The sequence below is a fragment of the Archocentrus centrarchus genome, chromosome 9, assembly GCF_007364275.1.
Source record: "Archocentrus centrarchus isolate MPI-CPG fArcCen1 chromosome 9, fArcCen1, whole genome shotgun sequence".
NCBI lineage: Eukaryota > Metazoa > Chordata > Actinopteri > Cichliformes > Cichlidae > Archocentrus > Archocentrus centrarchus.
This window is the reverse complement of record NC_044354.1, coordinates 369,931-514,109: the sequence shown is the minus strand read 5'-3', so window position 1 is coordinate 514,109 and position 144,179 is coordinate 369,931. Positions and strand designations below refer to the sequence as shown.

Here is a 144,179-nt window from a genome sequence, read left to right as displayed (position 1 = left end):
AGACTTTATGCAAATTAGGGGAGGTCAAAGGCAAATGTGCAGTTACCATCTTTAAAGGTATAAATGTTGGCTCGCTCTTTGTCTCGGGGTCTTTTTCCCTTTTTTGCTCTTCTTTTTCCGGTCCTCTCGTTTTCTCTTCCTGTTTCCGCATCCTTTTCTGTCTCTGTGTGTGTGTGTGTGTGTGTGTGTGTGTGTGTGTGTGTGTGTGTGTGTGTGTGTGTGTGTGTGTGTGTGTGTGTGTGTGTGTGTGTGTGTGAAAGCAGAGGTTGTCTGCGCAATTGGTGAATGAAAGTTTGCATAAAATTGGGAGTAATAAGTTTAAATTAGGAAAATTAATCATTGAGGTTTAAAGTTAATATCGCAGCGTGTAAAAAATCTAAAATTAGATAATCTGGAGGGGTTAGAAGTGTTAATTTAGAGACCAAAAAGGGAAAATGTGAATAAAAGAGTAACCCATTTAAGTTTGATGAACCCCTGATAGAATAGCTGGATTGATTAAAAATAATAATAAAAAGTAGCATTAATTAGAGAGAAATCAATTCAAATTAAATTAAAAACTTAAAAGAATGTGGAAAAATAAATTCAAAAATTGGAAATTGAAAAACTTGAAATAAAGTTTAAAATGTTTAGGAGAATAAGGGGCAAAAGAGAATTAAATAAAATAAGTAAAAACAACATAATAGCAATAATATTTATATAGCTTGGACATAAACTGAGCCTAAAATAAGTAGATTGAACTAAAAATATAAATAGTAGGTGTGAGTGAGGTAATTGTTGGTAACATAATTTCAAGGGTCTCCATGATCCTTTTGGAGTGGAAGAAAGTAATGAGTGAAAAAAAGTGAGTAAAATGGGGTGAAAGAAGAGGTCCAGAGGTAAACAGAGTCCAAGAAAGCAAAAGCCCTCCCAGGAGTGAGAGCCTTGGAGCCGCTGCACAGGGGAGAGAGGAAGAGCAAAAAGTGTGCTAAAAAAGAGCTCTCTCCCAACTTTGCCTCTGCCTTTTATCGCCTAAACTCACACCTCCCCCTGCTGTTACCAGGAACAATGGGCATGCTTCCAATCCACTATGTATCGTACTAGTTCGATCCTCATGCACTGGCTCCATGACTTGTTCTCTGGGGGCTGCCAAAACAAACAACTTTCCCACGTGAAAATACCTCCCACCGGGGCACTACCTACTTGACCTTCTCACTGGCAATACTGTGTCAAAAGTGCACTGTGTACAAAGGTGAGCCTCTAAATATGAATGAGTGCAGTTCTACTAGTGGAAAGAAAAAACAAGGCCCTGGGCTGGGCAGGCCTCAGTCCTTTCCACTCACCTAAAGCATGCAGTGTTTCAGTGTATGAGTGACAATATAGGTGACAAATTATATACAATGTGACCATTAATTCAGATTAATATAGGTACTGAAAAATGATATAGTGAAATACCAATATCAGAGTGATAAAAATATCCAACGTAATAGAATGTGGAGCTCCACATTTTATTACCTCTTCTGTTCTAGTCTTCCTCTTCTATTACCTCTAGTACCAATTAACTGCAACACAGCTTCTCCATATACATAGAGGACTGCCAGTGTAACAGAGTTAATATTCTATTGGATTCCACTTGTCATTACTTTTTATTTCGGGTTCATGCATAGCGGGTGAAACAACGCCATCTCTTGGTGGTTAGCCGTGATAAGTGTAGTGGACACAGGGACCTCGTTGCCAGTGTATGAGAGAAGAGCACGAGGTGGGTTCACTTATGTTGACACTGTGGGAAAATGTTGTGTATCATCATCTTATGTCCTTTCTATTATCATTGGCTAACTGCAAGATGTAATTATAGCAATCAAGATGTTAATGAGTTGTATACGGTGCATTTGAGGGAATTAATAACATCGTTATAGATCTAATACACAAGTGAAAATGTCCGCTAGCTTGATGTTAATGTAAAATGCTATTCCTCGCAAGATGCTGTACTGTACTTGAGTCCTGACCAGTACATAATTCTGTTTCATGCAGGTAGATAATTTTTGTTTTTTTGTATTTCTTTCTACTAGAAATGTATTCAATATTGTTGTTAGGCCAGTATATGTCATGGGTCGGGGCGGCCGTGTGTTTGGTGGCAGTTTTTTTGTCTTCCAGCTGATCCGTTGGGGCAGGCAGCTGTTTCCTGTTGCTCATCAAGGTCGGGAATCTTTAGGAGGGGCTGAGAGGCGACTCGCCGCCAGATTGTTCGACCCACCTGTGAGCGGTGATTCCAGCCTCCACCACTCTGGAGCCCATCTACTCAGCCACCTGGTCCCCTGCTTCACCTGCTTCCGCCTGCCTGCCCCCGGACCACCTCTGCACCCGACTAACTCCGCCAGCCACTTCCCCGACCAGACTGTAAAACCTATTAGCCACATATAGATGGAAAGGTCAGCTTCAGTGCAGCAGATGTCGCCTCAACTTCTGCCAACCACTGCAACTAAGGATCAGAGTTAATTTGTCCTGCTGCCCTTATTGACGCGACAGAGATGCAGTTTTAAACATATAGTCACAAATCCACTGTCTGCTGAATCCTGCCATTCCCAAAAATGTCAACATTTGCCAACCATTTGCAGTTTTTCTGGCTTTAATCACAGTTTCTGGATGAGAGGGAGCAATTAGCTTCCTCTGTCCACTAAAATGTCTTATTTGGCAAATCTTTGCACTAAAATTTGGTTAAAGATGTTAGGGCATATAGGGCATAGTTGTCACAGTTATCACAGGATACTAAAAGCTAAGCACAAATATCACTTAATACCAGGTGCACTGTTAGAAAGCAAAGTTATGGATCAGGAACCACAGGTGTGTCAGAAGAACACATTTAGAGGACTGTTGGAATATTTTTAATCACCCCAATGCTGATATTTAAAGGTATTATTTCTACTTCTGATTATTTGCAACTAATCTGGTTTTTACACTGAAATAAAATGCATACTGTGTGTCTCAGAGTGGTGGGAGGACTCTTATTCATGTTCAGGGGCTGCAGGAGCTTCTGTGGCCGTTCGATAGCTGTCTGCTGTACCTAAGCGGGCACTCTCAGCTCATTCATGGAGGTTCTGCCTCCTGTACCGTGCCATCTGCTGTGGCCCAGAGTTGCTCATCCCAAGACTTCTGCCAAGCTCAGCAGTTTTATTGAACAACCCTAATGGGGTTCATGGGCAGGGCATCTGCCAGAACTGTTGCCCATTTTTTGATTTGTTTTCGGGGCTAAATCTGCCTAAATAACCCGCCCTTGGGCAAAATTGGCCTCAAATTCTCCCAACATCTAACTAGTATAGGTTGTAAATCCTTTATAATGAGCACTTTAAGGTGGCCATGAGAGGGTTAACTTTGACAATTGTTGAGATGGATTTTGCTTACTGTCATGATGATGAATTAAAAAATTCTTGTTGATGTTTGTGCCCTTTTAGATAATAGGGGAACTTAATGAGAGTCTCTGATGAGTATCTGTGGGGGATAACAGGTGACCCAGTTTTTCAAAGATGCTGACCAAGCAAAAACCCAAAACAAAGGATGGAGGAAGAGTATAAATACCACGCTTAGAAGAGGAGAAGGAAGAAGAAAGGGGGAGAGGATGTAGGGATAGTCTGTGTCCATGCTGTCTATTTTTAGTGCAACAACTAAGGGACAACCTCCCGGGAAGACGTTTTGCTTTTTACTTTTCGTCTTTTGCTTTTGTGTTTGTATATTTCTGAGTAATAGTAACTTTTTGCAACAGATCTTGCTCATCACCATGGATCATTTGGACAGTTTGATTTTATTCGGACTCATACTTAATCTCAGCACGTGCTTTCCTCGGTCGGAGGGAGTGACCAGGAAGCCGGGCCATGATCAACAGGTTCTCTCTTCTTCCCTCCATCGCTCTGTGTGTGTATCTCTGTCCTAAATATGCTACTGTCTGTGTCTTGCTTTGACTATGCTATGTGTGTAACTAAGATATCTAATAAACAGCCTGCACCAGAACCTGCTCAACCCTGTGATCTGTTGGTAACTATGGTTTTAACTGCGTTTTAATTTGCAGCCAAAAAGGAACATGGAGACCCCTAAAAATAGAACAAACAGGACTATCTGAATTTGGATTTGATATAGGAAGAACAGGCGTATTACATAGACTGGTAGCATGCCAGCCTTCAATGGCTCATCAGTATTAAGCCTGATATCTTCAGTGGCATGTGACTTAAGTGGATATTGCCTAATAAGGTAATTTGAGCCCAGGTTTCAGCTCAACTGTATCAGGCTGGGTAAATTTGACCCTGCCCACATTTGTTTTGCTCAGTTGAGATGGAACCTGTTTCAATAACTAATCATGTTCAACTAATAATTGAATTTGGCTTACACATTTTTATCTACTAATCCTTTAGTCTCAACACGTTTTCATTGAAATCCTAACAAACTGTTTTTAGAAATGTGCATGCATTTATTGTGTAGTTAGATCCCCTCTAAAATAAGAGTTGTCTTCCTAAACCCTCTTTGCAGTACATGAGAGCATGTCCACGAGCAAACTGCAGAATGACATGAGGTTCAACATTTGGCACTTGTTACCAGTTTTCAGTTCATCAGGTAGAATGACAGCAGCAGCCACGCCCTGTGGATCAATGTAAATGTCATTGTTATTGATGAGAATGTTTTTTTTTTGGTTTTTTTATCAGTTCATCATAGCACAGTTGATAGTCTTTGGACTCGTGTTCCTCATCAAACAACAAGTGTAAGGCAATCTCGGCTCCTCAGCTGCTCAGCCTCTTTCACTTGAGTCTGTAAACGAGCTCTCTCGTTTTCCATCGTGTGTTCAGAACGGAGTCTTCCATCTTTCGGTTGAACCTGAGACACAGTCTCTGTGTCTGTTGCATCGTCTGCATACAGTTCATCAGTGGTACACATGATTTTGCCTCTACAGAACACAGGATGTCTCTTCCCATGGATTTATTGAGGTGTCAGCAAAGTACAATACTTGTGAGACAATAGCTTTACCTGCCACCCTCATCTGGACTGGCTGGGTTAATGGATCACTTGCATCTTTCCAGAGAAGCCAAGGTTTTTCACAGAAGATGAAGACAAGGGGAGTCCTCCTCCCTCATGAGTAGGTGTCCCCTGTATCAGTCATGAAAGAATGTTCATGTTCTGCATTTCCACAGATATGACAGGCTCACTTGATGAATTAAAGGATACGACAGTTAGCTCCTGTTCCTCCTCAGGCCTCTTTGGACCCCCTTATGGCCAACATATTGCTGGCCCCACCCAAGGGTTCATGTGGCAGTCTCTCAGGAGGTGACCTGTCTGGCCACACCCCCAACATGCAAAATTACTTCTAGGCAGGTTATTCCTCTGTCGAGTGGCCTGAGTGAGTCTAAGTGGATGTGCTGGCTGAGACAGTCCTCCTCTCCTTCCTCCACGCTAGGCCACTCTGCCTCTCATCTGCCTCCTGCCTCTCCCACGGGTTTACAAGTGCAGATTGTCATCTTGATTATCCTGCATGTGTACAACAGGCATAGCAGATTCAGTTAGAGCATTATGGGAAATTGAGGCAGGAAATCTACCCGTTACCTGTGTGGTGTTGACAGCTGGAGGAGCAGGCTGAGTGTATATGAGAAGGTGCTGCAAGACTCTGAGCAGTGTTAGCAGTCAGCACTGGGGCCTGAACCTCAGTGTGCAGTTATCAGAGGTACTTTAGCCTTCTCCTTCCTCTGTTTGGTCAGTTCTCACAGTCTCTCCTCCGCTGGAATGTATGCAGCCATTTTACAGGATTTCTCCTTCTAGCTCAGAAAAATCTCCACCATCAGGATCCTGCTCCCTGTAAAACTCCACAACACAGTGCGATGCATCTCCAGATTCACATCATCAGGCAGGATAGTCAAGCATACTCTGCTCAGCTCAGTGGCATCTCTGCCAAAAGAGCTTAAATGTCACCAAGTACAGAGCAGCTCCTGCAGAATTTTCTCCAAGGAAATGATGACTTACTTGCTCTTTGTGTGATGCTGAGAACATCACCCCCCCTCCTGCCTCCTTTACAGGAAGGTCGTCCTCTTCCTTCTCCAACTGTTGTTGTTTGGTAAGGTTGCTGTGGAGATCTGCAGTGTCATCTAAAACCATCTGTGGACACACTGTTAGCAGAAAAACAACAGGCTGCATTCTTCTTTTTTACTGTGCTCTTTGTTGGTCAATTAAGGTCACACTGGGTGGGTATAATATATATATATATATATATATATATATATATATATATATATATATATATATATATATATATATATATATATATATATCAGTGGTGGATGCTGGTCTTTCAAGGAGGAGAAGCTCAATTTCGGCCTACATCATAAAATGTGTGTTTATTTATACAGCAGCACCCGCTGGACAGAAACTGCGATAGAAGTCAGTCTCCAAACACAAGGAGCTACAAAAAAACCACCAGAAATAGAAGCTCGATTTGTCGCTAGTCGTTTTTTTTTTTTTGTTTGTTTGTTTTTTTCGCTAGTCGTTTTTAACAATGAAAATGCTGCTAAGAGGATTAGGAAAGTCTCGGTTCAACTCAAAACAAAAGCTCCCATGGATGTTTACACCAAAAGATTGTTGATTCGCTCATTTCGCTGTCAATCAAAAAGGGATTCAGCCTCAGACAGATCATCCAATCATCATGCAGAAGCTGAGCGTCCGGGCCGGCCGAGGCCAGCCCACTGCCCCATAGACCCCCAGAGACGCTGAGCGTCCGATGGGCGGGACAAAGCCCAGCATTTATCCAATGACTCGTCTCGTTTCGCTGCTTTCTTTGCTTCGCTATTGAGCTCTGCGGGCGCTCAGCGTCCACACTGTTTAAAGCACTGAGAAGCTGCGGGAATGAGTGAGAGGAAAGCCGCGTCGTTACCAGTGATAAGAAGCTGATTCTGAACAAAAGTTGAGCGCATTGGAGGGCATATTTAGTCAATGACATGTACGCACAACAGTATATGTTTGATCACTTATTTTTTGACATTTTAGGGGAAGCTGAGCTTCCCTTGCAGTCTTAGAGCAATCGCCTCTGATATATATATATATATATATGATTGGTCCACATTCTCCACATGAGCTCTTTAAGATGATGCTGGCTCATCATTTGGGACTTTGTATGTGACCAGATGGATTTGAAGTGAGCCAGAGCCCAGAGCTCACTGTCAGATCCACAGCTGCTCTCAGGAGGACGCTTCTTTTTTTTTTCTAAGTAGTTAAAGTTATTTATTTGTGTGTTGTTACAACTAAACATTACCTGAAAGCACTGGACTATCATGAGTTGGAGTCATTACTATTCAGCAAAATACGAGGGCAAAAAATAAATAAATAAAACAAACAAACAAACAAAAAGAAAAAGAATTGTTTCTCATAATGTCCGACACAAATAGGTGAGAATCTGGAAGTGTCATAGATAGGAATTCGAATATCCCACATTTCCATTGATTTATCTTTAATTTTCCAAATTCATATCTACCAGACTCGAATTTGAAATATTCCAGATTCTCATAAGTTAAACTGTTCCGTAGATAGGATCTGGAATGATCCATATTCTCATCTACCACACGTGACTTTGAACTATTTCAAATTATCATCTATTATACTGTTCCTCAGATAGGAATATTGAATATTCCATTTTCCCCCATCTGTTATCCTCCCGGAACGTGAATGCCATCAAATATTCCTAGGTGTCACCTGTGACACTGTGCCGTAGATTGGAATCTGATATATTGCAAATTATGATCTACCAGACACGACCTTGAACTATTCCAAATTCTCAGTTTTTTTTTAACAAAAGGAAAAAATTAAAATAATTTAAAAAATTAAAAATTAAATTAAATTTTAAAAATTATATAAAACAAAATAAAACCAGCCCCCCTACACATCTCAGTTCTGTCAGGATGCAGTATTGTTGTTGCTGTGGCGCTCTCCTGCCTCCTCCATGCAGGAGGCAGGCAGCATGGAGTTCCTCCGCCCCTCTAGGGTGGGACTGGTGGTCAGGGCAGTCACAGCTGTTTCTTGTTTGGTGGCCATCAGTGCAGTATTTAAGGCTCTGCCTGATGCCCCAGTCTTTACCAGAGTGTCTGTGATTGTGGGATAGGAACTCCAGGCCTTCTTATGGATTTTGCGCTTCTGCTCATGCCTCTGTGTTTGTTTCACACTTATGCTACTAAGTTCAACTCTGTTTGCATTTGCCAGTGTTTTGGATATTCCCACCTGCCTTACAGACCTTTTGCCTGCCTGCCCTCCTGGACAACCTCAAGGCTTCCACAGCAACTTCAATTCCCTTACACAGATTTCACAAGACCGGGGCATAAGTAAGACCCTCTGCACCTTCCTGGAACAGTCTGTGTAACACTAACTTCCTGCTGCCCAATTTTAACTTTTCCTTCTCTCAATCCAGAGAGGTGTCCTCTCTCCACCGGTGTGTTCCCTCCATGCTTGGTTCCTGTGAATGAACGCCCTATCTGAACCTCCTCTGGGATTTTCCCCTCCTGACATTCTGACTTTGTTTTCTGATGTTGTAATTAAACTTTGTGCAGTTACCTCCTGCTGTCTTGTCCTGGTTTGCATTTGGCTCCTCTTTTTGCCCGCGGCTGTTAGCCCTGACAAGCTCACTAAGGTGAATGCAAAAACAATCTCATCAGACATATACACCCATAAACAAAATCAATGCAAAAGATGACAGTGACTTCCAGTGTAACAATAAAGAAAGCAAATAAAGATGTAAAAGCAATAATATCCTTTTGAGCAGAATTTTGTACTAAAGAAGAGTTGAGGATACCAAATATAGCAACAAGTGGACAAGGCTGCAGATTCACTTTGAGAACAGAAGAAATAATTGAGAAGTAACTAGACCAAAAGTGATATAATTTAGGACATAAAAAGAACATGTGGCTTAGATGACATGGAGAACCTTTACATTTATAACATATATCCACAACATCTGGGTAAATCTCAGAAAGCATAGATTTAGAGAAATGATCCCTATGTACATCAGGCTAAGACGAGCACAAGAGCTCTTCGCTCAGCTGTATTCCCATCTCTTTATCTCATGCGTTTTTAATTTTGATACTTCAATCAATACTTAAATAAGTTAAATAAAATTATAGGTCTTTGATATCAGACCTTTCTGATGTGGATTATATGAGAGCATGTTTTCCCAGGGCTGTTCAGGGGGTACAGAAGGGAAATTTGGGAAATATTTAGAAAAAAATTTCTGCTATGCTGTAAGCTGTAAGAACCCACGAGAATCTGGGCAGTATCCAACATGGTGGCCCGTCACTGACTGCTAAACCTTCATTGATTAGTTTTTTTCCGCCAACTTCTTGTTAGACAGTGTCATAGGCAATTAAAAATTCGAGGCACTTTTTTTTCTCTCTCTCTCTGACTTTAACACTCTGGAGCACGACAAAGAGGATCTGGACGGCTTGCAGGTGTATACCGACGAGTGTTTTGAGTGGATCATCATGGGCAAACCGGACAGGACTCCAACTCCCTCCAGCAGCAAAGGAGCTCAGTCAACTAAAAGAAGCGTCCTCTCCACAAACCAGCACTATGATGGACATTCATATCCATTAATAGCAAGCCGAATAGTTTCAACGCCCGCCTGGCCCTGGTTGAAATCCTCCACAAGGAGTTACAGGCCTTGCAGGAGTCCGTAGAGTTTAGCCAGCAGCAGGTGGAAACACTCGCTGCTGAAAATGCTGTGCTCAAGGAGTCGGTGAAATCCCTCACCGAGGGAATGAACCGGCTCACTAAAGAAAATAAAATGATTAAAGATACCGTTATTGAGCTCGAGGCCCGAAGCATGAAGGATAACCTCATATTTTCGGGCATCCCGGAAAAAGCAGAAGACGACCCAGAATTAACTGTGAAATCTTTCTTTCAGACCCACCTGAAGCTCCCAGAGGACACCATGAAGACCATCTTCATGGTGTCATCTTTCATACACCATGAAAGATGACACCATCTTTCATGACCATCTTTCATAGAGTCCACCACCTGGGAGTAAGTGACCCGACCCAGACCAATCGTGGGCAAGTTTGAACATTATAAAGAAAAAGAGCTGGTGAAGAGCCGTGGCCGGGAGCTGAGAGGAACGGACTCCAGTGTAAATGATCAGTTTCTGTAAGAGATCCTGGAGTGACGCCAGGTCCTGTTCCCCATACGGAAAAAGTTCATGCAAGAAGGCTCCCGGGCTGTAATCGCTGTGGATAAACTGTACCCCGAACCCACTCGCATTTCCGGTGGCGCTGCTCTGCTGGCGACTCGGACTCGTATGCTTCTGCTCCAGCTGTTGTTTTATCGTTGTTTCAACGTCTTTTATTGCTTTTTTTCCCCTGGAGTGATCGTGTATGCGTGTATGTGGACTATTATGCCATTATTCACTCACAGACTGCTTTTGGCGCTCATTACCTTAAAACGTCTGCATACGTGTCAAACTTTTCCACACGCAGAAGGTGAGTCTCTACTCACTTATTCCAGAGACGGACTGTTTTCTCTTCGCCCTTCTTCAACTACACCGCCTGCAGACCTGGTGATCACAGAGACTTGGCAATCCTGACATACCGAACTCTGTTTTCAAGCTGGATGGGTTCTCAGTTGTCAGGGCAGACCGTAATATAAACTCTGGAAAAAGCCGAGGAGGAGGCACTTGTGTGTACATCAGTGGATCATGGTGTAGTAACTACTCTGCAAGGGAAATCGTATGCAACTCAGATGTTGAGCTGCTGTGTCTCTCTTTGAGACCTCATTATCTTCCGAGAGAGTTTGACAGCATTTCAATTTGTGGAGTTTACGTTCCTCCGGGCGGTAACGCTGCACAGGCTGCAGCTCATATTGCAGACTGTGTCCAGCAACAACTGGAGCTCACCTGGAGCTCCAGTTGTCATAATGGGGGATTTCAACAACTGCAAATTGGAGATATCTCTCCCTGGATATGAACAATATGTCAACTGCTCCACCCATGACAGTAGGGTTTTAGACAATGCTATGGAAACATAAAGAACGCATACTGTGCTAAACCAAAACCACCTCTTTCTAATTCTGACCACAACACAGTGCATTTAATCCCTATATACAAAACTGTGCTTAAAAGGAGCAAACCACAGCTCAAGACAGTGTCTGTGTGGTCGGAGGACACTATTGAGTCTCTAAAAGGTTCTTTTTTATGCACAAATTGGGACATTTTTCACAAATTGGAAATTAATTCTTAAGTGGAAACAATAACAGACTATCTAAAGTTCTGTGTTGATCGTGTGGTTCCTCAAAAGGTGGTTAAAGTTTATCCCAATAACAAACCTTACATCAGTAAAGAAATTAAGAACTGTATCAACCGCAAAAAAAATTGCTTTTAAAAAACGGGATTGTATAGGGCTGATGATGCGGTTCTGTTGGCTTCATCAGGGGGGGGCCTCCAGCTCGCAGTGGAACGGTTCACAGCCGAGTGTGAAGCGGCTGGCATGAGAATCAGCACCTCTAAGTCTGAGGCCATGGTCCTCAGCCGGAAAAGGGTGGAGTGCCATCTCCGGCTCAGGAACGAGTTCTTGCCTCAAGTGGAGGAGTTTAAGTATCTCGGGGTCTTGTTCACGAGTGATGGGAGAAGGGAACGGGAGATCGACAGGCGGATCGGGGCTGCTTCTGCAGTGATGCGGACGCTGCACCGGTCCGTCGTGGTGAAGAGGGAGCTTAGCGTAAAAGCGAGGCTCTCGATTTACCGGTCGATCTACGTTCCTACCCTCACCTATGGTCACGAGCTTTGGGTAGTGACCGAAAGAATAAGATCGCGAATACAAGCGGCAGAAATGAGTTTCCTTCGAAGGGTGGCTGGCCTCTCCCTTAGAGATAAGGTGAGGAGTGCGGCCATCCGGGAGGGGCTCAGAGTAGAGCCGCTGCTCCTCCACATCGAAAGGAGCCAGTTGAGGTGGCTCGGGCATCTGATTAGGATGCCTCCTGGCCGCCTCCTGGGTGAGGTGTTCCGGGCATGTCCCACCGGGAAGAGGCCCCGTGGTAGACCCAGGACACGCTGGAGAGATTATGTATCTCGGCTGGCCTGGGAACGCCTTGGGGTCCCTCCGGATGAGCTGGAGGAGGTGGCTGGGGAGAGGGAAGCTTGGGCTTCTCTGCTTAGGCTTCTGCCCCCGCGACCCGGCCCCGGATAAGCGGAAGAAAATGGATGGATGGATGGATGTATAGGGCTGAGGACAGTGCAAAAAGAACTCAACCAAAGGCTGAGGGAGGCTAGGAATAAACACAGAGCTATTATGGAGAAGAACTTCTCATCGAGGGATGCGAAGAAGTTATGGGACTCTGTGAAAGCAGCTGTCAATATGACCACAAAGAGAAGGCGTCTTATCACAGATGACGATCTTAAAAAAAGCTAATGAGCTCAATAACTTTTTTATGAGGTTTGAAACACAGAATCTCTCTTCAGAGTGTGACAAAGTACTACAGTCTATTGAGCTTGCTGATTCTTGTTCTAGGCCATTCTTTAATCCTTCCAAATCCAGTCACTCTTTAGTGGGGTTAGTAAAAATAAATCCACTGGCCCAGACGGTATTTCTGCTTTTCTTTTAAAAACCTGTGCTGAAGAGTTCACTCCGGTTTGGTGCCCAATCTTTCAGCAATCACTTGATCAACATACTGTTCCTGCTCTTTGGAAAAAGTCAATTATCATTCTTGTTCCCAAGAAATCTAGCCCATCTGATAGTAACGACTACAGGCCAGTGGCACTAACATCAGTAGAAATGAAGTGTCAAGAGAAATATGTTGTGTCCCTCTCGAAATTGGAGATAAATCCGGGTCTTGATCCCTTCCAGTTCGCCTACAGACAAGGACGGGGTATAGATGATGCCATCAGTGGCATCACACACCTAACTCTTAAACATCTTGAAAATCCAAAGGCCTATGCCAGTCTTTTGTTTATAGATTTTAGCTCTGCTTTTAACACTCTACAGCCCCATCTGCTTATGAAGAAACTTCAGCAGATGAATCTTAATCCTCTTCTTATTAAATGGTTTTATTCTTTTTTAACAAACAGATCACAGCTTGTTAGAGTTAACAGTACTCTGTCAGAGCCAAGGTCCATCAGTACTGGAGTTCCCCAAGGCTGTGTTACCTTTCCTGTCCTCTTTACCATTTATACAAATGACTGCACTGGGAATTATGTTTTTAAATTCTCAGATACTGCTATTCTCAGCTTGCTGGATAAGGATAAGGACCCCTCGTCATATTTTGATGAGGTTCGGTCTCTTGTTCAATGGTGCGAGGACCACCACCTTATTATTAATGCAAGGAAACAAAAAGAGATGCTGATTGACCCCAAGTCTTTAAGTGATAATCTCCCGCTTTTTATCGAAGACCAGAAAATAGAACAGGTCTGTTCTTACAGATATCTGGGTGTTCACCTAGACAATCTGTTCAAGTGGGAAACTCATGTTAATATGTTGTGCTCTAGCCTGCAGCAAAGATTGTATTTTGACACAACCATTTGACACAACCATTCTCACCAAGAGGGTAGTCAGGGAGACTATGCTGTAGTCACGCGAGACTTTGTGAATCTCGGCAGTATCGTTAATGGCGGCGTGACTCTATCAGCAAACATTTGCGTGATTAGCCTTTTTTTTTTTCGCCAATTTATAACTAGACAGGCTTAAAACTAAAAAATATAGGTAGTTTCTTAGCCTAACTTAAATTATTTTCAACAATCTGGAGGACGGTGAAGAGGACCTGGATAGTTTGCTGCGGTACATCGACGGGTGTTTTGAGCGAGTCGTCATGGGGAAAACAGACAAGACGCCGACTCCCTCCACCAGCAAAGCAACGCCGTCCACAAAAAGAAGCCGCCCAGAAGATTCCCCAGAGGCAACTTCGCCACCCACCACCAATATTGTGGACATTCTGGAGTCCATTAATAACAAATTGTCCAGCTTTGACACCCGCTTGGCCCTGGTTGAAATCCACCACAAGGAGTTTCAGGCCCTGCGGGAGTCAGTCGAGTTCAGCCAGCATCAGGTGGAAACACTGGCTGCTGAAAACGCTGTCCTCAGAGAGTCGGTGAATTCCCTCACCGAGGAAACGACCCGGCTCTCAGAAGAAAATAAGAAAATTAAAGAATCGATTATCGAGCTTCAGGCCCGCAGCATGAGAGAAAATCTTGTGTTTTCAGGTATCCCGGAGAAGGCAGAGGAGGACCCGGAGGCTACAGTGAAGGAATTTATCCAAACTCACCTGAAGCTCCCGGAGGACGCCGTGAAGACCATCGCCTTCCATAGAGTCCACCGCCTGGGAGGGAAGCGACCCGGAGCACGCAGACCCAGACCGATCGTGGCCAAATTCGAACACTTCAAAGAAAAAGAGCTGGTGAAGAGCCGCGGCAGGGAGCTGAGAGGGACGGACTTCAGCGTCAACGACCAGTTTCCAAAGGAGATTCTGGAGCGACGCAAGGCTCTATTCCCCATCCGGAAGAAGTTCATGCAGGGAGGCTCCCGGGCTGTCATCGCCGTGGACAAACTGTATGTGAACGGACAGCTTTACCGAGACAAAAACACCACGCCATGGCTCTGCTGATCGATCAGGTGATCTGTGTCCATATAAACGTTCTTTTCTGAGTTTTTTTTTCAACTATCTAAACAGTACCATTAAATAGTCTAAATCTGTCTAAGTAGTACCATTAACGCCGACGAGTCAGCATAGTACCGTGATCGTTTGTTTGTTTGTTTGTTCTGTTTTGTTTTCCCCTCATCTAATTTCATTCTTATGTCACTTAGGTCACTTTTTACACGTCTTTTTTCTTTCTGCACTCAGCAATATGTTTACGTCACTTACAATGCTACAGTTTACTACACTAACATACAGCGCAGATGCACACACACCAACATACAGCGCACATACACACGCACACATCAATATAAAGGGCACACGCCAACATACAGAACATATGTACACACACACACACATCCTTAGTGAGCACACAACAGTCCATCAGTTAGTTTAAATATGAGCACACTCAGATTTGTCTCATGGAATGTGCACGGGGCTGGTTCGAGGGAAAAGAGACTAAAAATTTTTAATCGGTTAAAAGACTTAAAAGCAGATGTTGTTTTTCTACAGGAGACACATGTGTCCAAAACATCTGTGCTCACTCTTTCCTCTCCACAGTTCCCTCACACGTACTCAGCCTGCTATAACTCCAAACAAAGAGGTGTAGCTATATTGATTAACAAGAAGATAAACTTTAACATTAGCAACAGTACAATAGATCCTGAAGGTAGATTTATAATACTTAATTTATCTATACAGAATACAGATTTATGTATTGCTAGTATATATGGACCAAATGTTGATGACCCCTCCTTCTTTCATGCTTTGTTCACTTCACTCTCAGATCACTCTGACACCACACTTGTAATAGGAGGAGACTTCAACCTGGTACTTAATGCAGATATTGACAGGCTCAGTACAGCAGTGAGTCAGAGGAACTGGCAGTCTGCAGACATTCTTAAACAGTACATGAAGGATTTTGGACTTTGCGATGCTTGGCGTTCACATCACCCTACTTTGAGAGATTATAGTTATTTCTCACCAGTACACAAATCTCATTCCCGCTTAGATTACTTTTTAGTTAGCAGCTCCATAATGATGGATATCACAGACACTCAGATTCACCCTATTAGCGATCATGCACCGGTGTCTATGTCTCTGACACAGAAAAGAGTCACACCACCAATCAGGAACTGGAGATTTAATACATCATTACTTAAAGAAGAAGATTTTATTAATTATTTCAAAAAGGAATGGTCAGCATACTTAGAATATAATGATATTCCAGGAATATCACCATGTGTTCTTTGGGAAGCAGGAAAGGCAGTAATGCGGGGCAAAATAATATCTTACTGCTCGCATAGGAAAAATAAAGAAAAAGCACTTGTGTTAGAATTAGAACAAAAAATTAAATCTTTAGAAACTGCCTATGCCGCTTCACCACAAGAACATACAATTATCAGCCTGAGGAAACTGAAACTGGAGCTAAATGAAATAATTGATAAAAGGACACAATTTATGTTGCAGAGGCTGCGTTTGGAAAACTTTGAGCATGGAAATAAATCTGGAAAATTCCTGGCCAAGCAATTAAAACTGAATAAAGAAAAAACAGCTATTTTTTCTATTAAAGACTCGACTGGTATTATTACTCATGACCCACAACAAATAAATAACTCTTTCAAAGACTTCTATGAAGCCTTATATTCACCACAGATTAACCCATCTGATACTGAAATTGAAGAATTTCTTAATAATATAAATCTACCAAAACTAAATGACAGCCAGGCTGCAGCTCTGGATTTACCTCTTTCATTGTCTGAACTTAGTGAAGCCCTACAGCATCTCCCAAATAATAAAGCCCCAGGCCCAGATGGTTTTCCAGCCGAGTTTTATAAAGAATTTTGGTCAGAGCTAGCTCCCATTTTTTTCAGAATGGTAACTCAGATTCAGAGTGATCACATCTTATCTCCAACCTTAAACTCTGCTAACATTAGCCTGCTTCTTAAACCAGGCAAAGACCCCACACTCCCATCCAGCTACAGGCCAATCTCTCTCATTAACCCCTTAACTGGCAGCAAAAAAATCACCTGACAAAAACTACATAACGCCTTCTGGTTATTATTGGCTCTGAACAACCCATTTCATAGCCTATTAATCGGCCGCGTCTGGTCCGCGGGCCGAATGAAGTGCATTTATATGGCAGGCTAGACCCGCCCATTTTGACTGACACCTCATTCGGCCAATCATGTTAAGAAATGGGTTTCCCAGAGCCAATAATACTCAGAGGGCGTCACGTAGCTTTGTCAGGTGATTTGGTGCAGCCAGTTACATGATTGGCCGAATGACGTGTCAATAAAAATGGGAGGGTCTAGCCTGCCATATAAAAGGGACTACAAACGGCCCGTCACCGGGCCCTTGCCAGTTAAGGGGTTAATGTAGATCTTAAAATAATTTGCAAAGCCCTTGCCAAAAGATTAGAAAGTATTACTCCATTTATTGTACATCCAGATCAAACAGGCTTTATCAAGGGTCGGCACTCAGCCAATAATACACGTCGACTGATAAATATAATAGACTATTGTTCTATTAACAAATTAGAGACGACAATCGTGTCTTTAGATGCAGAGAAGGCATTTGATCGGGTAAATTGGAAATTCTTACTAGCAGTTCTGCAAAAATTTGGATTCGGTTCATCCTTTATAAACTGGATCAGAACACTACACAGCTCTCCGAATGCGCGTGTTAGGACAAATGATCTCATTTCACAAAGTTTCAGTCTGCAGAGGGGCACTAGGCAGGGCTGCCCACTCTCTCCCTCTCTTTTTGTAATTTTCATTGAGCCACTAGCAGCAGCAATCCGTCAAAATGTAAATATTAAAGGGATTCAAACTGAAAATATGGACCATAAACTTAGCCTTTATGCTGATGATGTATTACTTTTCCTTGGGAATTCACAAGGCTCTCTTTTGAAGACTATCACACTGATAGATAAGTTCTCATCTATATCTGATTACTCTATCAATTGGAGTAAATCAACAGTTTTGCCTCTGAATTGTAGTTTCCAGAGAACCTCTAGGACCCCACTAAAGTCAGGAAATATTAGATATTTAGGCATAAATTTTTCCGCCAGCCTCTCAGACTTGGTACGATTAAATCATATCCCCTTATTAAAAACAATAGAGGATGATCTCACACGTTGGAACAGTTTACCTATATCACTCATGGGGAGAGTTGCTGCCATTAAAATGATGGTTTTACCAAAAATTAATTATCTATTTTCATTGATCCCTAATAAACCTACTCTTCCTTGGTTTAAGTCACTAGATTCAAACATCTCAAAATTTTTATGGAAAAACAAACCGTCAAGAATAAGCTTAAAAACTTTACAAAAGCCAAAACACAGTGGAGGTCTAGAATTACCAAACTTTTATTACTATTTCTTAAGCAGTAGATTGCAGTATATTTCAAAGTGGATCAAATCCAATTCATTAGACAACCCATGGCTGGATCTAGAACAGGCGTTTTGTGGAAAAATAAAAATCTCAGATTTACCTTTCATTAGTTCCAGTATTAAACATCATAACTGCTATAAAGTCCTTAGTATAAATACCTTTCTGACAGCCTGGTGGGAATTTTTAAAAATAACTAAGTCTTCACTCATCCCCTGTAAACTAACACCCATTTGGAACAATCCAGATATTTGTCAGAAAAAGAAAATGCTGAATTTTCCGTTATGGCGTGATAAGGGTATAAATAACTTAGAACATATTATCCAAGATGGAAATTTTATCACGTTCCAAGAACTTATATCAAAATATAGAATTGGCAACGGTAGATTTCTGGAATATCAACAAGTTAAGTCCGTCCTACAGGGAAGATTTAACCTTAATCAATTGAATCTAGAAATGCCTACTTGGGTAACAGAATTTCTTAACCTCTGTACCCCAAAATTGTTATCAAAATTATATAAATTATTAATAAAAACTGATGATTCAGTTTCCCTCCCAATTACAAAATGGGAGCGTGATCTTTCTGTCAACCTGGATCAAAATTTATGGACAGAAATATGTTTAAATATCTTCAAAATGACTAAAAGACCCCAAATACAACTTGTACAATATAAGATTCTCCATAGAACATACTACACTGGACAAAGGATGTTCCAAATGGGCCTTACACACTCAAACATATGCACCCACTGTACAAGCAATTCAGAGGATAATCATCTACACGCTCTGTGGTCTTGTGTACCAGTTCAGAGATTTTGGCAGAGGATTTATGAAGATCTATCCACATGGTTTAGCTGTCGTATCCCAACTTCCCCCAGACTATGCATCTTAGGTGATGTCAGTGAATTAATTATGGAGTTAAATATATCACACATAGTTCTTACTGCCTTGTGCATCGCTAAGAAGATGATCCTCATGAACTGGAAGACAAAAAATAAACTATGTATTACTCAGTACAGAAATTTATTAGTAGATCGTGTTAGTTTAGAGAGAATGTCTGCTTCTTCTAAAAACAAATTGGAGGAATTTGACTCTCTTTGGTTCCCACTGCTCAGCTCCATTACTTAGTGGGGGTGGTGGGCTGCGGGCTCTGCTCCTGATGTGCTTTGTGGGGGGGGTGGGGGGGGACTCCGGAGGCCTAGGTAGCTGGTAGCCTCCTGAGACTGGAGTCCTGGGGCGACCTTCTGGTGATGTCTGTGTGCCTGTCCTGGTTGATGGTGGTGGGGGCTTGGATGGTGCTGCCTTCGGTCCTGGGGTGTGGGCGGGGTGCTTGGGGGGGTGGTGCCGGCCCTCGGTCGGTTGGCTGGTCTTCCCTGTATGGCTTGGGGGCTGGGGTCTGGGGCCCCGGCACTGGGGCCGCGCCGGCTCCCGGTGGGCCCCCCCTGGCGCGGGGGGGGCCTCTGCTGTCCCGGCCGCGCCGCCGGGTGTGGTGGGTTGGCCTGGCGTCGGGATGTCCGGTCTACGCTTTTGGGGCCCTGGGGTGCCTGCATTGCAGGGGGGTGGGGTGGGGGATGGGGCCGCGGTGGGGTGGTTGGGGGGGACTGGGCACTGCATTTCCATGCCCAGGCCAGTATGTCCTGTCGCCTGTTTGTGTCTATTGTTGAGTGAATGGGCATCTAGGGGGAGCGGGCCGCCCTCTGCAGTGGGGGCGAGGGCGCCAACCTCGGGTGCTGCAGTGCTCCGGGATGCTGTCACCGCGGCCCCGGGCTCACCTCCCCCTGCCCTGTGCTGGGGTGTGGGAGGTCGGGGTGCCTATTGAGCCAGCGGACAGCTGGCTCTCTTCTTCCAGGATTCTTCCTGGTCATATGCCCCCCCCTCCCCATACACAAACACACACACACACACACAGAATACACATCACTCACAGATGTAGGATGGAGAGGCCACGTGGAGAGCTGCACCACCACTTGCCTCTCCGTTTTAATTGCACTTTAGTCATTATAACTCACAACACATACACACTTACAACCTGATACACATAGGACCTTTGGGGCAGGCATGTTACTCAGAGGTTGATGAGATGGGCCGCTGAGGTGGCCCCACTCGGATCCTCGTCACTGTCTGTCTCCAAATTTTATTTGCACTTTAGACATGGAGGGTTTTGGGGGGGCAGTGTGGGCAAGCACTGACGACCAACAGTTGGCGCTTGTGGCATAACTGTCCCCTCAATTTTAACTGCACCCTATACACCTCATTCACTCACAAACATTAACACATAGACCTACAAGTTGGGGAGGAGGAGGGGTGGATGGGTCATCTTACACCCCGATTTCTTGCGTCTCGCCCGGGGTAGGGGTCGGGTGGTTCCTTGGGGACCGGGCTGGTGGCGTCCTGGGGTCGCTGTTGGCCCTGGGGTGGTTTCCACTTGCCCCACCTTCAGAGGGTGGGTAGCTATGGATGAATGTGTGTCTTTGTGTATTTGTCACCGTCTCCGTGAGTATGGGTGGGTGAGTGAATGTGTATGTATGGCATATCTGTGTGTGGGTAAGTATGTATGGGCATGTATGAGTATCTGTGTATAAATGTGTACACGGGTGTCTGGGTGTGTTTGTATGTATGGCTGGACCTGGGTCTGGGCCTTGTGCCTTGCCTCCTGGCCGCTCCTTGCTGGTTGCCTCCTCCCCCCTACCCCCCTGGGATGGGGGTGCCTTGGGGTTCCTGGGTGGGGCTGGGTGTTCTGGCGTGGGTGCTGGCCTGCCCCCCTTGGGGTGCGGTGCGGGGCTTGCGTTGGCTTCTTCGGCGTGGGGGGGGGCTCTGTGGAGGGTCCGGCGGTCCTTGGGTGCCGTGGGCCCGGGGGCCCTGCCGCCGGCCAGTGCAGGGGGCTGGCCGCTGGGGGGGGGCTGGCTTCTCATCGCCTTGGGTTCCCTGGAGCCCTCGCTCCTCGACTGGGGGGGCTCCGTCTGAGACCACCCTCTCCCGTCTGCTGGGGTAGGTGTGCGGTTGTCTTTGGACTGAGTGGCCGGGGGTCTTCCTGGCTCTTGGTGGGCTGCTGGTGGCCTGGGTTTCCGGGGGCTTTCCGTACCTGCCTCTGGCTTCTGATGGGTGGAGCTGCAGCGTTTTGCCCTCATTGGTAAGTACGTTCCATGACACAGACACAAACATGACACAGACACAAACGCCCACTCAATCACAACTCAACAAAATTGTTGGTGTGCGTAACATGCTTTGTTAGTTTTGTTTTTCACACACAAATTTATTTTTGCAAGTATTGATAGTATTTTTTTATATGTTAAAGTGATGAACTATCTGATTAATAGACTTGTGCTCTTTCCCCCTTTTTTTTTTTGCTCCCTTTCTCTCTCCCTTTTTCTTCTCTTTATTTTCCTCTTCTTCAGCCTGTCAGCTCTGGCTGTTACATAGTATGTGGAAAAATAACTCAGATAAATAAAATAAAGGGTTAAAACATCAACAAGAAGAGCCTATTGAGAACCTATAGAGCTCATCTTGAAATAGCAAATATGTTTGGCACAACAACGCATTCAGATCACAGTTCTGCTTGCAAGATCTACCAGACATGACAGGCTTAAAAAAAATAAATAAATAAATAAAAAAAAAAAAAAAAAAAGATTGTATTTTTTTACGTAGACTAAAGGCCCTTTCACACCGGATGCGTTGCGTAAAAACGACACGAAATTCCGAATCTTTCGGATGCGAACCTGTCGTGTCACCTACATACACACCGGACGCGTTGCGTTTTTCCGACTAAATCCTCCCCATATAACGCACGGTGGAAAAAAAAATGCAGTTGACATCAAGCGATGATGAATGAATGAATGAATGAATGAATGAAGTTTATTGCCATGTGGGTGAACAAGTTCACGCATTGGAAATTGCAGTTACAGAACACCATCCAAGAATACACAAACACAACACACATAGGGGGATATGTGTCCTCGGGTCATGCAGCCGTTTACTTGCAGCGCTACCTTTGGCAGGAGGAGAAAACAACACATCATGGGGAAGTTAGGTTAAAAAAAAGTCATCTGGTACAGTGCTCAAAAAGAGCACTATACCAGGGTCCAAAAAAACCACCTTAGCAAAGCATTTGCACATGTAAAGCAAGGACAGCGGCGGTAGGTGAGGTCAGGTCAGGAGGGGATGCAGACGGAGACGAGAGGTGGGGGCATTGTGGAGCCAGATGCCAGGATCCAGCCAAAACAGTTTGCTGATAGTGGTGGAATTTCATCAGCGGCTGTGATACACCAGACCCAGCTTCACAAATCACAACGCGGAGTGGGGGAAAGAGCAGCCGCACACAGAGCCCTGGAGAGAGATATGGTTGCCAACCCAAGGCCGGCAGGGGAGCCGAATTCCTGATAACAAATGTTGTTTTGGAACAGGCTGCTTGTTTTTCCAACAGCCTTCAGTCTTACTGGGAAACCATTCGAAAATCCAATATTCCAAATTCGTTGATTGCCGTCCTCACTGTGCAGAACCGAACTATATCTCCTGATCTAACCCCTCTCTCCTGCGAGCTCGCTAATCTTGCGGCTCAGGTCCACCAGGCTTTGAGTCTGAGTTTGTACGGCTCTGCTCAGCCCTTCCACCTGGGTCGGCAGCCTCTGCAGATGTCGAACCGCCGTCCAGATTTTCTTAATTTGCCAGTAAAGCAGGTATCCACCGAGCCCAAACAGAGAAGATACTGCTACCAAAAAGCCGAATATGTAGGCGTCTTCCACGTCTTCCACTCCAAGGGCCGAGAAGCACACAGGTCTCCACGAGCTCCAAGAGTCGATGACGTATCCAACCGGGTCTGTACCACTCGGACACGCAGGCTCCCCTGTCCCGGATCTCATAGTGGAAAAAATTCGATCAATGATGGAGAATGCCCAGTTTGCCAGATCCATGGTTCAATCTTGTTCTTATTCGGACAGTGTGTAAAAAGACGCTCTCACAGCAAGCAGCAAGCGGAGAGATGGGGAGGGCAGGGAGAGAGAGATAGTGCGACCGTCTCCGACAAGAGCAGGAAGATGTAATGAGGCCCTGATGTTTCTAAACAAGAGAAGGAAGAAAGAGAGTTTATGGGTTCATCCAACTCATAAGAAAGCAGCAGCAGGGAGAGTTTCATGGTTTGATCCCGGAGCTGAAGCTGCATCACGGATGCTTTCACGCATATTTCAGGATGTCAGTGGGACAGTTTGAGCTACCACAGTGTTTGACCTCTTGTTGGCAGAGTTGGGATCACATGTGAGGAGGCAGAGGATAATATCAGAGAGCCAACTGAGCAGCGTGTAGCTGTGTGTCTGAGGTAAAATATTATGATTTTATTGTTCCCACATCACTGTATATTCAGTACATCAGTGCGCATTTTGAGCTATGACCTCGCATGCTGCTAAATGCAGCGCTCTGATTGGTCAGTCCTGTTTGTTTGCTTGCAAAAGTCAGAAAAATCGAACTTGATCCGAAAAAATAAATGCCGCAAATTCGTCCTGTGAAATGACGCGGTTGGTGTGAATGGCTGCATTAAGAACAGGCGAGTCCGAAAAATATTTTTAACGCACGACGGAATTTACGCGTCCAGTGTGAAACGGCCTTAAGAGCCTTGGGGTCAACCAGAAGCTGATGTTTCTACAGTGGCTTGCAAAAGTATTCATACCCCTTGAACTTTTCCATATTTTGTCACATTACAACCACAAACATAAATATATTTCACTGGAATTTAATGTGAAAGACCAACACAAAGTGGTATACAATTGTGAAGTGGAAAGAAAATTATACATGATTCAAAACAGTTTTTACAAATAAAAAACTGAAAAGTGCGGTGTGCAAAAGTATTCAGCCCCCCCTGAGTCAATACTTTGTGGAACCACCTTTTGCTGCAGTTACAGCTGCAGGTCTTTTAGGGTATGTCTCCATCAGCTTTGCACATCCAGTGACTGAAATTTTTGCCCATTCTTCTTTGCAAAACAGCTCAAGCTCAGTCAGATTAGATGGAAAGCGTTTGTGATCTTGTCGCAAATTCTGGATTGGGTTTAGGTCTGAACTTTGACTGGGCCGTTCTAACACATGAATATGTTTGGTTTAAACCATTCCATTGTAGCCCTGGCTTTATGTTTAGGGTCGTTGTTCTGCTGGAAGGTGAACCTCCGCCCCAGTCTCAAGTCTTTTGCAGACTCCAACAGGTTTTCCTCCAAGATTGCCCTGTATTTGGCTCCATCCATCTTCCCATCAACTCTGACCAACTTCCCTGTCCCTGCTGAAGAGAAGCAGTCCCAGAGCATGATGCTGCCACCACCATATTTGACAGTGGGGATGGTGTGTTCAGAGTGATGTGCAGTGTTAATTCTCCACCACACATAGCATTTTGCATTTTGGCCAAAAAGTTCAATTTTGGTTGCATCTGACCAAAGCACCACATGTTTGCTGTGTCCCCAACATGGCTTCTGGCAAACTGCAAAAGGGACTTTTTATGGTTTTCTTTTAACAATGGCTTTCTTCTTGCCATTCTTCCATGAAGACCACATTTGTGCAGTGCACAACTAATAGTTGTCCTGTGGACAGATTCCCCCACCTGAGCTGTGGATCTCTGCATTTCGTCCAGAGTCACCATGGGCCTCTTGGCTGCATCTCTGATCAGTGCTCTCCTTGTTCAGCCTGTAAGTTTAGGTGGACGGCCTTGTCTGGGTAGGTTTACAGTTGTGCCACACTCTTTCCATTTCTGGATAATTGCTCTGTGAGATGTTCACAGCTTGGGAAATCTTTTTATAGCCTAAGCCTGTCATGATCTGCTGCGGCTGGCAGGAGTGAGGACTTCAAAGCAGACACCAAAGACACGGGAATAAACTCAAAAACACAGCTTTAATGCTGGAGACAGGGTAGCGGACACACAAGGGGAGCAAACTCTGACTGACTGACTGACTGAAGACCGCAGGACAAGCACAGAAGACAAACACTGATGACAATGACGCGACAGGGACTGACTGGAACACAGACAATATAAACACACTAGGTAACGAGGGGATAAGGAACACCTGGGAGAGAGACACAGGAAGGAAGCTAAACACCCAACACTAGAACTCGGACAGTACCAAAATATGACAGGAACTACATGAATGAACCAAACAACCCCAGGAGACAAAACAGAGGTCAAAAATATTACAGGAGGCCTGCCAGGGAAGGGATAAAGTCCAAAACAACAAAAATACAGAGCGAGAACAAAAGGCAGCAGCCCAAGGCTGGATAAAGCAGTCTAAAACAGGGCATCAAAATCAGGAAGAGCAGAGGTGAAACAGTCCAAAAAGTCAGGGGGCCGCCCAGGCCAAGGGACAGAACTTACAGGCCAGGGAACATAAGGTTCGTCAGGAGGCCGACCGTGCTCCCAGCGGCGAGACGAGACAGGAGGCCGACCGTGCTCCCAGTGGCGAGACGAGACAGGAGGCCGGCTGCGCTCCCAGCGGCGGCGAGACGAGACAGGAGGCTCGGACTGAGCAGACACTGCAGGACCCTCAGGCTCCGGGCGAGGCACAGGATGGGGCTCGGACTGAGCAGACGCCGCAGGAACCTCGGGCACAGGACAGGGCTCGGACTGAGCGATCACCGGAGGACCCTCGGGTGCAGGACGGGGCTCGGACTGAGCGATCACCAGAGGACCCTCGGGCGCAGGACGAGGCGCAGGACGGGGCTCGGACTGAGCGGGACCCTCCAACGTGGGCTCGGACTGAGCGGGACCCTCCAACGCGGGCTCGGACTGAGCGGGACCCTCCAACGTGGGCTCGGACTCTAGCGGGACCCTCCAACGCGGGCCCAGGTTGAGCGGGACCCTCCGGACGCTCGGACTGAGGAAGCGCAGGCTGGGGCTGCTTTGCAGGGCGTGCAGCCGTCTCCTCCGACGGCTGGGGCTGTTTTGCGGATGGTTCGGGTGAGTCTGATGATGGTGGTGAAGACCAATAGAGTGCAGGCTGAGGCACTGCTGAAGGCTGTGGTAAGGGCTGAACAGCTGTCTGGGGCACTGACTGGGAGGCTGCTGACTGAGGTGGAACTGGAATCGGGGAAGCTGACTGAGGGGAAGCTGACGGGACCGAGGCTGACTGAGGGGAAGCTGACTGAGGGGAAGCTGACTGGACCGAGGCTGACTGAGAGGAAGCTGACTGAGGTGGAACTGGAATCGGGGAAGCTGACTGAGGGGAAGCTGACGGGACCGAAGCTGACTGAGGGGAAGCTGACTGCGGGGAAGCTGACTGGACCGAGGCTGACTGAGGGGAAGCTGATTGAGGGGAAGCTGACTGAGGGGAAGCTGACGGGACCGAAGCTGACTGCGGGGAAACTGGTGGTGCTGACACAATGGGCTCTGACTTGAGTTTGCTTGGGAGCTGCTGGAACTGACTCAGACTGCGGGGAGGCTGACAACATAGACTGAAGTGGCGGGAAAGCTGACCCTGGGGGAACAAAGGGAACCAAAATTACAGAGGGAGCAGGAGCCGAGGGGACCGGGACCAAAACCGAAGGGACTAAGACAGGAATCGGAACCGAGGGGACCAATACCGAAGGAGCTGAGACTGAAGATGGAGAGACTGAAAATGAGGAGACCAAAACTACAGAGGGAGGAGGAGCTGAGGGCACTGGGACTGAAACTGAGGGGACTGAAACTGAACTGACTGGAGGAACCAAGGGGGTTAAGGAGCTAACTGAAACACACACTGTGGACCGAGGGAGAGCTACTGGAGGTGACTGAGACAGAGAACGGGACTGGAATGAGGCTGGAGCTACAGCTGGCTGAGACAGAGACTGGGACTGGAGTAAAGCTGGAGCTATAGCTAACAGAGACTGGGACTGGAGTGAAGGAAGAGCTATAGCTAACAGAGACTGGGACTGGAGTGAAGGGAGAGCTATAGCTGACTGGGATTGGAGTGAAGGGAGTGCTATAGCTGACTGCGACTGGGACTGGAGTGAAGGAAGAGCTATAGCTAACAGAGACTGGGACTGGAGTGAAGGGAGAGCTACAGGGGCTGACTGAGAGGCAGGGAGAGCTACAGCTGCTGACGGGGACGGAGTGGAGGCTGGAGCTCCAGCTGCTGACTAAGACAGAACAGAGGCTGGAGCTCCAGCTGCTGACTGAGACGGAACAGAGGCTGAAGCTACAGCTGCTGACGGGGACGGAGTGGAGGCTGGAGCTACAGCTGCTGACTAAGACGAAACAGAGGCTGGAGCTCCAGCTTCCATCCAGTCCCAGTCTCATTCGTCAGCTGTAGCTACAGCTGACAGAGACTGGGGGAGAGCTGCAGCAGTAGTGGGCGACGAGGACACTGTGGTACCTGGCCGTGGCTTGGGTCCTGCTGCTGCTGCAGGCGGCAGAGACAGTGGCTGAAGAGGCGTTACAGACTGTAGTTGTCTGGAGACTGCTGCAGCAGGCTGTGGCAGCAGGGGCTCTGCTGCAGGCGACAGAGACTGAAGCTGGGGCGGATGCTCTGCTGCTGGCGACGGAGACAGTGGCTGAGGAGGCGCTGCTGCAGGCAACGCTGAAGACTGTTGTTGAAGAGGCGCTGCTGCAGGCAACACTGAAAACTGTGGTTGAGACCAGGGAGAGAGCTAGGGCCGTTCTGCAGGGCACACAGTCGTCTCCTTAGACGACCCGGGCTGCTTACGAAGGCCCTCTGTTATCCTGAGAGGCGGAACTGCCCACACCTGAGAGGCAGATTCGGATGCAGGGACGGACTGATCCCTATCCATCCCCACCTGAGGGAACAGAGAGGGTGCAGGAGCTGAGGGTCTCTCAGGGGTCAAGCTTTCAGACTTTGCAGGGGTTAAAGTCTCTAAATGTGTTATCTCTATAACAAAGTCCTTAATGATGGCTGGCAAAGAGTCCAGAAGCCAGGAATTTTCAGACACCAGTGTATAAATCTGCGGCTTTATACCGCACGTGTCGGAGATGATCCTCTCCCCCGCTGCAGGGAGCCCAGCTGCCTGCTCTCCGGAACAGGCTGAGACGGCGGTGAAGAGAGTGTACAGGGTGGCCCGGGACCCCTGTATCCCAGGAACCGGGAAAACTCCTCCTCCGGCATCATCCCACTCGGCTCTGGAGAAAACTCCCTTCGCTGCTGCCGGGAATTCCTCTTCCTCTGTCTCTGCGTAGACTTCTGAGGAGAAGAGGTGCTAGCACAAGGAGAACAAGCAGGGGAGTGGGCGGCTGGAGCCAGAAAAAACCCACCCACTCGGAGCTCCTTAAACTCAGGCTCGGGAGGGTAGCGGCGTAGCTGGGGATTCTTCCAGAATGCTGGTCCTCCGAAAGCTAGGCGGGTGCCGCTGTACAAGTCTGTGTCTGCGAGGTCCATTATGGTCGCGTCATTCTGTCATGATCTGCTGCGGCTGGCAGGAGTGAGGACCTCAAAGCAGACACCAAACACACGGGAATGAACTCAAAAACACAGCTTTAATGCTGGAGACAGGGTAGCGGACACACAAGGGGAGCAAACTCTGACTGACTGACTGAAGACCGCAGGGACTGACTGGAACACAGACAATATAAACACACTAGGTAACGAGGGGATAAGGAACACCTGGGAGAGAGACACAGGAAGGAAGCTAAACACCCAACACTAGAACTCGGACAGTACCATTTGTACTGAGATTAGATTACACACAGGTGGACTCTTTTTAGTCATTAGCTTTCATCGGGCAACTTCTGAATGCAATTGGTTTTTGGGTAATGTCCAGGATCAGGGTAACTTGTGAGTGATCAGAAATTAGTATATTATGATATGAAGAAGAAACTACATTTGATATTAAATTTGAATCTAATAAAAATAATCAATTCTAGAGAAAGATGAATGGCTTAAAGAAAAAAGAGTAAGCTCTGCTTTTAGGGTGTTGGAGCCTCCATATATCTGTTAAGTTCAGTGAGGAGATAAAATTTTGAATAACCTTAGAAGCCGCCGAGGGTGTTTGATTGGATTGTACCAATTTATCCCCCCCAAATAATCAGGTTCATATTTGAAAGACTGGGAAGCAACTTAAATAACCTGTTAAAGAAGGCTGGGTCATCAAAGTTTGGGCCATACACATTTAAAAGAGTTACATGTACTAAGTGTATGTGACCTGTAACTAGTATATATCTACCATTTGGGTCACATATGGTAGAAATGTGCCTAAAAGGAATGGATTTCCAAATTAAAATGGCTACTCCCCGAGCTTTACTAGAAAACGGAGTTGAAAGATCTGATGAATCCAGCTGCATCTGAGCCAACTCACTCAGGTTTAATATGCGTTTCCTGCAAACAAATATATAATGTCTGCGGATAGGGCTTTTAAGTGAGAAAAAACTTTTGCACGTTTCAGAACATGACCTAGTCCCCGAGCATTCCAGCTGGTAAAAGTGATACCACCCCCTCATTGAGAAATACTAGAGTGCATTCTTAGCTAATTTAACAAAGAATAACTGCTCAGTTGAACAACCAAAAAGATGCAAAAAATGGGAGAAAGAAACATTCAAATCTAAATAAAATAAAGTTACTTTCGTGACTTTGTAAACTATTTCACAAAGCTTATGTATTACACAGTTTTGGCAAAAGCAAAAGCTTCTTAGGGAGAAGAGAATACCTTTTGTTAATCATTCAAGGTGACCCACAACCAAGTCGGGTAGGCAAAACCAACCTTCATGCCGGCTTCTTTAAGCTTGTTTCAAGCCTCCTGGAATGCCTGCTGCTGCTTTATCACCTGCACTGGGAAGTCTGGAAAGATGTGAATTGATTTGCCTTTATAGCTCAGCGGGAACTGCTGGCGGGCCAATTGCAATATTTTTTCTTTGATCTGGAAGTGGTGAATCCGAGCAATCATTACACGAGGCCGTGCATTCCCGCCTGATGGCGGAGTTCCAAAGCGATGTGCCCGGTCCACCTCCACTGGCTTGTGGAAATTGTCAGCCCCCAGCAGCTCGGGTAGAAACTTCATTAGAAACTGCGTCGGTCGTCCGCCCTCAATCTTCTCAGGTAGGCCCACAGTTCTGATGTTCAGTTCTGATGCTCCTTGCTCGAGCTTCGAGGTCGGTCAACTTGGAACGCAGTGCTTCATTTTCGGAACGCCCCTTCATGTATGCCTGCTCGAGATTTGTGAGTCGTTGGTCAAAGCTAGCATTAGCATCTTCAAGTTCACTCATCTGATTCCCAGGCTTAATATGGTTGTCTGTGTAGATGCCAGAGTTGCCTCTGTGTCAAATCGTTCAGTCATCATTTTGTTCATTTGTCAGATTGCCAGAAGGGTGTTTGACGGGTCATCTCCATTATCAGCCATGTCAGAAAGTGTTGCAGGCTCTGCTAGACTTGCTAGCTGCGCCTCCACCTTTGGTGGAGCCTTAGCGGCGTTGGTAGTTTTGGATGTTTTTAGCATCTTGGAAGTTTCGGACGATAACACAAAGGCACTTAAGACAACTAAAACTGCTCACAATAAAGTTTTTGACCGAATGTTTCAATGTAAGGAGAGGAGCTTGGAGAAAGCACATCTAGTCCCTTTGGTACTCACTAGCGCCCCCTTTCTGACGTCACTTTGACAGAAAGTAGCGTCTCTTCAGGAGCATCTCTACATTTTCTATCTCTGAGATTTACAACAGGTAAATTTGTCTGTAACACCTCATACATCAGTCACCTTTCACCATATTCATCCATGCTTTGAGGGTCTTAATCTTAAATTCATAATTAAATTTTTTTCTTCTTTTAAAATAAAACAGCTCAGTCTGCCTGCTAATCTCACAACATTCATGATTTCATAATTTAAAGTAACTACTGCTCATATTAACAGATATCAGACTGGTTTGCTCCTCTATGCTTCCTCCTGTTAAAGTTTCAAATATGAACATCTGGTGGAGACAAATGTTATTTCCTGCTTGTAACAGTTGATGACATGACTGTGATCCGTGAAAATGAAACTGAATCTCGAAACTTTAATCTGAGCTGAGACACCATCACAGGCAGTCAGATCTCTGCTGAAAAACACTCATTTGGGGGATTTTAATCAGAAAGTTCAACAAACAGCAATTTGGTGAGTTACAGATACTTAAAGATCAAATGGCTGAGAAACTTGTAATTATTGAAAACTTCCTGAGCTGCCATGTGTGCTCAGAGACTTTCAGAGATCCTGTGTCTCTGAGCTGCAGCCACAGCTTCTGTTCAAGCTGCCTGCAGAAATTCTGGGAACAAGATAAAAACAAAAACTGTCCCATTTGTAAAAGAAGATCCTCAAAGGATGAACCATCCATAAATCTTTCTCTCAAAGAACTTGCTGACTCCTTTGCTAAGAGGCAGAGTGATAGCTCACCTGAAGAGAAGCAGAGGGAGGAGGTGGTGTGTGAGAAACATCCAGAAGTTCCTTACTGGTTCTGTGTGGATGAAGATAGAGCTGTGTGTCCTGTGTGTGAGTTTTCTCTCCATCATGGTCACAAAGTGGTTCCTGTAGAAGAAGCAGTCAGTGACCTGAAGGAGCAGCTGAAATCTGCCTTAAAGTCTCTGCAGGACAAGTGGAACAAATACAAACAAGTGGAGCAAACCTACAATGAAGTGATTGAACACTCCAAGAAGCAGCTGTTGTCCACAGAGAGGCAGATCAGAGCAGAGTTCAACAACCTCCACCAGTTCCTGAGAGAGGAAGAGGAGTCCAGACTGGCAGCTCTGAGGGAGGAAGAGGAGCAGAAGGGGAGGACTATCAGCAGAGAGATGAAGATGATTGAGGAGCAGATCTCCTCTCTGTCAGACAGCATCTCTGCTGTTGAAGAAGAGCTGCAGAAACACAGCGTGCCATTCCTCAGCAGTTATAAAGCCACTCAGAGCAGAGCCCAGAGCTCACTGCCAGATCCACAGCTGCTCTCAGGAGCACTGATAGATGTGGCCAAACACCTGGGCAACCTGTCCTTCAGAGTGTGGGAGAAGATCAAGGAGAAGCTCCACTTCAGTCCTGTCATTCTGGACCCAAACACTGCAAACCCCTGGCTCTGTCTGTCTGATGATCTGACCAGTGTGAGACATGAAGACACAAAGCAGCAGCTTCCTGACAATCCAGAGAGAAACACTAAGTATGCCCATGTTTTTGGCTCTGAGGGCTTCAGCTCAGGGAAACACAGCTGGGAGGTGGAGGTAGGAGACCATCCTGGCTGGACTGTGGGTTTAGTTAAAAAGTCAGCTGACAGGAAAGGAGAGGTTTTTGCTTTACCAAAATATGGATTCTGGTGTCTAACACATCGCAGTGGAAAATACACTAACGTTAGTGGTCAGACTGTGAGAGTGAGGAAGAGTCTCCAGAGGATCAGAGTCCAGCTGGACTATGACAGGGGGGAGGTGTCCTTCTACAACCCTGAAGACATGACTCTCATCTGCACTCACAGACACACTTTCACTGAGAAACTCTTCCCATTTTTTAATATTGGAAAATCAGGAGACGCCAAAACCTGTGATATCAAAATCTGTCAGACTGAGATTTCATTGAAACCTTTGAGCTGATTTTTTATTAATCTGTGTGCTGATTATTGTTTTTCTTTCAGGAATTCCAGTTAATTATTCAGAGGAGCTAAAAGAACTACTGCTTAAAGAATGAATGGGAATTTTGGTCCTTCATCAAATTATTTGACACTTGTTTGTAAATATAAAACATTCCCTAAGAATAAATCTGTATAAAATGTATTATACATATAAAACCACAGAAAAATCTGATTAATCTGATTTTGTTTCTTAAAATGTAACCTGCTGATATTTTAGTGATTTTTCTGCATGCCAGTGTTGACTCTCATATATTTGATACTTTTATTTAGTTTGTCTTTACAAACATTTTCGATCCTTCATACAGAATCCTCATTTCTTAGAGGCATCGCTGCCATTTTAGTCCCGCCTGTGCAGCCCTGATCAATACTGTGATTGGAAGCTGCTTCTTCTTCTACACTGATGAACTGCTGATGTCTCTGACTGGATTGTCTGTTTGATCTGACTCTAAAGTTATTGTGCAGCTGCATTAAAAGCATCAGTCTGCCATCTGTGTGTGCTTTACTGTGTGTGACAGCGCCCCCTGCTGGAGCTTCTCCTCTTTGCAGCAGCAGTGACTCTTGCTGCTGATGCTCAGCGAGTGCTCCTCATCGTCACTCAGTTATGTACAAAAGGCAGCCGCTCTGCACTGACAGCACAGAGCCCCATAGAAAAGCATGTGAAACAATCATCATCATCATCAACTTCCTCATAGTCATCCTCAGTGCTGCAGTCTATATACAATCCTTCTCATTATAATCATCTTCATCACATCATGTGGAGACAAAAATAGTTGTATGCACTTAAAAAGCTGATAAAATAGAGAAAGGTGGAGTATACCAGCATTCAGTAGAAAATGAAGTCAAATCAAAGGCAAAGAGCAAAAACAAGTAGAAACAAAGTGTCCTGTTGACTGTCATGCAAAGACAAAAAGGCCAGCTGCTCTGCTTGGTAGCTGCAGGTGTGTAATACTGTTTCCTCCCTCAGTGTAAATATGTGAATCTCATTAGAATGAGTTTCAAGGCTAGAAACACACTAAGGGGCTCGACACACGGGGAGCGACGTCGCTCGCTCTCCATTCATTTCCTATGAAGCTTGTGAGGCGACAATCGCTTTCCCCCCTCCAGCTAAGTGAGATTCGTGCCTGTGAAATTTCGAGCTTGTACACGTAGACGTGCACACGCGACCAGGCGACGTGACACAACAAAATTGTACAATGTTCTACTTTTGTCGCTGGCGCGGGGCACTAAACCAATCAGCGAGGGTTTCAATGACTGACCAATGAGCGGAGAGTATGGTACACACTGCAGTCTGCAACCACTTTCAGTATGAAGGAAAGCATCGTTTTAGCTGTGTTTGACTTTCAGTTCATTTCAATTCAGTTTCAATTCAATTTTATTTTATATAGCGCCAAATCACAACAAACAGTCGCCTCAAGGAGCTTTATATTGTAGGTAAATTATTCAGAGAAAACCCAACAGTCAAAACGACCCCCTATGAGCAGCACTTGGTGACAGTGGGAAGAAAAAAACTCCCTTTAACAGAAAGAAACCTCCATCAGAACCAGGCTCAGGGAGGGGGGGGTCATCTGCTCGGGGGGGGGGGGGGGGGGGGGCAGGACAAAAGAGAGACAGAGATTAATAATAACTGATTAAATGCAGAGAGGGAAATAAACAGAGTGAAAGAGGAGAGTGAGGAAGAAACACTCAGTACATCATGGGAACCCCCCAGCAGCCTAGGCCTATAGCAGCATAACTAAGGGAGGGTTCAGGGTCACCTGATCCAGCCCTAACTATAAGCTTGATCATAAAGGAAAGTTTTAAGCCTAATCTTAAAAATAGAGAGGGTGTCTATCTCCTGAATCCAAGCTGGGAGCTGGTTCCACAGAAGAGGGGCCTGAAAGCTGAAGGCTCTGCCTCCCATTCTACTCTTAAGTATCCTAGGAACCACAAGTAAGCCAGCAGTCTGAGAGTGAAGTGCTCTGTTGGGGTGATATGGGACTATGAGGTCTTTGAGATAAGATGGGGCCTGATTATTCAAGACCTTGTATGTGAGGAGAAGGATTTTAAATTCTATTCTAGATTTAACAGGGAGCCAATGAAGAGAAGCCAATATGGGAGAAATCTGCTCTCTCTTTCTAGTCCCTGTCAGTACTCTAGCTGCAGCATTTTGGATCAGCTGAAGGCTTTTCAGGGAGCTTTTAGGACAGCCTGATAATAATGAATTACAATAGTCCAGCCTAGAAGTAATAAATGCATGAATTAGCTTTTCAGCATCACTCTGAGAAAGGATGTTTCTAATTTTAGAAATATTGCGCAAATGCAAATAAAATCAGTCCTACATATTTGTTTAATATGTGCATTGAAGGACATATCCTGGTCAAAAATGACTCCAAGATTTCTCACAGTGTTACTGGAGGCCAAAGTAATGCCATCCAGAGTAAGTATCTGGTTAGACACCATGTTTCTAAGATTTGTGGGGCCGAGTACAAGAATTTCAGTTTGATCTGAATTTAGAAGCAGGAAATTAGAGGTCATCCAGGCCTTAATATCTTTAAGACATTCCTGCAGTTTAACTAATTGATGTGTGTCATCTGGCTTCATTGATAGGTAAAGCTGAGTATCATCTGCATAACAATGAAAATTGATGCAGTGCTTTCTAATAATACTGCCTAAGGGAAGCATGTATAATGTAAATAAAATTGGTCCTAGCACAGAACCCTGTGGAACTCCATAATTAACCTTAGTGTGTGAAGAAGACTCCCCATTTACATGAACAAATTGGAGTCTATGAGATAAATATGATTCAAACCACTGCAGTGCAGTACCTTTAATACCTATAGCAAGCTCTAATCTCTGTAATAAAATGTTATGGTCAACAGTATCAAAAGCTGCACTGAGGTCCAACAGGACAAGAACAGAGATGAGTCCACTGTCAGAGGCTCTAAGAAGATCATTTGTAACCTTCACTAATGCGGTTTCTGTACTGTGATGAATTCTGAAACCTGACTGAAACTCTTCAAATAAACCGTTCCTCTGCAGATGATCAGTGAGCTGTTTTACAACTACTCTTTCAAGAATCTTTGAGAGAAAAGGAAGGTTGGAGATTGGCCTATAATTAGCTAAGACAGCTGGGTCAGTGATGGCTTTTTAAGTAGAGGTTTAATTACAGCCACTTTGAAGGTCTGTGGTACATAGCCAACCAATAAAGACTGATTGATCATTTTTAAGATAGAAGCATCAATAATTGGAAAGACTTCTTTGAGCAGTCTAGTAGGAATGGGATCCAATAAACATGTTGCTGGTTTGGTTCCTGTATTATATGACACTTCACGCAGTGATTATCGAGATACACACAAAAGGCAGCCGTATGGAAACTTGTTGGCGCCAGGCTGACCTTAAACAGAAGGATAGAGAGGACTTTTGTGCTAATATAGGATGAACCCAAGGTTGTGTTTTTCTTTTGTAGAGGAGACTTGACAGCAAGTTTTGTCAGTTCCAGTAAAATCTTCTGACTCATCTTTATTGCCGTGTCTGACATGGACTGCTTTGAAAATGTCAAAATCCCTCCAATTTCATAACCAATCAAATTTCTTGAAGACAAGTGATGCGAGAGCACAAGTCGCAAATCTGCTGTCGCTATCGTGTCCCGTGTGTTCGGTTTCACCCCAGTGGTGATGCGGCCCATTTGTAGCTGTTGTTTCTCGCTCCCCGTGTGTCGAGCACCTAAGAACAGAAGAACAGCACCTTTGTACTGTACATGCTGCTTTTTCTTCTTTTTTGGATGGGGGTCGGGGTTATGTTTGGCTAGTGTGCTCAAACATGTCCTTTGACCTTTTAGCCCCAGAACAGGCTGAACTAGACGTGAACATCATCACTGGATGAGACACAAGGACGATACAATGTCTCTGTTGTTCACCTCGGAGGGAAAACAGTTGCTGACAAAATGGATCCTATAAAAAAGGCTGTGAAGTGTTTGGTGGGATAGTTCACACTAAATACAGTCCTGTATCATATGGATTTAAAGCAGCAGGTGTCCCACTCTGGCAAAGTGGCAATGACAGGAAGAAGGAAAATTTGACACAAAAGAGCAAAAATGTAAATGTGAAGAAGAAAAATAAGAGAAAAAGCCAAAGTCATTTGCACCATGTTGGTCATTCCACAGAAACAGATGCAGGATGCAGATTGGAAAACATGAAGGTGAATCTCTGAATCACGCCCTGAAGTGGAGGAAAATATGATGACATCATTTCCTGCAGGTAACACTTTAACTAAGACTGTGATACATGAACATGTTACTAAATTTAAATCTTTTTCTGATGTCACTTTGAAAAAAGAATAATGAAGGAATATAAATAAGCTGCATAGTATACAAAGAAAACTTAGAGCAGTAGCAATAGACTACCGCATTAATTATAACTGCAACAGCTATAGTATTAAATATAACTATAGTATCAAGTAAAATATGACAGCATTAATCTTAACAACAACTAACAAGTAGCATCATAGAGTTACAGTAATCCCTCGCTACTTCGCAGTTCGCGGACTCGCTGTTCCGCGGGTTTTCAATCAATATTAGTGTAAAATATTTATTGAAGTATTTTTGTTGTTTCGCGGGGTTTTGCGGTACTCGTTCTTCACATGCATAGTACGTGTTGTACAGTAATGCCTATATTTGGTGTAAGTGTGTGGGGAGCTTTTATAAAAACTTAAAATAGTGTATAACTACTAAAATAATGTATAAGTATTAAAATAAAATTAGCATCCTTACTTCGCGGATTTTCACTTATCGCGGGTGGTCCTGGAACGTAACACCCGCGATAAGTGAGGGATTACTGTAGAAGTAAGCAGAGCTAGAAATATGGAAGATGTTGGAATTCATCTTGTTATGCTTTATATTCACAAGCATTCTCCTAAATATGTTTCTACTGCACGTCTATATTTAGTCACTAACCAGGGATTAAAGTATAAAAAATATTTTGACGGGGGAAGGGGTCCTTCCGGTACTGAACAGTCGCTAGTGCTAATAGCTGCGCTAGCAAACTGCGATTATAGCGATTCATTCTGGGAGCTGAAGTAGAAAAAAAAATAACAGCTCAGCACAGCGAGCACAACATAGAAACAGGGTAGAGAGCGGCGGTGGATAAACTTCAGTGATGGCTGTGATCCACTCAGCGTTAATGGGAATGCGTCGCAGCAACTTTTTAGAATTTTTAAAATTTTTAAAAATTTTTTAGAATCTGAGGGGGTTTGATTTTCTAACGCCTCATCCACACTCCATTCCAGTAGGTGGCAGTAATGCAGCTCTAAGCTGGTTTCATCATCTGCCATTAAACCCACAAGAAGAAGAAGACAGAGAACTGTAATGCAGCTAATGTGGACGAAATGCTATTTAATGGATTGGATTGCATTTTTTATTCTTTCCCGATATCCGATCCAGTAATTTAGGTCAGGATTGGACCAATACCGATACTGAATATCGTATCGGCGCATTCCTAATTCTAACAATAATTTGATTAAAATTATTTGGGTGTGCCAATCCGAGTGGAACTGATCGTTTCACCAAAATAAAAAAAATAAAAACGGTTTAGAGATCCTTCGGTTTGTCCAGAAATAAGGGTAATCATTTGTCTTTGCTGGTCCTTGATGAAAGCAAATAATCGTGTTCTGCCGGTCCCTCTGATTGGTTGATGAAAGCAATTTATTTGTGACTTACACATCAATTTACAGGTTGACCCTTATTTTAGCACCAGTTGTAAAAGCCATCAACCCTTAAAGTCAAAGACTTTTTATGGAACAGCAGATTAGAGACAATAAAATAGAATAACAAAAGAGGTTTTAAGTTCAAGGAATGCCCTAATTTCAAACATCAGTAATAAATTCCAAAATATCGTATTAGTGTCCGCGGAACACAAAAATTAGAGAATAATTTTCCAAAAGGGTTTGAGTTCATGGAACATCCAACAGCACCTAAAGATCGTTCAGGGAACACAGTATTAAACTGATGTATTAACCTGTGTTTGAATAATTGGCTGTTGATTATTGTGTTTATTGATACTGTGTTGACTAACTGACAGACAATGACTATGATTATGACGTAAAGGTGCATTAGAGTGTTTTAAAAGCCCAAGTGTTGAGTGCGGAGACCGCTGAAAACATTCACCCAAAATTAGATGAAGTATGGACTAAAGTTTTGTCCAAATTAGATATCAAATCTGTCTCAGATATGAGAAAAAGCACCAACTGAAGGAGAGGCAAAAATGTAAACTGAGCTCAATCATCACAGGAAAACAAAGAAAACTGTGCTGAACAAAAAGTCATGGCACAAGAAAGAAAAAGAATTAGATCAACTTCGTGCGCCGTATAAATTAGGAAATGTGTGTTTGAGCACTTGTGTTACAGCAAAGGCCACGAAGCAGCTGAGGCTTCTGCTCCAGCTGCGCTCACTGAGCCCGCTCCCCCACAAGCATATAAAGAAGTCTGTGCAGATGCCCATGATGCAGGTGAAGGGACAGAAGTAGAAGCACAGTCAGCAGAGACAGAACAGGAAATCAGTAAATTAAAAGCAGAAATACTGCAGTAAAAACAGGAGCTGGAGAGACAGAGTAAAATGACTCAGGAGGTGATAGAGGACGCACTGAAAACACGCTCAGAAACTAACAGACAGTTTGACAGTGCAACAGATGACTCAGCGGTGGACACTCTAAAACTGAATACACTCAATTCAGAACAGCAGCACCTCCCCCTGCACGTGTACAAAGAGTCACTACAAAACCTGAAGACTCATTTGCAAAGAGAGAGAGAGGCGAGAAAGGGACAACCAAGAAGTTTCTGCATGTAATGATGCAGGAAATCTCATTAACTTCAGCCATGAGTGCAGCCAGGAAGAGAGAGAGTCTGAGGGAGGATCAGACGAGGGGGAAGTCCCTGTGTTAAGATCGGGGACATGGTTGGCTTGGTAGGCAAAGTGAGCAAGCCAGGAGAAAGAAAACTGAAATGGAGACGTAGAAAAATGAAACCTCCAGAGGAGGAGGAGGGAGCTTGCTCTCACTCAAACCCACACACACACACACACACACACCCTGGCTGAAATCACACACCCAAAAACACAGATATGTCACACGCAGCACCATGAGAAAAACAACAATCCTTATGGGCCCATTAATTCAAAACAAAAAGGGACATAATCCGGTACATAATCCATGGAGCTTTACCGATGTTTATTGTATTGTTGACAAAATTCCTCCTCCTTCTGAAGGTGGAAATAAATGGATGCACATAAATGGCAAGGTTGAACTGCCATTTCTTGTGGACACTGGATCTCGATACTCCGCCTTGATGACAAATGTACTCAGAGACTTGTTATCAAACGACACCGTCTCAGTAACTGGGTTCTTGGGACAATCTGTAGATCTGCCTGTGACGCATACCTGTCCGGATGGCTAATCAAACACATGAGCATCCATTTGTGGTTCTCACTCTTGCCCTATCAATCTATTTATAAAAGACAGGAGCATCAGTACTCTGTAGTGCTGACGGAGTAATTGTTACTTTTCCAGATGGCACAGCCACAAACGGCACTCTGAACTCTTATTGAGCCTCTTTACAAATGATGTTACAGGCTGACACCTCACCTGATCTGCCAGAGTGTACTGGGGATTGTTGCAAGTCAAGTTTATTTATATATCACATTTAAAACAACGACGTTGACCAAAGTGCTGTACAAGATCTATAACCCCAAGGACTATACTCAATAAAAAATAAAAACATTAAAAGACAATAAATAACAAAATAAATAAAAACATTTAAAACAAATACCATAAAAAGCAATCATCTAAAAGGAGGCAGCACTGCAGCCAAATCCCAAGGAAAAGAAATGTGTTTTTAGTAAAGATTTAAATGTGTGTATCGTCTGAGCTGTGCAGATATGGAGAGGTAGATCGTTCCATAGCTTTGGTGCTGCTGCTGCAAAAGCTCGATCATCTCTCTGTTTTAGTCTAGTTTTAGGCCTCTGTAAGAGCAGCTCGTTGGATGACCTCAAAGCTCTTACAGGGGTGTGACTGTGAAGCAGCTCAGACAGATGCAAAGGTGCCAGTGTCATGTGTGAGCGGTGTGGCGAGCAGGGTGGACCCAAACGCAGAACTCCAGAGGCAAAACTGAACTTAAAAGGTGACTTTACTGTAGATAAGTGAAAGTAAGCAGATGAATGGCACTGAAACAAAAAACTCAAACAACCGGACAAAACCACACCTTCATGAGGGAGGACGCGACAAGGAACGGTGCAAACACAGGGGCTTAAATACACACAGGAGGTAATGTTGGGAAACAAGACACAGCTGGGGAACACAGGTAAACAGAATCTAACAAATGAAACAGGGGAAGCAAAACTAGACATGACACACAGGGAGCACTGGACTATCAAACTAAAACAGGAAGTAAACAAAGACACAAATGCAGACTGAGCACAACATGAGGAAATAACTTAGACAAGAGGCCAGTAACTAATAAACGCTGACCACCGAGACGTGGAAAGACAAGAAAAGGATACAAAACCCCAACTAAACTCAAAACTGAAGACCCACATGAAAGAAACCAAATAAACATAATCAGAGATATAACACAACATAACCAAAAGAACACAAAACACTGGGCCACCGCCCCCGGATCATGACAGCCAGTCCGTTTAAGGCTGCAGCCCTTTTCCTGTTTCCTCTCCTGGTCTCCCTGGCTCCGTGATCTCCGCCTCTATGTTGCTCCACCCGACCCATACCATGTAACCTTTTACTATGATAGAAATGAAGATGAAGTATACAGACAGACATACTTGGAAGAGCTTCAGGACAGCACTTGGTCTGTGAAATCTACAGACATTATAGTAGGACCAGAGGGCGTAGCGGGCATACCTGACTGTCTACTCCGCCTACCCCTCACATTTCCCCCTAAGAAGCACTCGAAAAGACGAGGGAAACAGGGAGGAATCCGGGATCGAAACCTACCAGAAATCTGTAGGACTGCCAAACATCATACTATCACAGATATGTTGCCATCTTTTCCTGCGCTCTGGCACTGGTCCAGATTCAGATGTCATCGCTGGATTCAGCCTGTTGCACCTGCTGTTCTTTCAGACTGGCTGGAGGGGCCTCCTCCTGTCTGCGGCCCTCCAGACGTGGCATGAACCACGGTAACCTTCGCCTGCTGGGAAGCACTCCTGTTGGTACTAGCATGACCACGCTTCAGATGGCTCTGTTGAACACCAGATCGCTGGCAAACAAGACTTTCATCTTAAATGAGTTTTTCACCTCCTCAGATTTGGATTTTATATTCCTGACGGAAACCTGGCTTCGACCTGGTGGGTCGACTCCTTTCTCAGAACTCCTTCCCCCTGAGTGCTCATTTCTTAGCTCTCCCCGGACCACTGGAAAAGGTGGAGGGTTAGCAACAGCATTTAAATACAATTTTTGCTGTCGGCAACTGTCACCTGTCTTCTACCCCAGCTTCGAGGTGCAGCTTTTTGAACTGAACTCCTCTGCCTCAGTCCTCACCGCACTATTGTATCGTTCACGAAAATGCATTAAGGACTTTATCCAGGACTTTGGTGACTTATTGGGGAGACTCATGTTAAAATACGACTGTTTTAATTTTCAATGATTTTAACATCCATGTTTGTTGTGAGTCTGGACCACTGGTAAAGGATTTCCTCGCCCTTATTGACTCTTTTAATCTAACTCATGAAAAAAGACATACACTTGATCTGGTGCTGTCATATGGCCTGGACGTCTATATCACTGAGATTAAGGACTGTGGGATATCAGACCATTTTACTGTAATTTTTAACATTGTGGTTTGTAACCAGGGGTTGAACAGCGAGAGACTGTGCAGCGTTTGCACACAATGAATGCTGCGACCGCTGCTCAGTGTTCCTCCACTTTTACTAACTCTGTCCTTTGTGATGCCGACCTCTGTGCTGATCTGCACGTTGAAGAGTTAATTAGTCTTTTTAACTCAGCATGTTCCGATATCCTGGATTCTGTGGCTCTGCTCAGGATCAAATGGACCAAATCATCACATCAGCCCTGACTGAATGAAACTACAGACGCGAATGTCGGCGCGCTGAGAGAAAGTGGAAGAAGGACAAACTCCAGGTGTCTTTAGGGATCCTGCGTGACCGTTTATCAGAATATCAGAGGACTGTTAAAGCTGCAAAATCTGCTTTTCTGTCTAACCTGATTTCCAGGAAGAGTCACAAACCTCGAGTTCTTTTTAATATTTTTAACTCTGTTATTAACCCCTGTGACACTGTTCCTATGGAGGCTTCTTCTGCACTTTGTGATCAGTTCTTGATACATTTTGTTGATAAAATCTCCTCTTTATGGTCTTCACACTCACAGGCTGTTTTACATCAGGATTCACCTCCTAAATGCTCAGCTGTTTTTCAGCAGTTTGAGCCAGTGTCTTCTTCAGTTTTAAAAGAAGTGGTGTCACATTCAAGACCTTCTAAAACCCCTCTAGATATCCTCCCATCTTGTTTGCTCAAAGAAATTCTTCACATTATTGGGCCTAGTATTTTGCTTATATTAAATGTCTCACTGTTATCAGGCTGTGCACCAGCTGCATTCAAACATGCTGTTGTGCAGGCCATTATTAAAAAGAAAATGTCATGTCCTGGGCCGTTGGCCCAGCGTTTTGTGTTAATTTATTTCCTGAGTTTGTCCTCCCTGTATGTTTGTCATGTTCCCAGTGTTGGGACTTGTCTGCATGTTCCTTGGTTTATCACTTCCTGTTTTATTTTGCCAATGTGATTTCCTTGTGCTTTGTGTTTAGCTTTGCTTCCCCTGTGTAATTAGTTTCATTTGCCTCACCTGTTGTTCCCTGCTGTTCCTCTTGCCCTGATTACCCATTGTGTATTTAAGCCCTCAGTTTTCATTTGTTCTCTGTCGCGTCGTTGATGTTGTGTGCCCGTGTGTTCCTGTGCTCCCTGTGGTTCCCCTTCGTCTCCCTTCTGAACGGTTTTTGTATTGATTTTCCCTACATTAATAAATGCCTTTAGTTATGCCCATCTCCGGAGTCCTGCATGTTTGTCCTTCCTCGTCCGTTTCCTCCCCAGCCATGACAGAACGACGCGACCATTACAAAACCCCCTCCGGCTCCAATTTTTTCGACGGCACTCGTCTAGCGCTGGGGGGCCCGGCGTCTTTGAACAGTCCCCGTCATCGTCACTCACCTGCCTCCCCTTTCGCTGATCCCTCCCTTCCTCGGCAGCCGCGGAGGAGAGGGAGTTCCCGGCAGCAACGGCGGAAGGCACCCCGAGACCCGAGCGGTATAACGCCGCGGATCGCTTCACCACTTCACACCCAATCCTCCGTTTCCGTGAGTAACACTGGCTTCAACGCTACTATGCCTGCGGACAATTATTCCCGTCACCCCCCTGCCTTTCCCCTCCCTGAGGTGGCAAAGCAGACCATTATCTGTTGGGTGGATTCACTGGTTATGGACCTTCTGGCTGACCCATGTGAGCAGGAACAGCAACAGCTCACGGCCCAGCTGCAAGGGCTAGTCGATGATTACCCTTGGTTATTTGGCTCTCTGCATGGGTTAGTGCAGGATTTCTTAACCTCCACCCTTCACCTACAGCAGTCCCCAGTGTCAGCTCATTCTCAGTCCCCAGTGTCAGCGCATTCTCAGTGCCCGGTGTCAGCTGTGTCTCAGTCTCCCCAGTCAGCTGTGCCTCAGGCTGCTTCCACGCAGTCAGCTCCTCTCCCTAGCTCGCAGTCAGTCTCCTCGCAGTCAGTCTCCTCGCAGTCAGTCTCCTCGCAGTCAGTCTCCCCTAGCTCGCAGTTAGCTCTAACGCCCTTAGCTCCTGCTCTCTCTAGCTCGCAGTCTGCTCTCTCTAGCTCGCAGTCTGCTCTTTCTGTCTCCCGGCCTGCTTCCACGCGGCCAGTTTTGACGTACTCAGGCCCCTCTAGCCTTCAGTCGGTTTCCCTAATGTCTGTTCACCCTAGCACTCTGTCAGTTCCTCCAGTGTCAGTTCCTCCAGTGTCAGTTCCTCCAGTGTCAGTTCCTCCAGTGTCAGTTCCTCCAGTGTCAGTTCCTCCAGTGTCAGTTCCTCCTCAGTCGCAGTGTTCCCAGTCAGCTGTAGCTCCAGCTCCTCCTCAGTCGCAGTGTTCCCAGTCAGCTGTAGCTCCAGCTCCTCCTCAGTCGCAGTGTTCCCAGTCAGCTGTAGCTCCAGCTCCTCCTCAGTCGCAGTGTTCCCAGTCAGCTGTAGCTCCAGCTCCTCCTCAGTCGCAGTGTTCCCAGTCAGCTGTAGCTCCAGCTCCTCCTCAGTCGCAGGGTTCCCAGTCAGCTGTAGCTCCAGCTCCTCCTCAGTCGCAGTGTTCCCAGTCAGCTGTAGCTCCAGCTCCTCCTCAGTCGCAGTCTCAGACCCCTCAGTTAGCTCCAGCTCTCTCTGCTCACCCTGCTCCCGCTCCCTTGGCTCCAGCTCCCCCTGCACCCGTACCTGTTCCGCGGGTGGGGGCAGCCACGGACGGGCTGACCTCTGCACCCGTACCTGTTCCGCGGGTGGGGGCAGCCACGGATGGGCTGACCTCTGCACCCGTACCTGTTCCGCGGGTGGGGGCTGCCACGGACGGGCTGACCTCTGCACCCGTACCTGTTCCGCGGGTGGGGGCAGCCACGGACGGGCTGACCTCTGCACCCGTTCCTGTTCCGCGGGTGGGGGCAGCCACGGACGGGCTGACCTCTGCACCCGTTCCTGTTCCGCGGGTGGGGGCAACCAGGTCCAAGCCTTCGCATCGGTTTTCTGTGTTAGCTGCAGCAGCAGGGTCTCAGTCAGCTCTAGCTCCAGTCGCTCTCCCTCGCCTTCAGTCAGCTCCAGTAACTCTTCCTCGGTCCCCAGTGTCAGCTGTTTCAGTGCCCTCTCAGTCAGTTCCCTCAGCCCCTGTCTTAGTTCCTTCGGTTTTGGTCCCAGTTCCCTCAGCTCCTGCTCCTTCTGTAGCTCCAGTAGTGTCAGCTCCCTCTCAGGCCCCAGTGTCAGCGAGCTCTCGGTCTGTCTCCACGCAGCCAGATCTCCCTAGCTCTCGGTCTGTTTCCACGCAGCCAGATCTCCCTAGCTCTCGGTCTGTTTCCACGCAGCCAGATCTCCCTAGCTCTCGGTCTGTTTCCACGCAGCCAGATCTCCCTAGCTCTCGGTCTGTTTCCACGCAGCCAGATCTCCCTAGCTCACAGCCCGCTCTCTCTGGCTCCCGGCCTGCTTCCACGCAGCCAGTCGTCTCCCGGCCTGCTTCCACGCAGCCAGTCGTCTCCCGGCCTGCTTCCACGCAGCCAGTCGTCTCCCGGCCTGCTTCCACGCAGCCAGTCGTCTCCCGGCCTGCTTCCACGCAGCCAGTCGTCTCCCGGCCTGCTTCCACGCAGCCAGTCGTCTCCCGGCCTGCTTCCACGCAGCCAGTCGTCTCCCGGCCTGCTTCCACGCAGCCAGTCGTCTCCCGGCCTGCTTCCACGCAGCCAGTCGTCTCCCGGCCTGCTTCCACGCAGCCAGTCGTCTCCCGGCCTGCTTCCACGCAGTCCCCTGCACCTCGGCTATTCCTCGAGCAGCCCCTGCTGCTCAATAAAGCAGCAGTGTGCCCTGTTCCGCGGTCCCAGCCTACGCATCCGGTGCCTCACTATGTAGGCCCCGTTCAGCCCATGGGCTCAGCTCACTCCAAGCCGATGGGGGTCTCCGCTCATTCCGAGCCGATGGGGGTCTCCGCTCAGTCCGAGCACTCCGCGCCAGGGGGTCCCGCTCAGTCCGAGCCGATGGGGGTCTCCGCTCAGTCCGAGCGCTCCGCGCCAGAGGGTCCCGCTCAGTCCGAGCGCTCCGCGCCAGAGGGTCCCGCTCAGTCCGAGCCGATGGGGGTCTCCGCTCAGTCCGAGCGCTCCGCGCCAGAGGGTCCCGCTCAGTCCGAGCCGATGGGGGTCTCCGCTCAGTCCGAGCGCTCCGCGCCAGAGGGTCCCGCTCAGTCCGAGCCGATGGGGGTCTCCGCTCAGTCCGAGCCAGGGGGTCCCGCTCAGTCCGAGCACTCCGCGCCAGAGGGTCCCGCTCAGTCCGAGCCGATGGGGGTCTCCGCTCAGTCCGAGCGCTCCGCGCACGAGGGTCCCGCTCAGTCCGAGCCGATGGGGGTCTCCGCTCAGTCCGAGCGCTCCGAGCCAGGGGGTCCCGCTCAGTCCGAGCCGGTGGGGGTCTCTGCTCAGTCCGAGCGCTCCACGTCACCCGAGGGTTCCCCACCAGAGCCCGGGGTCGCCCTTCTCCGCCGCCGCATGCCCCGCGGTCGGCCTCCAGTGTCTGCTCCCCGTCGCCGCCGCCGCACGCCCCGCGGTCGGCCTCCAGTGACCCCTCCTCGTCGCCGCCACCGCTGGGAGCGCGGTCGGCCTCCAGTGACTCCCCCTCGTCCTCGTCGCCGCCGCCACTGGGAGCGCGGTCGGCCTCCAGTGACTCCCCCTCGTCCTCGTCGCCGCCGCCGCTGGGAGCGCGGTCGGCCTCCAGTGACTCCCCCTCGTCCTCGTCGCCGCCGCCGCTGGGAGCGCGGTCGGCCTCCAGTGACTCCCCCTCGTCCTCGTCGCCGCCGCCGCTGGGAGCGCGGTTGGCCTCCAGTGATTCCTTCTCGTCCTCGTCGCCGCCGCCGCTGGGAGCGCGGTCGGCCTCCCTCGTTGGGATTTTGCTTTGTGGCCCCTTGGCCTCTGCGGCCTCCTGAACTGTGTGTTTTTTGTTTTTGGATTTCCCACTGACTCCCCTGAACTGTGGACTGTTTTTTTTCCCCTGCTGTTTTTTGTTTTGTCATAGCTCCTGGACTGTTCCTTGTTTCGGCCCCCTGTTTTGGACATTGGAGCTCTCCGGCCTTGTGCCGTCGCTTTTTGTTTCATCCGGTTGTTTTTTTTTGCTTCTCGTCCCCGTGTTTTGTTCTTGTTTGGACTGTGTTGCCTCTGCTCTGCCTCGTTTTGATGCCCCCTGTTGGACTGTCTCCGGCCTTGTGCCGTCGCCTTTTGTTCTGGTCCTGTGTTTTTGTTTTCTTCCTGTCCGGGTTTGGTTTGTTTTGTTCACGCCCTGTGATTTCTGTTTTGCTCCCTGTCTTTGTTTTGTTTCGGGCCCTCCCTCCTGGTCCCCCGCCTCCCGCCCTTGTCTGGTTTTGTTTCTGGTTTTGGCCGTCGGGAGCCGGCCTTTGAGGGGGGGGTACTGTCATGTCCTGGGCCGTTGGCCCAGCGTTTTGTGTTAATTTATTTCCTGAGTTTGTCCTCCCTGTATGTTTGTCATGTTCCCAGTGTTGTGACTTGTCTGCATGTTCCTTGGTTTATCACTTCCTGTTTTATTTTGCCAATGTGATTTCCTTGTGCTTTGTGTTTAGCTTTGCTTCCCCTGTGTAATTAGTTTCATTTGCCTCACCTGTTGTTCCCTGCTGTTTCCTCTTGCCCTGATTACCCATTGTGTATTTAAGCCCTCAGTTTTCATTTGTTCTCTGTCGCGTCGTTGATGTTGTGTGCCCGTGTGTTCCTGTGCTCCCTGTGGTTCCCCTTCGTCTCCCTTCTGAACGGTTTTTGTATTGATTTTCCCTACATTAATAAATGCCTTTAGTTATGCCCATCTCCGGAGTCCTGCATGTTTGTCCTTCCTCGTCCGTTTCCTCCCCAGCCATGACAGAAAAATCTTGAGCCACACGTTCTTTCCAATTATAGGCCAATTTCTAAACTACCTTTTATGTCCAAAATATTGGAAAAGGTTGTTTTTAATCAAGTTCAAACCTTTTTAAATATTCATGGTGTTTGTGAAGAGTTTCAGTCTGGTTTTAGATCCCATCACAGCACTGAGACAGCACTTTTAAGAGTTTTTACTGTTTAACTGTTGACCCGGGTTGTTCCGCTGTTTTGGTTCTTTTAGACTTGACTGCTGCCTTTGACACAGTGGATCACAGCATTCTTTTGTCGAGACTTGTTGGTCTTAAAGGCACAGTTTTGTCATGGTTTAGGTCATATCTGTCTGAGAGGTCTTTTTCTGTAGCCCTGGGGGAATATTCTTCTTCCTCAGCACATATACATGTGCCTCAGGGGTCCATTTTGGGTCCAGTCTTGTTTTCATTATATATGCTGCCTTTGGGAGAGATTTTTAGGAAGTACAATATTCCCTTTCATTGTTCTGCAGATGACATCCAAATTTATCTCCCTGTTAAACTGGATGCTTCTGTCCCGCTGCAGCCTCTGTTTAACTGTCTTCATGATATCAAAGGCTGGTTAACACAGAACTTTCTTACTTTAAATGAAAACAAGACAGAAACTATTGTGTTTGGAAGTCGTATCCCTGTGGCTAAGCTAACTGATATCCTTGGCCCTCTTGCGTCTTCCTGCTCCTCGGCTGTCAGAAACGTTGGAGTGTTTTTTTGATAGTTCCTTTAAATTTGAGAAGCAAGTGAACACAGTTGTAAAGACTGGTTTTTATCAGTTACAGCTAATTGCCAAAGCTAAATCCTATCTTCCTCCAAAGGACTTCAAAAAACGTATTCATCACCTCTAGATTGGACTACTGTAATTGTCTATATTTGGGTCTTGAACGATCATCTCTCCATCGTTTGCAGGTAGTCCAAAATGCTGCTGCACGTCTTTTGGCAGGTACTAGAAAGCTTGAACACATCACTCCAGTTTTAGCAGGTTTACACTGGCTCCCTGTCCAGTCTCATACTGATTTTAAGATTCTTTTACTTACTTTTAAAGTCGTAAATGGAACGGCACCCAGCTATTTGGCTAAGTTGCTCAAACTATATAACCCCAAAAAAAGCACTGAGATCATCTAGCCTGATGCTCTTAGTGCAACTGAGGTCTCGTTTTAAACATAGAGGGGATCGAGCTTATTGCAGTCGCAGCCCCTAGACTGTAGAATAATTTGCCACTTTATATTCATACTGCAGAGTCCATGCAGTCATTTAAATCCTCTCTAAAAACTGGTGGTGTCTTTTGTTTTAGTGTGTTAGTTTTAGTTTGTTTTATTGCATCATATTTATTGTATTTCTTTGTTTTTTATGTTTTATGCTTTATTCTATTTTATTCACCTATGGAATTATCTTGCTTACTTTTGTAGTTGATCTTGTAAAGCACTTTGGTCAGCAATGTTGTTTTTAAATGTGCTCTAGAAATAAAATTGACACTGACGGTGTGTGCAAATGCAAGGTCATTAGGACTCAATCCTGTGCTCTCCTGCACAACCTCTCTGGCTGCCATCAACAGCCATGGCATCCCTTCCTCCCAATCAACCCGAAGCTCAATGCAATAAATAAACGTGGAGCAATATTTTAAATGCTGATGGAAGCGTTCCAATGCACCGACGTGTGGTAACTTGTTGTGTTGAACATGAAGTTGTTGGAGGACCTGTGTGAACAATGTAGATGTGAAGTTAAAGCCTTGATCAGTCTGAATGACTTTGGGAATCCTGAACACAGAAATGAACTGGCTAAGAGCTTTAACTACTGATTTAGCAGAGACTGACTGCAATGGATAGGCAGCTGATATCTGGTGGCTCCACACATTACAGTCAACAAATACACACAACCAGACTTTGAAGGAGGCAGAGGACCAACACAGTCTATGATCAGATGTTGAAATGGCTGAAAGGTGGGACAGTCTGCTTAGGTTTTCCTGTGAGCTGACAGCTATGACAGGTCTTAATATGAGCAGAAATATCAGGTTTCAGCCGTCTTCTTCTACACTGATGAACTGCTGATGTCTCTGACTGGATTGTCTGTTTGATCTGACTCTAAAGTTACATTGTATTGTGCAGCTCCATTAAAAGTCTGCTATCTGTGTGTGCTTTACTGTTTTAGTCAGCCTCTCATAGTGAAGAGGATCAGAGTCCCGCTGGACTATGACAGGGAGGAGGACACCCTGAAGACATGACTCACATCTGCACTCACAGACACACTTTCACTGAGAAACTCTTCCCATATTTCAGTGTTGGAAAATCAGGAGACGCCAAAACCTGTGATATCAAAATGTGTCAGACTGAGATTTCGTTGAAACCTTGAGTGAGATCAAGTTTTTTTCCCCTTTGTGTGAAATATGTAACTAATCTCTGATTTTCATCAAATTTTGAACATTTAAACATGTAAAATATGAGATGAAACAGATTATTTTACTTTGATGTTTCATTTTAAAGAATTCAGGATATTGTTTTATTTTCTCCTGTTTAATATTTTTGTAATAATTTGTCTTGAATCCATCTGTGGACTTTGATGTAATAATTCACCAATTATTTCTCTATAATGTGCATCAGTGCAGATTACTGTTGACTGAAAATCTCCTGTACATTTATCAGTTTTATCCACACAAACAAAATCTTTATTTGTCTCTTTGTTTTTGTGATATTGAGCAAATGAACAGCAACATTTCTTTGCTCATTTCTGAGCATTTGTTCAGGTGGAGCTGCTCTTTGTTCCAGTGTGTTTCTGTAAACTCTCACTTCATGTGTCAGATGTGAAACAGCACATCATGGTACACACTGACGACGACATGACAAGGAACAGACACAGCCTGAGGACGTAAACACACACACAATGTAATCAGGGAACAGGTAACAGGTGATGGGTACAGCTGAGCGTAATTACCCTGATGAGACAAGGGGCTCCAAGATAACAGCAAAACCAAAACAAAACAAAGCAGTGAACCATAGAGGAACAGCCCCAGGAGCAGAACAAACACACAGGAGCAAAAACAAAAGGTGGTGACACAAGGCTGGCAAAAAAGTCCCAAACTGAAACAGTTCAGGGGGACGCCCAGGCCAAGGGGCCAGACCTAAGGGTTGGAGAACACCGTGGAAGTGAGGTAAATCAGGGGGCCGACAGCAGTGCCAGCAGTGGCAATGAGGCAGGATGGGATGGGTCTTCTGAATTCCTGAAGCTTTTCTTTGATTCGTGCGTGACGGCTTTTCCATATGTTGTCACCTGTTGCACTGGGTTCATGGCTGCCGCTCCGCACCCGCTGCCTTCTCACCTTCTGCCACAAAGACAAGAGCTGAATCTCTTCATGGTCTGTGGCTGCAGATGGTACGACGGTGACATAAAGTCCACGAGCAGCCACATCTCTTGTCACCTCTGCTGCATCCTGATGGTCGGGCATTAACGTCATAAAACACCGGCATCTTTGCAGGATATGGAGTCTGAAATCTGATGCATTCACTTTTCCGTACTTTTTTGACAACTGCATTTGCAGTTTTCTATAGGCTGTCATAGTCCCCGCCCTCTCCGGGCCGGCAGTGTGTTGTGTGAGTGTGTTTTGTTCTTTGGGCAGGCTCGACATTTGCTCCACCCTCTGGCTGGCCTCTTCCAGCCGTGTGTTGCACACCTGATCTCAATCACTGTTTACTCACCTGTTTTCCCCAAAGGAAGTCTTCAGTCCTTGCCAGATCGTTGCCCCTACCAGGTAGCCAAACTATGCGCTTTATTTTGGTGTTGTTCCACGTTCTTTTTGCCTTGCGGATTAATTGCTGTTTGTGTGCAGAGCTGAGCCGGGGTCTGTTGGGGTGTGAGCCAAGGATTCTGAGGGTCAGTAAACGTGCTGCCAGACCGACGGAGTGTTGGAGACGAGCCTGCCTAATCCCGGACCTCCCCACTCAAAAACTTTGTTGGATTTGTGAAAATAAATACTGGAAACATTTTACGTCTGCCTCTGCAGTTGGGTCCTTCCTTTTCCTGCACGTCATGACAGAACGATCCGGCCAGCTGGACCCAGCAGAAGCAGCATCACTGCAGTGAGTGCTCTCATCTCTCGGAGAGCAGCTGCAGAAACACGATCAAATACTCCGGCATGTGATGGCAGATCAAGCAGCGGTGACTCGTAAGATGGACAAAATTGGAAATGTGTTGCAAATGCTATGCTCACCCAGCCGTGCCTCCCCTACAGCTTCTCCTCTGGAAGAGAGCACTTCGCAGTCTGTCACTGTGCATTCCCCGGAGGGCACTGCCGCTTCCTCAAGTTCCCCGGAGCCCCCGGAACGAGCTCTTCCCTCTCCTGCTCTCTTCTCCGGAGGACATATGCTGTGGACAGTGCAAAGATTGCATACATGTCCACACTAATGAGAGGAAGGGAATTACATTGGGCACAGATGGTTATTAATGCTAATGATGATCTTTCTTATGCTGAGTTTTTGAACAAGTTTAAATGCGTGTTTGTAAAAAGGGATAGCTGTGACCAAGCAGCCCAGCGCATGTTTAACCTACGACAGGGCAAACGGCGTGTGTCGGATTATGCCATTGACTTCTGGATTCTTGCTGAGGAGACAGTATGGGGGGTGAAAGCCTTATGGGGGGCCTTCCTCAACGGCCTCGCGGACTACATCCATGATGAACTGGCAACTAAAGAGCTCCCGTCTTCTCTAGATCAGTTAGTAGCAATGTGCACCAAATTAGATGACCGTGTCCATGAGCGGCGCAAACAATTTCGCCCCAGACCCAAGAATCCTCACGCTCAGCCTGTTCCTTCTGATGAACTGATGGGCGCAGGCCCGTCTTTTGAGAATGAAGTGGAAGCCATGCAACTGGGCCGTGCACACCTCACCCCAGAAGAACGTAGTCACAGGCTGGCAGCTGGTGAGCGCCTTTACTGTGGTGAAGTGGGTCATTTTCTTTCCTCCTGCCCACGGCGGCCAAAAGGCAGGGCCTGTCAGTCCAAGTAGGGGTGCTGGCGGGTGAGTCCTCCTCCCTACCACGTCTAATGGTGCCAGTTAATCTGTTTGTTAATGATGATGATTTCGCCCTGCAGGCATTGGTGGACTCTGGTGCTGAACAAAACTTTCTGGATTCAGCTCTTGCTCAACAATTGAAACTACCTCTTATTCACCTCCCACATCCTCTGCAGGTCAAAGCTCTTGATGGTCGCTGGCTGGCGGAAGTTACACGTCAAACTGAACCCATTCCACTACTCATTTCGGGCAATTACCGTGAGTACCTCTCCTTTTTCATCATCCACTCTCCTCAGACCCCTCTGGTCCTGGTACATCCCTGGTTACAAAAACACAACCCCGTGATCGATTGGTCACACAACAAAATTTCCACCTGGAGCCAGGATTGTCACAAACAGTGTCTTCTGTCAGCCCAGCCTCCATCCTCTGCCCCGTCTGAAACCCCTGGTTCTGAGGTTCCCAATCTCTCTAATATACCTGTTACCATGATCTGGCAGATGTTTTCCGCAAAGACCTAGCATTATCTTTATCGCACAGTCGTAAGGGCGATGGGGAGGCGGAGTTGTTTCCTGGAGCTCCACTCCCAGCTAGTCGACTATACAGTTTGTCTAAACCCGAAAGGGAAGTGATGGAGACATATATTCATGACTCTCTAAAAGCTGGGATAATCCGTCCTTCCTCCTCTCCATTAGCTGCAGGTTTCTTTTTTGTGGAGAACAAGGACAAGACTCTTAGGCCTTGCATTGATTTTCGGGGACTAAACCAGATCACGGTGCGGAACAAATATCCTTTACTGCTACTGTCCTCAGCCTTTGAACTGTTGCAGGGGGCCTCTGTATTTACCAAACTAGATCTCCGAAATGCCTACCTCCTGGTCCGCATCCGTGAGGGGGATGAGTGGAAAACGTGTTTAACACCCATCTAGGCCATTTTCAATATTTGGTGATGCCGTTTGGTCTGACCAATGCCCCAGCTGTCTTTCAGGCATTGGTAAATGATGTCCTTCAAGATTTTCTGAACCGTTTTGTATTTGTATATCTGGATGACATTTTCATTTTTTCAAGAACCCCGCAAGAACACCAGGAACACGTTCGCCAAGTCCTGCAGAGACTGCTGGAAAATCGGTTATTCATTAAAGGGGAGAAATGTGAGTTCCATGTCCAAACGGTGTCTTTCCTGCGATTTGTCATCGCGCCTGACAGCATTCAACCGGACCCAGCTAAGGTAAAAACTGTGGTGGACTGGCCCACACCTTCCACCCGGAAACAGTTACAGAGTTTTTTAGAGTTTGCCAATTTCTATCATCGATTCATCAGAGACTATAGTCATGTTGTGTCCCCATTAACCGCTCTCACTTCCCCTAAGCAGCCCTTTCTCTGGACTCCTCATGCTCAAAAGACGTTTGACCACCTCAAGGATCTCTTTGCTACCGCCCCTATTCTGATACAACCGAATTTGTCACAACCGTTCATTGTGGAGGTGGACGCCTCAGATGCTGGGGTAGGAGCTATAATATCCCAGCAAAAGAATGATAAATTGCATCCATGTGCTTTCTTCTCTCGCCGTCTTTCTCCTGCAGAGCGGAACTATGATATTGGTGACCGGGAGCTCCTGGCTGTGAAGCTAGCACTGGAGGAATGGCGTCACTGGCTTGAGGGAGCTGAACAACCCTTTATTGTCTGGACGGACCATAAAAATCTCTCATACATTCAAAAGGCCAAGAGATTAAATGCACACCAAGCTAGGTGGTCACTGTTTTTCACCAGGTTTAACTTCACCATCTCTTACCGCCCTGGCTCCCATAACGGCAAACCTGACGCCCTTTCTCGTCTGTTTTCTGATCCTGAGCTCCCTCGGCCAGAAGAAACTATCCTTCCAGTGTCCCGGGTGATTGGGGCTTTCACCTGGACGAACCGGATCCCGGGACCGGTCCCGCCAACCGAATGTACGTACCCACCTCAGTCCGGTCCAAGGTGCTGCATTGGGCTCACACTGCCCGCTTTACCTGCCATCCTGGTGTGTTCCGAACAATCACGTTTCTTCAGCGCTCATTCTGGTGGCCTTCATTGACCCAAGATGTCCGCGACTACATTGGCGCCTGCACCATCTGTGCCCGGAATAAGGTCTCCTCGTCTCCCTCCACTGGCTTATTAAGACCTTTGCCCATACCTGGACGCCCTTGGAGCCACATCTCCCTCGATTTTGTCACAGGCTTGCCCCCATCCTCAGGTAACACTGTTATCATGACTATAATTGATCGTTTCTCAAAAGCAGCTCACCTTGTTGCTCTGCCTAAGCTCCCAGCAGCCCTGGAAACAGCCCGCCTGCTCACGGACCATGTTTTCCGTCTTCATGGGATTCCTCAGGATGTCGTTTCAGATCGTGGCCCCCAGTTCACGTCTCACGTTTGGAGGGAGTTCTGTACTGCCATTGGCGCTCAGGTTAGTCTATCTTCAGGTTTTCATCCTCAGACCAATGGCCAGACTGAACGTATGAACCAGGAACTGGAGGCGGCTCTCATTTGTGTAACCTCCTCTAATCAGACCACTTGGAGTACTCAGCTGGCATGGGTGGAATATGCCCATAACACCATGACATCCTCAGCTACCAGACTGTCACCCTTTGAAGCCAGTTTGGGTTATCAGCCCCCTTTGTTCCTGAATCAGGAGACCGACTTGAATGTACCCTCAGTCCAGCACCATCTTCGTCATTGCCGACGGATGTGGAAATCTACCCGAGCTGCCCTTCTTCGCACCTCTGCCCGGAACAAACAACTGGCTGACCGGCGCCGCCATCCTGCACCCACGTATGCCCCCGGGCAGAAGGTTTGGCTATCTACTAAGCATATCAATCTCCGATCAGAATCGAAAAAACTATCTCCTTCATTTTTTGGCCCTTTTGAGATCAGCTCTGTCATTAATCCTGTCTCCGTCCGGTTACACCTACCTCGTCACATGAGGATTTGTAATTCTTTCCATGTCTCACAGATCAAGCCAGTCAGATCCAGTCGCCTGTGCCCTCCGGCCGACCCCCCTCCGCCCGCCCGGGTCATTGGTGGCCAGCCTGTTTACACCGTCCGTCGGTTGTTGGATGTCCGCCGGCGGGGTCGTGGCCTCCAGTACCTGTGGGTTCCATCGGGGGCACCCAGACAGGCCTGGGCGGTCGCTGGGAGGCTCCCGTTGAGGGGGGGTACTGTCATAGTCCCCACCCTCTCCGGGCCAGCAGTGTGTTGTGTGGGTGTGTTTTGTTTTTTGGGCAGGCTCGACATTTGCTCCACCCTCTGGCCGGCCTCTTCTAGCCGTCTCAATCACTGTTTACTCACCTGTTTTCCCTGAGGCTCACTCAATGGGTATTTAAGCCAAAGGAAGTCTTCAGTCCTTGCCGGATCGTTGCCCCTACCAGGTAGCCAAACAATGCGCTTTATTTTGGTGTTGTGCCACGTTCTTTTTGCCTTGCGGATTAATCGCTGTTTGTGTGCAGAGCTGAGCCGGGGTCTGTTGGGGTGTGAGCCAAGGATTCTGAGGGTCAGTAAACGTGCTGCCAGACTGACGGAGTGTTGGAGACGAGCCTGCCTAATCCCAGACCTCCCCACTCAAAAACTTTGTTGGATTTGTGAAAATAAATACTGGAAACATTTTACGTCTGCCTCTGCAGTTGGGTCCTTACTTTTCCTGCACGTCATGACATAGGCTATTCTTGTTAATGTTTGTATTTTAATTTTTATATTTATGCCAGGCCTGAGAGGTAGGAAGGAAGGGGCAAGAAAAAGAGGGATAAAGAGAAAGAGGTAAAAAGAAAAACAAAGGGGAGAAAAAAATATCAAAAAGATATACATACATACACACATTCACATATTCAATTCAATTCAATTTTATTTTATTTATATAGCGCCAAATCACAACAAACTGTCGCCTCAAGGCGCTTTGTATTGTGGGTAAAGACCCTACAATAATACAGAAAAAACCCAACAGTCAAAACGACCCCCTATGAGCAGCACTTGGCGACAGTGGAAAGGAAAAACTCCCTTTTAACAGGAAGAAACCTCCAGCAGAACCAGGCTCAGGGAGGGGGGGTCATCTGCCGCGACCGGTTGGGCTGAGGGGAGAGAAAGATATGCTGTGGAAGAGAGCCAGAGATTAATATCAATTAATGATTAAATGCAGAGTGGAGTATAAACAAAGTAAATAAGGTGAATGAGAAACAGTGCATTATGTGAACCCCCCAGCAGACTAGGCCTATAGCAGCATAACTAAGGGATGGTTCAGGGTCACCTGATCCAGCCCTAACTATAAGCTTTATCATAAAGGAAAGTTTTAAGCCTAATCTTAAAAATAGAGAGGGTGTCTGTCTCATACACACACACATATCTATATGTGTGTGTGTATGAGTCGTGTGTGTGTGTGTGTGTGTATATGAGTATATGACGTGTGTGTGTGGAGAGCTGGGCCTGGGTGTGTGGCTTGCTGAGCCTTGGCACCTGTGGAACACGGTTGCGGAGGGTGGGAGTCAACCCTCCCTACCGCTTTCCACTGCTCCCCACTGATCGTCACTGCCGCCCCCGGGGTGTGGGTGCCTGCAGGTCCTGGGGTCCAGGGCCGGATGTCTTGGCGTGGCTCTTGACCTGCTCCATTGGCAGTTGTGGCCTGGGGGTGGCTCGGGCCCCTTAGGTGTGTGTGTGGGGGGTCTCTGCTGAATGTTGGGCAGCTCTTGGGTGCCTGGGGACTTGGGGCTGTGTACTCGGCTCGTGTAGGGGGGTGCTGGCCTACCGGGGGGGGGGGGGGCTCATTGCCTCTGACTCTCTGGACTGTTACCCTTTAACCATGGGGCAGTGTGTCTGGGGTCTCCCTCCTTCCTCCTCTTGTGTGTGCGTGCGGTTGCCATCAGGATGTGTGGCCTCGTGTCTTCTGAGCTCCTAGTGGGCCGTGGATACGCCGGGTCCCCTGGGTCCTTCCCTGTTTGCCTCTGGATCGGGGGGGGTGACTCCCCCGAGTTTGCAGATTTCCTACTTCAAAGAGAAACCATTTGTTCCATCTTAACAAATATTCACTGGTATTAACAGAGTAAGATGGGGGGATAGTTTAAAAGCACCGTCAGTGAGCTCACTAATTAGGCTAAAGACAGTTTTGAAAACATGGCTGACAAACTTCTGTTCAAGTTCCTCCAAACATTCTGGGAACAAGCTAAATGTCCAAGTTCACACAGAAACACGTGAATTAATATTTGTTACAAAAGCTTTGACTTCACAGAAGCTGCAGAAACATTAAACTTGATCTCATTATCTAAATACATTTCAAATACATCAAATAAAGCAGACTTTTTCTGACTGTGTTACATTAATGACTTTGTGTCAATATCAGCTCACTGCAAAGAGGAAATGCCACAACTCTGCTGACTAAGAGATGTAAATGAACACAGGAGCTGCTTCATTGGACAGTTTTGGGACTTTTCTGGGATCTGATTCAAAAAGCTGAGACCAGCTGAAGTTATGACATCTGGAAATCATTTTAGATGTTTGGACAGTAGAATTGGTGCGAAATTCTCCATTTATTTCTATTTATTTTCTCTTTTTCAATCAAAGCCCTGAAACAGCCTCTGCTGTCTGTGGTGTGCATATGTCTGTGAGTTTTTGACAAGTTCATGACAAGTAGGCTCCAATAAAAATGAAACAACAATGAAACAGTTCATATACAGAAAAAATAAATGCTTACAAATCATGTTTCTGATTTTATCACCATCCTGAAAAACATAATTTACTAATGATTTAATGAGTGACACATTAACACCTGATCCAAGCTTTTCTGTGCATTCATGTTCTCTGAATCATCTTCTTTAGTTTAGCTGGATGAAATAAACAGACTCACATACTCGCAGAAAATGTTTCCTCTGACAGCAGCTGAGAAACCAAACCTGTGAAACTCCTTTATTCAGCCTGTTGAAATGCTGCTCAGCACACTGAAACACCACAGCCTCACCTTCTTTGTGCCATTTTTACATTTGATTTGCTTCAACAAAACACGAGAGCTCAACATTTGATACATTGTTAGTTTTTTGTGTGGAGCACAAACTGGAAAACTACCTGAATGACACCCTGGCAGCGCCCTCTGGTGGAGGCTGATATTATGAGAGCATTCCCTGCAGGTAAGAGTTGATCACGTGACTGTGATCCATGAAAGTGAAACTAAATTTCGACACCTTAAACTGAGCTGAGACACCATCACAGGGCGTCAGATCTCTGTTGAAAAACACACATTTGTAGGATTTTAATCAGACGGTTCAACAAACAGCAATTTGGTGAGTTACAGATACTTAAGATCAAATGGCTGAGAAAGATGCTCTTCTTGAAGGTTTCCTGAGCTGCCATGTGTGCACAGAGACTTTCAGAGATCCTGTGTCTCTGAGCTGCAGCCACAGCTTCTGTTCAAGTTGCCTGCAGAAATTCTGGGAACAAGCTAAAAACAAAAACTGTCCCATTTGTAAGAGAAGATCCTCTAAAGATAATCCACTTGTGAACTTTGCTCTGAAAGAACTTGCTGATTCATTTGCTGGCAGACAAAAAGCTGGATCATCTGAGACAGAAAAGGGAGAGAAGACATTAATGTCACTGTGCAGTAAACACCAAGAAGAGCCTAAACTGTTCTGTGTGGATGAAGATAGAGCTGTGTGTCCTGTGTGTGAGTTTTCTCTCCATCATGGTCACAAAGTGGTTCCTGTAGAAGAAGCAGTCAGTGACCTGAAGGAGCAGCTGAAATCTGCCTTAAAGTCTCTGCAGGACAAGAGGAACAAATACAAAGAAGTGGAGCAAACCTACAATGAAGTGATTGAACACTCCAAGAAGCAGCTGTTGTCCACAGAGAGGCAGATCAGAGCAGAGTTCAACAAACTCCACCAGTTCCTGAGAGAGGAAGAGGAGTCCAGACTGGCAGCTCTGAGGGAGGAAGAGGAGCAGAAGGGGAGGACTATCAGCAGAGAGATGAAGATGATTGAGGAGCAGATCTCCTCTCTGTCAGACAGCATCTCTGCTGTTGAAGAAGAGCTGCAGAAACACAGCGTGCCATTCCTCAGCAGTTATAAAGCCACTCAGAGCAGAGCCCAGAGCTCACTGTCAGATCCACAGCTGCTCTCAGGAGCTCTGATAGATGTGGCCAAACACCTGGGCAACCTGTCCTTCAGAGTGTGGGAGAAGATCAAGGAGGAGCTCCACTTCAGTCCTGTCATTCTGGACCCAAACACTGCAAACCCCTGTCTCTGTCTGTCTGATGATCTGACCAGTGTGAGACGTGGAGACACAAAGCAGCAGCTTCCTGACAATCCAGAGAGAAACACTAAGTATGTCAATGTTTTAGGCTCTGAGGGCTTCAGCTCAGGGAAACACAGCTGGGAGGTGGAGGTGGGAGACCATCCTGACTGGATTTTGGGTTTAGTTAAAGAGTCAGTTGACAAGAATGAATCATCTGTTTCTCCAGAGACTGGATTCTGGTGTTTAGACCATCAAGCTGGAGAATACACTGATGGTTATGGTCAGACTGTGAGAGTGAAGAAGAGTCTCCAGAGGATCAGAGTCCAGCTGGACTATGACAGGGGGGAGGTGTCCTTCTACAACCCTGAAGACATGACTCACATCTGCACTCACAGACACACTTTCACTGAGAAACTCTTCCCATATTTCAGTGTTGGAAAATCAGGAGACGCCAAAACCTGTGATATCAAAATCTGTCATTCACTGAAACCTTTGAGCTGATTTTTTAAATAATCTGTGTGCTGATTATTGTTTTTCTTCCAGGAATTCCAGTTAATTATTCAGAGGAGCTAAAATGTAGAACTACTGCTTAAAGAATGAATGAGAATTTTGGTCCTTCATCAAATTATTTGACATTTGTTGTTTGTAAATATAAAACATCCCCTAAGAATAAATCTGTACAAAATATACATAAAAACCACAGAAGAATCTGACTGGTCTGATTTTGTTTCTTAAAATTTAACCTGCTGAAATTTTAGTCATTTTTCTGCATGCCAGTGTTGACTCTCATATATTTCATACTTTTAGTTTTTTGTACAAATCTTTTTAAAAAAAATTTTTTTTAAAGCTGGTCAAATCTGGCATTTTTCGCCATCGTAATGATGATCCGAATGCACTGATGTACCAAACAAATTTTCTTTTACAAGAACAGCTCTATAAGTTTTCTATAGGCTATTCTTGTTAATTTTTGTATTTTTATTTATTTATCTTTTTATTTAGTTATTTGTGCCAGGTCTGACAGGCAACGAGGAAGGGGCAAGAACAAGAGGGGGGAACAAAAGAAAAAGTGGGGGGAGAAGAGGAACAAAAGGAAGAAAGGAAATAAATAAATAAAAATAATCTAAGAAAAGTATATATATATATACACACACACACATACTCACACATCCATACACACACACATGCACATACATATACACACACATACACACAATTTTATTGTTTGCAGTAATGTGTGTATGCGCCTCTGTCATGCAATGTACTCAATAATGAGGGTAAGAAACTGCAACCATGGCCCCGCAATCCAGAGGTGAATAGGGAGGGACCCAGGGGACCCAGGCCATCCACAGCCCACTAGGAGCTCAGAAGACCTGAGGCCACATCCTGATGGCAACCGCGTGCACACCCCAGAGGAGGAAGAAGGGAGACCACAGACGGAGCCCTCACGGCCAAAGGACAAGAGTCCAGAGAGCCAGAGGCGACGAGCAGCCCCCCCGCAGGCCGGCACCCCCAGCACGAGCCGAGCAGGCGGCCCCCGAGGCCCCAGGCGCCCGAGAACAGCCCGACACCCGGCAGAGCCCCCCCCCACATGCCAAAGAGGCCCAAGCCACCCCCAGGTCACAGCCAACAAGGGAGCAGGTCAAAAACCACGCCAAGACATCCGGCCACGCACCCCAGGACCCACGGGCACCCACACCCCAGGGGCGGCAGTGACGACCAGTGGGGAGCAGCGTGGAGCAGTAGGGAGGGGTAACTCCTGCCCTCTGCAGCTGCGTCCCACAGGTGCCAAGGCTCGGCAAGCTATAGACCCAGGCCCAGCTGTCCACACACACACACACACACACACACACACACACACACATACACATACACACGCACACGCACACACACACACGCACATCCACATGCACCAGTCACACACTCATGCACACACACACGTAACACCTAGTGTGGGAGAGTGGGTACCAGCACAGAGCCAGCGGCAACCCAGGGAAGCAGCCAACCCAGCCCCGAACAACGAGCCAGTCCCAACCCCAGGCGGGGTGCATGAAACTGGGGTGTGAGAAGACCCGCCCGCCCCCTCCTCCCACTCAAAGTGTTTGGGGTGATGTGAGTGTATGTAATGAGAAGGATGTGTATGACTGTGTGAAAACTACAGTGCTATTAAAACTGGAGGGACAGATGTAATATGAGCACTGAATAACAGCGCCCAACCACACTACCCCCCCCAAGGCCCTCAATGTCTAAAATGTAAATAAAATTGAGGAGCAGGCAGCAGTGAACAGACAAGTGGGGCCACCTCAGCAGTGCCACCCACTAACCACTGTGTGACACAACTGCCCCCCAAGGCCCTATATGTACTATGATGTGTTGTGAACTGTATTATGCAATTGAAAAAGGAGGAGTGGGACATCATGCAGCACAGCGAGCAGAGCCAAGGAGGTGGCCCTACTCACTGCAGCACGAGCCCCCCTCCCCCAAGAACCTACGTGTGTGTAATGTGATGTTTAAATGAGTGGGAGGAGGGGAAGGGTCAGGATAAGAATCCCAGCATGCCAGCCAGACACCCCAATGCGGGCCAACCCACCCCACATAGCGGCGCGCCCAAGGGGGCACAGACCCCTCCAGTGCAGGGAGGGGCCCAACCGGGAAACGGGCAACTCTGGGCACCAGGGCCCCAGACCCAGCACTCTGGCCCCTGCAAAGGAAGCCGGCCACCTGGACGGGGCCAGAACCCACCACCACGGGCCCCCCAGCCCCACACCTCAAGACCATAAGAGCATCTGTCCAAGCCCCTACTACCAACAACCAGGGCCCGGACACAGAAACCATAAAATGGCAGCCACCGTCTCCAGTCCATCAGACACACGAATCCCCCAGCCCACCCCCATCCACCTGCCGGGTACACCGCAAGACAAGACCACAGCTGGTCACCCCTATCGTGTGATGGAGCTGATCAGTGGGGACCAGAGAGATTCAAATTTGGCTAGTTGGTTTTAGAGGTGGCAGACATCATTTCCAGACTAATGTGCTCTAAAAGTAGATTCTTATAGTGAGTAATGCATAAATCATTTTTTGATTTCCAATTTATGAAGATAGTTTTCTTAGCGATGCATAAGGCAGTAAGAATTGTGTGTGATATATTTGTTTCCATGTGTAATTCACTTACATCACCTAAAACGCACAGTTTTGGTGAAGCTGGGATATCACAATTAAACCATGTGGATAAGTCCTCACATATCGTCTGCCAGAACCTCTGAACAGGCATACAAGACCAAATAGCATGCATATAGTTTTCAGCCTGATTGCCTGAACAGTGGGTGCATATATTTGTGTCTCTGAGGCCCATTTGGAACATCCTGTGTCCTGTATAATGTGTTCTATGGAGAGTTTTGTATTGTATAAGTTGTAAATTTGGACTTTTAGTCATTTTGAAGGTGTTTAAACATATCTGTGTCCAGCAGTTTTCATCTGGGTTGATGGAAAGATCTCGCTCCCATTTTGCAGTTGGGAGGGAAATTGAATCATTCATTTTTAATAATAACTTATATATTTTTGATAATAATTTAGGGGTATAAAGATTTAGAAATTGTGCTACCAATACAGGGGTTTCTAATTTTAAATTATTTAAAGTAAACCTTGCCTGTATGATGGACCTCAATTGCTGACATTCAAGAAATTTGCTATTGCTAATTTCATATTTTGAAATAAGTTCTTCAAATGAAATAAAGGTTCCATTTTGAATAACATGTTCTAAATTCTTTATTCCTTTCTCTTTCCATGTTGAAAAGTTCGGTACTTTTTTTGTCTGACATATATCTGGATTGTTCCAAATGGGTGTCAGTTTACATGGTATAAGTGAAGACTTAGTTACCTTTAAAAATTCCCACCAGGCTGTCAGAGAGCTGTTTATTTTATTTTGCATTTTTGGCCACAGCGGCTTTTATCGACAGTAGAGAGAGAGAGAAAATGGGGGAAAGATACAGGGGAAGACACGCGGGCAAATTGGCGATGGGCCGGGACGTGAACCTGCGCCGCAACGCGGCATATGAATGAATGAATGAATGAATGAAGTTTTATTGCCATGTGGGTGAACAAGTTCACACATTGGAAATTGCAGTTACAGAACACCATCCAAGAATACACAAAACACAACACACATGGGGGGATATGTGTCCTGGGGTCATGCAGCTGACTTGCAGCGCTACCTTTGGCAGGAGGAGAAAACAACACATCATGGGGAAGTTAGGTTAAAAAAAAGTCATCTGGTACAGTGCTCAAAAAGAGCACTATACCAGGGTCCAAAAAAACCACCTTAGCAAAGCATTTGCACATGTAAAGCTAGGACAGCGGCGGTAGGTGAGGTCAGGTCAGGAGGGAATGCAGACGGAGACGAGAGGTGGGGGCATTGTGGAGCCAGATGCCAGGTCCTAGCCAAAACAGTTCGCTGATAGTGGTGGAATTTCATCAGCGGCCGTGGTACACCAGACCCAGCTTCACAAATCACATGTATGTGGGCGCCGGCTTCACCACTAAGCCACCCAGGCTGTCAGGGGTGTTTATGTTAAGACTTTTAAAGCAGTTATGATGTTTAATACTGGAGCTAATGAAAGGTAAGTCAGAGATCTTCACTTTTCCACAGAGTGTTTGTTCTAAATCCATCCACAGGCTGTCTAACAGGCTTGATTTGATCCACCTTGAAACACACTGCAATCTATTGGCTCAGAAATAGTAATAAAAGTTTGGAAGTTCTAGACCACCACTGCATTTTAGCTTTTTTAAAGGCTTCAAACTTATTCTTGAGGTTTTATTTTTCCATAAAAATTTTGAAATGTTTGAGTCTAGTGACTTAAACCAAATAACAGAAGGTTTATTAGGGATCAGTGAGAACAGATAATTGATTTTAGGTAGAATCATCATTTTTACTGTGGCAACTCTCCCCATGAGAGATATAGATAGAGAGTTCCAGCATGTGAGATCATCCTCTATTGTTTTTAATAGAGGAATATGATTCAACCGTACCAGGTCTGACAGCCTGGAGGAAAAATTAACACCTAAATATCTGATGTTGCCCAACTGTAGTGAGGTAGTCGTGGTGTTTTTAAAGTTACAATTCAGAGGAAAAACTGTTGATTTACTCCAGTTGATGGAGTAGTCTGATATAGATGAGAACTTATCTATAAGTGTGATTGTCTTCAGAGGAGAGGTTTGTGGGTTCCCGAGGAAAAGTAATACATCATCAGCATAAAGGCTTATCTTATGGTCTGTGTTCTCTGTTTGAATTCCTTTAATATCTACATTTTGTTGGATTGTTGCTGCTAGTGGTTCAATGAAAATGACAAAAAGTGAAAGCAGGCAGCCCTGCCTGGTGCCCCTCTGCAGACTGAAGCTTTGGGAAGTAAGATCATTTGTCCTAACACATACATTTGGGGAGCTGTATAGTGTGAAGGATGAACCAAATCCAAATTTGTATATAACTGCTAACAGAAATTTCCAATTTACCCGATTAAATGCCTTCTCTGCATCTAAAGAGACAAGTGTGGTTTCTAATTTGTTAGTGGAACAGTAATCTATTACATTTATCTATTACATATTACATTATTATCTATTACATTTATCTATTACATTTGTACAAATCTTTGACGATTCTGTGTTTGCTCGATGATGTCAGACACAATTGAACCTGTTGCAGAGTTTTTAGAGTGAATTCAGTTTCATTTCAGTCTGTTTCCAGTCTGGATTTACTTGGATCCGTTTTGTTTGAGTCTTTCAAGTATTATTGCATTTAGGGCGTATGACAGAGGCACGATTTCCTGAACAGCTGACTGACGTCTCGTAGATGTCGATGGCCTCAATAAACGTGTCCATCAAAGCCTCATCAGGCGAGTGGTGCTAACATTGAGCCTGATGAGGACATTTGGACGTGAGTGACTCAGTGCGATGATCAGTGCTCAGATTAAACATATTGATGGTGTTTGTGAATGAACAGCAACATTTCTTTGCTCATCTCTGAGCATTTGCTCAGGTGGAGCTGCTCTTTGTTCCATGTGTTTCTGTAAACTCTCCCTTCATGTGTCAGATGTGAAACAGCACATCAGCATATTCAGGATTTCGGCTCATTAATGGTGGATTTCCTGTTTTTCACCTGCTGAGCAAATATGATGGAAATGTCAGAAACATGAGGTCATTTATCTCCTGGGTTATTTCTGTGCAATAAAAAAATCAAAGCCTGGCTGCAGTCTGATGTGTCTGTAAACACTGAAGGACGCTGAATTTTCTATTGAAACTCTCATTTTATTGATAACACCGTAACACATTTTCTTGAAGTTAGAGAAACACGTGTAGCACGTAAGAGAACACAGCAATAATCGGAAGAATCAGAGAAGCGCAGGATTAATATTATTATACAGAAGAAACCCAAAGGGACAAAAAGAGACAAAGGGAAGCAGAAAGAGGCGACTGCAGAGAAACCATGGAAGAAGGTTGGGAACAGAGAGAGTGGGGAAAAGAGTGAAAGACACCCTACGGAGAGAAGCCGACTCAGTGGTGTCAGTGCAGCTGATGCTTCATCTGATTAAAGGACAGGAAGGCAGCAGAGCTCACACTCACCTCAGAGGAGGACACTTGATGCTGTTTGTGTGTCGGGCTGCACAATTAATCACTCTTCATTCATTCATCTGTGACCCTTCATACAGAATCCTCATTTCTTAGAGGCATCGCTGCCATTTTAGTCCCGCCTGTGCAGCCCTGATCAATACTGTGATTGGAAGCTGCTTCTTCTTCTACACTGATGAACTGCTGATGTCTCTGACTGGATTGTCTGTTTGATCTGACTCTAAAGTTATTGTGCAGCTGCATTAAAAGCATCAGTCTGCCATCTGTGTGTGCTTTACTGTGTGTGACAGCGCCCCCTGCTGGAGCTTCTCCTCTTTGCAGCAGCAGTGACTCTTGCTGCTGATGCTCAGCGAGTGCTCCTCATCGTCACTCAGTTATGTACAAAAGGCAGCCGCTCTGCACTGACAGCACAGAGCCCCATAGAAAAGCATGTGAAACAATCATCATCATCATCAACTTCCTCATAGTCATCCTCAGTGCTGCAGTCTATATATATTCCTTCTCATTATAATCATCTTCATCACATCATGTGGAGACAAAAATAGTTATATGCACTTAAAAAGCTGATAAAATAGAGAAAGGTGGAGTATACCAGCATTCAGTAGAAAATGAAGTCAAATCAAAGGCAAAGAGCAAAAACAAGTAGAAACAAAGTGTCCTGTTGACTGTCATGCAAAGACAAAAAGACCAGCTGCTCTGCTTGGTAGCTGCAGGTGTGTAATACTGTTTCCTCCCTCAGTGTAAATATGTGAATCTCATTAGAATCAGTTTCAAGGCTAGAAACACACTAAGAAGAACAGAAGAACAACACCTTTGTACTGTACATGCTGCTTTTTCTTCTTTTTGGGACGGGGGTCGGGCTCATGGTTGGTGACCTTTGACCTTTCCGCATCAGAACAGGCTGAACTAGACGTGAACATCATCACTGGATGAGACATGAGGAAGATACAACGTCTCTGTTGTTCACCTTGGAGGGAAAACAGTTGTTGACAGAATGGATCCTATAAAAAAGGCTGTGAAGTGTTTGGTGGGATAGTTCACACTAAATACAGTCCTGTATCACATGGATTTAACAGGTGTCCCACTCTGGCAAAGTGGGAATGACAGGAAGGAGGACAAATGGACACAAAAGAGCCAAAATGTAAATGTGAAGAAGAAAAATAAGAGAAAAAGCCAAAGTCATTTGCACCATGTTGGTCGTTGCACAGAAACAGATGCAGGATGCAGATTGGGTGTACTATCCCTTTAAAAGCAGTCCTGTTTTACATGGAGCATCGTCTCTTTAAGCAGCTGCAGACAGGACGTGCACAAGTGCATGAATTATACAAGAGGAAAACGAAGAGAAAGGAAGAAAAAAGCTCCGTAAAAATGTCCACTACAATAAATAAATAAATATTCAAAATCAATAAAAACCTGAGGACCGTTCACCAAGACGACTGCCCGCTCTTTTTAGATCTCGGTCTGACCAATAGGGGTGAGACGAATGTGAAGGCAGCCAATGGTGGATGAGCAAAGTGGAGCTGATCTAAAGTCAAAGCTCCACAAAATCAGTTTTCAGTGCTGCAAAGTTCATCCATTCAGTCCTGCCACCGCTGGCACTTAAAAAGCTGATAACACTTTACTGTAACACAAACAAAAGAGAGCAACAAAGTAACAGCATGAACACAAATAAGATGGAAACAGAGTCCTGGGCTGAAGGCAGGGGACTGATGTGTCCTCCCAAAAATAAAGCCTTCTCATTTCAGCGCTCACACAACACACACCTCCAAAATATCCTCCCAGGCTCAGAAAGAATACACACCCAAAGCCACCGACGTACATGCGCGCACACACACTCACACAAATATTGCACCTGTGGCAGGAGACTGTACTGAAAGGACACACGAGCAGCCGAACGCGTCCTTCCTTCTTCATCGTCAGATTTTAGCGTTCAGCTGAGCCTCTCCGCCCCGAGCACCGACCTCAGCTCCTCTGCCCAAAAGCATCTGCAGGTGGAGGCTGACGCTCATTTATGTGACGAGTCAGACGAGCGAGCGCGAAGGACAGCGAGGTGCATCACCGCCACTGTGACCAAATTATCTTTATCATATCTGATTCATTCTCATAACATACGCAGTCATTTACCTTCATACACGAGACAATCACTGAGATCAAACACGTGGATCTGACACCGTTTAGTTTTGATCTGTTTGAAATCCATTAATAATTCTTAATAATTCATTTTGTTCTAATTCACATTAAGTTGCTTGGTGTGAATTATTCTCATGAAACTTGAGAAGTGTTTGACTGCTTCAGCACTGGGACATTATTATTTGTTGTTGGGGGGGACAGTCGGCCCCATTTAAACAGGTCAGTTTGTTTGTGGGGGTCCTTCCACAGTCGGGGTCTCTCTTCCCAGTTTGGAGAAGCAGGCAGGAATACCAGCATAGAAGTTTAATAATGCACCTCTGTGGACGGGGGCTGTTAATCAGGTGCATTCATTAGCTTCCATGACGGTGCCCCCCCCCCCCAGCTAGGGGCATACTGATCTCCATCTACTGTAAGTAAAACACTAAATTTGAATAAATGCTTCATTTATTCCCACTTCACAAAGGCCAAAATATCCTTATCTGACCTACGAGGCAGCACTGTAATTATTTCCTAACCCTTCCTAATCATTAGTGTCTCCTCCAACATCAGCAGTGAGGTTTCACCACACACTTTCTGTGTGCTCAGTAACAGCATCAGCTTCCTGCTCACAGAGACACGGACGGGTCAGCAATTCACTTTTCCTTCACACACACGCTTCGTTTTCTACCCGTCAGCTCAGAAAGTCGGAGATCAAGGCATTCCCAGTGTTCCCAACACTCTCTGCATGCAGTCGCTCTGATTTCATGCAGGAACACGTTGAGTAGGAGAACCCGTTCTCCTGCCTTTTAGTTTGCAACAAGGGAAAACACGACAGGTTCCTCCAACCGTACGACTCATCGTGACTGGACCAACACACGCTTCACTAACCACACACACACACACACACACACACACACACGAGGGCTCAATCTCTGCATGGACGCCCATCAGACACACCCCCTTCCAAAAAAAGCCCAAAAATAACAACAAAATAAAATTAAAGCTGCAAACAAACAAACATGTTAACCATGAGTAGGGCGCTCTGTTATAGCTAACATACAAGAAGCAAATTACAAAAACTGCCAATATCATTTTCCACTTAAGAGCCACAATAAAAAACAGCCACTGTAAATATGGGGGGGGGGGGGGGGGGGGGGGGGGCATGCTTCCTTAAAAAGATCGAAGAAAAAAACAAAAAGATTTCTTTAACTCTAAAAACCACTGGCATCAAGAATTCTGAATTATACAAATTACATATACAGTTGCAAATGTGTAATAATAATAATCATAATAATAACAGAGTAATGATAATTATAGATTTTACTTAAAACTTTACATACTGTATTTCCAGTGCAGTGTTTATGTCACACAAGTGTGGATTCACAGGAGGACAAAAGGGTTGGTGTCACAAAAAGAGACCACAAGAAGGAATCACACCCACTGCTGCACAACACCCCCACCCCCATCAAACACCCAGGAGGGAAGAAGAGGAAGCCGGGCGGCGGAGGACGCTGCTGCTGCTGCTCGATGGCTGTCGGAAGGTGTGGTGGGACAGGCGACAAACGGGGGGCGAGTAGTAGTAAAAGAAGAGATGCATGCTGGGAGGGGGTCGAGGCCGGGCGTCCAGTAAGGGAGGGTTTGTTGTCGAAGGATAAAGAGCCCCCACACCGCCACTGGACGTGTTCTTTCACTCCTTCCTCATCCTCCTCCTCTCTCCAGCAGAGCACTCCTGACAGACAAAACTCCAGCATTCCACCCTGAGAAGGAAAAACAGGAGCGCCGAATAAATCCAACAACACGGAGAGCACGGCACACACCGAGCTGCACATTCATGGAAACAATGGTTTCAAAAATCGGGCTTATTTAGTTTGATGCCAAATCTTAGTTAAAACTTAACTGAACGTTGAAAATTTGGGGGAAAATCAAGCTGGAATATTTTCCACAGCTGTTCCTCACATGCAGCACACAGCAGGAAACGGTCACTGCAGATGCATTTAAATGGATGGATGGAGCAGCCAGGAGGCAGCAGGCATGATGCCTGTTTGCTAGCACTGAGCAGCTCAGTCTGTTACTGCTACTGTTACTTTAAAGGTTAAAGGGCAGCTAACTAGCATCAGTGTTAATTTTGACAGCAAACTTTGATTTAGTTTTAGTAAGAATTTAGTCATCTGAATAGTTTCAGTTTTAGTCGACTAAAATATAAAGGGTGTAAAATGTAAATGCTTTTTCTTAATTTCCCTTGAATTAGTCATTATACACACACAAAATTAAACCTTGTCCCGCCCTGTCACAAAATGAAATAAGTTCTGATTGGATGTGGTTCCTGCCAAGCATTTTCGTCTCGTTTTCATTCGTTGACGAAAGTGTCAATTAATTTCGTTATCGTTTTTATCATTTTAGGTAGTTTTTATTTAGTTATCGTCTCATTTTTGTCACGAAAAAAAGGGTCACTGATGAAAACTATGACAAAAATAGTTCATCAACAAAATTAACACTGAGTAGCATTGACCTCTAGCAGGCTAAACACAAGAATGTTTGGAATCAGGTTGGAATATTTTCTTGTGTAGCACGCAGCAGGAAACAGTGGGCTTTTCGCACCAATTAAAATATATTCCACAGACGAGGTTCTCAGAGTGAGCAGGAAGCAGCACACATGACGTTCACTCGCCGCTCGCTCAGCCGCTGTTTCTGCACATCAGTGCGTGACGTGGGTCCTCACATGCAGAAAGCTTAAGGTGGACTGTGTGCAGAAGGAGTCAGTGCAGTGGCTGCTCTCAGGTATAAAATACAAACTATATAAGCAGCTGATTATGCTTAGATTGGCCAGACTGTTTATGCTTTCTGCTATTAATCAATGTAAACAAGCAAAGAGAACCAAAATGCACTGAAAGTAAATCTAGGATTACAATAATGCCCACAAACAAATATTCTATTACTGGTGTCATCTTTGTCAGCTCCTGCTGTCGGTCACTCAGTCCTGCGGTCCGTACCTCACTGGAGCGGCGCAGCTGGAGCGCCTGAGCAGTGGAAGTGGATGTTCTGCCACTTGCTGTCTCTGCGATGCCAGACGCGAGTCTCCTCTGATTGGCTGGACCGCGGCCGACCCTGGCTGTCAACAAACTGAGTCAGGCGGATGTAGGCGATGCAGGCGGCATCCTCGCCGATCAGGTGCACGTGGGGGTTCAGGATGGTGGTGTGTATCGGCTTGCTGTTCTTAGCCAAAACTGAAAGGACGGTGAGGACATCCTCATCAAAGATGATGACACAGCAACAATAATGACAGCATGACCCGTGTTACTACTATAATGGAATTTAGACAACAGAAATGAATTCAAACTACTAGGAAAAGGAAAAAAGCAGGTAAACATCTCGTGTTACTAACAACGAGCTGCTGTGGGATATTTGTCTGTATGAATCTCACTCTGTGGTTTAGGACTTCACACTAAAATGAATCAATTAGTCTCACGGTTCTCAAAGTAGAATCTGTGGAAGTCCATTCCCTCTACCAGGTTTCCCAGCGCCTCCGGCTCAAACGAAGTCAGTCCAGGGTCGCAGATCTTACTGAAGAGGACGAATACGCACATGTTAAAGACGCCAAACAACTTTAAATGATGCATTTGACACAATCACACGCAGACTCACGCGTATGCCTCAAAGTCTCCGTTGTTGATGGCCTCTATCAGCTGCTCGGTTATCTTGATGATTTCTTGTTTGCGTGCTGCAGAGAACACGTGCGAGCAAAAATTAATCAGAGGTAACCACGAGAGAGACGGCAAGATGGGAAGCAGTTAGTTTTACATCATTTCATTTCTGTTAGTTTAAAAATCATTTTCACTCATTCACAGAACGACAGGCGAAGGCAGTCATCGCCCAGCTGAGCCAGAAAAACAGAGAAAATAAATCCGTGTGCAGCAGAACAGCAGCAGGTTAATTCAGACTGAGATCAAACACACCTTAATGTGAGCACACACACGCTTCTCCCTGTGTGACCACAGCAGAGTCACCTGTACATTCAAGCACATTACGATGAGTCGGATAGAGCGGTGCTCTCTGTGGCAGAGCACTGAGGAGGTTAACAAGGCTCAGCAGCAAAGTGCATCATGTTTAACACAAAGTACTTCAATCTATGCACGCCTGTTCGCCCAATCAGAACACCTGAATGAACAAACAGGTGCCCTCTGACATCCTAACAGGCCTCCTGATTGTCTACCATGCGTGGGGATGGGGTGTCTCACTCAGTACTCACTCTGGGAGGAAGACAAGGGAGGGCTGGAGGGGGGGTGAGGGGGAGGTGGGGAAGTGGTGTGTGCGGGTGGAGGGGCGGGCCTGGCGCTAGGTACCGGCACCGGTGTAGCATCAACTTCGGGCGCGGAGGCTGCCGGCGCCCTGCGAACGCTGCTTACCAGGTCTGTGAGCCGAGACACTGAGAGCGGTCCAGGCAGGGTGGATGGGTGGATGGATGGATGGATGGATGGATAAAAACAGATTAAAAACAATAAGATGGCAGAGAAAAGGAGCATAAACAAGGAAATCCGTTTCAGTATTTAAGGTCACTGTATCTATAACTTAACTTACATTATTGTAATCACTACGACTGCAGGATTACACAAAAAGCCTTAAAAATAATTTAGCATAAACCCTTTGTGCGCATCACAAAAGAGATATTTATTAAAACTACAATAAAAAAAAGGACTGTTTTTCTGTAGCACTGAACTAAAATGTTACCAGGATAAACAGATAATACTCAACAATGATTATGCAAAAAGAAAACCTTAACTACACTACATGCAGCTTGATTGTGTATTTGCAGGTAGATTTAGAAATGTGCAGCTCAGGTTTGCATCTCTTCTGCACAATTTTTCCACCCAGAAAAGTAATTTTAAAAACTCTTAAAATAACCAGAAAAGTATCCAGTATCAGTGCATCTTTTTATGCATCATCTTGACAGAGGAAAAATGCTAACTCACACAGATATATTCCTCATCTGGTTGCCATGTAGTGCTCTCTATCTGTATCTACTTACTCTGCATGGGGACAGCGGGGGGGTGTGGAGGAGAGGGGGCGGAGAGGACAGAGGGGGGCGGAGTGCTGGATCTCCCTTCTCCGTCAGTTACGGGCCCTGAGCCCCTACGCACTGAGCCCAACAGGTCAGCAAACTTTGCAGCAGCTGAATTTAGGAAGGGAAGGACACGAGGAATGAAACGGAACATGAATGGGACTTTGTCCGGGACAGTCCTCTCAGATTAATATGAAAAAATCATATTTGTCAAACACCTCATTTATTGTAGCTCTGAGGTGCTGAATATCTAATCAGAGCTCTCCAAAACAAAGTTAATCTCAAACAAAGACAGGGTTCATGCTAAGAACTGGAACAGAGGAGAACCGTGATGTTACTACATGGACGTCCACAAGAGGGAGACAAAGATACCCTAATCATACATGGCGTGGGTGGCAGGAGGAAGGGATGGTAGAGGAGCACTCTTATAGAGCACCGCATGGGTTTTTCAGAACTGTTCGCTTTTCAGTATTTAAATTGTTAGTTTCAGACTGATGCAGAAATGGAGATAAGGCTGCATGAGTCAAGGCGGTGTGAGGGTTTAGTGGCTCTGCGTGGGAGCAGATGCATGTTTTTAATACAAGCGGGGACTGCATTTAATACGAGCAAAACACGCAGAAAGTAATTGAGTCAAAGTTAACTTCTACTGGAGCATTTGAGTGTGTTACAGGCTGCATTTGGGGGCCATGCTGACTTACAGTGCACAGCAGCTGAGGAGCCCTGAGAGCTATCAGGTTGGGAACTTGTGCTGGACTGCGCCTTAAGTGAGCTGTTGTCTAAGCTCTTCCCTAACACACACACACACACACACACACACACACACACACACACACACACACACACACACACACACACACACACACACACACACACACACACACACAGTGAGACAATCACATCTATGCCAAGACAGAAGACATCCATTTACATATTTTGCACACAAAACTCAGTAATGGCCCAGCGAGGCGTGATTGGAGAGGCACATGAGACGAGGTGGGGGCAGATAGTTATGATGAGCACAGTCAGTCTTTACTTTTCAGAAAAATTGCTGCTACTATTTGGCAACAAATCCGTGTGAAACAAAGCTTTTTTCTCATTATCTCAGTTAATGATTCCACTTTGGCAGGATTTACAACTGCGGCTGCCGCTGCATGAGAGGTTTTACTGAGACTTTAATGGGAGTCTTGCCAGTAAGCAGAGGACGGATGATGACAGCAGTGATGGCCACGATGATAATGAGAGAGAGCTGGATGTTACTCGTTACCGCTCGTCTGTATAATCAGCTGGCACATGAACAACTCATTGACAAAGGGAAAGAAAGGGTCCGTGCAGGGAAACGAGGAGGCTCCTGCCACTGTAAGTACGACTGATCAAACACGATTACATGAAACTCACAGACCAGCTGATTCTGACCTTTGGCACCTGTTACGTTTCCATTTTTTCTATTCTCACAAAAAAAAAAATAGTTTCTGCAGTTCACACAATTAAGTATAATGATGGAAATCCAAGGGAAATGTGCCAGCGTACAGCCCACACCGGCTGAGTGACGAGCGGCGTCTCGGAAGTGCAGCGCAGGAACATCCCAGCGATGGACACTTATTTCAACAGATGTCAATAAAAGAAGATGCTCAGACTATTACTTTAACACCCTGTAAATTTAACAGCCTTTAAATTCTGACATTTAAAAAATACATGTTAATTAATGACTCAAAACAGCAAGCAGCCCTTAGAAAACTGCGTGCAACAGATTGTGTGCTATAAAGTTACTGAGGGTAATGGGACAGATATGCACTCAGATGCTCAGGTGTAGAGTTACAGACCAGCTGTCCAGCACGGACCCGACAACAAGATCCTATAAAGGCAAACGAGACACAAACGACTCCGACCGAACAATCCCCTTCCTCCCACACTCACCTGGTTCTTGTAGTTTTCTCTGAGCAATCCAAGTGTTCGCACCCTAAAACTGCTGCTATCCAAGGGTGGCGCTAGCAGAGCAGTGTGTGTTTAACACCTCTCTGGGCACTCCGTCTGCTTCCTGCTGCCGGTGCTAAGTTTAGACACCTCTCCCTTTGGCCTGGACTTCCATCCAAAGGTGCCCTAGCTCTCTGCACTGCTGCCGGGGGGTGGGGGCTCCAATTTAGGGTAGGGGGATGATGCAGGGAAAGTACAGTAGTGTGCAGTACTTCCTGTGGCCTTCCACGCTCTAACAGGACACCCTACCATGAATTTCATTTTGTTTTTAACACTAAATTTCAGGCCCATCATCTGACACAGAGCATCATATTCTGGGCTGAGGTGCAGAAACTCATCGACCACTTTCAGTCAGTTCACTGAAAGATTTCAGAGAAGTTACATCAACTTACATAAAACTTTACTGGAACTGCACCTCAGTTTGTACAGACACTAAACCTGCACCCTGTCTGACAGCCAGCAGGGGGCGACTCCTCTGCTCATAAAAAGCGTGATGTGAGCAAGTTTTCTGCTAACAAAAACAAACAAAAACCTTTAAGTAAACAACCTGAACCAAATCACATCATCTCCTTTGGCAGAGGTAACAAGCGAGGTTAATAAAAGCAGCCGGAGTCCTGTTTCCAACACTGGATTTTTTTTCTGAGACCTACATGATGGCGCCGCTGTGGTTGCTAGGGAATATGTGACATAGCAGCAAACCTCTATAGGGAGGAGGAGGAGGAGGAGGAGGAGGACGATGAGGAGGAGGAGATGGAAGCGCACATCCTGTTCTGTATGCTTGGCACCAAAATGAGGCATTCATGACCCGATTTAGACGCATTGTACTCAGCTGAGACGTGGAGAGCAGGGGTGTTGGAGTGTGCTGTGTAGATAAGGCGAAGCTCGAATTGTGCTTTCAAAGTGACACAAAGACACAAACTCAGTGGACACAACAGGCTACACACAAACACTGAGGAGTTATTTGATGATACGTGTGATTGCCCTTCAAAGAGCATTTTTTCACAACTCTAGCCAAATAACACACACACACACAAACACACACACACGCACACACACACACACACACACACACACACACACACACACACACACATGCACACACACACACACACACACACACGACTACACAACTCCACGAGCTGACACCCCCCCACAGGCATGTTGGTATTTCAGGGGTGTGTGCTCCTCAGTACTAACATTTCAGCCAAACACTTTGCCAAACCACAACAGCGTTACAAGGCCTCTTACATTTCACAGCCCAGTCCCACCTCTCAGACACACACACACACACACAGACACACGTCTTCATTATGCAGCTCTGTGAGGAGTCAGTAAGAGGTTAGATATGAGCCAGATGATCTACAGCACATATACTGCTCATGATGTGCATACAGGAGTCTTTTTAAATAATAACCCTTTAAGTATATTTAGCATGTGCTGCTCTGTCCTTTGCAAAGCAGCTGAATTTTAAATAAATCAGTCATTAAGCCGTTGATTCCACTTGAAGCCACGACGAAGACGAAGCCGGTCGCATGAGATTTGTCAGCAGTTGGCATCAAAAAACATTTCTGCCCCGAGGCTCGTGATGATACAGTCCAATAAACAGGAGAAGCTCATGCAAAGCAGAGCATGTAAGTATTAAGAGCCTCCCTGGATTGTCAGTACATTTGACTTTCATTTTTAAGCTTTTAAAAATTATACCAATTTCATAAACTGGCATTGATTCAGGTACAATTATGTCAGTAACAAAGAGCAGCTTTCAGAGCGAGGAGACTCCAGAAGAGCAATAACAGAGCTGAGAACTTAATTGGCCAAAGCTCCAATTTATTCCATTAAAGTGTGATGTCAGACAGCTGCCATCCACTTATAATGAACATTTTTTTATTGTTTAAAAAAATTACTTGTCTGATTTTCAATCAGGAGAGGCACATGAAGTTACACAAGTTGTTCACTGATTGGCTGAAGGACACACAAAAACGTGGAAACCAAACCAAAACTGGTCCCCGGCCTGTTCTGGCTTTTCTTTCAGAACGAACGGCTCGTCCTTCTGTTTGCGGTCTTACCTTTCACGTCTTCGTCCTCCACAGTGGTGTTGCTGCTGTCCGACGATTCCTGGAGATCAGAAACGGGCGGTTAGTTAAAGTTCGGGCGTAAACGGGCACACACCTGAGCTGAATCCACATGAAGTGGGACATCACAAGGAAGGGAGTGAGATTTACACAGACACAAGACCGGCCAGCAGGGGGCGCCCTATGCTGCCATGTCATGTTTATTACAAAACCAAAACAAAGAGCATCAACTTTAGTTTAGTTTAATACAGCAAATATGTTAGTCAGGATCATCAATCACTCAGTGAAAACCATGATGCCAGATTTATCAGCTGTCAGTCCATATTTAACTTTTTATCCTGAAACCTTTTTTCTTCCTCAAAGCTCCTGCAGCTTCATCCTCAGTGTGTGCATCTGCGTCTATCACACCACCAGGACAAATGATGTCTTTCCTTCAGTGAGATCTCTCAGCTCACGCTCAAACTGACAGGACCTTAAAGGAAATGCTCTCCATTTCAATGATGCAAGTGGACAGAATAGATTCTCACAGGGCGATACGTTGTCATCTTACTCAGGGCCCGGCATCACTCAAAGCTAATCATCTACCCGTCTGTCCGCCTGCCTGCTGTTCTCTTCTTAGTCTTTCGCCAGAGGAGGAGTTTCTCATTTCCAATTAGAAGATTAAATGGACCTAAATTCCCCTGCATGCAGGACTGAGAGACTCTGTGACCTCATTAGAAGCACGCACGTGCACTAACAGCATCACGAGCACAGAGCGCCAAAGTGGTTTCATACATAGCCTTTTAAAGAGCAGCTGGTGACCTGACCGCAGATGAAGAGTGAAAAGAAAAACTGCATCCGAGTGTGAAGGAAAGTGTGGCAACCATTGTTAACTCTTTGAAATATAATTAAAAGTGTGATTACGCCTACAGTTTGTTTTCTTTGGTCTGAATCACTGAGTTGTTTCCTGTGACATTTTGCATCTTATTCATTTTGTTTTATCCTGCTGTGCTGCAAAATATGACCCGTATAAATAAAATGGTAAATTTACTCTTTGTTTTATACTACATTTCTTTGATGTCGACTCTTCTTTATTATTGGCTCACAAAGTTCATCATACATCAAACTAAACTCACCAGATGGACAGAGCTGAGCGAGTGAGTGCTAAAGAGGTCAAGCAGGCTTCTTTAACCCACCCGGGTGTGAAACCATAAACTGCACTGAAGCAATGTTCTTCCAAATACTGTCAGTGCCTTTGTGTACGGCCTCTGTGTGAGCTCTGAGTGCACGAAGTCAGCTCCATAAAACTGACCCCAAATCAAAAGATCGCTCTGCTTCATCTCTTCTGGACTAAGTTACGTTCATTTTCACTCTGGGAATCACAAAAACACCTGGTTCATGCCTACGAGGAAGTGATCTTACTGCAAAGTCATGCAGGTTCATGCACAAGCTGTACACACATACACATTCACACTACTTGGACCAACAGCTTTTAAGAGGTCACACGAGAGGGTAGAAATATACCACAAAACATTACCATCGATATAATGCTTATTAAAAAAGAGCTTTTAACCACGTCAGAGCTCTCTGACAACACACCAGAGACTCTAGGACCAGAGAAAAGGTTTTTCTTATATAATTAAACAGACTGATTTTCTGTCATATATATATATGTGGTTACAATGTTGAATGCTCATACTAACATGGAAATATAAGAACCCTAATGCTCAGGCTTGAGAGTGCATGAAACACTTGGTTTCAGAATGTTTATTCTACTACTGGATCTTCATGATGTCAAAGAGAGTGGAGAGCTGTGATTGTCTGTGAGGAGAGCAGCCACTCCTACTTGCTGTTCAAACCAACTATTTATAAGGGACAGTGTAAAGCTGTCTTAGGCCCCAGTCACATAGGCCTAGAGGCCAGTCAGCAACCCCCAGACAATCACCGGTTGCGAGAGAAAACTGGTCGGCAAGTGGTTGCTGGGTGTTTCTAGGTGAGGTTATAAGGTGCTGCAGTCTCCAGCAGATTGCCCTGGTTGCCTGTAGTTTGCATGGAGGATGCTGACTTGTCTGCAAACACTCTACAACTGCTTGCAGAGTGATAGTAAAACTGTGAACAATGTGACAGAAATGGGAAACAGAGACTGTTCACCTTCAAAGTAAAAGTAGCACCTTTTGAAACATAGCAAGTTTACCGCTTGGTGAGCAGCTGGTGAGCATTTGCAGACAAGTTGTGTATTCTGTGCAAACTATGTCAATCACAGCAATCTGCTATCAACCCACGCAATCACAAGGAGAGATTTTCACCTAGCAACAGCCAGCATCAGCAGACTGGAGGTTGCCGGAGGTCTCTGACCCGCCTCTAGGCCTGCGTGAGCGAGGCTTTATGAACTGCAACAAGGCCCGGTACAGAATACATAAGGATTATTTTGAACTGTTGTACTCTGACTCTAGTGGAGCCCAGGAATAAAAATGTGGAAATGAGCATGATGAGCATGATGGGTCAATTTTAAACATAAAATCAGTGTTACTGCTTATTATGTTGTGCAATGGTTTGCTTGAGGAAAAAGATGCAGAAAAAAAAACTTGCAGCTTAGTTACATGATATTATATTTTAAAAGAAAAACTCTGAACAGAACAGTAAAATAAGATCAAACATGAGATCTAGTCTCAAGGCTTTAATAAGATCATCACCAGTATTCTCACTTGAAAAGAGGGTAAGCATAGTTTTAGTTCTCTTAGTCCTAATGTGTGTGTGTGTGTGTGTGTGTGGAGGTCCCCCTTGGTGGCAGACTAACACGAGTTTGGTCGATGGGGTAAACGACTATTCAACCTATCCTAGCTCCTGTTGCCTTCAGATAAGACTTTTATCTGAAGAGATTAATATTTAGTTACACACAGACGTGTGCACAGGACCATGTTGCACTCACACAGATGCAACAAAGCACAGGAGAAGATAAGGAAGAGGAGGAGAATGACAAAGAAGGATAAAGAACAGGTCTAGACTGGGGAGTGATGTATACCTTCGTCCTGTCCACTGGATTATGGATGACAGTAGTCTGAGGTTCCTGGAGGAAGAGGAGGATGAGGAGGGGAGACGAAAGAAGATGAAATAAAAGAGAGCAAGTAAAAAAAAAGGTGGAAGAGAGAGAAAGAGAAAGAAAGAGCAGAATTTGACATAAACGTAAATATAAATGAACCAAGTGAACCAGAAAAGAGTGGCATGAATGTTGTATGAGCAGAAAGTGCTTGTTAGGATGGCAGAGAGAGGAAGGAATCCTCCAAGTGACGGAGTGGGTGGATGAACTGAAAACTGTAATTTGAAGTCACACACACACACACAAACACACACACACACACACACACACACACACACACCACACACACACACACACAACACACACCACAGTTTTTTTCACATCACTTCAGAGGACGTTACTCTGGGTTCATTGTTAGGACATGAAGAAAAGTCAAACTGCACCCTGACTACTATCCTAAACTTAAAACACATCTTTACCCTAAAATCCAGTGATTATGTCAGAATGACGAGGTCCCATAATGCAAACAACCCTACATATGTCCCCAGACATAAGTAATGCAAGTGCACACACACACACACACACACACACACACACACACACACGCACACATGCACACACACACACACACACACGACTACACAACTCCACGAGCTGACACCCCCCCACAGGCATGTTGGTATTTCAGGGGTGTGTGCTCCTCAGTACTAACATTTCAGCCAAACACTTTTGTACACAGCCTAAGGCAAGCGAGAAGCAGCATAAAGTTGCACTAAAAACAGCAGCATGTTTCTGAACCTTAACTTATCTGAGCTTTAGCTTCACATTGGTACTCCTTCTTTGCCCCCCCACTGTGCATGCATAATTTCAAACTGCTTTCCACGCCCTAAATGATGGAACTACACACCAAAACACAGGACGAGTACAAAAATCAGCCAGCTCATACATTATGTATAAAATGTGATCTAACATAGATAAAAAAAAGTAGCCTCAACATCTTATAAAACGCTGTCACACCCAGCAGAAAGACTGAGATGCTCCACAGGATGAAAACAGGTCACTCTGTTCTCTCACACTGTCTCAACAGAAAAGGCGATCACTGCCGGGCATCATTTCAGGGTCGCTTTCCAAAGGAACTGAATCAGAAACAGCTACTGTTGTTCAGAGAAGTGGTTCAATCAGCAACAGGGTTAGTTATAGTTACACTGTCACCAAACACGGTGCAACTGAACCCCAACATTTTTAACCCAACATCACCTCAAAGCCCGTCAGCTAGACGGACTCGATAACTCCTTTATTAACCCACGTTCAAATGTGTTTACTGTAAACTCATCTCAACATCTCACTTACTCAAAGCAATCACATTCAGCTCAACATTTATTAGTCATGGCATTTTATACAAAGGTATTGGCTGCATTTAAACACTACTCAGCTTCCAGTGCTAACCACACTTTTCACTGGAATTTTAGCCAGCTCATTTATCTGTTTATACGGAGTTTAGCTAACAGATGTTTGTCCAAACTCTTAATCTCGATATTTCAGCCGTTAATTTACTTGTAGGCACCTGTTAAATTCCAACTTTTTAATCAATCACTCCAGCTAACTAATCCAGTTATATTTATCCAAATTCTCTAGAATTATTTTAACTGCTTGCCATATCATTTCTTTATAACCATTTATTCATCCATCCATTGAGAGCATTCTTACAAACTGCATCTCTGTGTGGTACGGCAACTGCTCCGCAGCTGACCGGAAAGCTCTTCAGCGGGTGGTTAAAACTGCCCAACGTATCATCGGCACTCAGTTACCCACCATACAGGACATTTACAGTAAACGGTGCCTGGGTAAAGCGAGGAACATTATCAAGGACGTCTCTCATCCTAATCATGGTTTTTTCACCCTACTTCCGTCTGGCAGGCGTTACAGGTGCCTTCGCTCTCGTACCAGCAGGCTCAGGAAGAGTTTCTTTCCTGAGGCTGTAACCCTGCTAAATTCCAGTTCATCATCGTAAAACATTACTGCACTTCGTATCATACTTAAACCCTGTACTTTTTATAAATGTTCTTAGAAATGTTTTATCAGGACTAGTATAATCTGTAAATTTGCACATGGTATTATTGCACTATCTACACCAGCCCAGCAATAATGTATATACTGTATATATTTGCCATATACTTAATTTTGTTTACTCTCATTCATTATTTATTCATGTAGCCATTTTTATTTATTTATTCAACTTTTCTCTCTAACTATAGGTTAGTGTATTCACTGTACAATTAATGTTACCCGTTTAATAGTCTCAATTTTTATATGTCTTTTATTCTACCTGTCTGGTTACTCCTGCACTTTAATTGAGCATCAGATGTATATAATCCCTATCTTGCATTTCTGGTGAGATGCTACTGCATTTCGTTGGCTCTGTATTTTTACTTTGCACAATGACAATAAAGTTGAATCTGAATCTGAATCTGAATCCATGGCAGGGTACACCTGTACACAGAGTGAGAGATAACCATTATTTATCTGTTTGAATCATTAGTGCATTTATCTGGAGCATCAGTCTATCAATGCTATCTTCTGTTAAAAGCTGTTCAGGTCCACTGAAAAAACCTTAAACTGCAGAAGTATCTCCTGCAGTACTTATACCACAGCCTGGGAAACACCAGATAAGGTACAAAAATATGCTTTTTCTTTGACATTTTCTGCTATAACAGTTAGTTTTACTGCATTTAATGACTCTTTTCAAGCACTGGTACTTGACCTTTCTGTCTTCAAACACTCATTGCCTTCACACAGTAGTCACTGATTGCTGATGACTCAGACTGGAGACCGATATTTTCTCCCTCTACTAGGAACTGTCATTTGATGTAGAATATCCTGTGCAGCTCTCTCCCTCCAGGAAGAGACACCTCTGTGATGACCAATCATCAGCTGTCTCCCTGGTGATGATGGTGGTGTTGTCAAGGCAACCATCTCCTAGGGCAACAGACACCGGTGGCAACGTGGGACAAGATGATGAGTGAGAACAAAGTACCTGGGGTTTGCAGAGCGGGAGGGGATGAGCACTGATGGCATCATCAGATGGGGGAAGGGTTTGACGGTAACACGTCAGGGCTGACCCTACATAACACTGATGCTCCACCAGGAATGTTTTATAGTGCAGCTAAGTTAAATGATGTCATTCAGATGATGTTCGTTTGAATACATCCAGGCTTAACACCACCCGCAAAACTACTTCCAGGTTAGGAGGCTAACCCCCTGCTGTAATACAGGAACACACTAAACAGCTAAACACAAACTAGCTGAAATAAATAAACATAAACTTCCCATCAAACACTGAATGTGAGTCATTAGCAGAGTGCTAAAGTTAGCATCACATTATCAAAACAGAAAATATACATTCAAAAAAGACAAACATATCTGTGGTATAAAAAAGGTCATTTGGCTGCACATGATGCTAAATTATAATGCTCACTTGCAGCTGTGTTACAGATCATCATCGGTGAGGTCAAAGTCATTAAAAGTGCCATCGAGAACACCGAGTGTAGCTGCCGGCCTGTTTACATACAGTTAATAACACGATACTGAGACCCAAAGGTAAACTAGGACCGCTCGATCTGCTCCAGAAGGAAAACCACTCAATATCACATCTATGCTAATAACTAAACTTAGCTGCCTTTTAAAAAGACCATTTTACAACAGGCTAATCACAGCTTGACAGGAAAGGTCAAGGGGCAAACTGAGCAGCTGAGTTCAGACGCTTGTTCTCACAAGCAGAAAAGAAAAAGCTGAACACTGGAGAATTTTTTAAAGACATATTTGCAGTTCTCACGTAGGAAGACAAAATCTCAGAAATCTATATTTGCCCAATTACCCCACCTGAGTGAGTAGTCCCGTAGCAAGGGGCGTGGTAGTGGACTTGCAGTAATTTACCGTAATAACCTGGATCTTTCTTCAGTAAACCTACCTGAATGGTCATCTTTCGAATGCTTGGCATTTAAATCAAACTTACCTCACTCAGTGTTAGTTCTCCTCATCTACCGACCACCAAAATCAAATGCATCCTTTATCTCCGAGATGTCTCATCTTTTATCCACCATTTTCGTGTCTTCAGCAAATATTATCATACTGGGAGACTTCAACATTCATGTCGACACCCCTACTGATCATCTTGCTGCCGAATTTCTCCAACTACTAGATTGCTTTAACTTAAGGCAGCATGTCCATACCTCTACTCATAAAGGGGGTCACACCCTGGACCTTGTTATCACAAGCGCCACGCTTCCTATTCATCTGCAGGCCTATGACCTGGGTGTATCAGATCACAAGGCAATATCTTTGAAACTACGCTCCACTGCACTCACTACCAAGCCTAAACGCCAGATATGTTTTAGAAATATTAAAAACATTGACACATCTGGCTTTGTAGCTGAGCTTCAGTGCCTCTGTAGAGACTTTACATCAGCTGATGAGGCACTCGGTTACTATGACACTCATCTTAGTAACCTCTTGGACTCCCATGCGCCAATTAAAACAAGAACTGTTACATTCTCTCGGTCAGCTCCTTGGTATTCAAACGAACTTCGGAAAATGAAGACTGCAGGATGGGCCCTGGAGCGCCGATATATATCTACGGGGCTCACTGTGCATAAACAAATGTACAGAGCACATCAAAGGGCCTATGCTCATTCCTTGAAATTTGCCCGTTCGCAGTTCTTCTCTGACATCATTGGTAGAAACCCTGGTTGCTCCAAACAGCTCTTCAAAACAGTAAACTGTCTTCTTACTATGAAATCTTCTTCTACCATTACCTCGGATGCCGCAGTGGAGCAATGCAACAGGTTTATGGCCTTCTTTACATCCAAGATCTCCTCAATACGTACAGCTCTATCAGGTTCAAAAACTGTCATTTCAGATTATAGCCTGAGTGCTACTTCTCACCCCTTCACCTACTTCCCAACTGTTACATCAGAAGAGATCCAGGACACCATCAGGAAGATGAGGACCACTACATGTCCCCTAGATCCTCTTCCTACCCCTTTGGTGAAAACATATCTACCTCTTCTTACCCCCATCATCTGTTCTATTGTCAACCTCTCCATGCGAAGTGGCCATGTTCCCTCTTCTTTGAAAAAAGCCATCATCAGACCCATACTAAAAAAACCTACTCTTGATCCGGATAACCTAGTAAACTACAGGCCAATCTTAAACCTCTCACTTATTTCTAAAGTTCTGGAAAAAGTTGTTGCAACACATCTCCAAAATCATCTTAGCTGCAATAATCTCTACGAAAAATTTCAATCTGGATTTCGCACTGCCCACAGCACAGAAACAGCACTCGTGAGAATCAAGAATGACCTGTTGATGGCAGCCGATAATGGTTCCCCCTCCGTTCTCATCCTCCTGGACCTATCAGCGGCATTCGACACGGTTGACCATGACATCCTATTACACAGGCTTCAATACACCACTGGGTTTTCCGGCCCAGCCCTTGATTGGTTCAGTTCCTACCTCACAAATCGATCTGAATGTGTTGCATTGGGCGATGCCAAATCGGAACCCCACATTGTCACCTGTGGGGTGCCCTAGGAATCTGTGCTTGGACCAGCTTTGTTTAACCTTTATCTGCTTCCTCTGGGTCAGATCATAAAGAAACATGGTGTTTCATTTCACTGCTATGCTGACGACAGGCAGTTATATGTTAAAGCCACTGCTGACGAGCCTCTTCCACCAGCACCTTTGTCATCTCCGTCTCCACCGTTGCCAAGGCTTGTTAAATGTCTGGAGGAGGTCAAGGGATGGATGGAAGATAATTTTCTCCAGCTTAACAGCTCTAAAACAGAAGCAATCATGATTGGTACTCCCCACCAGATCAAATCATCACCCATCGTTAGTTTATCTTTTCTTGGACACAGTATTCCTCTCTCCTCATCAGTTACCAATCTTGGTGTTAGGATGGATCCCCAACTCAACATGGAACTCCATATAAACCACCTTAGTAAAATCTCATTTTACCACCTTCGCAATATTGCAAAACTCCGCCCTGTCTTAACTCTCCAAGATGCAGAGAAACTGGTCCATGCATTTGTCTCTTCCAGACTGGATTACTGTAATGCACTCTTTGTCGGCATCCCCAACAAGAGTCTTCAGAAACTCCAGTACATTCAAAACGCTGCGGCCCGGATACTGAAGGGAGTTCGCAAATATGATCATATTACACCAACTCTTCAGTCCCTCCACTGGCTTCCTGTTTCTTACAGGATTGACTATAAGGTCGCTCTTCTTACCTATCAATGCGTTTATGGCAATGCCCCTTCCTACCTTAAAGAACTTCTTTCTTTAAAATGTACGACACGCTCTTCCAGATCGGCTCACACAAACTCCCTCATCGTACCAAGGACAAACTTACGGACTATGGGTGACCGGGCTTTCTGTGTGGTTGCCCCTCGTCTATGGAACTCGCTTCCATCTGAACTGAGAGCGCCTCAAACTTTGGACAGTTTTAGAAAGGGCTTAAAGACTTTTCTTTTTATAAGAGCTTTTAATCTTCGTCCATAATTTTTAGCTATTTTATCTACACCCTGGTGTATTTTAATTTACACCATGGTTTGTTATTTAGTGTGTTTTATACTTTTACTGTTTGTTATGTTTTTTATTTTGTAGCACTTTGAGGTTTTTTTAAAATGTAAGTGCGTTATAAATTAAAGGTATTATTATTATTATTAGTGACCAATTTAGCACCTTATTAGCACTGATTAAAGTTTACAGCAGTCTGGAATTCATCTCAAATTCTAAAACTCTGATTCTACATGTATAAAACATATTGATTATGATGATAATAATCAATAATTTGTTTTTTTTTGTGGTGTGTAGCTGGGCACCTCACTTCAATGATTTCACAATCAATGATGGGTGAATAAAAAAGATATTTTAAACCAGTAAATGTGATCATAATGTCATACAGCATGTATACCCAGATCAAGAACATGTAATTAACAAAAATAAAAACTCCCTTCAAGACAAATGCAAAATAAATGAACCGCTCAGACGTCTGGCTGTCCTCCAGGTGTAAATGCTCACCTGGTCCTCATCAAAAAGAAGTTGTGATCAGGACCCATCGAGCATACAGGCCTTCATTCCAACCCATCGGCCAATTTTACTGAGGAATTTGTTAAAATGGGCTGTTGTAAATTTTCTGACTGGAAGGCCAATCTGCAGACCTTTGGGCTCCCACAGCGGGGAACAGCTTCAATACAGGAAGAAGGGGGTAAATCGCAGCGACAGCCCCGGCAGGCGCTGGCTGTCTATGCGTCTTTGGCAAACTTACACTGACAGAGAAAACGACACGGCAGGAGAATATCAACCTGAGTCCAAGTCACATAACATCCCCACCTGCCGTGGAAAAATGCTTCCTGACACCGCCTGCTGGTTTATGACCTACCCGACCGCTGCGGCCATCTCAGTGTCTCAGTGACAAAGACCAAACAAAACCAACAAGAATGGACAGGAAGGAAAAAAACACACAAAGGTGGAGGAATACGGGATAGGGTGAAGGTGAGGGTCTTCGGGGACATAAGGGCGGTGGGATGTCAGGCGCACACAAACACACAGAGGTGCAGGGCGGGCTGGGAGATAAATACCAGAGCGGGTGAAGGGATGTTTCCTTTGGGGCTGGTGACTATGCTGTTTTTGGTGCTGTTTGTCTGGGGCTGTGCAGGAAAGGAGAGGAAAGGGAAGAGACACAACAAGAGTGTTAACAACAGCAAAAGGTGGGTCTGTGAGTGTGTGTGTCCATGCATGTGCATGTGTGGTTCTGGATTAGCGTGCACGCCTATCTTTGTCAGAACCAGCTGTGAGGCTGTCGAAGGGTTAATGGTTAGGACGTCTCCATTTGGAAGATTTTGTGTTTATGATGCGACATGCTGGCATCCGTCTCCCATATATGAGCTGTTTACTTTACCTTTAATCAAACTAGTGTAAACATACAGAATCCCCACAGTCATAAATGGTGAGGTCTACAGCCAAAAACAGATATAATACTGTTCAACAATAATCATGGGCTGGCAGTAAGAGAATATCCTCACAAACTCAGTGAGATAAATGTGCGTCTCAGTGAGGCCTGAAGGTGGCAGGCCGACACAGAAAGGACTCAGCTGTTGAAGGATTATCTGAAGCATCACTCAAGACTGATCTGTAATTCTCAGGTAACACATGGGGTAAGGGACACTCTGACATCATCGTGATGTCACAAGTGACTTCCCCCACTTAGGATTCCACATGGAGGTGAATCAATCGTGCCATTTGGTCATAATGAACCACTTTTAGAAGCCTGGATGAAATCCTCCTTTGAAGATCAAAGAGCGGCCGGCCCTTTGGAGCTTCAATTAATCTAAATTATTTCTGCATTGAATCTACATGACATTTGTGATCCTGCTGGCAAATAAATATCCAGTTTGAAACCCTACAAGGGGTCGAGTCCTGGGTGTGAGACTGAATCAGCTATTAGTACATAAATATTAATTATGTGATACAGTCAATGTGCACAATCCTCCTTAAAATCACTTATTCCAACTTTGCATGACAGGATGTTGGTCTGCTGTTAAACAGTTCCACCTAACATTAATCAAGTTGGCACAAATCAAAGATTTTAAAAATGCAGATTGAAAACAGGAAACAAAGAGTCAATAAATTAATGTGTTTGATAGTTTTGTTGGTGCTGCAGTCAGCAGTGACTGTAACAGTGACTGTAACAGTGACTGTAACAGTCACTGTAACAGACTGTTACAGTCACTGTAACAGTGAATGTAACAGTCACTGTTACAGTCACTGTAACAGTCAGTCAGTGACTGTAACAGTCACTGTTACTGTGTTTTACTGTTACAGTGACTGTAACAGTGAATGTAACAGTGACTGTTACAGTCACTGACTGACTGTTACAGTCACTGTAACAGTGTGTGGGGGTGTGTAACAGTCAGTGTGTGGGGGTGTGTGGGGGTGCGCATGCTTACCCTAATATACATTTTTTACTGTAACAGTGACTGTTACAGTAAAAAGAGGAGAGGAGAGCAGAGGAGAGGAGAGGAGAGGAGAGGAGAGGAGAGCAGAGGAGAGGAGAGGAGAGGAGAGAGAGAGGAGAGCAGAGGAGAGGAGAGGAGAGGGAGAGGGAGGAGAGGAGAGGAGGAGAGAGAGGAGAGGAGAGGAGAGAGGAGAGAGAGAGGGAGGAGGAGAGGAGAGGAGAGGAGAGGGAGGAGAGGAGAGGAGAGGAGAGGAGGGGAGGAGAGGAGAGGAGAGAGAGGAGAGGAGAGGGAGAGGAGAGCAGAGGAGAGGAGAGGAGACGACAGGAGAGGAGAGGAGCAAAAACACCACATAATGCAAGCACACACTAAACAGCCATGAAAATAAAAGCTGGTGTAAGCTGACAATAAGCTGACATATAGAAATGTTAAGCACACATACAGAAACCCACACACAGACAAATCTCCACACTCACACACACAAATTACACCAGCCAAAGCGACCGTCAGCCGTCGCTTTGCTGAGTTTGTGGTGATGCAGCAACCAGAAACGTATTCCTCAAAACAACAATACCACGGTGAGCTGTCTCAGAGTGTTTGCAGTATCAGTGATGATGACAGCAGTCCTGAGGCTCGCCGGCTCGGGACACCAATCATTGTCTCTTGAAGCAAAACGTCCATTAGATCATTTATAAATCATCAAGAAGAGATCACAGACAATGATAACTAGGAGAGGGGTTAAAGTATCCACACGGTTTCCAGGGTGGGAAAGGGGAAAAGTGCAGAGGAAAAACAAAGAAGGAGGAAGTCAGAAGCAGATGACAAAAAAAAAAAAAGATGAACCGGATCAGAAAGAAAAGAAGGGAGGGCAACAGGTCAGAGGTCAGAGATAACTGACTGAAAATGAGTGATTCATTGTGAATCCTCTGAGTACGACACTCTCGGGTATGCAGACCATTCACAGAGTGCTACAGCTGGATTTTAATAGCCAGACTTGCAGTACATGAAACACTAAAGAAGACACTGAGCTGCTGTTTGGTGTCTTCAGCACAGACCTGTAGAAGTTTTTTCTTTGTGTTAAAACAAATACATAAACATCTGCACACCACTGTAGGCTGTGTGAGGTCACAGGTACAGGTTGGTACTGGCAAAATAAATGCAGATGCTGCAAACACTTCCAGTATAGCAGAAGTTTAATTTAAAAACTGGAACACTTTTTGACCCATTTCGGTGTAAGAGGAACACACACGCCCGACTGTTCCATTTTTACACCTGCAGAGCTGAACGCAGCGGCGTATGTGCGCCACATACCTGATATCATAGGTTATTATGGAAGCAAGCACATTAATACACTACGAGTACTGCATTGGAAACATTGTTTATACGCAATAAAGTGTGCTAAACAGGAGTTTGAGCAGAAAAGCCGCACATAGCAATCAATGATCTCACCTACTGTAATCAGTAATTACTGGACATGAGTGGATCAATATCAGCTGAACAGTATCAGGTTATACTGGTTCTTTATTTGTTTGTATAATTGATATAAAGTTCAGCTAAAAGTAACAGAAGACAATAAACTTAACTTGTTCTGCAGGCAGGCTGCCGGGGCCGTAACACACTGGCAGAAACCCTGATTCTATTCTATTCTATTCTATTCAATTTTATTTATATAACACAAACTACAGCAACAGTTCCCTCAAGGTGATTTATACTGTAAAGACTCAGAATAATACAGCAACACTTTCATACTGAACATGTATTATAATGAACTTCAGATGCTGCAGCATCGTCTCCATGAATGGTCAGCACACAGCAGGTTACACACTGAGTGGTGAGGACGCAGCGTTCTTAGAGATGAGGATTTAAATTACTTCTACTCCTGTTTGAAGCGCGTACCTCGTCTCCAAACTGCCAGGCACGGCCTCTGTTCTAAAAGCATGTGCCTGACAGATCTGGAGCAGCATCCCTGGAGTAACTCTGATGGAACTGAAACACCCTGATTCCATTACGTTTTCAGAGTATTCTCATGACGCCGTGCTTTGCGAGGATCATCTCGACCCGTCAATCAAATGGTGAGACCGCTGCCGTGACTTCTGCCGGGCATTTTCCGTCAATGAAATGTGATTTTCCATATAAGCTGTCATTTTCTTTATGTGACATGGCAGCTGCTGCTGCTCAGAGGCTACTCGGCTTCTGTAGCTCTAACCAGCAGCTGCTGCTTGTAAAATGCATTACTGTCTCACAAGAAGTGACATCTGACTGCTTGCTGAATAAAAATGATTCATGAACCTGGCACCCACTGTGCCACAGAATAATAAAGAAAGGAGACCAAAAGAGGTGTGGCAGGGCAAAGTGCATAAACAGCATGCTCACCATATATCTGGACAGTCGAGCTGGACTTGCGTTTCTGTCTCACGGCAATTGATGGATGGATTTATTGATGGGTGGACAGATGGTAGAAGAAGGAGGGATGGGGAAGAAAATAAAGCAACCAAAAACAACAAGTGAGTGTAGAGGCAATAAAACCAAACAGAACTCATCAGTATAAAACAAAAGTTTTACATTTTGATGACACGTGAAGAGAAAAATCTCCCAACAGCTTAGATAATGCAGGAGGAGGAGCAGCTCCCTCAAAGCAGTAAGAGGGGATGAAGTGAAGGTCATGAGGAGGAGAAGCAGCTCATGAAGGCAAAAATTCAGTCTGCTGCTTTAGGGGACGGAGGAAGGCAAGATGGCACCACGAGAGACAAGAAAGACGGAAATGTAAGATTCATTATGCACGCGGTCTCCCAGACTTCATCTCAAATTTAAAATCAGGACTGGCTCAAATTTTCTTGTTACATGTTGCATTGAAGCATCAATAATTTATCAGCGCAGCAATGAAGAAACACCAGAAACTGACGAGGCGCTGAACACTGTTATTTTATATTCTTATAAGCATTCAATCTAACACCACACTGAGAAGTATATAATAACTATGGTCGACTTTTAGAAATAAAAGGACACACAGAGTGATATTAATGTAACACTGTTTCTTTTAGCAGTAGCTGGTGCTGTAGGAGATGAAAGGTGGCGGGAAACCAGTGTCAGAAAAAGACCACCTGCTTGCACTGGACAGGTGCTACAACTGAAAAGCTTCAGGTGCCATCACGCATTAACGAACCAGCGGGAGAAGAAGCAGGAGAAGGAGAGGAGGTCAGAGCTGCAACAGGGACAAAAGGACATTTGAAGATTATGAGAAGAAACAAGAGAAGAGGGAGAAACGCAGGAAAGCAGCAAATGAAGACGACGCCTTTAGAAATGGTTTGGGGCGAGTGTGTGGGGAGCCTGTTGCTAGGCAATGAGTGCGCCGCAGTGGAAGTAAGCGTCTATTTCTGTCGTCTGAGTTTCCAGGGTCCAGACTGGCAGCTATTCCTGGAACCGGAGTCACATTCCCCGATGAACCGACTGCGCAGGGAGGAACGGGAGGCGCGGGGGGGCATTCACGCACGCGCACTCACACCAACTGCATACACACACATATACGTGCAGACACTCAATGCTGCACATGAGCGTAACACACGCGTGGACACCCACGCTTACGCACGGTTGTGCGCGGTCCATGCTCGCAGCCCCGTTCGCAGGTTCAGCCTCTTTTCAAGCTGACAAACAAATGGGATGTTTTCATGCCAAACACACACACAAACACCTTCATGTCCACGTGCATGTGCACAAAGCTTTACCTAATATAATGCATAATGCTGAGAAGCATGCACAGCACATTGCATGCTCTGTAGCACACGCGTGCGCTTGGAGCACACAGACACATTCATGGACGCTGCATGGGATGTGTTACTGCAGTGTGTGCATGTGAGAGCGTGGGATGGTGAGAGATCTTCATTAAATGGATGAACAGGAATGCGGGGTTAAAGACCAGATGGGGTGAGGAGGACAAGGAAGCACTGCAAGAGGAGGAAAAGGCAGAAATGGAGGGATGAGAGGGAGAGGAAGTGATGAAGAAGCCAATGTGAAGGGCTGACAGATGGTTAGGTTTAATAATGGAGATGGAGAGGTGGCAATGAGCTGAATAATGCCAAATCAAAATAAGAGGTCCTTTCAGAACGATGTGCTACTCGAGGCTTGTGCGTTGGCACGGGACATGCAGGCTGATACACGAGCGCACACAGACACACATTCGTGTACACGCACACGTGTCCACAGATGTGTATACAGAGTGGGGCTGTGGCCTCTCAAAAAGAAATACTCAGAATAACTTAAAAATCCAGCAGCCCCCATCCTGATGCACAGCATCAAAAACACAATCTTATCATGTAACACAAGAAATGAAACATTACACACAAAACACGTGACGCTACATTAATGAGAAACAACTATGAAGAGAAGGAAACCGCTGTAGGCAAAAGTGAGATTAGGAAAGAAATGAATAATCAAGCAGAAACAAACAGCAGAGCAGAAGAAGAAGAAGAAGAAGAAACAGAGCCTAGAAAATCTGAGGAAGGAGGAGGAGGAGGAGTCAAGGAGGGATAGAGGTAAGAGGAAGGTGGTGCACCTTACCTTAACATCTGCCTTTTTGTTGAGCAAAGTCTTGGCTGCTGCAATGACAGACAGGGAAAAGTAACCAGTTAAAGGTGTAACTGAGCAGCTCCGTGTTTCCTGCTGTGCTACATCTTCAGCCTACACTGAGGAGATCACATCGATTCTGCTGAAATGATGTTCTTTACTGACCTTTGTGGTAACTGTCTTTTTGTAATGTAATGATAAGCAAAGGCTATCTCAAGCTGAAAGGGCAGCTGTGGCACACTGAACTTTAAAAATGTGTTTTTACAAAATGACTGAGCTAAAAAAAAAAAAAAAACTACCACCTCCAGAATTTACTAGACTCTAGGAATGGATACAGTACAGTAGATGATTCATCTACTAGTCATACAACTCGCCTTGATCTATTTTTCCATCCAAAACAGGATGTACTTCAAATTATGCTCTAATTAAATCAGTAAAACTGAAATCTTTGAATGCTCAAACAGAAAAGTAAAACCAGCATTTCTTGATGGCTGTATTAGAGCTAAAGGCTCACACAGACCTACAAAGCTGTTTAATACTAATGTTGAAGGTAGTTGGACAGATGCAACCTTCAGGGATAAAAAAGTGCCAAAAAACTGCAGCACCTCAGTGAGCCACAGAGGCTGGTTTTAAGGGCAGTCAAACCCCATTGTGTTAAAATACCCACCTTTGTATTACTATAAAGCATGCTCACAGGCAGGTACAGGCTTCTCCCCTCATAGCAACTATTTATGGGCTTTTCACTTTTTTAAGTCATGATTTATTAAAGCCTGGGGGTTAGAGGTGTGACCGCTTCAACAGGTGAGCTGACAGGCAGCTGCTGGCCTGCTGTAGTTCAGGTTTAATGAGTAAACCATATTTGTTTCCTGCATTACTTATAACTCAGCTCTCCACCCTCTGGGTCTACATACGGCAATTCTGGCTAACAAGGTGGCGTGCCAAAACAATGAGGCTTCAACCAATGCATGATGGCCGTGCAGCTCTCATGTGGACAGGTATGCATCAAGCACTTTTCTAATCTGAGCATTCAAAGTGCTTTTAACTGCACGCCCTCATTCACACAGACTTATCAGCCACGCTGAGGCATCGTGAACAATTCGGGCTTCAGTGTCTCTCCCAAAAACACTTTGGCATGTAAACTGGAGGAGCTGGGGATTGAACCACCAACATTCCCATTTACCTTCTGAGCCACCGAAGGTGGGTGACCTACTCGTGCTGAGCTTTCTAAATATGATCACCACGTTTTTCCCATGAGCCTGAATAGCTATCACCATTCTTTTAGGATTCTATCTTCATTCCTTCCAGCAGGACAAAGACGTTGTTGTCAGTGAAATAAAAAACATTCTCCATTTTCATTGTTTCATATGAATTCTCGGACTAAAGTCTCTCTGAAGCCACGAGGAGGCCAAGCAAGATGGCTGCCTCGCACGGCAGCCATAAACCCAACAATAAGCCTGCCTTAAAGAACTCCACGGAGGCCTGAAGGAGGATTAGTGTTCAGTCTGCTCTCTAATGAAGGGTTAATGAATGAGGGGGGTGAGGGAGGAAGGCAGGAAAGAAAGAAAGAATGACACTCTAGACAAAGTCCACTGATGAGTATAATACCCATATCCTTTACAACAGTGGAAAGCGGTGTAGTCAACAGAAGATGGTCCGCAGGGCATCGACCGTGACTGCACTGCTAAAGCACAGATAGCAAGGTGGTCTGATTGCATTAGATAGATTGAATGTTCCCCCAGAGGGCTCCACAATGAGAGCCCGGCTCTATGGGGTGTTGGTGGAGCCTGTGGGTGTGTCGTGGGGATGTGGACAGAGGATTTACACCAACTGTTGATGAGACTGGACGTGCAGATTAGTGCATTCTTTCCACTGAAACGCTGGTGGAACCAAAATGCACTTGCAGACTGTCGGTATGATATTTCACAGCTGCCAAACACCAACACAGAAACCATCAGGCACACATAATTATGACTTTTAGAGCTCACATTTTTTTTTAGCATTTTTACGGCAGGAACATTTTTTTTCTGTTTTTAAAGAAGTGAACAATTAACTCAAAACAGACTTTCAGATGTTTTGTTTCCAACAAGTTTCAATTTTGAGAGCAAAGCTCGAGCATGTGAAGATGAGACAAATACATACAAACATATTACTTTCTCAAAGTCTTCATACACATTAGAAAAGTGTTTTCACCATTAACAGCCTCATATTTCCCCATAACCTTGGAGGTAAAGAAAGTACACTTAAAATGCTTAAATAATAGTGTTTCTGAAAAAAGTCCTCTAAAAGGGTTTTTTGCATTAGCGTAGATACTATAATAATGATAATACTATAATATAATAATACTATAATAATAATACTATACACAGAATTGCTATCTACACGTAGCTCTGTGCCTAGCTGCGATCACCTGCCGGATTCCTCTCCATCTTACTTCCATAGATCCTTGCTGTGACTTTTAAAGAGCCTGAGTGCAGCTTCAAGGACTAATCAGATGCAATCACATCAGTATCCAGCCATGTTACATAAAACACTATTTATGGCAGTCTGCCTGTTTTTTCCTTCCTTCCTTCCTTCCTTCCTTCCTTCCTTCCTTCTCTCCCTCTTTCCTGAACATCAAGTTCTTGTCTGATTGCACTGAAGCAGCGACACTGAGCGAACAGACGCTTCAAGTCGATGAGAATTTGGACTGATTTCTTTGGGGGAGCAGAAGTCCAAACACAGCGCGCCCACTTCAAAGACCACTGGAGGCCATGCCCAATTTAAACCACGTCCTTATAAGAGCACATTTAAAATGGCCACTGAGACAGAGAAGAGTACACGGAGACGGGTGTGCACGTCCGCTTTGTTCTGCCTCAGTGACTCAGTATCTTCTGCTTGAGTTTTGCATATTCAGCAGCCAAAAAGGGAGCAATAGGAAGTGATAAATAAGCACTTTATAATCTGGAGGGTGTGAGCGCAGCATGAATGTGCATGTTTCATTGTTGTGCTGTTCTTCCTCCTTCCAAAGGCTGGTTGTTACTGAGGAGAAGAAATGGGGTCAGAAACAGTGTCAAGTTCATTCTCTCATATTCTCTGATGGATTAGCAGAGAACGAGAGGACACGAGAGCAGAGAGGAAGAGTAAGGAGGAGAATAACTGGAAGTGATGAAGACATTTCACTGTGCTTTCCAAAACAACAGTTTTCTATCCTTAAGTTCCAGGTACTGCTGTGGAAATCTGAAAAAAAATCAGCATTAGCTTAGCTCAACCTGAAGGTTTAGAAGCAAGGGGTGCTCCTTACCTTGGCACAAATTACACATGAAGCAAGAAGAGAGAGGAGGAAGAGATTAAATCAAAGGCATCACTGATAAATTCCCACTAAAAACACGCAAGATGCACCACTGCAAGAGCAAAGCAGGGGTGGGCATTGGTTCACATGAAGTCACACAACATGGAATAAGCTATTGGAGGTACACATGGATGCAAGAGCGCCTCAGTAGCATTAAAAAATACCACTTACTGCTGTCCTGTAAGGATGGGATGAGTTTGAATTGAGTCCAGTTGTATTTGTGTGTATGAAAATGCATAAACGACCTCCAGTAATGCAGCAGGGCAGCGTGAGGCTGAGGGGGAGGTGGCCCACTATAAATATTTGATCGGAGCCTCGTGGAGGCTGAGGGACGCAGAGAGGACTGTTTAGTCCCAGCAGGCCATAAAAACAAGAACACGGCCACTGCTGCTGTCTCCTTAGCTCAATGCTAGACTGTCACACGAGCCCTACTAAGCAAATGCACAGTGATAAGTGGCTTAAAAGCATTGCTTGATGCCCGATGGCATCAAGGAACAATAATGTAAAAAATTTAGGTGATCCATGGGTCTCTGAAGGGAAGCTTTTAAGCTCACATTTTAATTTAACACACTCAACAACTTTTAAATAAAGGAGGAAGAAAGCTGGATGTTCATGGCTGCTGAAGCTGGAGTTACATTTGTCCTGAGAGAAGACATAAACTCAGAAGCACGCTCTGAGTCAGCTGGATGAGGTCGACCTTAAACACTTGATGCAGCCGCTGCAGAACTTCAGCATTTTTTTTCCTTCTGTTCAGGCAGAAGATGAAGCCAAATTCTTTTGTCTAGCCTCATTTGTGCAAACATGACCGCTGCGCTGATTCACCTCAAAAGTCATGAGGAGGACTCGAAATGAGTTACTGTAAGTGTTCTGTGGCTCTGATATGTCCGAAATGCCACAACACACCCAAACTTTGACGCATGTGTGGTGGAGCTGTGGCTGCCACACTCAGCCTGAGTCAACCCAGCGAGGACGAACGCGGTCTCTGATTTTTCTTCTCGTCTGTGTCCATTTATGAGCAGCTTGTTTACAATCTGAGAACCTCAAGTATCTGTCTCCCATCCTGTGTGAACAGCAAAATAATCAGGCTGCAACATTTACAGCTAAAGCAGTTACACAATGACTACTTGTTATGGGAATATTCAGTAAATGGACCATAAAACTTACACTGTGCAGTGCAGTTAGTGCACAGTTACTAGTATGGGATCCATCCTAAAAATCAACGTAACAGCTTTAAAAGGGTTGGACTTCATGAGAACAAGCCCAGCCTTGCATCATTTACAGTGTTCATCATGCACCAGAGGCCCCTTGTGTTGCAGCGCATGCACCAGTCCAGTGCCCCATGCAGCATTCACCGACAGCTCTCAGGCAGTTCCATCCTTAAAGTTACAGGGGTGAACTTTCCAGTGTCATTGTCAGACAGAGAAAAGGAGAGAAAGGGACAGAGGAGTGAGGGGAAAGTCAGATGTGACATTATGAGGAAACAGGGATGGTGGGAGTGAAATGGGTGAAGTTGTAGTAAAGCAGTGGATGGCTCGAGAGACGGACAGGTGGAAATGCCAGAATACAGAAAAAGGGGGACGGGGTAAACTGAGTGATGATGGAGGTGGCACAACTGAGATGGCAGGAAAAGAGTGAAGAAAAAAAGAGAAACTGAAAGACAGGACAGCAGTGTGTTTGTGCCATGCTCTGTGGCTCTGTGTGGAGGTGAACGGTGGTTTATGGTAATGGCAGCGCAGTGACGGGCTCCGAAGCAACCCTATCAAATCCCGGAGAGGAGATGGGAGATGTGCTGACATGACAAATGACAGCAGTAGCTGGGCTTCCATCCTTTAGGTCCTTTACAAATTAAAAAGCATAAACAGACTGAAACTGACTGAAACTTTAATACTGAGTGTGAAATGTAGCCGAAACATGTAAATATATATCCTTTGTTTTATCTGAGTTTAATGTTTTCAGCTGCCATAAACATGAAGAGGTGATGAATATAAACCAACAATCATCATGAAGCTACCACTTCATAATTTACATTAATGAGTTTTTATGTATTACATGTTTTATGAAATTTTATGGTCAAACACAACAATCAGGTCTTATATACACACCATATATACTGCCCAAAGCATTCACTCATCATCCAGATCACTGAGTTCAGCTGTTCCAGTCACTTCCACAGGTGTGTAAACCAGCACCTGGGCATGCAGACTGCTCCTACAGACATCAGTGAAAGAATGGGTCGCTCTCAGGAGCTCAGTGAATCCCAGCGTGGTACCGTGATAGGATGATACCTGTGCAACAAGTCCAGTCACTGCTAAAGAGTCCACAGTCAGCTGTTACTGGGATTTTAACAAAGTGGAAGGCCACGTAAAATCACAGAGTGGGGTCAGTGGATGCTGAGGGTCATAGTGCACAGAGGTCACCAACTTTCTGCAGAGTCAGTCACTACAGACCTCCAACCTTCATGTGACCTTCAGATCAGCTCAAGAACAGAGATCTTTATGAATGGGTTTCCATGGCAGCTGCATCCAAGCCTTACATCACCAAGCTCAGTGCAAAGTGTTGATGCAGTGGTGTAAAGCACGCCGCCACTGGACTCTAGAGCAGTGGAGACGTGTTCTCTGGAGAGATGAATCACACTTCTCCATCTGCCAATCAGAGGGAGGAGTCTGGGTTTGGTGGTTACCGGGGGAACGGTACCTGTCTGACTGTGTTGTGGATTAAGGATGGGATGTCACTTAAGATCATGTGTGTGTGTGTGCAGGCAGACGAGTGAAAACATTTGGCAGTATGGTGCATTGATTCTGAGTCACTGATTGCCGTCATTTTAGGCTGACAGGCTCATTTATTGGCTTATTTATTTTATTATTCGTTCTCACCTGCAGCACATGCACAGGTACAGGTTTGGACAGTGGGTCAGCCCTGAGTTTGTGTTACTCTGTGTTTGTGTCAGTGCAAGTAAAAATTTCTTATCAGAATAAAACTTCTCCAGTTTATTGGAAATATGACAGTTTTTATTTGCTTTATTTATTTATTTATTTTTTTGGGGGGGGTATTGCAAAGTGCTATAATATACAAACATTTTAATTAATTAATTTATTAGGAGTCACAAATTTGCACAAATGTCCAATAAAGTGTTATTAAAAACTAAATGCGTATTTATTTATTTCCACTAGTCTGAAAACAAATATGGAAGCTAAAATAATTCACTCAGTGAAAAATCTTTAGTTTCTTTCCTTTATTGTGTAAAACCTGGTAACATTTAGATGGAAGCATAGCTAATATGGCAGCTGCTGAGTGGAGGGAGGGTGTAGTCAGCAGTGTGGTCAGCCATCATGCTCTGAACTCCCATGCTCAGGAAGGAGGGAGGGGCAGCAGAGAAGAAGGAGTAAGAGAAGAAGAAGAAGCTGAGAGTAACAGACGGGTACAGACAGGGGCAGGGTGGGAGGGGTGGCATGCCCTCGGTGAGCCACCGCGATACCTTGTTCCACCAGCCCTGCAGTGGTGCCGGCGGCTGCAGCTACAGCTGCTGCGGCTGCAGTGACAGAGGCTGGAGCGGTGGTCTGCCTGCTGCCCACTGTTAAGAGTCAAATACCCAGTCACACATGAAGAAGAGTCACAAGCACGGAGGAAAGGAGGGTGAGGAAAAGGTGAGAGAGGAGCAGGAGGTAAAGATGGAGAAAGGGTGCAGTGACATTTAGAAAGAAGGTGATGGGAGGGGGGGTGTCAGACACAGCAGGAGGTGGGCAGGTAGAATGGGGGGGATGAAAGAACAGGTGAGAAACAAAAGGGGCGGAGACATACAGGTCTCATTAGTTTAGAGGAAGGATTAATTCACATAAACACTGACAGTATTTTTCTACATGGATCCACTGACAGACCAGAGGAAACGACAGACAGAAACCCGAACGTGGACACTTAAAGATCGCCATTTGTCTCTACAAATACCTGAGAAGAGCGTTAATATTAGGATGATGATGATGTAACGATGATGCAGAATTAAGCCACTGTTAGTACGTTTGGAGTTTGATCCCTAAACTAAGAAAAGCTGAATGTCATCTCTGCATGACTACAGCAGGATTTTACCCTGAAATGTGAAGAGAAATAGAACCACCTCTGTATCAGCACAGGCTGATCAACTGATCTGTGTGACTCATGACTCATAATATATGCTGAAAATACAGCAACCCGTTGCATAAAGCACCGACATCGGACCTTTCTCTGACGTGCCACTCACATTTCTACTTTCTAACTCTCTGACTCATTCAGCTGCTTTCTAACAAGGAAAAAGGTCTTTGAGAGCGGCCACGCGCCTGGGTCAGAGTGTGTGTGTGTGTGTGTGTGTGTGAGATAAATCAGCTGCTGTGAGTCATGTTTACTGAAGCTGCATGCTTTCACACACAGACGTATACAAACATTTATATATGCAGATACACAGTGGTACGTAAGTAAAGACTCGGTGGGTACGACTCTCCAAAATGAGTACTCTGAATGTTTGAAAGCACTAAAGTTTGTACTTTGAGATTATGGATGAGCTCTCATTTCACTGACCACAACAGGACTGATAAACTTAACCTGCTAAGTCCCCATTTATCCATGTAATGCATTATGGGTAAAAAAAAGAAGAGAGCTACAATTCCCAGCTTGAAAAAAATGATTTTCCAAAGTTTGGGAGGGAAGGGGGGGTGCAGACGTACACCGAATTAAAGCACAGATTGAAGATCGTGTGAAACCTTCAACAAACCTACAGAGATACACACAAACACAAAGACAAGTACACACACAAACACATCAACAGCTTGCAGATCGATTCAGTGTTTCCCCACATTTGGTTGTTCCAGTTTGGTGCAGAAAGACTCACAGAATAAATAAATGATTTTCCAAATACTGTATTTCAGGATTCTGGTGTGGCTGATTCAGTTCCTGTAGCTGAAAAAATGCCATTAAATGTGAATCAAACTTCAGGTGTGAGCGTGAGGGCAGAGAAGAAACCATGTGCCGATGTTTTTACTAAACTGGACATGATTTTAAGATAATGTGAAACTATTAAATTATTTAACAGTCTGTTTATAAAGTACTTCATTATCATGTCAGCAGCTGCTGTGAAACCAGGGAAACACTGAAGCTGCACTGAGATGAAATGAAAATGGGATTCTGAAATCATGCTCTTTAATCTTTATATAAACTCTTAAAAGAGAGACAAATGAGTCACCAAATTTTTAGTTACCTGTGTTTACAAGGAACATGCCACCATTTTTACTGTGTCCACTCTGCTTTTCTCTCTGTAAGAGTTTCTACCACAGTGTTTCCCACAGAAACACTTCCCTGCAGAGGATCCTGCAGCAGACAACAACGTTTTTCTTTCTCACCTGTCCAGGAGAACGATGCCACCACTTTACTAGTGAACAATCCTTTCACACTTATTTTGAAAGTTCTGCCATTGCTAAACAGGTCCCAGCGGCCCGTCTCACGTTTCCATACGGCAGGCTAACATTCATCCAAAGGAGGGCCGCTCTAACCTACAGCAGGTAGGGACGCAGTTCATGTGCTGCTGCAGAGCAGAACGAGGGCTACAATCAGCAACTACAGTTCAAACCCATCCTACGAGAGACTCACTGGAGACTGAGACAGTTATTGCTCCATTATCTACTGTCATAAAGTGCATATACAGCATATACAGCGGCCTGGCCCGTATATACGGGGATCCATATTTGGGCTCTGCTACAGTAGCTTTGCATGGCAGTTCCTTGTTTATCTTCATCGTGCAGCCTCTTCTTCATCCTCTGAAATAAGCTGTTTTAATACTCGACTTTATTCTGATTGGCTGCCTCAAACAGCAGGTGGGTGGGGCTACTGTGCTCAAAGTCAGATCTGCAGATGACCTTCTTAAGGATTTCCCTTCTCTCTGAGCCAAGACGTTTTAGAGCAGTTTACTTTTACTTATGTACAATAATGTTATCATATCAGCCACTGGCCATGTTTAACATGAGCATCTGCCATCACAGCAGTGCACATGTGCAGGTCACCCAGCCAACCCTTGGCTATACTCTCACAGACAGAATGTAATCCTGTGGGAAACACTGTGTTTCATTAGTGGTTAAACAGATTTGTAGGGAGCACAGATCATGTGTAAATACACTGAGTAGGTCAGGTTTGAGGTGAAGTACTCTTTAAAGCCACAGTGAGTCCTTCAACATGGTGGCATGTCCAAACAGGCTGTTACAAATTTACCAATAATCAATAAGTGAGTGAACTCAGTACTTGGGCATTACAACGAGCAATGCACTAAAGTCTCTGGATTTAAAACTGCTTCTAGAAATTAGATATTGGCAGGTGCTGGTTTACAGATACGGATGTTTCTTTACAAAAATGGAGGATTCAAGAAACACTTACCAGAGAAGTTTCGAGAAACCAGCATGGTAGTAAGAATGGCCCCCTGAGAAGAAAACACAAGGAGCTCAAATGATTTAACCGCAAACAATGATTTTGACATTTCTATAGAAATTAAAATCCATTTTTTTCTGTTAGCAGCTGATGGACCACAGCCGTCATTCACCCGACATTAAAACACTGCTGCTCGAAATCAATTAAACATCTTCGTTTGGAACAATCTGGATTTGTAGCAGGTCAAAGTCCAAAAAATGAATAAATCTATTGAAAGACGCCACAATTCGTGTTTGATACGCAGTACAAAGACAATTTATGACCACTAAAGATGTAACCTCAAATTAAAACCCAAATTATACAAAAAAAAACTGAGACGGACAAACAGAACATTTATTCTGATTTATTCACCAACAGGCCCAGACTGATGAAGGCTAACAGCGTGACTGCAGACTGAGTTGGTACAACAGACACAGAGAAATGTTCTTTAGTATTGTTCCAGTCAAACTAAAATGTGTGAGCTTGGAAGAAAGGAGACAAAGGATGGAGAAAAAAGAAGTGAGAACGAAACAAAGAACAGAGAGGACAGCAGAGCTTTTCTCTCTGGTCCCAAACTGGAGACGCCGACTTTTTAAAAATGGTTTCAAACAAAGAGACGATGATCTGCTCAAAATCAGAACAGATCAAATAACACGTCCCTCGCTCCCTGTAATCAGACTGCAGTGACAAATGTCTGAAAGGTCAGAGAGAGAGATGAAGCATATCTGAAACATGTAGCTCACATGGTTACAAGATATGGTTTGTAACCATGTAACCAAGACATTTATGAGACTTCATGCAACCTAATTATAAGAAATTAAAGCTGGACTGGAGGAAAATCTAGAAAAAGATTTTTAAACATGTAAACATGTTGATAATAAACGGCCCTCGCTCAGCTCTGAGCAGACGTTGGTACCTCTGTTCTTCTTTTCTGGGTCGACTTGTTAACTCTTGATATCGACTCTTTATTAAAGCTCTCTGATTGGCCTCCTGCTACGGGCTAAAAGCTAAAAACAGAGTAGTTCCACATAAATCCTAATCTGTTGAAAGGTTATTGTAGATCAAGAACACCATGACGTATACGATAAGCTCAAAAAAAAAAAAATACTTGACTTTTTATTTCAATTTAATTCACAGATTCCTGTTCACTCTGCAGCTGATCATCTGACCTTGCCACTTGTTTTTAAAAGTGAAAAGCCTGACACAGTTGTTGGATGCTGATGGCAGGTTAGCTGAATGGTGCGACAGTTGCCTGCAGCCGCCTGCGTTTCAGCCGTGCTGGTGTTTAAGCCGCGCAGAGGCCGGAGGCAGCAGGGTAACAGTGTCGCTCCTGCTGAGCTGCTGCAGCCACACAAAATCTCAGCAACAAATCAGTGCAGAAAGGAACCTTCCCATAACTCAAAGTGTTTACTGACTTCATATATCAATAAACAAAATGACATCTTTTGTACTTTAGGCTAATTCTACCCAGTTATGCTAACGTATAACCACAGCAGTGCTATCTGAATGTCTTGGTAACCCTAACATAATGGTAATAAAAGTGAGTGAGGACAGCAGGACTGAGGACTGAGAGCTTATCAGAGCAGAAGGGGACGAAGTGTAAGAGGGGGGGGGCGTGCACACTGACCTTGAGTTTCCTCCTGGCATTGAATTTCTTCAGGCACTCCACGGTCTCCTGTCTGTGCATCATAGATGCCACTGTGGATCGTTGCTGGGAAAAGGAAGAGGAGAGAGGAAGAGGATGACAAATACAGATTTCTGCTGAGGAAGAAGCTACAAAGCAATCTCTCGTTTTCCTGATTTAGTGGTTTTAAGGCATCCAGATGTGTCCAAATAACTTTTGTCTGCTCGTCTGTCAGGGAGGGGACACTTACGCAGACCCATGGATGCTTGAGGGCCTCTTGAGCAGTGATCCTCTTGGCTGGGTTGATCGTCAGCATCTGGTTGATCAGGTTTTTGGCCTCTGGGGTGACTGTGTCCCACTCTGGGGAAGGGAACTGAAGGCAGAGAAAAGCCATAAATCTCATCACATTCACAGAGTCTAAAGTCTTCAGATAGTTTAAATGCAGTAAAACACGATGTTTTCATGTCACAGCTGCTGCAGGACGGGCTTGATGTTTCCCGTGTTGGGTCTCAGTCTCAGTCCGCTCCTCTCGAGGCTGAGGCCACCACACTTTTCCGTCCCATTAATGCGCTTCGATGCGGCGCTCTGTGATCCTCCTCGTGGAGGTTTAAGCCACAGAAGGGATCATCATCGAGACGCCTGTAAAGTCAGCGGTCCTCCCCATGATTATGGCTGCATGTACTGAACTAGACCAGAGAGGACCTTATTTATATTGTCTAATTTACTCAAACCTCAAAATATTCTAATAACTTGATTTTTTTATGAAAATAGAAAAATGGTTGAAATATCAACCTTTACGTGCACTGAGTCTAGAACACATTTTTCTCTTTCTTAAATAACTGATCATCTGTATCTGTAACACACCACGACGTGCTAAAATAACAGCTTTAATTATGTCTACAGTGGAAAGCTGCAGAGTGACCTCAGGATGTCAACAGTGCATCCAGCACTCCCCGAGGACCCAAAGGACAGTCCAAGACACCCCCAGCACTTTGTTAAGAAATCCTCAAGCCATCAGGTCCTGTTGTGCTCAGGCATAAACACTGAGGTCTGTGTCCTCTGATCACAGAATCACTGCCAGAGACTCTCTCTCTCTATTTGGCAACGAGTTCAGTGTGATCTGAGGTGAGGCTCATTCCCTCGCACCCCCTGAAATATGAATGAGGTGACTGACTTATGTAATCGTGGCCAAAAAGGAACGAGGGCAGTGGGAGGGGAGGGGAGGGCGTTACAGCAGGAGGGGAGGAATGAGAGGGAGCAGGAAAGGAGCCTCACATCATACGCCCCAGCCTTGATCTGCTGGTACAGCTTGTGCTGGTCCTCATCCCAGAAAGGAGGGTAGCCCACCAGCAGGATGTAGAGGATCACCCCTGAGACACACACAAAAACACATGGACAAACAAACAAGCGCACACACACACACACACACACACAGTTAGAAACTGCGATTCAGTCAGTTTCTGTTTCTCCATTTTTTTCATCATCTAGGAAACACCATATGTGTGCTGTGTGCATTTCTCTGTTGAACTCACCACAGGCCCAGATGTCCACAGGTTTGCCATATGCCTCCTTCCTCAGTACCTCAGGGGACAGGTACCCCGGTGTGCCAGCAAAGCCTGCAGGAAAAAACCCCCACATGGAGTTGAGTGACACGCTCAAAGCAGCAGATTGTGTTGGTGCTATCTGTGGGTCAGCTTATAGAGAAAGCAGCATAATCTGCAGTGAGCTCTGACCTATTGGTGCAAACCGGACTGAAATCTTGAGGCTTTAACATGAGCTGATTGTGAAGGACCGGCTAATCTCTTGCTTGAGGAATACCACAGACACCATCACTGATCAGTACGGGTGCATCAGCTCAGGCTCACTTCATTCAGTGCATGGTTTTTTTATTATGTGAAAAACTAAAACTTGTAGTTTTTTGGGGCTTTAAATGATAAAATGCAGGATTAAGGCACCTGTGCCACGGCTTTTTCAGACCCGATCTTTCACTAACATCTATGCTTCTATCACTGTGCTCATCGTGAACCTTTTCATAGCTTACAGCTTCCGATGCGGATGTGACCGCACTCACCGAACCAGGCCTGCTGATCCCCCTGCACCTCGATGGCGAGGCCAAAGTCGGCCAGCTTCACTGCAGCGTTCTTACACTTGCTTGCCAGGAGCAGGTTCTCCGGCTGCGGGGGGGCAGAGGACAGAAAAAGGCTGCCGTTAAGAGTTTGAAATGGAGAATCGGGTACAAAACACATGAAGTGTCCTAGCAGGGGGGAAGAGTTGTGGGTAAATATCTACGCATGCAAAAGTTTCTACAGTTTCCTCACTTTATTCAGTACACACACACACACACACACACACACACACACAGAGCACATGCATGGAAACATAAAAGCTATGCAGTAAAGGTTAGTCCACATTTGTGCAGTTTGCAGTGCTTTCTGTCCCAGCCTCATGTGACGAGCTGCGGCCCTGTAGTCTCCATCTCTGTGGCCCAGATATTACAGTCAGCCTCATTATTCTCTGTCAGAGGAGGGCTCTAATAATGGGCTGCAATCCCCACTGGTCCCTGCTCCTGTTCACTTTCACTCACTACATCTCTCTCACTCTCACTTAATCATTGCCTACGTAAAAGCAACCGGCAATCTTGAATGTCAAATAAAGCATTCTGGTGGGAAATACGGTAACTTTTCCACTGACGTCTGTGACAATAGTACATTCCTTCAGCCGATAACCAGAGGCGACCTAATACCAGCCTTTCATCGTGAACTCCAGGAAGAAACTGTTAATTCTTCGCCTCTGCTCATTTAACTCCACCCGTTTAGTCGCCCCGCTCTCCCAGTTAGCTGCTGCAGTTGTTGCTGTAAATAGCAGACAGCAGCACTAATGTAAACTTTGGGAGAAGGAGGACAATATATTTAGACTGCATTTCTGGCACTGCCTCCCCGGCGATGCAGCAGCATGTGTTTCTGCATCCTCTGACTTCCTCTCCCTGCTCCTCTGCTAACATGTTTAGAGGCACTCGGCGTACTTAAAGCACAGAGTTGAAAGTGTTCTTTTACAGCCTGTGAGGCCATAAGTAGAAGAGAGCGACTGAGCGAGTGAAGCGGTAATCCGAAGGCTCTGCGCCTACCTCGTGTCATCACATTCTCCCGGCTCTACCACTTGGTTAGGCTTTACTCTTTTGTAAATGGGGAGTTAGAACCTGCCAACACTGCAGCACGGAGATAATCCAGGAAAACGGATGTGGGCGGCATTCACGATGAAGCATCCGCTTCCACCAAAAAGGTACACGAACGTGATGCAAAACAACCGAATGTTCAGACATAACAGCAGCGATCACCATCAGCATCTGACATAAGCACAGCTTCCTTTTCCACCTCTTTAGCACACACACACACACACACACACAGATGACTAGCAACTGGTTAGGAGGGCAGAGAGAGACGGAGTACAGCTGATAGAAAAGTCTGTATTGGAGAGCAGGTCACGAGTGGGTGTTTGAAATGGAAAGATTCCTGGTTTCCTCTCCTCCCTTTTATTTCTGTGCCTGCAGAGGACCTGAGGATGCTGCCATCAGATAAAGTGGTGCAGACGTAGACCTCTATTAAGAAAGCTCACCATTTCAAGAAAATTGCTGCAGTGTGGAAGGAAAATTGGTCCTAATTCATTTTACACTGACAAAAATTGTACTTAATAAGATTAATGTGTCCAGATCAAATTAAAGGTCATTTTGGGTTTTTTTGCATGAGACACAAAAATCTTTATCTTATATATGACCTAAAAACTGGAAACTGGTTCACGTCTGTCTGACCTAAGTGTAAGTACAGAATACTGCAGCTTAATTAATGCATCTTATAAGATCTGTTTCTTCCATTAGTTTTGTTGCCGAGGCTGCCAGCCACATAAACATACAGCCCGAGGATCAGTACACATTTCATTTCTGAGATGCCAAAAACATTATATAATATCTGCTGCACAGTCTGCACATAGATGTTGCTTTGGCACACGTGTGAAACGGCTCACGCGTGTCATCATCTCATTTTCTGTCTCCCAGCTCCTGATTGAGGGTTCTTGTCCCTCAGACTGTCCTCGGTCGTCACACTTTGACCTGCTGCATGAAGCGCTCTCCAGCGCCCGGGTGTGAAACCGGATCGGTGTGTGAGCTAAATAAAGACACAGCCACAACAGTTCTGATAAACGCATCACGCCTTTACTGGAACGCTGGGACTGACATTTGCATAAAGGTCTACTGGACGGTAAAGGTGCATCACGTAAAACAAAATGCAACAGACAGGCATGCAAACAGGTACAGGAGCAGAGGGACGGGAAACAGACAGACGCTGATTCACACATGGTTTATATTTAAGGTGTTGCTTTGAAAACTGAAAAAGCATCTTGAGAATAACAAAAATACCTGAGAGCAGTGAGAACAATGTGAAAACGCATTAATGAGCTCAAGATTAGCAACAAGCTCTCAGTTTCCAGCTCTAAAAACGGGCTGAGCCGGCAGAAGGAAACCTCAGAACGCTACAAGTTAATTAACGGGTCTTTACAGAAAACAAGCTGTCACATTTAAGCCATTAACTGATCTACAGAGGCAATCGAAACCTCACAGGGCGCCCGATAATCAATAGTTCACGTCCCTCTCTGTCTGCTAAATGAACCAGAGATCAGATTAAGTATTCTCTTGATAGATCTCAGAGCCATCAATAAAAATGGGACAGCTGTGTAAATGAGAAATCCCTGTTTTAAGAAGGTTACAGAGAGAGGGGGGGGGGGGGGTCAGCAAGAGTGACCTGCATGTTTGAACCCCCCCCCGCAGCAACTGGAAGGTGACTGCAGTCAGCTGCAGGCTGTATGACGAGTGACATTACATGCACATATAATACAGTTTCTCATCAATAAATCAGACGTATACAGACTAACACACCCACAACCCCCCCTGACACAAATATACAACTCAAGGGATAACAAGGTGATCCTCATCACTCACCTTCAGGTCCCGGTGCACCACGCCCATTTGATGGCAGTGAAGCACCGCCTCCAGGATCTGCTGGATGCAATGACTGCATGCAAACACCAAGGAGGGGGGGTCGCATGTTAGTCTCAGCAGCGCTTCAATCGCATGCACAGGCCGGGGGGTGGGGGTGGGGTGAGGTGAGGGGTGGGGGTGTTATGGAAGGTAAAAGGGGTAGAAAGGGCTCTTCTGTTGCGTTGACCTTTCATTGGCTACAGCTGACCCACAACGATACACAGGAAAATGAAGCCAATCAGGGTTTAGTTTCAGAAACGTCCATTTGATCCAAATGTAACGCCGAGCTCTGACGACATCATATTTCTGCCTGATTACAGAGTCATAAAGTCTCGCATTTGTTTGACTGGCAGACGGCTCGCCTATCAATCGTGATGATGTCATCAGGGAGGAGGAGCTACCTATTTCAAAGTAAAGAATGTAAAGTGACAACGGCCACCGCCATCATGGTGCGTACGGCGTTGGCCATCTTGTGTCACTTCATTTCCTCTTTCATGTTGCTATGGTTACAGATGCACACAGCTGAGGAGTTTAGGAAAATAAATAAATAAATAAATAAAAGGTTCACTGGCTGCCGGACCCGTCTGTGCCGGCCCCGTGCTAAAGTTTCAGTCTGGACTTTATGACGTGTCCACATACTACTTTCATATCATGGAAGCTCTCATGTTTCAAGCTCTTCATCAGACAGTAACACACAGTGCTGCCATCTTAAATCATGAGTTGCTGGTCCCATGATCACAACACATTGGAGATGATGTCCAATAATAACATATACACCAACCTAGTGTCCAGATGCAAGACGGGTTTTTGTCCATTATGAAGCTACATGAGGTAAAAGGACTGTTGCCCTGAGTTGTGGCCATAATTAGGCTGATATCACATAGGCTGAACCCAGCGTACGACCTACTGTAACATCATTTCCATGACAAAAAAATGGACTGCATGTTCAGGCTTCTCCATTCTGCTGAGCTTCTCACATAAAAGATGACCTAAGTTTTAGATGGCTACTGTGGCTGTGAAGCAAACACCTTCCAGCACATCAGACGTCATCAGTGACCTTCATTAAGGTGAAGTTTTCGGGGGGCTGGCTGTAGCCACGGGTTTGACTCGGTGGATCTGAAAGGTCAGAGGTATGCAACAGAAGACTCCTTTGGGTCAATCTAATCTGCAAATAACCAATGATACAGCCTCTGATCTTTGTCTTTGGTACTCTATTCTTAGTAGTGAGCATGTTGCTGGACAAACCAAGCTAAGAAACACATTTACTGCTGCTGGCTACGGGCGGGTTCTCCGTGCCCCACCTCCCTCCGTGAATTAGCCAATAAGCTTCGACTGATATAAGAGGGGTGTGACGAAATGCTTGGCCAAGGGGGGGCTACAGAAAGCGTTGATGGAGGAGGTAAGGGAAGGAGTGAGTCATTGTGCAATTAATAACAAGATGTGTCTGGGATCAATGCCATGTCTACTGCCAGTCTAGCTGGCCTCTGCTGACAGGAGGAGTCACTCTGATGTCAGTAAGCCTTCAGGCACTAAAAATAAAACCCCAAAATCCAAAAACTGTGCAAGGGACACTGAGGGGCGATCGAGGTGTGAGTGTATGCAGAAATTCGATGATATATCTGAGCAGGGGGAGGTGTGAATTAATGCAGAGCTGCATTAACACACACTCACACCTGCACTGTTGGAAATGCTCTGATGTGACCGTGCATTTATGCTTCCTGTGCACTGACAAGTTTTATTTATTCTTACAGTTTTGTTTAAAGGCAGTTTTTCTTTACCATAAACACTGAATGAAACTGAAGCATGTTTTCTGCTGCATTATTAAAGCTACTCTGAAAATGCAAAAATCAAAGTGAACCGAGTTATTTCACTGTAAAATATTCAGCTGATATAAAATTATCTGCAATGACAAATCTGAACTGAACTAGAATCAGGAGGGCCTCGCTACAGGAAGGAAGGTGCACCCTTTACCACTGCACACAAAATTAACTCACTTTAATAAAGTAAGAAAATAAACAAATGAGTAGAAATAATATTTTTCAGAAGTCTAATTTATGAATTTCTCAATAGAAGATATTTATTTTGAACACATTTTCAACTTTTTTGGACTATTTTTTAAATTTTTTTCCACTAATTTTTTTCCCTTTTGCTAGTTGTGATCGAGGGCTGAATATCAAAGATGGACACAGTCATGCAGAAGTGTCTTAAATCTGCATTCTGCCTAATGGCCAGTAGTGGGCGACTCTGGTTGTCAGATTGTACAGACGTCTGAGGAAAATGACTGTTTGGCTCACTTGACCTGTGAACACCTTTCTGAATATTTTTTCTATTTTAGGTCTTATTGAATTAATGTGAAGTGCATTTTGTGGTCAAATCAACAGTAAAGCTGGGGATGCATGAGGGAGGGGCTGCCTATGATTATCACTGATGAGGGTGTAGGTCAGACCACCCCCCCAACCACCACCACCACCACTGGTCACATCAGGAGTGAAAACATCAGGAAGTTCAGAGCTTCATGATGGAATTTGTCCATCAGTTTGTTCCATACAGTCGGACAGGAAACAGCTGGCTGCATTTTTCTTTTTTAATGTGATTTATTTGTAACACGTCGCGGTGACTGCGCAGTTAAAGACAAATAATTTGTCACATCCTGGATTTTTCCCTGTTCTGCTGCTCTCATGGTCACGCTCAACAGTTAAATTTTTACTGGTGCGAAATGTACAAAAAAATTTTTAAAAATAACTTACAGATGGCATTTATTTTACCTGGATTAAAACAAACTAAATAAAACTGAACCGAGCTGCAGTTAAACGAAAGCCCACAGACATCATCATCATCATCATCATCATGTCTGTGGGCTTTCCTGTTACCTTTAAATTTCATGCCTCGGTTCACAGACTCCCGGAGCAACCACAGCCACATGGATTACTGCTTGCATGCGGCCTTGAATTCTACATTATTCATGTGGTTTAAAATCCTGGAAACTGGATACGTGTAAGAGAAGTCTGAACCAACTCATGTTTTTTTTTTTTAAATGCTATCTGATGTTTTATTTAACCCCAGATGCCGACCACAGTGAATCACTGACAAAGTGTACTTGCACAGGTAGGCAAATCAAATATCCAATAAACTCCTGCAAGTAAACAATGAAAAGTCGGTAAAGCAGCAGCTGAAGAAACCGAGCTGCAAAGAGGGAGATATTTTGATACGACGGTCATGCTAAACCTCGAAGGCTGAATTACAGCCATAGAGTGCAATAAAGGGTGGATCGGGCCGGTCTGTGAAATATTATAACATGAGAGAAATAAGAGAGCGGCAGAGACTGAGACGGGGAGAGAGGGACGGACTGGCAACACTGTAAAGTTCAGGGCTGTAAATTAGAATCCTGTGTCTTGTTTCTAAAGGTCTCCCAGTGAATAAATACTAGGCAGGTCACACCAGCATGTGGCCATAAATGTGCCATCAAACAACCTGAAACGTGTGCGAGCTCCTTTGTATCCACGTTCATAGATAAATATGTAAGTGTACAGGCAATACAAAATGTGTGTGTGTGTGTGTGTGTGTTTCTCTAAGCTTCCTCCAACACTCATCTGCTGAGCTCTCTTACTTGCCTGTATGTGAGTTTGTGTGTGCTGTGAACACATGAAGATAGCAGAGTATGTGTGTTAGGACAGGTTAGGATCTGTTAGGGTCACGTCATGGACGTCACGCTCAATATTTGCACCCACTGTAACATTTCTTCTCTCATTGGTCACGGTTAGGCAGCAAAAAGACTGTATCTGGTTACATTTAGGAAAACATGGTCTGGGTTTAAATGCACCCTTTCCCAACGTTAAATACACGTTATACGTCAAACTTTTCCCAGCTGCAAACCGATTTCCCGACATTTCCCCGTCACCACATTCATGTGGCCTGTAACTGTGGCGACACCAGCAGAGCGCTGCAGACGGCTGGGACTGACCTGCACTGTGACACGACCTCGCAGCAGTAAGCAGTGAGCTATAATGATGCCCACGGGCCCTGTGGGAGTGTCAGTGTGTGACCACTGAGACTGTTCTCTTTATTTATACTGAAAGCTGCTCCTGTGTGTAAACCAGCATTCATGTTTCATCGTTTGGATGATTTAAAATGTAACGTTTTTGCACACAGTGGTACTCACGTATGGCTTTGTGTACACTCTGTGTATAATGTAATCCACTCTGACAACTTACATTTGCTACGTTGGCCCATTTTGCAACATTCTTCAAAGAGGATGTGAATAATTAGGTCGACGGATCGCAGCCACAGATGCACCACAGGGCTTCAAATAACGCGAGCGCGGTTCTAGATAGAACAGATTAGTGCGGCGGCAAAAACACGTTTAACTTGTAAATTGTACGTTTTCAAAGAGGCGTTTGATTAATTATAAACTTGAATAAAAGGTGCAGTTATAGAAGGTCTAAACCTCGCACAGCCCGACGACGCAAATAGACACAAAACCATAAAGTTGTGTGTTGTTAGTATACTACATGGATTTCTATTACCTGACACTGTATGAGTGCTAATAATAATCAGCGCAAAGTTTATGAAATCGCTTTTAAGACTTTATATCAGGGTGAGATTATGTGTAAGATGAGTTTGATTAAGTGGGTTTAACTTGTAATATCTGCTGCTGATGTTTGGCATTACGGTGATATTACAGCAGCATCCTAGGAAAGGTTTGATTACAGCAGTGCTACAGTCTGACTATTCTGAGGTCAGGAGGAAGAAACAGGATATCTCAGAAGTTCAGAAACATTAAAAACATTATAATTGTTTTATAATCTCTGCTCCTATTTTTGCTGTCTTGTAGCCTGAGATCTGTAAACACCTCTATAAAGATGTTAAACGAGGCTGTCCTGAAAATACAGGATCAATATGAGAACAGTAAGCAGTTTAAAGCCAGAGAGGATAGAGTAGGAGGGAAGAAAAAATAAATCAATGAAGAGGACAGTAAATATAGTTGTGGATTTTTTTTAACTAGCCTGGTGGGAGAAACTGATGGTTGCATGGCCTGGATATTTATTGCACCTGCAGAAAGTTGTGTGCTTGCTGCAGGTGACTGTGTGCGTTTATTAATAGATCTGGCAGTCAGTCAGTGCAACAGGAGCTTTTGTTATGTAGGTGCTTGTAAAAAGAAAAAAAAGAAAAGGTTGAAAAGGGTGGGAGGGCAGATGGATCAGGGAGGGTGGGTGAGGTAGGTCAGGGTCCTCCAATTAAAATTTAAAACACAATAAGAAAGCATAAACCATAACAGCATACCAAGAGACAAGTCGGACAGGCGGACAGCAGACCAGTAACTGACAGGAACGAGACGAACAGACGAGATCGAGGAGGGAGGGAGGAAGGGAAGAAGGAAGGAAGAAGGAAAGAAACAAAGGAAGCAAGCAAAAGGATGGGGGGGTTAGGGGGGTGAGGGATGCAGATGCTGCTCTACATGTACTAACCTTCAGGTCCCTGTGCACTATGTCATGTTGGTGAATGTGATGGACACTTTCTAGAATCTGATGGATACAGTGACTGTGAAGACAAAACAGAGAGAGGAGGGCCGGCAGGAGTGGAGAGGGTGGTGAAAGGATGGAGACGGATGGACCACAGGAATGTACAGACAGGGGTGAAGGTGGAGAAATGAAGGAGAAGAAAGAGGGATGCCAAATGAGTGACAGGGCAAAGATAATGAAAGATGAGAAGAGGTTAAGAGAGCGGGAGGGGTCGTGTAGCAGGTGGGAGGGAGAAAGGAGAAGGTGAGAGAGATGGATGCAGGTAGAGGTGTCGGAGGGAGAGGGATGGATGAGTGAATGCAGGTGGAGGAGACAAAAACATTTTGTTTTGCTTCTTTAAACATGATGAGAGACGGGGGGGTAGCCACAGCAGAACAACCTGCCAGACAAAAAACATCACGAGAGGAGAGGAGAGGAGAGGAGAGGAGAGGAGAGGAGAGGAGAGGAGAGGAGAGGAGAGGAGAGGAGAGGAGAGGAGAGGAGAGGAGAGGAGAGGAGAGGAGGAAACCAAAAAGATGACAGATTGTGAAAGTGAAGATAAAAACCTTTTGCAGAGGAGAGATAATAACACATGAGAGGAACGCTGATGTAGAGGATGAAACTGAATCATAGAGACTGGTGGGCTGTTGCCAGGCTATTTTTCCATCACTAAAAGGAAAACATCACCATGCGTGCACTGCAAAGAGATACATGAAACTAACGCGCTATAATGTGTGTGTGTGTTCTTTAAGTGTGTGTGCATGCAGGCTCAGTGCAATCAGAGTATAATGTGCAGAATATGTGACTAATAGCAGGCGCAAGGAGACAGGCAGCCTGCAGGATCCACACCCACACAGTGCCTAATAAGTGGGAGGGCTGAGAGAGAGAATCAGAGAGATCTACAGTGCGTATGTGTGCTTCCTCAGAAACACACCGAAAAAAACAACATGCCCAGCTTATGATGTGATACTCGTCAGCACCGAAAACCATATTTCTCTTATAGGAAATCCTGATTTCAAAGCACAGAAACCTGAGGAGGTGAAATAAAGATCATATAATCATTTTCAAGCTGAGCTGCAGGCTCAGTGCACCTCTCTGCAGTGAGCTTCAAGACTAACCAACTGACCATCATCATCATCATCATCATCATCACAGACTGCATAGATAACAATTAACCTTTGACCCAAGCTCCTGTGCTGAGCTTACACACAGCATACTGAAAGGAAGGTCAGTTCTTTCATGAGCTGCCCAACATCAACATCTGCATCCATACATGTTATAATATCACACTAAAGACACCTCACATAAGAGGTTTACTTCATTGTATTGGAGGCATTTTAACAGAACAAGATGTTGGTGGGTGATGATATTAATCACTAAGAAGCAGTTTTTGGTCCCGTTAGGACAGATGATCACACACATGAATCTGAACATGTACAACATATGAATAAGCAGACAAAATCTGTTACACAATAATCATCTGTCTGAAATAAATGCTGAGCCTATCCTTAAAAACAGAATAAATGCTTTGAGGTGACCATTATTGTGATTTGGCGTTATATAAACAGTAAAAACATTAACCTTTGTTTAATGTGCTGAAATGAGCAACAAGTAAACAACATCTGTCATGATCCTGGGCCGGTGGCCCAGCGTTTTGAGTTCTTTTGTGTAGCTTTCTTTTGTTGTACTTTTTAGGTTGTTTTCTTGGTGGTTCTTTTGGTTTCTCTGTTTGTTGTTTGAGTGTGCGGTTTGGTTTCCCTGGTTGTCTCATTTTGTAATATTGCCCTTGTCAAGTTTTCAGTGTTAGGTCTGCGTCTGTTATGTTTAGTCAGTTCCTGTTTTATTTTGACAGTCTTGTGTTCCCTGTGCTTTGTGTTTAGTTTTGCTTCCCCTTTGTCATTTGGTTCATTTGGTTCACCTGTCGTCCCCTGTTGTTTCCACTTGCCCTGATCCCCTTGTGGGTATTTAAGCCCTTCGTTTTCCCTCTGTTCTTTGTTAGGGTCCTCGTCTTGTCCACGTGTGTGTGTGTGACAACAGCTGTGTGTTTTGTTTTCGAGTGTTTCGAGTTGTATGTGTCTTTATGTTGGGCTCCCCATCCGCCTGTATCCTGTTTGAAGCCTGTTTTAAATAAACCTGCACACCAAACCTGCTCTCGTCGTGTGCTACACTGGGGTCCTCCCTGCCTTGCCTGCACCAGCCGTGACAACATCGTAACACAACTGCAGCAACTTTAGGAACCACTCGACTAACCTCTCAGTTACAGTGCATTAAAGACATCCACTGATTTCCCTCATTATGTGAACACTGTTTAAAAAGGGTCTTCCTGATTCTGCACATGGCTGAATGGAGGGAACAGAGAGGCAGCTACATGTAGTGATCCACCCCAGAGTGAGGACTTTAAAGCAGCACTGCATGAAAGCATAGGTAGGTGTACAGTACAGATAAAGCCACTGTGTGAGTCACACAGTTAACACTTATCATTAAGCGGTTATGATAACTATTTGTGTTTGACTCTTTCAGGAAGGACATGCCTCTGACTTACTCAGATAAGAGGCTGCAGGGAACATCACACCGTCTGGCTTCGTCTCTTCAGTATAACCTGCTCTGTTCACTTATTCACACTTCCTGATGCTGCTGCTTGGGCTGCCGTCTGATACAACGTGACAGTGATTTGAAAGTTTAGCGCACGCATGCGTGGACACAGCGTACGACCCCACAGAAACCCACCGAGTTTGGCATTTAGAAACAGGCGAGCGTCTCCATCCTGCTGCTTCGTTTGGGCACGCCTCTAATAACGACTGAATGTTTGCGGACTCCTGGGGGGCCAAAGAGGGAAAAAGTGCCACCCTCATCATACTGGCTGAAAAATGTGTCTTGCTCAGCACTTTGAGCTGTAACGTCCCACTGACACCAGGAGGAAAATCAAAAACTGTACCTTCTCACATATGCCTGCTTTCAATACTGAGCAGCACAAAGTAATAAAATTAAACACGTCTTCTTTTATCTGCATGATAAAAAAAAATAAAAAATAGATTCACTGACGTGTTTTCTGTTCCAAATAAATGTGAGGATGAAAAAAACAAGAACAAAACAATCTTTCAAAATACTTCACCATGGAAACTAAAGCACGTTCATGGCAGCGCATCACTGCAGTCGAGCAGAAAGTAAATCAGCAGCACTCACTGCTGATCTCAGTCTGCAGACTCACTCACACACTGCATCAGATTTCCCCTCACAGCATGGCCAGCGTTTCCCTGGAGCACCTTTAGCTCTGATGCAGGCGTGGCATTCACTGTGGCATCATTATGCATTTATTTCCATTCAGAGTCGAGTTTGTTTTTTAACCAAACCCTAAAATCTTCTCCAGAACATCCGGAAGGTTCTCAGCAGGGTTCAAGTCTGGACTCTGGCCTCGTGCTCCATCAGTTTGAGCCAAAGCATCCTCACACGGGCATCTTGGAACACGCTATAAGAAGTTCACGGCCCTCACCCCGATGATTTTTAGATTTTTTAAGTGCACCTCAGCTAATTAGAAGACAGCTGTTGATAATCAGTGGATAAATGTGGGGCTGCAGGAAGCCACTATGAGAAAAATAAGGACTGTGAATCATGCAAATCAGCGTTAGCAGAACCAGAGAGTAAATTGGTGTGATGGGTCCTATTCAGCAATAATAAAAAAATAAGATGGTGAATTAAAGCAATCAGCAGGGTCAGGGTGAGAAAACTCTTGTTTTTGTGCATTTTCTCTACAAAAATCAACTGAACTTAGTTTCAGTTGATTTGTCCACAACAAAGAGCCACAGTTAGAAACCGTGAGGACAAACTACAGCTAAAAGCTGCAGGAACTTCCTGAGACGGTTCTGAATGTTCGCTAACACGAGAGGCAAAACAGCTTAATAAATCAACGGTGTTGCGTGCCGCTGTTTTTCTTGCTCCCCGGTGAGCAAAGATTCCTCGATGCAGCTTTATTTGTAATTCAGAAGCAAACACGGCGGCCTCGATCCAATCAAACGCTGCTGAGGAGAAACTCGGTTCTGACAGGGGGCGACAAGGTGTTGTGCTGCACAGTTTGGGGTCTGTGTGCGAGTGAGGCTAATTATCGCAGCTAATTAAAGTCCCACTTCTTGCTGGTCTCCAAGGGAGCGAGGGTGGAGGAGCGGGGTGGGGGAGTGTACTGGCCTGGATGAGTGACATTCAGAAGGAAGGGGAGAGGAAAGTGTGTGTGTGTGTGTGTGTGTGTGCGTGTGTGTGCGTGTGTGTGCGTGTGTGTGTGTGTGTGTGTGCGTGTGTGTGTGTGTGCGCGTGTGTGTGCGTGTGTGTGGGTGTGTGTGTGTGAGAAGGGCATATGAAGGGTTAGAAGGTGGGTGGCACATGCTGCAGGTTTATGGGTGGTGTAGGATGAAGCTGCCTGCCGGCCTGAACTCAAACATATAAAAACATATACAGGAATATTTCTGTATTTCCTATTATTATCCATCACTCCATCAAGCTGTGAATGGGAGAGTTCCTCAGAATTACACATAAGGAAAAATTTGCTGGCAGCTCTCTGAGCTCCTAAATCTGCAGATCTGCAAACAGCTGTCCTTTTTAGAGCACCGGAGACGAACGGGCAAAAATTAGAGATAATTAGCACACTTACGGCCTTCACCATGAGCACAATTTTTAGAAAATTAATGAGTGCAAAGACAACAAAATAAGACAACCACCTTTTTTTTCTTTCAGCGACACACTGAGACACAGCTGAAGGTCTGCGGCCGCCGGTGCAGAAAAGCAACCAGACACATACTGAACTTTCATTCGTTTAAAGGAGCACAGATAGAGTAAAACACTGAACTATTGTTGCAATAAATGAGACAGCAGTCTCTGATACAAAGATTCAAACCAGAAAGGAACTTTTTAATTTCGAAGCAGCAGAACAATAGAGCCACATCTACTGTTTCATCGTTCTTTTGTCTGACCCCATCAAAACGGTAATTTAGTGAATGAAAGTCAGACTTATATATAGCACATCTCTCTGGCTGTCTCAGATATGCTGTCACCCTTATTACATAAATTATAGTATGCGTGGGAATCACAGAATATCTCACAAGATGATCCTATCACAACACCGTGCCCACAATAACAGCGGTATCGGGACACAGCGATCCTGTGCAGAGACGAGAGCTTCAGCTCAGATTCATCCCAAAGTCTGAGGAAAGAATTCCTCTAAAAAGGCAAAAAGCTGGAATTCTGTGTGCTTTGATTTCACTGTAGCTGCATTTATATCATCATCATTTAATGCACCATCAAGAGGAGTCAGGAAGTACCAAGTTTTCAGTATCAGTATATAACCTATAACACATGTATTGCTGTACATGCATTTTTCCCCACTTGTAACATTACATGGTATCACACTGAGCAGAGAAGCTTAAATATAATAGAAACAGTAAAAAATGCATTTATGTTTCTTGGAAGCTGCAAAGACTTTAAATAGTTTCTTTAAAAAAATCTTTTATATTTCCCAGACTTCACATTTGCATTAAAGTGAACAAATTACAGAGCACTGTGGGATATGACCTTTTCACTGTGACTCATATAAGGGCCTGTTGTAAAAGATGACATTAGCAGCTGACATCTATATGAATATTTTCCTGAATAACAAAACAATTCACCCGCAGAGATGCATCTAATGAGGGAGCCGGTGCTAAAAATAATGACCATAAGGAACAGGATTAAAATGACTGAGACATCAGTGTACAGTGTATGAATCTGTATGTATCTGAGGCACAGTTAGTGCTGTGTTTCATGGAAAATACTAATAAGAGTTACTGAATTTGATGATTTGTGATTAATGTCAGTAAACTGTGTGCAGCGGTCCTCGAGGTTTTACCCAAGTCATCATCATCATCATCATCAGTCAAAGTCAGCCTTTGTCACAGTGGACGCTAACAGCACTTCAGCAGACTTGGCTGAAAGTGGCCGTTTGCTCTGGTGTGATTTTGTCCCACAGCAGACGATCCTGCTTGAATGCTGCTGAATGGACGAACACCCACATCACAACTGTCGGTGTCGAGCATCTCTCTCACTCTTCTCTCAGCCTATTGTCTGCCCACCCCCCCGCTACTCCATTTCCTCTTCCGCCATTGGTTAAAAAGTGAACTGTGTGCATGTGTGTGTGTCGATGAGTCAGCACGAGTGGTGGGTGTGAAATATAAAACAGCACGGGTGGTGGTGGGGAGGGGGAGGGGGGGTGTGAAAAAGAAAGTAAAGTGGAGGAAAAATCAAGAAGAGAAAGCAGGTGAGACTGTCCACATACACACACATGGGGTGGGCAGTGTAACAGTATAAAGGTGTACCCTGAACCACCTGCACCTCAAACATACCTGAGCTTTGACCAATCAGAGCTCCACAAACATCAGCGCCCGTTCGTGTGCCGGATATAAAGCAGGTTTTGGGTCTTTGGTGCACGGCCTGTCATTATCCCGGCGTTCCCATTTTCCTGTGCCAGTAAATAATTACTGTTTTTGAGCCTTTGGTTGAAATCACATGATTGCTTTTTGAGAACACAAAATCTAAAGATGCCTCCATCGAAGCACTTGTGCTGAGAGCTTCTCGCTGTGCCACGCTCACACTCTGCAGTCCAACTGGACATTTACAACAAACACAGCTTTGTTCCTGCCTTCATTTGCTTTCTTTTAAACGAGGTCTGATGATGTTCGCAGTGAGCTGAACTGCACTTTGCCTTTAAAAGGCAAATTAGAGTCAGACGCTGCAGCTCTCTGACTGCATCACAGTTCATTTCTGTGTTTTCGGTTTTGCTCTTTGCTAAAAGTCACCTGGAATTTAATGTAAACCCATCCAAACGTCTACAACACAACATCATGGTTTAAACTTCCTGTCAGTGCCTCGTTAAAGCATGCTGCTCTAAAGGAATACAGAGCAGTGCAGCATATTTTTGTCCATCACACAGTGATGTCATCATACATCCCCTTTAATAAAAACAGGAACGTGAAGAAACATCGAGGTGTTATTAACCAAACTGTGGTCTCACCGTCCTGCTTTCTCTCTCTGTACGTTTTAGAATTGATTTTAAGACGTTGCCGATGCTCATCAGCACGTCTGGGTCTGACCTCACGCTGCAGAGCAGAAATACTGACCCCATTAACCCGAGTTCACAGCCTTAGATCTGAACCTGCTTCCTGCTCGACAGAGTCAGCTCTGAGAGCTTACGCTGCTCCACCCGTCAGGACCCCTGATGGCACCAACTTCCTTCTTTCGCTTCACTACGATCAGGTTTTTATAGACCTGCTGTGATGCTTTTAATGGTCCTCACATCATCATCATTTTTTTCCGTGTGTATTTTTCCTGCAGTATTATTTTGTTTTTGTATTTATTACAATTTTTTCTCAGCTGTTTGAATTTATTATTTTGCTTTTGCTTGTCTGTCAAAGAACTTCATAAACTGTGTTTTTAAAGTTGTATAAATAAAGTTCTTGTTGTTATTATTCAGTGATGTTTCAGTTATATTTTCGTGGGTGTTTGTAACTTCCCGCCTAACTGCACACCACAGTATAATTTGGATTTGAAACCCACAGTGGTCAAACCTCAGCCTGGGCTTAAAGCTCACTCCTGTGTGGGTGTGTGGGGGAAGGGGGGAGTACTGTGAAACTGATGTAAAGGAAGAGGCAAAGGACAGAGGAGAAAGAGTGAAAAAAAGGGGAAAAAAGAAGAAAGTGGCAGCAGTGTGACAGTGAATACAGGAAGTAAAGGAGTACCGCTAACAGACGAGAACAGAAAAGGCAGGAGATACAACAGAAGAGAGAAAAAGAAGAGAAGCATGCAGAGGAAGGATGTAAGGGGCAGGAAACAAGACGACACAGAGCAAGAAGGAAGAGGAGAGGACAGTGAGAGGAAGAGGAGGAGGAAAGAGTCACAAAAAAGGAAGAACAGAAAAAAGAGAGAACAGACAAGAAGACAACAAAGGACAAAGACCATCAAGGACAGAGAGAAGCACCTATTCACTCTCCTACCTGGCATCGGCCTCACTGTAATACTCTCTGGCTACAATGTCCTCAAATAGTTCACCTCCGGTCACCCTGTAAAAGCAGACCACACACACACACACACACACACACACACACACACACACACACACACACACACACACACACACACATTCAGGAAAGCTGGAAACAGTTGGAGTGGAAGGAGGAGGTGGTGGGGAGAGGGTGGGTTATAAATGCTTCAAATCAAGGATTCCTGCTTCAGCCCCCCCCCCCCCCCCCCCCCCTTCCCACACCGTTACCATGGAAACTGGAGGGAATTGCTGAGAGATGGATGTGGAGGGCGTGGGTGGCAGTAGTGGTGGTGGTGGTGGGGCAAATATAAGTTATGTAATCGTTTATTTATATGGAAGAGCTGGGAAAACTGAGAGGGAGGAGTAAAAAGGAAAAGGGGGAAGAGGAGCAGGGAGGATGAGGAGGATGACTTACAAGTCAAACAGGAGGTAGTGGAAGCCCTCCTCTGATATACTGTCATGAAGACGAACTGCGAGAGAAAGAGAGGTTGAGAGATAAACTGAACGCTTTCCCATCGAGACAATTCCTGTGCAGCTTTTTGATGTTTATTCAAAGAGTTTCTAACACGGCTGCATTTTAAGCAGGAGGTTAAAAAAAGGGAAAAGAAGCGATGAAGAGGGAGTGAGAGCGCGCGTGGGGTAGAAACCACGGGGAGTCAAAATAATTGAGTCTTACATCATACGAGTTTACAATAGAGCCGGAGCTCCTGGGAGTAAAGGGCTCGGTTTCATCGACACGTGAATAACAATTTATTTCTACTTCATGTTTTTAGAAAATCAGCAACATGTTGGCTTTTGCAAACAAAAAGTAACTAAAATGTGATTTACTTTGTATCACGAATAAATGAAAATTAAAGCTAAGATAAGAAAGACGCATCCTCACCAATGTTGGGGTGTTTCAACAGGCGACAAATACGAGCCTCTCGCTCCAGCTTCTGGTGATCTGAAGGGCAACAAAACACAAAGAAAAAGAGTTATTGGTAACAATGTGGCTCTTAATATGTTGTCTTAGTGTGTCAGTGCAGTGTGGAACATGGTTTCAGTCTGAAACAAGACAAACAGTATGCAAAGAGACCCAGAGGGTGTAAACCTGGGAAATATGAAATATGATGATGAGTGGTTCCTCTGACTTTATAACTGGACGAGTTCGAGGTGAATCTCAGAACACACTCCTGACCTGCTCCATAATTAATGGGTCACCTTTCACCCCAAATTACTCACTGACACCTCAGCTGTTTATTATTTGTCTATTCATTTAGAGGAGAACAAAATTTATATTTTCTCAAACACAAAACTGTTTTTTTTTTTAAATCGAAACATGAAGACAAAAAAATATGTTTCCCTTCTTACCTGAACTTACCTGAAACCTGAACCATTCACGTCCATGTTTTTTAAAGTCTGTTCTATATTCAGTATTTGACAAGTTTAGCGTTTGTAAAGCTGAAGTTTGTAAAGTCTCGTTCACACCTCGAGTTATACAAACGCTAAAAACAAAGCAAAAATACAACAAGTTGTTTAAACTATAACCCAGTAAACCCAGTTTCATTCTTCATTATGCAGATAATATATGACATTATGAAGCAGCATTAATATACTGACCAGTCACAGTGACTGGTTGCTGGTGCCTTACAGACTGATCTGAGTACTGCAGAAACAGATGATCACTGGGACGTTCCCCACACAAACAGCTCTAAAACTTACAGAGAACAGTTTTCTGGGAGAAAATGCTTCATTGATGCCAGAGTGCAGAGGGTGGAGGTCAGGATGTGTCTCTCTGATAGGATGTCAAAAATAACTCAAACAGCCACTTGTTACAATGCTGCAAACATGAAAGCCCCGAACCACCCGGCCCTACAGCACTGGTTTGTGTCTCTGAGGTAGACTGTGGCATCTGCATGATGCTCAGTTGGTACTGAGGATCACTGCTGATCATGCCCCCCCCATGACCACAGTGTGTCCCGTCTTCTGACGGCTGCTTCCTGCAGGATAGGGCAGCATGTCACAAAGGTTAAATCATCTCAAACTGGTTTCTTGAACATGACAGTGAGTTCACCGTTCTCACAAAGGTCTCCAGAGTCAGATCTCAATCCAACTGAGCACCTTTGGGATGTGATGGAGCGAGACTCTCATCACTGACAAATCTGCGTCAACTGTGTGATGCTGTCATGTCAACATGGACCAAAATCTGTTGGTTCACCTGAATCTGTGCAGTTATGAAGGAAAAAGTGGGTCCAGCCCAGAGTTAGCAACATGTAACCAAAGAATGCTCTGAGTCAAATCATGAATGCAGACTCTCAGAAATCAGACGGATGTAGCTTAAATATTTACATCTGCATGTCCCTTTATATAACAGATCAGTGATGCTACCCAACATCCATTACAGGGTTATCGTCCCAGTCATAGGCAAACACACACACACACACACACACACACAGTCAGCACAGACGCAGATATGCATAGGTTGCACCCACACACGTACAAGTTTAAGAGCACACAAACAGACTGGCAAAACTCAAGTGCACACATTCACACTGGCACTGTGGAGTGACAGTGAAGTGTAAGTGTGGTGATTATAGTCTCAGAAGATGAGAGGAGTGAGGCGGAGAAAGGAGTGGAGGAGTGCTGAAGGGGGACAGAGGAGGAGGAGGAAAGAGGAAAGAGAGAAAAAACACAGGGATGTTTAATATGCACGAAGCCTGGTTGCTGTCTTTCTGGTGAAACAATAAGACGCTGCTAATCACCGCCTGCTGCTTGTTTTTCCTTCTCACTCTAATCGTTTGTTCTTCAGATCTGCTTTCTGGTCGAGGCTGTGAACTCACCGTTTTCCCATTTATTTGTTCATGTGTGACAAACTGCATCACATTCAAAGCATGGATTCTGCTCAGAAACACACTGGATACAATATTTCTGACTTACAGGGAGAGACCCACCACAAATTAGCACTTTAAATAAAGCTATCGTCCCTGCACGATCACATTACTCTGTTAAGTACCCAAGCTCTGACTCCAGCTGAACTCCCTCTGACTGGCTCTTAAAAACTGCCAGCTCCGTGCTTGTGTTATATACTCCCAGATGTTATCTGTCAAACTAATGTCGAGAGCTGGACAGCTTGTCACTGGCACTCGCATCACATTTCATTCTATCAGTGGCATCTGCTAATATTACTCTGCAGAATTGGCTGAGAGAAACTGCTTTGGAGCATCATCTCTGTCTACCGTCTGTGCCTTTGTTATCCATCCATCATCTATGTGGGGCGGTATGACTAAAGACTGAAGTGCAAATCAGATTCCTGATCTAAACATGAAACCTAAACGTGTTTTCGTTATGAAAGATGCTGATATTTTTCTCTTATTAATCATACCGTAATATCAAGTGCTGAAATGTCTATTAAAAATGTAATATATATGATTTTTATGCTTTGGCATTGCAAAGCGAGGTAATAAAAACTGATGGTGGGATTTACAGTTGGAGGTTGTGTGACCTTCTCTGTAATGAACATGTTTCTGTTCAGGTTCTTTGTCCCAGCTTTATAAAAACTCCCCCCACTCCTGTGACTCTCCCATAATGCTCTTCACACCCACCCTGCATAAAAGAGCATAACTGCCCATACAGTCTGCACTGTGTGAGATAACCTTGTGATGTGTAGGGGTCAGACAGTGATGGTCCAGGTCAGAGGTCAGCAATCAGGTTCAACTGTAGGACAGTATTTTTAGCTCTGCTCAACTTAGTGTAACAGGAACTATGGAGAGAAATGTGTTTAAATATTCATGTATTTCATAAATAAAACTGATAGTTATAATCCTGGATTATTTGGCAAAAAGGTACTTTTATAATGCAGTATTGTTGACAGTCTTACTCTATAAAACTACCATTGTAATCGTCTTTAAATGAAAATTACTTATGAGGACATATTTGGGGGAAACGATTCCAAATAAAGATGATTGTGAGTGGGTGGATGACGTGGCCGATGCCATTATAAGATCATCATGTTCATATTCGTTATCTAGTTACTAACTTTCATATCATAAAGTTGACCTAATGCTGCTCCCTGTTTTATTTCATATATATTCTCACAGACTGCTTCATCAGGTAGACCTGTCCCACTGCTGTTAATGCAAATCAGCAGCACAGCGCACTGAGGCAGGCAGACGTGGTCAAGAAGACCTGCTGAAGTTCAAACCAGATGGGAGGAAAGGTGATTTAAGTAACCGTGAATGCGGCACAGCTGCCGGTGCCACAGGCTGGTCTTAACTCTTCAGAAGCTGCTGATCTACTCAGAGTTCCCCTCACAGGGTTTAAAGCTGCAGTTCTCTGGGTGATGGCAGAGGAGAACAGACTGCTTTGAGCTGATAGGAATGCAACAGTAAGTCAAATAACCACGTGGTACAACCGAGGTATGCAGAAGAGCATCTCTGAACATACAACAGGCCAAACCCTGAAGCAGATCCGCTACAGCAGCAGCAGAAAACACTGGGTGTGACTCCTGCCAGCAGAGAAGAGGAAACTGAGGCTACAGTCTGCACAGGCTCACCAAGGTTGGACAATACCTGGAAAAATGTGGCCTAATCTGAGGACTTTCAATTTCTGCTGACATTCAGATGGTAGGACGAGAATTTGGTGTAATCATCATAAAACAGATCCATCCTCCCTTCTGTACACAGGGTTCAGGCTCAGGGTGATATGAGGGTGTAAGTATGAGGTAAATGAAGATTACTGAACTCTGAGTCAAAGCTACTGCAGCAGAGTCAAAGAATAAAAGCTGGAGCTGGACAGCAGAGCAGGGCTCATTAAAAACACCAAGATTTTTTTACTGCATAGAGAAAAAAAAATGGCTCCCGCCAAAGAGGGCACATTATAACCTTACAATCTTTCTGGAGTTTGATGAGTTATAACAGTTGACAGTTATGTCCTGTATGTGCTCGAGATCCTTTAAAAACATCAAAATTCATTTTCTCTGGGGTAAAAAAATAAAATAAAGACAAAGAGGATCAAATGAGAACTTCCTGGTTTGGTTCTTCCTGTAATTCCTTTACTGTCAGTGAGCCATGTGGCTGTTTTAGTGCAGGCTGCTTCATATTCATATGTTCATTTGATGAGTGTCAGTCAGAGGCCACTCCTGTGCCTCTGATGCAGCAGGGTCAATGAGACCAGAGAGCGGGGAAAGAGCAGTCCTGGGGAGGAGGGAGGACCGGAGAGGAAGTGGAGAAAAAAGGGACAATCATGAGGAGAGAGGTGGCAAAGGAGAACAGAGCGAGATAATCCAAGGACAGCATCCAGTGAGATCTGTGGGAATCTTTGTGCTGAAGGAGAAGAGAGCCGAGGACAGGAAGATATTTGGGTTAATCGTCACCAGTGAGGACTTGAGTCTCTAGAGAGGGAGGAGATGTAAAAGGACAGCCGCAAAGGCAGCCAGATATAACACTGAGGCGGAGCATCATCAGGCTGACCAAAGCACCAGCACGTCCTGAATCACTAACATTTGGAGTTGCAGCCACAGCTTCATCATCCTCATCACTTCAGCTCACTGCATCAGTCCTGATGATGTCACACTGACACTAAGCTCACCGGACAAAACAGCTCACACAACTTCTACTGCACTGCAGGTGAACCACACACACACACACACACACACACACACACACACACACACACATGCTCTACTCTATCATGATATAATTACAGAGCCATACAGGAACCTCTGGCATCCACTGTCCAGAGATAACTGCCAATAAACAAGTTCTGTGATTGGCTGGAAGCCCTGCCCAGCAGACCTGCCCTATATTTCCTGTTGACATGTGTTGGATTGGCATTAACCATTTGTCAGCTGGAGGGGCGGGGTGGTATGAAGATGTAATGAGAAGCTTAGGTGCGACTATATTTATTCATAAATTCAGATGTTTAGTATCTGAAGCAAGCATTATGACAACAAACAAACAAACCTTTACACTTTGTTTTGTTGTAGCTAATAGATTATTGATTTCACTGTCCAGTTGACTGCCCACATCACAGTCTCTGCTGTAGTGATCTGAATATCTGTGTGTGTGTGTGTGTGTGTGTGTGTGTGTGTGTGTGTGTGTGTGTGTGTGTGTGTGTGTGTGTGTGTGTGTGTGTGTGTGTGTGTGTGTCAGAGAGAAAGAGGGAGAGTCAGATGAGAGTCCCGTGCTAAAGGCATGTAGGCGTACAGGCGCATGGCTCTCAGCTGCCAAATGCCTGGGGTGCCTTCACTCTCCTGACCCCTCCCTTCCCTCAGCTACCATCTCCATCTGCCGGCCCTAAACAAACACTCCTCTTAAGTTGTTGCAACCAGGGCCGTAAACTCACCGACCTCACCTGCTGCCTGAGAAAGGCTACAGCAAAAAAGGCCTAAACCAGATCGCACTTTAAGAGCAGAGCAGCAGTGCTGCCATAAATCCTGGCTGCAGCAGCCCATGTCACATAGGTCACGGAGCTATAAAAAGGAACTGGAGTAGAAGCAGCACGCAGCAGCTCTGCTGGCTCTAACCTAGCGCTGCTATTTCACAGAACATGGCTCATCCATTAGTAAGGAGCGTGGCACAGGCGCACCACCCAGTCAGGTCAGATCAGTCGTCCTATCAAATGTTGAAGCCGGGCGATTACGGTGCGCCTCAGAAACATGGTGGAAAGCAGCTGCAGTCCCTGATAAAGCAGCCGTGGTGAAATTCTGCAGAAGGCCAATGATAGCATAACCTATAGGAAGTGTATCTATACTCTGTGTCTGTGTTACTCTCATAAAACCAATCCCTACAATTAACTGTTAGCCTCCTGCTAATAGAGGCCGGATAATCTAGGATGGGTTTAATCTCATTAAATGCTGCACACTGCAAAGCAAAAATATGAGATACAACTACTGCCAAGAATGACGCCACAATCAAAACAATACATTTTTCTACATTTTGTGCAAGCTGACTTTTTTTTTTAATAGAAGCTCTGCTGTGAGGACAAGCTGGTTAGAGCTGAGTAATGCAGTTAAATTCCCTCTACAAGCCTCGTAATGCCTGAAACACATTTGTTTTATCGCTGCACAAAATGTTATGAGTGACAGTAGCAGTACTCGTTTGTGTCTGATGCCTGCTGTAGCTGGAAATAGTATGTTGAAATACAAAGCCAAAGTGCATTACAACATCATCTAATTTATTTATTACACTGCACTGTTTCCAAGTGTGTGCGCAGTACAGGAGATGAGCACACGCGCTTCAACCCGACTACACAAACATTCAAGTCTAATATTTTCAAACTTTATTATTGAATTTGGTACCTGGGAGGCTGACCTTTAAAAGCCTTCCTGTGTCATCGCATAATCACGAACACACAAAGCATACTTTTATAAATCGGTCTGCACACGGCAGTGATATTTTAACAGCTGTTTAGTATGAAAATTAATACCCACACACAGACGAGCCAAATTGAGGGTAGCAGTTGTGAGAGGCAGAGATATGGACAGATGCCTTCTGCTTTATGCCTGTTAAAATGCCTTTTCTACCACACTCAACATTTTCACACACAAGCCGTTTGTGTGTGTGTGTTTCAAGGCAGGGTAACAGTCAACTGACGGTATAGTGCCACCTGGCAGGGCGGCAGCAGCGGGTCTCCAGTTACGAGGCTGCAAGGGCAACAGGAGATTTACGCTGGGCAAGTGGCGGCGCAGACTGCCAGAGCCACCACGGTGGTGCTGGACTGATCTTCATGGCAAAGGCATTTAGCCTTGGCTTTGGCTTAAGTCATTACCAGCTGAGCAGCATGCGACACTCATTATGCTGGTTATACAGTCTATTTTTATTTAGTAAAAAACTGAAGATACTGGCTGATCTATTGTAGGCCCACAGAGCCTAACAGCGCCAAAATCCACTGTTAACAGTGAGCTCAGGACTGTGTGCAGCACATGCAGCAGAACATTTTTAATCCTTAAAAATCAGCATCAAAAACCCCATTCGAGCTCTAAATTCACACTGAAGCATTTCACTTTAATGAATTAAAGAGGAAGGATCCTAACTTTCTACTGCCGACATCTCAATCACTATGAAAGAACACGGGAGGACTGGTGTCCACGGGACCCTTCGCTACAGGGGCAGATGAACAGCACCATTTCAAGGAGGCTGCAAAGTTAAGCTCAGACAATTCCCAGCACATCAGCTGACTTCAGTGACAGCCAATGGCTCAGCTGATATCCAACTGGACACATGATGACCTGCACGTCTGCAAGCTGCTTTGCGAGCCACCTGCGGTCCATCTCCTCCCTTCACTCTGCATCTGATTGAATCAGTATATCTGTTATCAGTGATGCATGCTCTGCTCCCTGCTGTGCTGAGGGTTACTTAAATGACTCCTCCTTCAGTGTTCCTGACTGAGTCTCACTTTTATATATGTGGTGAACCCGTGCTGAGGAAACCTACTGCAGGGCTGTTACACCACCTCACCAATGCTGCCTCTACTTCTGCTGGAGCCTTTCCTCTATGTTTTACACACACCTGAATGTGATTAAAAGTTTGTCCTATGAGGCACCATCTGAGAGGTAACTGCTACTAAATATTGCTTATATAACTGTCTACACTACAGGTGGGGGCGGTGCCCGCCGGGGCAGAGAAACTATGAACAAATGAGTGATTCCTGAATGGTTACAAATTGTCCTTTTAGCAAATGAAGTAACAGTTAAATGTAGCCACAGGGGCTAACCGCTGGTTACAGAGTAGAACTGCATGCAGCTGTGATAAACCACTGGAAGGAGTTGGGCTTACCTCGTGCAGATAACTTTTTGGTGTTGATTATTTTAGCAGCATACTCCTGTCCTGTGCACAGCTTAACACACCTGCGCACCACTGAAAAAGCTCCCCTGTGAAACACAGAAAAACAAACGCTCAGATTTGGTGCGCTGCTGTCAGAGGGCCGCTGTAAAAACACACACAGCACAGAAATAACACTTCATTTCTTCATCACAGCATCATCGCTCACCTGCAACTTCCTGAGAGGTTAACCTCGGTTAACTTAATGAGTGTAACAAAGGTTTTGCTGAGTGAACACAAACTTACACACAACTTCACAGAACAGCTTTTTTCCAGACATAAAAGAACTGAGAGCACTGCTCACGTCGACTACATTACACTGTTAATAGGATCCCATGAGGTTTCTAGTCAGCACTTAAGTAATGTGAACACATGTAGCATGTCAGGAGGCTGAAGTGGTCACATGTGAGAACTAAATTAGGCGTAGAGTGAGTCACATAAATTGGTCGGTCCATGTTATCAGCCAGTGCTGGCCTATCACAGATATATCACCACACTGTGTGTTATCTGATATGCATCAATATGATTTTCTGTTTGTCAGAACATAAAACAGGAGATCTGATTAGTGTGTAACCTTGTTTGCTTCTGAATCCTGTTCTCTGTAAGAGTCTGGAAGCTGCAGACAGCAGCTGCTGCAGTTTCAGCTGCAGTTTCTTTTTGTTTGATTTCTGCTCTGTTTCTTTGTTTTATGATGAGACAGGTCTGAGTGAGGGCTCTGGGTTATGGACACGCTGCTGTAATACGACGTTCAGCACTGCTGAAATATGCAAAATACTTTCAATACTTTGAGGCACTAATCCAACATCCAAGGAGAATAAATGATTGTGGAGTTCATCTCTGTGCTGCAGGTTTCTGAGCAGCATAGTGCCTTTGCTTTAGTCATTTATAAATCTTATCATTTTTTTTCATTTGCATCCATCAATATAACTTAACATATTACATATATTTAATATACCAGATACAAAAGGTTCTCATCAGGCACAATATCACACAGACAATTCATGCAAAGGCAGCTTTGTTACTGCAGATACGCAGTTCTGCAAATTTAACCTGAAAAATCAATAAAGTCATAAACATCTAAAGTAAACAACTGTTAGCATCTCTCTTTAGAAAGCTGCAGATGAAAACAACAAACAGGTCACCACTGTGGAAAGATCTGGCTTCATCGCCCAGTCTCAGTCTGGTTTAGCTGACTGGTGCCGCTGGTCTGCCTTCACAGACAGCCAACAAGGTCAGGGTCAAAGGTGAAGGCCAGCTGACCCTGGGGTAAAATTCTATATGAAGGCACAAACTGCAGAATATTTCATTTCATCACTTTTTCATTACCAGTACAGATCGTGATAAAGAATCAGCCTGCCTTTGTTCGTGTGCACTGTGGAGAAATAAGATCCAAAATCAGGAAACTCACAAACACGCTGCTGACACCAAAACTCCACGGCTGCGCTCGGAGAGTTCATCCTCCACGAGGTAAGTATCCATCGGGCTAAATATGCTTTAACACACATAGACGGTTAAATGGGGTAACAGGTCGTGAATCACTGCAGCGGGTCTGACGTCCACAAAGTCGACGTGGAGAGATTTAAACAGGCCTCCAACTATTTCAGAGGGAAAACGGTGGAGCCTTGGTAAGTGGAGAGGTCTGAGCTCCTGGTGTGCCGTTACAGTCTCCCTGCGATGAGGAAGAATTAAATACTGTGTGATGTGTAAATCTATACTCTAAAGCTCGGAGCCTAACCGAGGCAAACAACACAAAATGTGTTTCAAAGCCTTTCTGCTGTTTTCAGCAGCTGCAGCAGAAGGACAAACAGAATGTTTATTACTGCTCTCTGTATCCTTATTTAAACACATTTTTAACAATTTAAGCAATGATCTGCACGCTTTACACACAAAAACTAAGTAATATAATGTAATCAGAAAGTTTGAGCACATTTTAATCAGCGCTGTGTTGTAGTCAAATAAAGCTGACGAGACTTGTGACACATTAAAGCAAAAACGTCTCGAGTCCTGCTCAGAAAGTGACACAGCACGCAGTAATTAGCCCTCCTCAGATGCTGGATCAGTATTACAACGTTCCAGAGTTACCGTGAGGAAGCCGTTCACACCTGCACTCCATCCTCCGAGCTTTCTGTGACCGGGCGAACAATAAGACGGGCCTAAGAAAGATCGGTTTTGCAGTGTGTGTGAGCTTCAGAGCACGGCAGAGCCGGGACATCTGATGAGCTGCAATCTTCACATTTCTTAAATCAGGAGCCGGACCAGGAAATCTCACAGGGTTCAGGAGATATTGGAGTTCAGCAGGCAAAACAATCCCTGTGAACGGTGTTTATTACTTATGGGATGGGGGGGCAGTGTTGTAAATTAGTCTGATCCCGTGTCCTCTACAGTCCTCAGTCACTCAGACGATCGCTGTCTATTTCTGCTCGCCCAATAACGACGCCCCGCCGAGGAAACGTGACTTGAGCGCATACTCTCGCCTCCGTAGAGGCTGCAGAAGATTAACCTCACAGCAGCGCGTGAAGCTGAAATCATGACCCAGTTTCATGACTACAAAAGATTCATACAAACTAATTATGAATTCGCGTCTCTGCTGCCGGGGCGTTAAGTGTGTTTTGAAAAATCTTTTGTCACCACAACATGTGAACATACCACACACACTTTTTAATCTAACTTTCTGTTTCTCAGCAGCAGCTACACAAAAACTCACCATCACTCTGAGCCAGCTTTAAGTCAGCAGGCAGGGAGAGTAAATACTCAGAATAAATGCTGACGTATTTATGCAGCTCCTTTTAGGGAAAAAACTGACATATCTCCAGATTAGGCGAGTATTTTATGAGCCTTTGAAGATGCATCAAATGAGCCGTCACAAACACCTGTTAGCAGCCAAAATGTACAAAACAGTATTATTACATGATGCTTAAGAATCTGAATAACCTGTGATAATCTCAGCATCTCAGCACTGTAAATAATACAAATCTAGAACTCTTCATACACGAAACAAATACTCACAAAAAGCTCTTGTTCTCTTATTTTTAAGAAAATAACTTGATTTCCATGTTTATACTTGGTTTATTATATTAACCAATTATATATTATATCATGCAACAGGTAATAAAAACTTGATGAAAAACATCTGTCACTGTTTAAGTGGATACATGTTAGAGTGTTTCTCAGTGACTGCAGCAGCTGCAGGGGTCGTCCCCGCGGCGGATACATAAACAGCAACAGGCAGATCAGGCTAGCACCACACAACGAGTGATATGAATGATAATCCAATAACACCAGTAAAAGACACATGATGTGCTACAGCAGCAAAGCCAACAACAGACGCACAAGGATGAGTTCTAATTGTTGCCTTTACTAAAGGAGAGATCGTCTTCACCAAAGCTTTGCCTTCACTTTTATCTCCCACTCATTATTTTTAAACTGTGATTATTTAAAATGGCTACTCATTAACAAATAATCATGCATTCACTGGCCACATCATTAGGTACACTTTCCTAATACTGAGTTTTGCCTTCAGAGCTGCTTTAGCTCTTCCTGACTCAGACTCAGCGAGCTGAACCTCAGAGGTTTTGGTCCATAATGAGATGACAGCATGAAGCTCATCCATGATATGAATCTGTGATTCCACCACATCCCGAAGGTGCTCTGCTGGGTTTAGATCTGGTAACTTTGGAGGCCATTTGAGTACAATGAGCTCATCATCATGTTCAAGAAACCAGTTTGAGAAGATCTGAGGTTTGTGATTATGGCCCACTATCCTGCTGGGAGCAGCCATCAGGAGATGTGTTCACTGTGGTCATTAAGGGGTGGCTTTGGCTTACTGCTGCCTTCCTATCAGGTCAAAGCAGCCTGGCCATTCTCCTCTGACCTCTGACCTCTAACAAGGCATTTTGACCCAGAGAGCAGCTGTTAGCTGGATGCTTTCTCCTCTGTAAACCCTGGAGACGGACCAGCTGTTCTGGCACCAACAGTCAGTCACTTAAATCACCGTTCTTCCTCATCCTGATGCTGTATTTGAACTTCAGCAGGTCTTCTTGTCTGAGTGCACTGAGCAGCTGCCACGTGATTGGCTGATTAGACATTTGCATTAACCAGCAGGTGAACAGGTGTACCTAACAAAGTGGCTGGTGAGCATAATTCTAATGAAATACAAAAATATAACAGAGTGAACACACAGTAACTGAACTAAGCGTGGCAGACTGTCAGGGAGCCACTCTGGGGGAGACCCAGCAGCCACAGCTGTGCACAGCTGGATTTATAAATTATGACAAAACGGGACCATCGATGTAAAAGAAGCAAGTGAGCCAACAATTACACCTCAATGCCCGGCCCCTTTACTGCATCACTACACTGCACGGTGCACAGACTCTTCCCGAACTACCTGTTCCCCTTTCTGCATGTGTTATTATACTCAGAGGTATTAATTCAGCAAAAAATGAATGAAACAATCTGAGGTCAGTTTCCATGTTGCTGTTTTCCATTTCCAATAATAATAAATAAAAAATATATTTCTGCTTATGATTGTTTCTGTACAATATCGCATAAAGCATGACTGTCCTGAGACAGCCTCTGAAAATGTGCCTGGATTTATAAGAGGGATGATTGTTTCTGTCTGGTTTCTCGCCTGCACAGTGTTATCTTGTTATCTGCAACCGCAGTGTTGCAAAAAAGTCTGAGGAAAAGAGGGTTGGTACTCATTCATATAATGAATGGATAGTAACGCTGCGAGTGGCGCAAATGGTGCGTCAAAATGTAGTTTTAGAGCATTATTTAGTCAGACTTTCATTTCATAGCTTTGCAGATGACCGGAATCGGAAGATATTTGCTCATATCTGTAAATGTCACATGTGAAACCCTTAATTTTTTCCCCCCTGTATTCTCTGAATCCTCCAAAACGAGCGCGCCACTGCACTTTCCATAAACCGCAGCTGTCTTCTTTTCAACTGCGGTTCAAATGGTTACACCACAGACACTGCTGACACCCCACGTTTCTGTTTCAGCGTGAAACGAGCATCAAACATCAGCAACATTGTCGCGTCTGACGGCCGTTTCTGAGAGGATCGAGGAAACAAACTACAGACTTCGAGAGGCGCAGGCGTGTGTCGGAGACACGGTTTTAAACAGAAAGAGACGGAACAGCGGATTTTCAGAGCTGTCGTACCCGAAAAAGCGCGCGCGCGCGCACACACGCACCGACACACACACACACACACACACCGACACACACACACACACACACACACACACACACACACTGCGCTGCACTGCCTGGAAACCAGCCCTCCTCCAACATTTCAACTACTTGTACTTTCTAACATCAGCGGCGCCGCAAACCTGCAAGAACAACAAACCGTGACACAAAAACAGCAACAAATACTCACTTCCCCAGCTCCTCGTACAGCTGATATTCATCTGTGAATCGCGTACAGGTTGTCGTGGCCATGTCTCTCCCCTGTCTCTCGCTTCTTCTTGTTAATGAACTCCGAAAATAGCGGTTCGTTCGGGCTGAGTGCGCGTAAAAAAAGCAGGTCCGCCCAGCAGCAGCCGGCCGTTGGAGCGGTGAACTGTGTTTCAGTGACGGAGGGTTTGGTATAAAGCGCCGAGGCAGCCCGGGTGGGTGTTCACTCTATCGCCCTGTCTGTGATATCTGACAGCTACCGCGCTCCGCGGACCTATAAACAAGCCAGCTGAGCTACGTACAGACACTTCCTGCGGCGACTTTCAGAATAAAAGCTTTGACATAAACGCGATGTACTCGGTATCTCACCGTGGAAAGCGCCCTCTGGCGTAACCAATCACGCACCTCCAAAAACGCCACATCTGTCCGAGACAGACCGATCACTTCAACCCCCTTTACAATAGTCCCACACAGGCATTCTCCTTTTACTCCCGGTGAAGACCACTTAACTGTTCACTGATGCAGCCTTAAGGTAGTCCAGTTTGGTTATGGCCAAGGGCGTAACTTTGGGACCAACACTGGGGGGGTTAAGCTCTCTGCCTATTTATTTATTTATTAAATCAAAAGTAAATGGATTAACCATATTAGAAATACACTGTAATGCTTTTACTATGAATTTATTTAACTTTCTTTTTATTTAATCTGCACCTTCAACAATTAAGAAAAGGCTTACATTTTTCACATTTCTTTCAACATTAACAAATATTTTACATTTTTAGAATTTATTATATGGCACACCTAAATTTCTCAATTTTCCAAGTGTATAAATTTACCTGGTGCACTATAATTTGGCTAGGACAAATTATGACACAATTCCACAAATATAGCCATTAGTAATCAAACAAGAGCAGACTAAAACCCTTCATTTCATTTTCAGCAATTATGCTTAAATGTACATGACATTGTAAATTTTGAAATCAGGTCAAAATTACCTAAAGACAACAAGAGAGTTGCAGCTGTAGACTTAATTTATATAAGACTGCGGTAGCTTCAAATCATTCATTTACAAGGTGTTGTCGACCAACAATGAAAAATTGTTGGTTGTCCACGTTTTGGGCGCTGTATTCATTTTTTTTTTAAACTACACCCACTCCCCAGCGACTTCTTCCACACGCAAACGGTGAACGCCACCGCTTGGTAGAGAAAGCGGGATAGGTGATACCAAGTTTTTGTGGGGAGAGGGGGGGGGGGGGTTACATTACCAAATAATTAAACATGCTAGTATTTTACCCAAAATTAATAATGAATAAAGAAAATAAACATGGTTTTCATGTAAGATGTTTTTTGTAAATCGAAATGATGTGACTTTATTGGGGGGGTTGTAGTGATTGGATCAGATTATTGGGGGGGGGTCATAACCCCCCTATCCCCCCCGGAAATTACGCGCATGGGTATGGCAAGCCAATAGTGCCAAATATCGGCACTTTTCCAACCTGGACTTGCCATCAATAGATTCTTTTAGTAGCAGATGTGGTGTCACTGCATACCCGCGTGTTATAAAACTAGCATGTCAGGTAGTTTGTGTTTGTGTGGCTATTGCTAGCACATTAGTGATTATGGCTACTACTCAGGGGAATGCTGGTGGCAACAAGGTTAAGGACGTCACATCCTGCCCTTGCCCAGCCGCTTGTGGGTTTACCAGCTCAAGGAAAGACCCTCATCCCCTTTCCATCACCTGTTTGTGTGTCAAGTATACACAGGCATCGCTGGTAAACCCTGAGTCCCGTGAGCACTGCTGCATCCTGGACCAGTGTTTGTGAATGTTGATGACCCCAAAAAAGCAGATCCTTGTCTTTCGAACATTGCAGCAAAGGCCAGCGACAAATCCAGCTCAGCTGCTGCCTACTGGGGGGACATGGTTGTTTAGGAGGTTGTTTGGAGAGGCACTAATCACTATGCTACAGGGTAGCAACCTAAAGAAGAAACAGGGTGAGGCTTTTGATCTCTACCTTCCCTGCAACGTCACACCATGCCAGCCACTACCAACCACTGCCAGCCATAGCTTCACAGCTATGGTGGCAAGAGGGCATAATGTAGGCTTCAAGGGTCCTACTTCCTGGCCACCCAAGCAGCAGGTGTCTCACTGCCAGGGTCTGCAGAGACAAAGACATTACATCAAAAACTCTTTTGCTGGTCTTGCTGCCACGCCTGCTTCTGCGTTGAACCTCGTTCCATTGGTACTGAGCAGGGTGAGGGAGCAGTGACAGTCTCTGATTTTAATAGCTGTTGGATAGCAGCGTTAGTCTGTCTGCTCCGCAGTCACCTGTAGCTGCAGCCTTTGCACAGGGACCTGGTGTCACAGGCATGGGACATATTTTTCATCCACATCCAGAACAGTTAGCTCTCTGAGCCTGGCTCATGAAAGCACGAACTGAAATGAATCCTGTCCAAGCATTAAGCATTTATAAGCATTTAGACAAGACTAAGGGTTTAGGAAAAGCAACTGGCTCTTTGTGTCCTGGGCTCCCTTTCATAGAGGGAGCCCAGGCCTATGTCCCACCAGCAGTGATCACACTGGATGGTGGAGGCTGGATGGCATGAGTGCCCGAGTCTGCAGCCTCCTGTGCAGCTGTGTGCACATTCCACCAGAGGAATGACAACCTCATGGGCCCTTTTTAGGGGTGTTTCTGTGGGGGGAGGACATCTGTGCAGCTGCTAGTTGTGCATCTCCACACACATTTGTTAGGTTTTATTGCCTTGATATGACTGTGCCCCCCCACTGGCACATTCAGTGCTTGGTGAGGGCTCTTAAATGCATGCTGACCTTTTGGAGTAGATCTGAGATGTTGACCTGCTGGGGTCAAGGTGTTATAGGCTTCAGAGCACGCAATCCGGGAGTGGGAGGAAACCCACGCAGGCATGGGGAGAACATGCAGACTCCACACAGAAAGGCCCGGGCCAAGGTGGACTCAAACCCAGACTTCTAGCTGTGAGGCAACAGTGCTGACCACTGCACCACCCTGGTGGCCTGGGAGAAACATGACTTCTTTTTTGAGTGCCTGTTTGTACTTTTTCAGCAGTGTTTTGGATCAGCTGAGCACTTTTTCAGGGACATGTTTTAGCAGAAGTTAACACCCTTTTAGAATCCTACACTTTTTCTTGTTGGCAAAATACCACTAATGGAATATATATATATATATATATGTATATATATATATATATATGAATGGAGCCAGTCCTAGCTATCATAGGGCAAGACACACTCACAGACACATTTATGGGTGATTTAGAATCACCAATTTACCTAACCCCGTTAAAAAAAATGGCTTTGGCATTATTTTGGTATTTTAATTCATGAATATTGCTGCTTAATATATTCTTTCCCCATATATGTACAAAAAAATGCTCCTTTCTCCACTGTAGGCCTATTTTTAGTTACATGCAAGATGACAGAAAAACACAGCTGGGTAGCATACATATTAATCATTGAATCTATTCATTTTATTCATTTAACTTTGTGATGATTAGTAATTGAATGTCATAATTCACTTGCCTTGTTCAAATGAATGCATCTGTATTTAATGCTCTCTGTATTTTCTTTTAGGTGACAAATTTTCCATTTTATTGTGAAGAGAGCACTCATACATTTTCCGGTCTCGTGCTGATCAGTGTGGATGACTTGACGCAGTCAGTTTGATTTGGTTTCACTCCTGAGCGTCAGCGGAGCTCCGGCTCTCTGGCGCCCTCTGGTGGACAAACACCCCAACGGCAGATGTAATCGAACGCGCGTCCCGCCTGCAAGCTGCGGATTTCCAAATACGGGCAAATATGCGCGAGCTTGTTTCTGCTGTAAAAAGGTGCCGCCATGTGTGCAGAAAATAAACGTTTTCTTTTGGATTCAAGGAAGAGTTGAGGAAGAGTTAAATCAGCGTTTCCGTTTACTCTTCATAATTCAGACATCACAGCAACACATATGTGTCAGGAAATGGACCCAGCTCTGCAGGAAATGCAATAAAAACTCTCTAAATATAGAAAAATACATGAAACTGCATGTATCGTTTGTTGCTTGCATGTTAAGTGTATGTGGAAGTACTTTTATTAAACTTATATTTGACAGTTTATTTCTAAAGTGTTGTAAGCGCCTTGAGGCGACTGTTGTGGTTTGGCGCAATATAAAAAACACTGAATTAAATTGTATTAACACCTTTCTTTAAGTAAAGGCTCTGAATGCCCCGGAGGAGCCGCAGCTTGGTGCGATCCCTGCCTGGACCTCTTAAATGCCCGTTTGAAGCTCCGCAGGAAAGAAACATGAAGTTTCCTCTCAGATAAAGTGAGTGCTCAGTTTAACGCATCCTCTCAGCCAGCAGGTTTTAAAAAATAGATACAAAGTTTATCAAAGCAGACAGTACACACACTGCCAATAAAAAGTACACACATATCAGCTCGGCTGTTAGCGGGTTTTTTTGGAAGGACACACTGACAAACTGAATGTTCTGTGTTGGTCTTTTTTCTGTAATGAGCTGGACTCCAAACCTGGACGGAGGACATGATGTAACTGGCGGCAAAGCCTGAAATGAACGGAAATAGAAACAAATACTTTTGAGAGAACAGCACACTGATGAGACCTGTGATTAACGTGAGAATCCGGGAGGATAAGAATAAAGGCTGACAGATCAGCAGTGAGAATGAGTTTGATGACTGCTGTTAATCAGGTAACATTTAAGCACGTTTTAACCTGTCATAATGAGGTCAGACATTAATGGGTTCATTCAAAAATCAGCACCTTCTCAGTTTAAGTACTTCTGTCAGAAAACCTTTACTCAGAAGAAGAGGGACGTTTCAGGAAGCGCGGGTCTGAAATAAATTTAAGATATTTTTATTTTTATTCCAGTATTTATTTCTCAAAGTCTAATCTCAGATATTTCAGACCATCGTGACCCAGAATTATTTCAGCTTTAACTTCTGGTTCCAAAATATAATAAAAACACAGAGTGAAACAGAAAAACTTCATCATGTTAGTTCAATGCTGCACTTTATGAAACCTGAAACTTACTTTTTATACTTTGTGTTGAGAACCAATTAAGCGTTACAGCGTAGCTCAAAGCACCCCTGAACTGACCCCACACTGGGTCAGACCACACGTGCCCCCCCCCCCCCGCAGCAAACTGCTTCAGCAGCATGCTGAGTGCTGCTTATAGCAACATAATTGCTGTGAATTAATGT

General features: G+C 44.9%; 4 protein-coding genes across 7 annotated transcripts in view; 3 read left to right on the top strand and 1 right to left on the bottom strand.

Annotated features, from left to right (window-relative positions):
• LOC115785917 (zinc-binding protein A33-like) overlaps nucleotides 1–81 on the top strand; it is a 2,188-nt gene extending 2,107 nt beyond the window's left edge. Inside the window, exon 1 of the mRNA XM_030737853.1 lies at nucleotides 1–81. This exon is cut by the window's left edge and continues 2,107 nt beyond it. The gene's annotated coding sequence lies outside the window, so the exon portion shown is untranslated.
• Nucleotides 82–31,039: 30,958 nt separating this feature from the next.
• LOC115786111 (zinc-binding protein A33-like) lies at nucleotides 31,040–32,464 on the top strand. The gene has a single exon (XM_030738155.1). It carries the CDS (start codon nucleotides 31,040–31,042, stop codon nucleotides 32,462–32,464), a length of 1,425 nt encoding a protein of 474 aa, XP_030594015.1.
• Nucleotides 32,465–59,359: 26,895 nt separating this feature from the next.
• On the top strand, nucleotides 59,360–60,943 carry LOC115786034 (nuclear factor 7, brain-like). The gene has a single exon (XM_030738037.1). It carries the CDS (start codon nucleotides 59,478–59,480, stop codon nucleotides 60,897–60,899), a length of 1,422 nt encoding a protein of 473 aa, XP_030593897.1. The 5' UTR covers nucleotides 59,360–59,477; the 3' UTR covers nucleotides 60,900–60,943.
• A 9,359-nt stretch (nucleotides 60,944–70,302) lies between these two features.
• camk2b1 (calcium/calmodulin-dependent protein kinase (CaM kinase) II beta 1) lies at nucleotides 70,303–139,272 on the bottom strand. 4 transcript variants are annotated; one of them, XM_030738491.1, is made up of 24 exons: nucleotides 138,940–139,272; nucleotides 133,511–133,605; nucleotides 125,641–125,700; nucleotides 125,173–125,227; nucleotides 124,711–124,776; nucleotides 111,165–111,237; nucleotides 108,249–108,351; nucleotides 107,710–107,793; nucleotides 107,453–107,547; nucleotides 106,428–106,550; nucleotides 106,181–106,264; nucleotides 104,524–104,566; nucleotides 101,612–101,707; nucleotides 94,803–94,837; nucleotides 88,875–88,943; nucleotides 81,220–81,264; nucleotides 78,213–78,261; nucleotides 74,877–74,966; nucleotides 74,146–74,289; nucleotides 73,369–73,545; nucleotides 72,765–72,840; nucleotides 72,589–72,683; nucleotides 72,113–72,346; nucleotides 70,303–70,879 (listed from the first exon to the last, which is right to left on the bottom strand). In XM_030738491.1, the coding sequence occupies exons 1-23, from the start codon at nucleotides 138,999–139,001 to the stop codon at nucleotides 72,114–72,116; spliced, it is 2,052 nt and encodes a 683-aa protein (XP_030594351.1). In that variant the 5' UTR covers nucleotides 139,002–139,272; the 3' UTR covers nucleotides 70,303–70,879; nucleotide 72,113. The 4 variants fall into 4 exon arrangements, with proteins under 4 accessions (XP_030594351.1, XP_030594349.1, XP_030594348.1 ...); XM_030738489.1 differs by lacking the exons at nucleotides 73,369–73,545; nucleotides 74,146–74,289; nucleotides 74,877–74,966; nucleotides 101,612–101,707; nucleotides 111,165–111,237 and adding an exon at nucleotides 116,669–116,741 and having other exon boundaries at nucleotides 94,803–94,840; nucleotides 138,940–139,256; XM_030738488.1 differs by lacking the exons at nucleotides 73,369–73,545; nucleotides 74,146–74,289; nucleotides 74,877–74,966; nucleotides 101,612–101,707 and having other exon boundaries at nucleotides 94,803–94,840; nucleotides 138,940–139,256.
• Nucleotides 139,273–144,179: the final 4,907 nt, after the last annotated feature.

Coding starts and splice junctions, on each gene's coding strand:
- LOC115786111 (XM_030738155.1), top strand. CDS start 31,040: ATGGCTGAGAAACTTGTAATTATTGAAAACTTCCTGAGCTGCCATGTG.
- LOC115786034 (XM_030738037.1), top strand. CDS start 59,478: ATGGCTGAGAAAGATGCTCTTCTTGAAGGTTTCCTGAGCTGCCATGTG.
- camk2b1 (XM_030738491.1), bottom strand. CDS start 139,001: ATGGCCACGACAACCTGTACGCGATTCACAGATGAATATCAGCTGTAC. Junction 125,228..125,640: donor GTTGAAACACCCCAACATTG/GTGAGGATGCGT, acceptor TTTCTCTCGCAG/TTCGTCTTCATGACAGTATA. Junction 111,238..124,710: donor TACAGTGAGGCCGATGCCAG/GTAGGAGAGTGA, acceptor GTTTGCATGCAG/TCATTGCATCCAGCAGATCC.